General features: G+C 35.3%; 2 protein-coding genes across 3 annotated transcripts; one reads left to right on the forward strand and one right to left on the reverse strand.

Annotated features, from left to right (window-relative positions):
* The first annotated feature begins 29,614 nt into the window (after positions 1-29,614).
* Positions 29,615-98,938, forward strand: LOC149769602 (uncharacterized). 2 transcript variants are annotated; one of them, XM_089949820.1, is made up of 14 exons: positions 29,615-29,731; positions 34,988-35,054; positions 42,369-42,583; positions 51,203-51,404; positions 57,720-57,869; positions 61,502-61,644; positions 65,465-65,690; positions 67,446-67,583; positions 70,995-71,141; positions 75,055-75,161; positions 79,213-79,405; positions 86,834-86,959; positions 87,811-87,996; positions 95,869-98,938. In XM_089949820.1, the coding sequence occupies exons 1-14, from the start codon at positions 29,639-29,641 to the stop codon at positions 96,138-96,140; spliced, it is 2,265 nt and encodes a 754-aa protein (XP_089805946.1). In that variant the 5' UTR covers positions 29,615-29,638; the 3' UTR covers positions 96,141-98,938. The 2 variants fall into 2 exon arrangements, with proteins under 2 accessions (XP_089805946.1, XP_089805947.1); XM_089949821.1 differs by lacking the exons at positions 29,615-29,731; positions 34,988-35,054 and adding an exon at positions 35,642-35,661 and having other exon boundaries at positions 42,368-42,583.
* Positions 98,939-101,154: 2,216 nt separating this feature from the next.
* Positions 101,155-111,207, reverse strand: LOC149769603 (putative manganese-transporting ATPase catp-8). The gene is made up of 3 exons (XM_089949822.1): positions 111,103-111,207; positions 109,845-109,988; positions 101,155-105,602 (listed from the first exon to the last, which is right to left on the reverse strand). Exons 1-3 carry the CDS (start codon positions 111,139-111,141, stop codon positions 105,495-105,497), a joined length of 291 nt encoding a protein of 96 aa, XP_089805948.1. The 5' UTR covers positions 111,142-111,207; the 3' UTR covers positions 101,155-105,494.
* Positions 111,208-111,992: the final 785 nt, after the last annotated feature.

Here is a 111,992-nt window from a genome sequence, read left to right on the forward strand (position 1 = left end):
TGGATCAAGAAAACCGTATCATAACTGTTGTAATTAGTATATTATTAATGTGTATATACTGAAGCTGTATTTAGAACGTAACCTTACGTTTTGTTTGAGCTGTTTATTTCAAGTACCATTCTCAATGTACACACGAGTTTTAGTTTTCATTCGCAAGAAGTTGATTTATGTTAATGACAAGAAAGAAGTGAAACTTGAGCCAGAAAACCTGCTCGTGACTTTTATAAACACTATTCAGCAGTTCATACGTGTGTTTCAATGTTTTTCTTTAATAGATATAAATAGACATTACTTAGATTTATCAGCATGGAAGACATTTCTGTCTTGAATAGACCTCTACAGTAAAAGAGGAGGTGACGTTAAGGAAACTTACAACAAAAATTAGCTGAAAATAAACGCGTGAGAATGGCATTCATCAGATATGTGCCTTTTATCGCATTCAAAATGCGTAGTAAAATAATTCATATGCCTTTCTTAGCGCTTAGGTTTTCTTGATTAATTGCGATTCTCCACCATTTCTTCCGATGAGCTAAAACTGTGTGTTATTGTTGTTGTTGTTGTTTTGATTTTTTTCCGAGAAGCCGTTTTGTGTATTTGGTACTAAAGACCTTGAGCCAGAAAGCCAATTCCAGGACTTTGATAAAACACTATGCTGTTTCATCCATATCAAATGTGTATTCTTAAATGTTTAACACATCTGAAATCCATAGAAATCATAGAGTTATTTCATTTTTGATCTACAAAGATTTCGTAGAGAAAACTTTTGTGTCTGTCAATTTGCAAATTATAGGTAAAAAGGAAAATTATAAGTTACAAGATTGCCTATAAATTATTCATGCACCACAAAAAGAGTGAGAGAGGTGTAAAAATACAGGCGATTCAGTGGTTAATAAACACTTTCGTCGTGTTTCGCATGTTTGTTTCTTCTTTTGTTTCTTAATAATTTTTAAACAAAATGACTCAATAATATCAGCATGAGCGATATTTTTACTTTAATAGTTCTCCAGTAAATGACAATGTGATAAGAAAACTAACCAACATTTTAGTACGAATCCATCGGGCTTGTATTTATTTTATAGCATTCTCAAAAACATTAAAAAAGCATAACTATATCTTTTGTAACGCCGCAGTTTCCTAAGTTAATGTTAAATCTCTATAATTTTAGGCACATAATACAATACTAATAATAGATGACTTTAATAGTTTATTATTATTATTATTATTATTATTATCATTACGCCGTTTGGTAATAGACGGTTTGCTTACACAGCATCCCGTTTTGAACGAACTTGTCCATATATATATGATTAAAAAGAACTCGTTACACTCACGTATAAGTTGTATTAAATCTAAAGACCTTCGGGTAATATAGCTCAGGTGAACTAAAATGTCACTAAACCGCGTGATAGTTTATTAAGAAAATATTTAACAGTGTGCACCGTCGGTAAGTTTACAGGCATTGGCAGGTGTCTACACCTCGGTCATAACCCTCTTGACACAGATAATAAAGTCACTATTGGGGAAACTGTACACCCAGAATTCAAGATAGTCATAAATTTTATCCCGCGCTTCAACTATAACCCTCTAAACACAAGGTGAAAAAAACTCACTGAAGGGGAAGCTGTACACCCAGAAGTCTTGATAGTCGTAGGTTTAACCTTTCTTCTCAACTAAAACCCTCTAAATACAATTAATAAACTTACTATTGACGACTCTGTACACCAAAATGCATGATATTCATAGGTTTATCACAATAAGTATTTGTAAATCACTTGCTTCCCTGACGTCAGACGAAGGGCCCGCCATCGGAAGTATTATATTTTTTTGTTGCGCAATTCTTTGCAAAACTTATCTTTATAAGGTGGAGGGGGCGAAAGAAGTTGCGAACTAACATAAAAACTATTCTATGTAACATGTAGAGGCGCTGCTAAAGAACATTGCTCCCTCGAATCCTCGCGTAGCCAATGAGTGTACATCGATTGCAAAAGACGTTTCCACAATATAGATTAAGGTCTGTTTGCTCCTCGTATATTGGCGTATCGTGGTTCCTTGTGGTGACGGAAACCGAAGAACGTAGGTAAAGTTATAAACCTTGGATGTGGGCTACCAATTTCATCCTCCCACGCGTGGAAGAAAAGGATTGAAGTTGGGCCAGCAGAGGTACGAAGCAAACGTGTTTCCGCTGCTCTATCCAAGTCCAAAGAAGACACTTCTGAAACCCCGATCATGAGCGAATTGGCAAGATGCTCACTTTACAGCTGTGCAATCACTGATATGATCGCTATTGCAGATAAATGCCAGGATAATGGTGAAGCGTCCAAGACCAATGGCTTCCCAAGGATTCTATGTTTTCCATCGTCTCACACAACTGCCTGGGCGGTCATGAGTGCTTTACATAACATGTTATAAATCGTTCCATAATGCAAGAGAACACAAAGCTTTTAATTGAATATAACATATTAAATACTCTTGACATATTCCACGTAATCAAAATGTACATCATTAAACAATTTTAAAAATATTGCTTCAATAATAATAATAATAATAATAATAATAAAACTAAATTTTTACAAGTTTAAGCTTGTTATCTAATATAGCAGCAGGGGGGGCGAATCGGACATTTTGTCCAAACGTCATTTGGTTTAATTAATACCTTCTGCACTCAGCGGATCCGGTGTCGTCAGCGCCTGGTAAAAAAAAAAACGACGTCGTCGTCGTTGTCATCGTCGAGGGGCCAAATCGACAATTGTCCGGACGTCATTTGGTTTAATTAATATCTTCTGCGCGCCGATCCCAGCGTCGTCAGCGTCCGGTAAAAAAGCGCGACGACCGCGTCGATGTCATCGCCCCCCCCCCCCCCGCTGCTAAGTGGTTATTTACAATTTAACCGAATATTTGGTCAAGTCCGATACGATATCGTGTCCGAGGATCATGTAAATTTATCGTTACAAATCCATGTGGGGTCGACTGAGCATGACTAAAAAAGTTTCGAAAAACATTAAAGTCCATGTCACCGCCGCACCATGTCTGCCAAATATTTCGTAGCGTGTGTGTATCAACGCCGTTGAATACAGCAAGAATATTACAGTTGTCTCTGATTACTTTTGGAATCTGAGTGTATCGTTGAGTGACATATATCACGTCGGTGTTTTTATGCCTGCCTCTGGAAAATATCCTAGCTGGGTTTTTTTGATTGTCTAACATAACATCATCGTACACGACTAGATTGTTAACGTCGCCATCAATATCATCGATACCTGGTGCATCATTGATATCCGTAATAAACTCGATGACATTTTTTTTAGCGATCGCTGATGCATTCTCGTTAAAATCTTTCAACACCTCGTAGCATCGTTGATCATCTACGCTAGGGGCGATTAAATACAACTTATCCCACTTCATCCATCTCATTATTAAATTGAGTAACAATTGCGTCTTGCCGGATCCAGATGGTCCGATGATAATCATCCGGATCGAGTTTGGTAACGCTGCAACATGCTTAACTGGTTCTCTTGTTTTAGTCGCTGAAAAGTCAATTATATTCATGTCTCTGTACATAAATTATGGATCTATATTGTGTAAAGTGTAGAGTGCGTACTGGCACAAATGATATGACAACCGTTACAACAAGAAATAACAGATCGGCGCTTACTGGCAAGTGTGTACAATGCGGTATAAAGAAATTTAGATTTATTTCTATTAGACCCGGAGATGTTTTAAAAAAAAGCGAGGGGGTGATATTGCAGCCAAGTTATCAAAACTCCCCGGAACACCGTGGGCAAAGTATCCAGGAGAAAAGCACCTCCCAGGATATAGCTACTGTGGCCCCGGAACACGATTAGATATCAGACTCGATGATCAAAATCAGCCCAAACCCGGTGAGTATCCAATAAACGCTATCGATAAGGCGTGTCATGCTCATGATGTTGCTTACAAAAGTAGCGATCTGCAACAGCGTCATATCGCGGACGTAAAATTAATTCACGCGCTAAATGCTATTCCTGATAAATCCTTCAAGGAAAAATTGGCCTCATGGTTGGTAAAATCGGCTATGAAAGGTAAATTAATGATTGGAAGCGGAGCTTCTCGCGCTGGTAATTGAAAACGCTAGCGTTTATAATAACAACATGGAATCCATCTATTATTCTCCGAGGGGATACTGGAAAGGGAAGGCCGCAATTGGTAAGCTTGCAAGCGCTGCAAAAGTAACGAGGGCCACTGCGGCTAATTGGTTGTCCAAACAGGCTATATGGCAAATCTATCTACCACCGCCTAAACAAATCAACTTCTCGCGCTTTGATGTTAGCGTACCTAATGAAGTTCATCAGGCTGATATACTATTTCTGCCGCATGACAACGGTTACAAATACGCGCTAACCGTAGTTGATGTTGCGAGTCGATACAAACAAGCGGAGCCGTTAAAAACAAAGTCAGCAACTGAAGTAGCCGATGCGTTTGAAAGAATTTATCGAAGAGGTCCTCTGCGCTGGCCAAATCTATTACAAGTTGATCCTGGTAGTGAATTTCGCGGCGCTGTTTTATCAACGCTGAAACATCATAGCGTCGCGGTATGACGAGGTCATACTGCGCTACATCGTGATCAGGCAATTGTTGAACGATTCAATCGGACTCTTGCTGAACGGTTATTTGGATATCAATACGCGAAGGAATTCATCCAAGAAAAACGATCTCGTGAATGGGTCAAAAGGTTGCCAGGCGTAATTGCAGCGTTAAATAACGAGATTACCCGAGCAATCAACATGAAGCCCAGCGACGCGATTAAATACGAGTATATACCCGGAAGATCAAAAATAGATAGCGTTTCCAAGCCGATTCTCGGCGATGTCACCGTGAGATATCTGTATGAACCAGGAGAGCTTGAAGGCGGTAAAAAAAGAGCTACTGATCCTATCTGGAGTGTTACCACACATAACATATCAACGATAACACGATCAACTGGTAGACCACCGATCTATAGACTGGATTCAACTGCTCCTCAGCGCGGATTTACACGCGAGCAACTACAAGTGATACCTGACGATACTCAATTACCCCCGCGTGGTCTTAACTAGCGCCGTTGCGTCTATTGCACTCAAGACAGGTCAACCTCACATTGGTTTTGACATGACCGAGACTGTTATCGATTCTGTCCACGGTAAATTGGCGAGCGTCTTTATCCGAATAGCGCCAACTCATTATACAATTACAACTCGCGCAGTGATTATTCTGTTGTTGTCGTAACGCAATTATTAATTCGGCATCAATATCAAAACGCCGCTGTTTTTTTTTTATCCTGTTGGCGGTAACCCGAGAGTTTTCTATCAATGACGCTTGCATCGATGATGTCGTTGTCGTTGGTGACTCCGTCACTGACTCCGTCAATAACAATTCTTCGAAGCTGATTTATCCTCCGTACTCGGGACACTGCAAGATAGACTAGATTCGACCATTCGATGCGATTATCAACCATCCAAACAATTGTGTCCGTGATGGTTAGTCCCTGCGAGGAATGTATTGTTGTTGCGTATCCTAGCGTCCACGGGGATTTATCAGCACGTAGCGCGTCCTCGACGACGCTGATATCAACGAGCACAATATCATTCAGCACGAGAATTTGTTTTTTTGTCCCTGACGCTGTCGGGGCCGGGATTTCAACTTCAATGTTCTGCCGCCGTGTGTCCGCGGGTCTATAACATAACGGCACTGGGCGCGTTGGAAACTTTTCCTTATGCAACGCAAACAACTTCCGCTGAAGTGTGTCTCTGACTATCTTTCTACTCGCTACAATCAAATCGTTTGGTCTCCATGTTTCCCAGAATTCATTTAACGGCGTTTCCGGAATTACCTCGCGGATTATTTCACACTGAACTCTATCCGGCTGTAATCTGATTAATTTTTTAACCTCGCGCAGTTGTTCATCAAGTGCCCGGTAATCAGTATCGGTTTCTTCATAATAGTCCACAAAACCCTTTAACCAATCATGTGGGCCCTCGCCGACAAATGGTGGTGGTTGGCCATGGTCGCCACACATGATCACCGCTGTATTCGCGCTCAGCAACCACTCAAGAAACATTTGCAAAACATCTAACGAAACAGTACATATTTCATCCCAGATGATAACCTCAGGAATAAATTTTTCACCCATTCGATCAGGAGTCCACTCACCGCCGCTGTATCGAAAAAAGCTGTGATAAGTAACGGCGTCAACATTTCGTTGTTTTATTTCTCGCGCTAGTCTATGGGTCGGTGTAAGCACGATTATACTTGCCCGCGTTCGGAATAATTCAATTGCCCGAGTCGTCTTTCCTGACCCGCCACAGCCGCTTAAATAAACTGTTTTATATCTACAAATTGGATCAGAACACGGTGGTGCATTAGACCATTCTGACAATTTATCACCGCGTAAGTAATTGTTCTCAACGGTGACATCTGCTGACGGGGAATAATCGCGTCGTATTTCATTTTTAATTCTCCATGTACCCCAACTCTCGTCCGGACTAGTAAACCCGGCTACGTTTTCCTTGTACTTTACGTCAACATAAAACGAATCAACGGCTACTCTAACCGCGGTGTCGGGAAATTTATTTATCATCGAGAATAAATTGATAGCGGCGTAACCCAGCATAGACGCCCTCAAATGCGGGTATGCTGGGCTGTCTCCATCGCTGTAGGTGACAACTGTACCCAACCTTGTTCTATTGGACAAAAAAGCTGTTTCGCAGTTCACGTATCTATTTTTCGCCACTGCGTCCTTGATTACGAAGTCATATTCTGCGTCATCTATAATCAGCCGCGAGCAATATCGTTTGTAGTCGCAGTTTTTTCCACCTTGTGTAAACTTACCGATTATTCTTCTACCGAGATCTTTTGCCTCGCGGTTTCGTTGGTTGAATATCCTCCTGGACCATTCGATGATATATTCCTCGTCGGCATCGATGTGTTTTCTGGATTCGTCAATTATGCTATCTAGACGCTCCGGTTCTGGTAACCAGACTTCAGTCTGCGCTCGGTATGATATAATCGCATCACTGACAATCAACGATACAAGCATGCTACAATCAATCATATACCGTAGCAGCGCTATTGGCAACCACTTTTTTTCAGCCATGTGCCTACCGATCCAAATATAGCAACAGCGATGAAGTCCTGCCGCGAACTCAAATGATACTACGCGAGCGAATCCGGTTAAATCAAAATCAGGCAGTGGTCCATTAATAGCAACACGAGTCATTTCATGTATGGGGTGTCCAAATCGTTTGAAATACTCAGCGGCGGATCCATACCCGAGAAAACTCGCTGGATAACAGGCAACCATATCAACGGAAATGATAGCATCGCGGCTGTATTCAGTGTTCCATAGTCCACCGTGATAATATTCCAAACAACTGGATTGTACATCCGGTAGAAATTCCTTGCGTGTTGGACTCCACGCATTTTTCCTTGCTGCAACATGGGCCGCAACCGATGGAATCGTAAAACAATTTGTTAGCAGTTGTTCATCATGCTCTTCAAATTCCATGGCGGTTTTTTTCATCTTGTTGTGAAACGCTTCAGTGCGGTATAATTCACCGTTTGGTCTTACAAACTGATCAAAGGTATCCGTATCGTTTTCAGCGCTGCGAAGTAACCACACTGATACAGGGTCCTTTTTACACAAGCAGGCAATAGCATCAAATAGTTTCCTCTCCGCGAGAAAACCATCTTGTATAAATTCCCCGGGGATATACTTTACTGTTCTATCCCGTGGAAACACTGTGATCGCGGGCGTCCACGCGTGTTCGTTATGATCAATACTTTTAATTGGGGCTCCCTTTGATTTATACTTCGATTCGTGTAATACTTCACCGGTTATCGTTGTAACGGTTATTGGAAATCTCAACGACGTTTCTAATCTCGCTATGTCGCTGATGGTTGCTCCACGCTCGCGCACTGTCTCCTCCCACTGGTTGATTTTGCTACGTCGTAAATCAGTCAATTTGTTTCCGCGACATGCATTTGTAAAATGCTCTATTATTCGTTCTGCTACACAATTTATCCCCGTTGACTGTTTCATCGGCGCTAGTTTTCCGATATCAGGTTTCTTATTTAACGGGTATATTCCATAAACAACTGCTGTTTCAGGATACGCTCGTTCATAGTATGGTCTGTCAATTCCGGTTAACAGCCCCGGCTTGGAGTCGCGGCTAACAATGACTGTTTTCTTGTCGCTGAGAACCGGTTCAAATTTATCACGTATGATCCAATTACCTGATTCCACCCGGACAATGAATTTTACTCTGAAGAAATACTTGCTGGAGCCAAGTTGTGATATTATCGTTGCTGCGCGGTTGTCGTTCATGGTAGCATCAACAACGCCATCAATTCGAAATGTTGACCAACTATGAGATGCACCATCACGCTTGAATTCATTGATACAATCGCGTATTTTACTCAACAGGGTTCTATCGTTTATTAACGCTTTTTGGTGCGTCCTTGAGGACTCTATCGAGATTGAACTTAATATTTTTCCAGGGCTTAATTGCTGCTAATCTCTCGAACTCATCCATATAATTAAAACAAGTATTTAAATGAAAGAATATAGTATAATGAATCACTGCAAATGGTTGATGATTGGGTCGACAACCCCGTGCAATAAATCATGTAGAGGTGAATTCTGCGGGTATCATTTACAAAGCGTTCGTAATGGTTCTCTTGGCCCCCTCCCGTGCTTGGTTTGCCACGTCGGTGTAAGAGGAAAATCGCAGTTGTGTATTAATTGTGGCGGAAAGCGATACAGAGAGTTAAAACGCTATTATGACAAGCGAATTAAAAACGCCGTCATTGACCCCACCGCCGACTTCGTCATCAAAACTCCTCAGGACTACGTTGAAAGATTTATAATTAAACCAAATAATGAATTAGACAAATAGTATTATTATACAAATGGACCAAGAATTTCAGCCGCATCCTGTGCTCGTTAATTACGAGGCATCTCGCGACGGTGTTGTTAGAAATTGTAGACTGAAGAAGCCGGTTGGATGGAAAAATAATCAGGGGTATTTGATATTTAATGCTGGAGGGAAAATTTATCTTGTTCACAGGGTGGTATATGAAGCGTTTAACGGACCAATCGAGGACGGTCTCGTTATTGATCATATTGATGGATGCCCTCAAAATAACAGACTGTGTAATCTGCAAGCCATCTCTCAGAGTGAAAACAGTAAAAAAGGCCAAACTGGTAAGTGCTCAAAGCAAGCAAGGGGTGTCAAATCGTTTGATACATCAACGCACGAAGAAAAAACATTTCACTCCATGAATGCGGCAGGAAAATATTTCGACATTTGTATAACCTCAGTACGATTTGTTGCAGAAGGAATACAGAATTCAGCGATCTCAAAAAAGACTGGGCACAGAATTCGATTTTCATATATAACAGAAATAAGGCCACCGGCGCCTATGGCGCTGACGAATTAGCACACTGCGCAGAGTTCATTTTTTTTATTATTTAAAAACAAGATGTTTTATAAGAATAATGAATATCGAAGACATCAATAATATATTAGCCGAGATTTCAAAATTAAAAAATCAAGGAATTGAATTATCTGATAGTCTCGACAGTGAAAAAATATTATCCGATTATGAGATTATTAACGAACAATCGAAACGGGGGCGTTTTACCCTGGCCCGCGAGTACTTTTTTATAAAACGATTACAACATACGATTAATGAAAACTTGTACCACAATGACGCAAATGCATTCATTGGACTATTCACTGCCGTTGAAATAATACGAAAAAAACTCGGACGTGTTTATGAACGACGCCGGGAGATTTCTAGTAAGATCAAAAACATTAGAAGGATTATAGACGAAAACTCCGTGGAGCCCCCGATGGTACACTCGGCGGGAAATTAGAAATTGCGGAGCAATTGCAATAATGGTAGGCGAATCGCTTACTACTCGGCTAGCCAGAGAGCGGCTAGCGGCGCTTAAAAAGTTCATACCGTTACGAGACAGGGTCCGAGAACAACTTCAAACGCGGCAGCAACTACAAACCGATTTTACTGTTGGAAGCGAACAACTCTTTGCTCCGATAACGAGTGCAACCAAAGACGTGAAAACAGCGATATACGGGGATATTCCCGACGAAGAAAGAAAGAAAAAGGCGTCACTGCTTGGCGTACTTGAAAAGATAGCGGCTCAGACCGAACAAACGAAGAGGTCTTTGAGGTCACCACCACTCGCTATAATGGACCCACAAGAACCTTATGTTACAATGGCCGACGAAGAAGAACTAGGTGCTACCGCAAGAGAACCAGAAGAAGAAATACCGGAAGAAATACCGGAAGAAAAAGAGAAAAGGGGGAATATACCCCGTAATGTACTCAAGAAGAGCACAATAGATCAAATTAGAGGCTTCAGCAGCAGGGAAGAATTAGTTGATTTTACTGCCTCTAATTTTGCTAAGAGCATACGAGATAAGGAGCATATCAATAGCGATTACGAGAAAAATATAAAGACGTTAATGGATTGGACAAGAATAGTGTATTTAGCGAGTAAACACGAGAATGCATTACCACATCGTGGTAATCCCGATTACGACGCATTCCACAAAGAAGTTGAAAAAAGGGTAAAACTAAAAAAAGGAAAAGGATACTCTGTTGGTAAAGAATCCTACGGCGTTACCTGTCCTAACAGTGTTCTCAGTGATATATCACGGCTAGAGGTACTAATCGGAGGAAAACGAGCCGGAAATAACTCTCCGGAAATAATCAATGAGGCCGCTTATATTTGCAAGCGGTTATTTACGGGCGGTATCATGGACATTAATGCATATCGAACGCTCATAGACGAGTTAGTGGATGATTAAAAAAATTATAAAATTGTCGTTTTTGGTCGTTTTTTGTTAATTTTTGGTCGTTTTTGGTTGGTTTTTGGTCGTTTTTGGTCGGTTTTTGAGGGCAAAAACCCCAGGAAATCATTTAGAGAAAATCGATGTTTTTGCTGAAAAAATCGAAAAAAACGACTATAGGCAACAAAAAACGACCAAAAATGACTAAAAATCAAGAAAAAACCAGAAAAAACCGGATTTTTATCGAGGGCAAAAACCCAAGGAAATTTTGACAAAATTTATTCCGGTTTTCCACACGGCGGTGGGAAGGGGGGGGGTCAATCACTAATTGGAAAACTGGTGTTTTTATAATAAAGATGATCATACACTACAACCATGATAAACCAGTACTCGTCTACGTGGTAAACTCGCGATTGCCTGTTTACCGCGCGTACTATGGAGATGGTCTCGGCAATACCATTGCGGGGTTATTTACAAGAATGGCTCCAAAAGTAGCGCCGTTAGCCAAACAATTAGGAATGAAGGCTATTGATGTTATTCGTGATAAGGGAATTAGCGCTATTGGAGATGTTGCCGGAAAGGCGCTTTCAGCCGCGCGGGACAAACTAATGTCGTTGGTGAAATCCAGGGGATTTTCAAAAAGAAAACAGATGCCATCAACGACAGTGATGCCTGCAAATGTCAGTAAAGTAATAAATAACGCCGTGGAAGAAAAACTAGAGTCGTTGGCGGCGACGACTCCCTCGTTGGCGGCTCAGTCATCCGCCGATGCGGCAACCAACGCGCTCATGAACGCGATAGCGGGGAGTGGTCTACGACGAAAACGACGTTGATGGATTTCAATTGAAAACACCGACATGAATAATAATAAAATGTTTGCGCGAACCGCTGATTCCGCGTTTGATATGGATGCCCCAGTGCGCAGGGATGATTCTGTCCGTGATTATCAATTTTATTATTATTATGCAGCGCAACCTGACCTACGATCGCGAATTGAACTTCAAGTCCAAGATACCAGTAAATATTTTTTGCCGTGTGAAGCGTTTATCGAAATTGAGGGAGAACTCGTGACAAATGCTGCCGATAATGCACCATACGCAGATGACGATCGTGTTCGAGTTGGCTTCGTCAACAACGGTATCATGGCGTTATTTGAGAGCGCCAGATATCTTATTGACGGGCGAGAAATTGAATCAATAGAACGCGAGGTTGATGTTGCAACGACGATAATTGGGTTAGCGAGATACTCGGATGATTATACAAGATCGGCGGGCCCATCTATGATGTTTGCGAAGGATACCACTAATAACGCTGATCATCTTCAGTACGTTAACGTGCTGGCGGAAAGAGATACCGCAGTTGACCCACAGGCTGAAGCAAATAACCCAGACCGCAGAGCAAGACCAGGCGCTAATTTCAATATTATAAAGAGTATCAACAATGATTACAATCTAGGATTCGCAGTACGAGTAGAGATGTTGCAAAGACCACGCCGACAGTTTTCATGCGCGATTCCACTCGATCACATATTTGGATTCTGCAGAAATGTCAGAAAAGTTGTCTATGGGGCTAAGCATACAATCGCGCTAACGCGAAGGGGCGATGATAACAATGCAATATGGCGTGCTGCTGGCGTCGCTGCCGGTAAAGTCGTTTTAACTAAAATGGCATTGTGGATGCCGGTGCTGACTCCATCAGTTACCACGGAAGCACGATTGTTATCATTTATGGAACAGGGGGGAAAATCGTTGAGTTGGCTAGCGGTAACAACTGATGCTAAAGAGGATAACGTCGCCGATACGTTTACATGGCACTTGGCGTCAAAACAGGGTGTTTCAGCCCCGCGTCATATATTCATAGCGCTACAGAATAGGGAACGATTGGGTAATCAAGAACGCAGCCATATGATATTTGATCAATTAGGAGTCAGGGATGTTTCGCTGAGAATAAACGGACAACAGGAACCATCCGAGGATATACAGCTTAATTACGGCGACAACCATATCGCACGTGTGTATCATCGATTGCTGTCATATATGGGTCGTGATCAAAACGTCGACACTGGTTTGCAAATATCACAACTTGATTTTAAAAAGCTGTATCCGATTTATTATTTTTCGTTGGAACATCTTGATTTAACGAGACAATCCGTCGTTGATATACACTTCCGAGCTCGTATAGCCCCGGGTGGTGTTAATTATAGAGCGGTTGCTATCATTCTCAGCGATAAATCAATGCTGCTAGAAGGCGTTGGTGGACGAATGAGAATCGTTGATGCGCCAGTGGAAAACATGTAATTGAAAGCACAAACGCGTTTACAATAAATGTCGTATAGTGTCGTCAGTGTAGAGTTGACTGATGGTCAAGTCAAGAAATTACGATCAAAGTCGGCTAAACAATGCGGGACCACAATAACGCTGAAGCCGTCGCAGATGGCGGGTGGTAATCATAAGATATCGTTGACGGCACGTCAAATAAAACATTTCAATAATGCGATGAAGAATAAAAAGGGTGTTCAAATAGATTTTTCGGCCGCAGCGATTAAAAACATGGAAAAGACCGGTGGGATATTTCCGCTGTTAGCCGCGATTCCGGCATTGATTGCCGCGGCCGCACCAGCAGTGGCTAAGGCGGCGGCGTTAGGGGCTGTTGGTACCGCGGCGGGAATGGCATTGAAGAAGGCAACCGGGAAAGGCTATAAAAAAAACGATCCGCGGCCGGAAAGGGTCTAAGACTACCGGGAACCGTTTATTAACTCCTATGTCTAATTTTGATTTAATAGATGCCGCAAACGCGCTAGCGATAAAAAACTTCAGAGGTGTTTTCATGAGGGATCAATTACCGGCGGCACCAAGGAATATTGAAACCGGCATAATTAACCTCGATGGGTCCTCCGGAGCGGGAACTCATTGGGTTGCATACGCGATTGATCCGCGCGCGATCGTCTATTTTGATTCATACGGGTTAGCCCCGCCGAAAGAGTTCATGCGGTATATCCGGGCGTGTTCAGCCCCGGTTTTTTATTCCACTCTGCCAACACAGCGATTAAGTGACCCACCGATATGTGGCCGTGAGGTATTGAACGTACTCGCGGCGATTTCATCATCGCGGAAACCACCTCATGTGGTTGTAAACGAATACACTAGTGGGGTCGTAGAGGCCCGGCGGGTTAATTAGAAACGCTGTTTTTTTTACAATAACGATGATTGATATTTGGGGACGACCGGTTTCGGCGCTGAAAGAATCCACAAAAACGCTCGCCACCGATGACATAAAAAAACTAATTGAGGATGAAATCGCTGATACGTTGAATTTAACAAGTGTTGACCCAGGTGAAATAGTTGTATTTCAAGACCGCCAGGGTAAATTGAAATCCAGTAATGTGTCGCTGGATGACGTTTTAACACGACAGCGTGATGCCGCCGAGGACACTATCGCGCTGTATACCAGCGACGGACGACTCAAACCGGGTGAACATCTGTCGACGATAACATTAGTCAAAGACGGTTTTATAAGGTTGGATAGATCGGTGACCGAACTCGACGCGCAGGTGAAAAAATCTGTCACCGAGGTGAAAAAATCTGTCACCGATATACAACTCACTACCGCTAGTTTTTTTGGGACCCCGACGGTAACCGAACCGAATCTTGCAACAATAAAAAATACTATTTCGGAGTTTACAACGCTGTCGGGCCAATTTTACACGTTACGAAAAAATGTTAACAGGATCGATGACAACTTTGATAAATTCTTTGGTAAAAAAAATACCAAGCTGGATGAGATTACAACAACTATAAATGATATCACTGCGTATAGACAGGAAATAGAAACAATCAAAACTGATGTTGCAGCGAACAAAAGGAGTGCAGACGTGCATGAACGGGAAATAGAAATAATCGGCGCTAATGTTGCAACGATCATAAATAATGTAGACTCGCATACACAGGAAATAGGAACAATTAAAACTGATGTTACAACGATCATAAATAATGTAGACTCGCATACACAGGAAATAGGAACAATCAAAACTGATATTGAAGCGAACAAAACAAATATAGACGCGTATTGGCGGGGAATAGGATTAATCAAAACTGATGTTGCAGCGAACAAAAAAGGTATAGACGTGCATACATATGAAATAGGAACAATCAAACTTGATGTTGCAGCCAACAAAAAAAGTATGACCGAGAATACACGGGAAATAGAAACAATCAAAACTAATGTTGCAGCGAACAAGAATAATATAAACGCGAGTCGGCGGGAAATAGAAATAATCAGAACTGATGTTGAAGCGATTAAAGACGGACTACCGAGAGTAGCAGAGCAATTCTAAAAAATAAAAACCCCTCATGAGAACATCATCAACACAGTATACACAATTCGGCATGGATCATTCAATTGGACTCCTACACAGAATACAGTAAATATTACCGCAACTGTTAAGGGCATTTATCGATTGACACTGGTTTCAATGATGCAGTTTAATATATTATCGTCGAGTTCATCCGGGTTTAACAATACAATATCAACAATTATAGACAAGAACGCAACTGAACAGTTTACAATTTATGCCGTTGATGGAAATTTAGCCGGGGCAAACATCACATGGTATGTGGAATTTGTAGCGAATCTAATTAATTAAAAACACTAGCTCTTTTAAAATAAAAATGACCACCAAGGTAATTGAATCAGAGGTATCACCGACGTCACATCAATATCGATTCGATACCGCAAAAGAATTCTCCGCGAATTTGAAAACGCTTTCCGAACAATACCGCGCAAAAATAAAAAAATACCGCCGAAAAATAACCGCCATCGACGCGGTCGTGTACTCGGTGTCGGGTATAGTAGCCGGTACCGGTGTTATTTTATCCACGGTGACCACGATAGCCCCGATCGCTGTTCCAATCGCTATCTCCGCGATGACAACAATTGCTGGAGTTGCCAACGCAATCACTAGGAAGATATCATCGTGTTTTCAGAAAAAACTCGACGAGTATACAGTAAAACATCAAATAGTATCCGACGCGTACTCGAAATTATCCGGGTTGATCTCGTTGTCGATTGATAATTTGTTCATATCCGATGTTGAATTCTCCACGATGGTCCAGTTGTACAGCTCCGCGATGTCAAAAATCGAGGATTTTCAACTGGAAGCCGGAACCACTTCAATGGGCTCTGGTTGTTGAAATTAGACACTAAAAACAACGAATAATAATAATGTCGCTGAACCCCGAAGGGTTTCAATTACATCAGCGGATCGCGGAGAACACCACTCCGGTACAAACAAATATGATATCGATAACGTCAACGAAACCCGAATTCAGTGTGAACTTCCCATCACCGGTTCCAGTGAAGGAAATAGCGCTGGCAAAATTGCGAGTATATCACAGTTGGCCTAATATTCGAGCGGACGCATTTAACGGACAACAACCTAATAACTCGCTGGTTTTTGCATGGACAAGTAAACCCGATGGGACCCCAGACTGGAAGGAGGTTACAATACCAACTGGGTCATACCAAATAGAACAAATCAATAAAGAATTTCAACGCAGGATAAAATCGATCACAGGAAAGGAATCAAAAATCGCTATTACGGTTCATGAACCGACGTTATCGTCGACGATTGAAATAAGCACACCGGGGTATATGGTTGATATTTATAACAGTTCAATAAGAACCATACTAGGATGGCCTAAGAATCCACCTCATGAAAGTCCGCGGGAATTTCACACGAATGCGCAATCGTATCATGAGATTAATCCGAGTTATCGAGATAATTTGTCTATTATGAAAAACGCGTTCTTACCCCCCAGGTTTACATTTCAAGACAGGAATACCATTAAATGGTATTTTATATATAAGAAAACTCCTGAATCGCTCGTCGAGATCGCAGTTAATTTAAATGATATCACTGATGCGTTTGCCGAGATTAATCGTAATTACCGATTGCAACTGGAACAACTACGGAAAACAAAAGCACAAAAACACGTTGAGGTGTTAAATCAACTTATATCAGACATGGAATATATCAATGAACGAATCGTCGGGATAATATCCGCTAGCAGAACTGATGATAAACAAAAATTCCTAGCCGAGTATAATATCGCAGAAGCCAATTTACCCGATTTTAGGTTTTCAGGATACAACGCGCCAGAACTAAGAAAGTCTCTTAATGATTTTCTCGATTCATTAACTATCCTCAAACACGATAACGGAGATGGTGGTAGGCATATTGCTCCATACAACGTAAATATCGCATCGGTGATAGCAATCAATCTAGTGTGTGATGCTATCGAAGGGAGTTACCAGGTGGATACCAAGCAATCAAATCAAGCTCAACAGGGGTATATCCTTTATTCATTTTCACCAACAGCCCCTCCCGGATTCTTAATCGTTGAGAGTCCGATTAATCCGGTCTATATGCGATGCCATAATCGGTTTTTAACGAGAATTAATTTTAGACTTACCGATCAGTCAAATAACCTAATTGATCTACAAGAGGAGGAGTTAGTGATCACTCTGTTTGTAAGATCATAGCAGCAGGGGGGGGCGATGACATCGACGCGGTCGTCGCGCTTTTTTACCGGACGCTGACGACGCTGGGATCGGCGCGCAGAAGATATTAATTAAACCAAATGACGTCCGGACAATTGTCGATTTGGCCCCTCGACGATGACAACGACGACGACGTCGTTTTTTTTTTACCAGGCGCTGACGACACCGGATCCGCTGAGTGCAGAAGGTATTAATTAAACCAAATGACGTTTGGACAAAATGTCCGATTCGCCCCCCCTGCTGCTAATATTCTTATTTTCCCGCTGAAACGCCCACGCAAGGTTGGTAGTTTCGACTGGAAGTAGAACCTGGAGGAAACTGCCGACCTTGAATGACCGACCACTAAATCTAACCCGTTATAAATCTTTGAATCAAACACAGGACCGCAGAGATGCGGAGTGAGTTTGCCAATGCTGCGCTATTCGTGTCTTTACTACAGTGAGTCCAAACCATCCATACATGTTAGTTTGAACAGTTTTGCCCAGGCTTCAATCATTTCTTTGCACACCGAAACTCATTCCAATCACGCGGGCTAAAACACCTACGAATCATTTATGCGAAAGAAGTGGAACAAATGCTGATGTACAAACTCCTAACGTCAAGTGACATATCCGGTGATTTTTGGCAACACTGATGCTCATTTTCGTGATCAGTCTCGATGACTAATAAGTACAACGATATGAAACAAGGGGATCAGATTATCTGCGACTGGTCATCAAGTTTGAACATCCGGTTGTAAGCAGAAATAGATTAGAATATTGACTAGTGGGTATCACTCATTTCATGTAACCAGATTTCGCCATATCAAACGAATCTTTATCGTCAAAATACTTCAATTTGTTTACCGTTGGCATGGTAAGAATGGAATTGCAACGATAATAATTGCGAAATCTTATATGTCAAGATCTCATCAAGCCAAAGCGTTCTACCCATTGGTCAGAACTGTGTACAATGAATAGACAATTTTTAAATTGTCATTCGAGCAATGTTTTTATACCTGTTTTACATCACTGTTGTTGTTGCGTTCATGAGCAGCATCGTCATTGATGTCATCGATATCTTCTGATACGTCTTCTTCTACATCAAATGCAAAAGCAAAAGCATCAGCGATAACTGCAATTACTAAGAATACCACTACGTCTATTTCTAAAACAACTACTATTGCTACCTACCGCCACTACTATTACAACAACAACTGCTACTTACAGACACTACTATTACAACAACTACTACTGCTACTTACTGCTACTACTATTACAACAACTGCTACTGTTACCTACAGCCACTACTATTGCAACAACAACTACTACTGCTACCTACTGCCACTACTATTACAACAACAATTAATAAAGCTACCTACTGCCACTACTATTACAACAACAACTGCTACTGCTACCTACAGCCACTATTATTACAACAACAATTACTACTGCTACTTACTGCTACTACTATTACAACAACTGCTACTGCTACCTACTGCCACTACTATTACAACAACTGCTACTATTGCTACCTACTGCCACTACTATTACAACAACAATTACTAAAGCTACCTACTGCCACTACTATTACAACAACTGCTACTGCTACCTACTGCCACTACTATTACAACAACTGCTACTATTGCTACCTACCGCCACTACTATTACAACAACTACTATTGCTACCTACTGCCACTACTATTACAACAACTACTACTATTGCTACCTACTGCCACTACTATTACAACAACAACCACCACTGCTGTCTGAATCAGATATAGAGGGAACATACTAAAGAAATTAAATGTTTACTCTATGTCAATGTATGTAGAACACAATAAATAGGAAAGCCTTCAATTCCAACTTCTTTAATAAATAAAAACAATTAAACAAAACGGTAATTTACTTCAAGCAATGTCAATAGATTGATAAGCTAATAAGAGTGTTTAATATTACTGATAATCCAATAAATATAAACTTGTTTATCCTAAACTACCCGTTTGTTGACTAGACACACGCCGTAGTGAAAATAACTTAATTCAGAGACACTTTCAAAAACAAAATATATGCATTATTTACTCACATATGTAAGGAATTAATTTGACTGAGAAAACTTGCATCAATTTTCATATATCAATAATAAATAAAGCCAAACGTTCAAAATATTGAGATTTCAGAGGTAATCATGGCTTACTTTAGTGTATCATACTGTTGAGTCCACTGTTTCTTAAAGATATAAATATTAGGTAAAATTAATTTACAATAACATTTTTTACAGCAGCTCCATTATAACTGGCATGCAATGTTCACTCATTTACGAATCTTAAATTTTTGTTTATTTGTGTGACCACTTGTATTTCTAGGTATTACGGAAAGAAATAAAACGAAACATTGATACATTGTAATCCTTCTTAAGTAACTCTTTAAGTTATACTCGTAGTAGAATTCAGAATTCCATAGTAGCATTCTCGCTTTAATTGACTCACTACAAATTAAATAAATGTTGTATTATATTAAGGAATAAAAAGAATGTTAAATTAAATAATACATCTATCATTTTTCAAGACCAAACATCTCCTTGATTGCACACACACACACACACACGCACACACACACACACACACACACTTTCTTCAGCAGGCACATATGTGCGAGGCACATAGAATCATGCATGTAAAGAAGTATACCCATAGTGAATTACCAGGTACGCCAATGGATCCGTATATTTTATATCTATATTTGCACATCTCATCAAGGAAGTCACGTTTTTTCGCAATTAATTAATACACAGACTGAGGGCCGGTAGCTGCATTTTAAACACATACACCAATGCCTTGGTGAAGAGACACATTACAACATAGTTTGGACGCCGCTGTCCTTCAATTTAATTTAATTTAATTTAATTTACTGAACATAACTATGTAGAGCAAAGAGTGAGTCATATAATAACAGACTTGTGGATGTAGATTTAGGTTTAAGAATCATTAATCCATCAGAAATAGAAGATTCAACTTAAAATTAGGTTTATGACTCATTAATCCATCGAAAAAAAGAAGTTTGGGCTTACAGTGGATTTTCACTATAAAGTCCCTACGTATACCACTGCTCCTCGTATAACGTAGGTTTTGTCATGGATCCAATTAAATTGATTTAATGTTGTTTTGTTTACTGCTTAATTCACCTAACTTAATTCTAGTTCCCGGCTGATGACCATAGATTATACCCTAATTGTACCCCATTACTTGTGCATTTTTAAGCCACTGTTATGTCACAGCCTTGTTGGACCGACCCGCAGTATAATCTCCCCTCATCGATTACATGGGTCATTGTATGACTTCCATGACAACATATTCTACGCCGAACAAAGTTATATTCAATTGCGTAATTTAAAGAAAAACAGCGGCGTGGGGACTATGTTGTAATATAGGGCTACACCCAACGTCGGTGTAGTAATTTTCTAAACTGTGTCTTTTAACAGTGCTAACTTAAGGGTGTCTTTTAACAGTGCTAACTTAAGGGCAGAACGTTTTGGCAAGAAAAGATCTTGACCTCTGAAGATTTCACAATCATTATCTTTGCAATTCCATTCTTACCATGCCATCAATAAACACACTGAAATATTTTCACGATAGCGGATCATGCCATGTGATGAGATCTGGTTATATGAAATGTGTCATACGTACTAGTCGATATGCTAACCTATTCATAATGACCCCTAGATGTTGTATATATGTCGAATCCAAGTTTCATGATTTGTCCACGAAAAGTGCCAGAGAAATTAAATTATCCAACATAGTGAACTAGTGCTTGTAAATTATAAAATGTAGGTCACGGTGACCTACTCTTTTACTCACAGAAATACATACAAACACCACCTTTCATGATTCTAGGTATGAACACTTAACTAGAAATGAGCTCATCTACAAATTTAACATCAAACATGCAATACAGACCATAGTGACCTATTTAGCACTCGTGTTATGTGTCCTTTTATTCTCAAGTTATGCGTCAAATAACATAACCAAAGTACTCTACCCTAAACAGTGCCAATGCAACGAATGTAGAAGCAAAGCACCAACCAAAGAGTGCTGAAGCATGGAATACTGCTACAATGACCTATACTGGTAAATCGGTACAGACGTTTATCCAATCATCGAATGGTATGGCTCTCCACAAACTGCACACAGGAAATGAACTGATATCTGATAAAGTTCCAAATTAATGAAGACTGTCTTTTTCACCATCCTAAGTATCAGCGGCTATGGATGTTTTATCACGTAATTTATTTTAAGACGATGGGCTATTTAACAATGGTATTGACGGTACCCAGCCATGCTGGACCGTGTCAGTAGAAATCCGAAAGTGACTAGTGGAATCCAGGCTGATTCAGACCCTGACTTATTCGAACTATATTACGCGCTGATTTGGACCAAATTCAATACTGATTCGGACTACATGAAATATATATTTATGGGGAAAAAATGGAACACAAAAACAAGTTTAAGTTTAATCGGTATTCCTGATTTTTGTAAACATATAGAATTAAAAAATGTTTATTTTCAATGCGTGAATTTATATGATATAGTTCTTCAAATCTACTGCTAGTTCCGCCATATCAGATCAAACGTTTTTCGTAAGTTTCCTGCAGAAATCAGAAGAAGATAAAAAAATACGATATATTATGCGTAGTGTTTTAAAGACCGTAATAAAGAAAAATAGTTAATCTTGGAAATAATATCCATGAAAAAACTATTTGAAACAATTAATAAATCAGACCAGTATGGACAACCTTCAACACTGTCAAATAGTAGTGTATAAAACGTGCCCCATGGCTATTATTGATATCCAATACAAATCTTGTTTCCGTCGAATTATATTTACCAGACAAATAATTCTGTGTAAAGAAATGGTGTTATCTTTCAATTTTTTCCTTGCGAGTGAAATCTTGAAGCAAACAAACTAGCATTTTATCAATTTCATTCTAACTTATAAACAATTTGCAAATACTAATGAACGTGAATATTCATTTAAAGCACATATTAAATCTAAGATTAAATCTTTAATATATATATATATATATATATATATATATATATATATATATATATATATATATATATATATATAATGAAATAACAGTTTCATGTTAGCAAAGATTCCAAAGTTATTTTAACTCAGCATTATATTTTCTGTTATGTAATGGGAAAAGTGTGCTTTAATTATAAATGGAAATTGCTTTTGCAAATTGCTAGTGATGTCATCTCACTATCATTTCTTGCGCGCGCGTGTGTGTATGTGCGTGTGTTTATGATTTTTAACGTAGCTCTAACGATTTTTCAGTCATATCGCTACGATGTCTGCAGTGTGACAGTTTATGGTGATGTCTAGCACTGGGGCATCATGCCGCAGACATGTAGCATGATGTGCCACCTAGTCACATTATTTTGACACCAGACCGACCAGTCCTGGCACTAATCTCTTAATGCTGAGCGCCTAGCGAGGCACCTGTTTGTACCATTTTTTTGTAAGTCTTTGGTATGACTCGGCCGAGGTTCGAACCCACGACCTCCCGCTTCCGAGAGGGACGCTTTAACCATTAAGCCATCGGAGCGGTCCGTTGCTTGCGTACAATCTCCAAATGTCAGTAGGTGACGTATTTAGAGATTGTCTGGAAGAATGATGCGCGTTGTGATGATCAGTCAAAATTACTAATAAGCGCAGTTAGATGGAACAAGTGGATTAAATTGTTTGCGATTGGTTTTGACGTCTGAGTAATTTTGTGATTCATTTTTCTGTAAATTGTTCTGATACATTTTTAATTTGAAAATATATTTTCCGACCATTCACAAATGTCAAAATTTTGCAATTATTTCCTACATTTTTGTTCCATAAAACATAAACTATTTAATGAATCTACACGGAATATTAAAAAAAAAGAAGTAAAACAATTGTCTCAATAATCCACAGAGCTAAAAAAATAGATGTGAAGAGTAACATGTTTCATTGTGTTTTAGAATGTAAAAGCTCGACAAAGATTTTACAGTAAAACAAAAACTAAGGAGGGTGGAGACAGCCTGCTGTCGAAGCTTGCTGTGAAATGTACACAGGCCTTTAATGTGTTCGGCTACATGGTGCTCCTTCTATTCGTAATGTTTACTTTCCTGATGATCACGATTCATGATATGATATGATATTTCATATCTGTTAAGATATGTATGATAAATAAGATGCTATGAAATGATACGATATAGCATGTATACAATACAGTATTTGCTTATATATATATATATATATATATATATATATATATATATATATATATATATATATATATATATATATATATATTGCTCTAATATACAAATTTGTAAATGGGTACAAATATCGACTAATGGGTATGTCACATTTCATGTGACCAGATTTCGTCATGTGGCATGATACTTTATCGTCCAAATAATTCAATTTGTTTACCGATGACATGGTGAAAATGGAATTGCAACGATAAAAATTGGGAAATGTATGATGTCAAGTTCTATTCAAGCGAAAGCGTTTTGCAATGAGTTTAGCACTCTGCATGGTGAAAACACAATATTAACATTGTCGTTCACGCAATGGTTTTATATCTATGTTCACATCATTATTATCAGCATAAACAACAACATCGTCATCGTCGTCATTTTCTTCTGCTACGTATTTTCCTTTTCCTCCTTCTTCTTCTGTTACAACAACTGAATAGACACAACGCAACAGCGATGAAAGTACTTACTAATACTACCGTTATTACACCTTCCACAAGATCTACTTCTAAAATAGCTGCTATTGCACTTATCACTACTACTACTATTACTACTACTGCTGCCACAATAAGACAGAAATAACATAATCGTGAACATTAAATGTATACTCTACATAATTATATATAGAACACAACTGAATTGGAAAACCTGTAATTCTTTGGTTCTTTAATAAATGAATAGAAGAAAATAAATATTATTTCACCAAAAACAAAGACTAATAAATTATAAGGGTGTTTAATGTTACTGGAAACACAATACAAATGAACAAAAATAAATTAACATAATTCTTCTAAACTATCCGTTTGTTGACATGACACAAAACAGTGAAAAGGTCTTTAAGTCAGAGGACTTTGAAATAAAATAAATTCACATCATGTAAGTACAGGATTAATTTGAGAAATAAATTTCATATCAATTTTAATAACTCAATAAAAATATAAAAGCTAAGGGTTCAAGAAAATTGGAATTATATAATTATGCATGGCTTAAATAAAACAAACATTAATACATTATATTCAAATATATAATCCTTATAAGAAACTCTGGAACTTATACATGCAGTAGAATTCAGAATTCCAAAGTTTCATTCTTACAAATTTGTAGAACATAAAAGACCTGCTCATTGACGTCACGCACTAGCCAGTGTTATAAATGGGGTGTGCCTTATGCAGTGGTCCGTTCCAACAAGGCTCTGGCATAATACTACGATGAAAATACAGAATTAGTGAGGTACAATTAACGTATAATTGATTGTCATTTGCCGAGAACTACAATTAAGTTAGATGAATAAAGTGTTCAATAAAACAACATTAAAGCAATTTAATGGAATAACGTTATAAGTTGAACAGCGGTAAACTGAGTGACTTTATAGTGTGGGACCACTGTAAGTCCAAACTTCGATTTCTGTTGGATTGACAAAGCGATTTTTACAACTTAATTTACGTCCAGTCGTCTTTTCTGGTTGACTAACAAATGTATTCTTACACCTTTTATGACTCTCTGGTCTTAAACTAAGTAATAGAAAATAGCGAAAACCAGCAAGTTTTGTACAACTTAGCAAACAAGTTATTTACCTAGACTACGAAGTAAATGTAAAAAGAACTTTCGGTATTGCGAAGTAAATTGCAAATAATCCTACAACTTCTAACATAAGTCTTAATGATTTAAGTTCTGAATAAAGCTTAGTGGTATTCCCAAAAAAATCCAAGGATGGAACTGTTGATATGCCTCTGATGGCCTGTATTGTTGTGATGTCAAAGCAGTATTTTGTTGAGTCAGAATCATACAATCCAAGAATATATCCTTATTTGACTTTCACTATAAATCCAAGTTTCTACTTCCAAGATTGTTATATCTGAGTACTTTTTATTTCCAGGGAATAATCGCTTGAGTTAAATAAATTTAGTAAATAAATTCCAACCCAAATTAAATTTTAGACACAAAAATAACACTTAATTTTGCTCATATCATGAAAGAATAATTTCTAGATAAACATGATTTATATGGTTCTCTACCTGACCTCATGGAAAACTATTACCTTCTACCTGACCTCATGGAAAACTATTACCTTCTGCCTGACCTCATGGAAAACTATTACCTTCTACCTAACCTCATGGAAAACTATCACCTAATGGAAAATTTCAAGCGTTGAATGGTCTCCGATATATCTCTCATGACTTTCTTGATCACCTTGGCGTGTTTGGCTATCTTGACCAGAGGACCATGCTGTGCTTCTGCTCATATCATCTTTGTCAATGGTTGCTCGGTTTCGCGTGCGATTTGACCAGCGGTGCAAACGTTTATTCAGTGCCAGTTGTAAAGTCTTCCCTTGTGGCCTGTCCAGGCTGAAATAAATAATTTGACATGTTCTCAGGCGCTAATGTAATTGTGAAGAGTTTCCAATGGATCCTGTGCAGTTTTCGGACGTAGGTCAGCAACTCAGCTATCATATCGATGGCAGGTTTAGTTATCGTATATGTTTATTACGATAGTTGATTCGCTTCACAAATTAGTGTCCAAACCCGTTCGACACATATGTGGTCCACCACTCAAGTCGATCGAGAAGAAACCAAACGGGTCCCGGTTGATCTCCGCAAACAAAATTCGAAACTCTTGTTACGAAGTATCGTCTGCACACCAGGAAAATAAATTAGTTGTAGACTCAACTACGTATTTTCGATGCAAGCACTTCTATGACGTCATAACAAGGCAGGTCGTTCGCAGATGGCGCTATATCGTGCAGCCTATCCCACGTTAGCCATCGCAAGATCAGATCCGCCTGTAGTAGGATCTTTCCGGATCAGCGTGATTCGGCAGAAATCGTAAGCAATACACGAGGCGCTATGGCTACGCAGCCATCCGCCTTAGACTTGGCCGAGGGTGTAATCATTCAGTTTCACATTTAACCATTTAAGCTCTAAGCGCAACAAAAGATCATACTTTTAGTCAACGATTTACAGAAAGGAATTAGAAAAAACACCACCTTTAATACGACCTATGGAGAGGCAAATTACTACTCCTCTCTGGACAAAGTGAATGAGCCTATTTATAGCTGTCAGGAAAATATCATTACAAATGACATTGGACCAATGAACGACCACAACGTCTAAGAAAAGAAACCTCAGAGAGAGGAGAAAGAAGTCCCAGAACCAAATGTTACGATCATATCACCATCAAGAAAAAAAACATCGGTCTTCAGAGTGTTCTAAAGAAGTGAAAGAGAAAACGAAGGAGTTGTCAGCATATATGTATATATGATAAAAGTGTGATCTTTTGTTGCGCTTAGTTCTTAACTGGTTAAATGTGAAACTGAATAATTACATCATCGGCCAAGTCTAAGGCGGATGGCTGCGTTACCATAGCGCCTCGTGCATGGCTTACGATTTCTGCCGAATCGCGCTGATCCGGAAAGATCCAACTACTGCCGAATCTGATCTTGCGATGGCTAACGTGGGATAGGCTGCACACATAGCGCCATCTGCGAACGATCTGCCTTGTTATGACGTCACAGAAGCGCTTGCATCGAAAATACGTAGTTGAGTCTACAACTAATTTTTTCCTGGTGTGCAGACGATACTTCGTAGCACGAGTTTCGAACTTTGTTTGCGGAGGTCAACCGGGACCCGTTTGGTTTCTTCTCGATCGACTTGAGTGGTGGACCACATATGTATCAAACGGGTTTGGACACTAATTTGTGAAGCGAATATGTATGTATGTATGTATGTATGTATGTATGGATGTATGTGTGTGTGTGCGTGCGTGCGTCCGTGCGTATGTATGTATGTATGTATGTATGTATGTATGTATGTATGTGTTAGTAGGTGGTGGACAGTTAATATGTGTGTTTTGGTCAGTAAGTATGGGTGCTGGTCCGTAGGCCTTGGATGCTGATCAGTAAATATGGTTACTGGTCAGTCAGACTCGGTGTTGTTAGAAAGTTTAGTGTTGGTCAATTTATGTAGGCGTTGATCAATCATAAGGAGTGTCAGGTTATACGCGTGGGTGTTGATCAGTTGTGTGGGCGATAATCCGTCAGAGGCCGTGTGGGTTAGTAGGTGTGGGTGATGCTCTGTCAATCTGTGGTGCTGGTCAGTCAGAAATCGTGTTGGTTAGTGTGCGTGGTGGTGGTCAGTGTGTGGTGATGATCAGTCCGACGGTGTGTTGGTCAGTCCGCTATATATTAACACTAAATTTTAGCTTATGGTATCACGGTACCAATTGTTTTTCCATATACCTCAATGCTAATGTTTTGTGAAATAAATATACTTTCTGTCCTACTTTGGCATGCATGTCACACGCTGTCATATAGAACAATGCTAGATTGTCAATTTGACAATGACATAACCAGGTACTCCATTGCATTTAAGAGAGATAACTCTACTGGAACTAGACAGGAGTAAGAGTTATCTAGTCACAACAAGCACATTTTCAGTCATGTGTACCATATTTTAAAAAAATCATAAAAAATACAAAATATGATCTAGATAGAAATTAACACAAACTCACATGTTGCCAAGAGGCTCAACTTTTTTTAAGCCAAACAGAAAGTACAAGTCTTACATAATGCACCAATCACAGCTAGTTTTGTTCTTTAATTCTGAATACAATGTTCCATACACCTTAAGCTCCGCCCACCTGGACTTGCGCAATTGGTACCGTTATACCTTATTGATATAAACTTTTCAAACATAGAGTCATAATTTCAAACTCTTCTTTTCCCCATAGTGTTACTTTAAAACAATGCACGGGGACGTAATGTTAAACTCCCCTTTTCCCCATAGTGTCTTATTTTTAAAATGTCATAGGTTGTTTAATTCCCAGTGTTCCCCAATGGCCATTTTAAAACTATTACAGGGACTTAATGTTAATTTCAGATTCTCCCCGCGAGTGTCATTTTTGTCACCATACTGCCACACAATCTGAGCCTTAGGGAGCGATCACAGGCCCTGGGGTAAGAAACACTCGGGCCTCTCCTAGATCTTGATCAAACAAAATTTTTCTTTTATAAAATTAAAGAGTGTTGTTCGGTCCTGTCCCCACCTCACCCTGTTGGCCCTGCACACAATGCTACAACAATGATATTATTATAGAAAAGCCGATCGATTGCATGGTGGGTTCACATGAACTTTTCTTCCTTTTTGTTGTTTCCTTCATGACTTATATATTTTCCAAATATAAGCAAGATACAGACGGCTCGACAAAATATATTAGACTGACATGCAACTTGTAGATACAACAAAACGAAAATGAAACACTCTGTGAAGAAAAATATTTTGAGGATTTTATTTTTGTCTAATATTCAAAATATAGTGTTCTGTAAAATAAAATATATATCATCGTGTATTTATAAAGATAAAAATGTATTTAAAAATGAAAAATGTATTTAAAAGGATACAAAATGTATTTAAAAAGATACAAAATGAGTTTATTCAGAAAAAAAATGTTTAAAAAGATATATGATACAATATATTAGATGTAGGTAATTAGGTTTCAATCAATATTAATTAGGTCTATGATGATTTTTCGAAGATATAACTATTTACATTTATTCAACAAGTTGTTACATTTATTTCCTTTGATTCACTGATGACAAATATTTTAATACATGGTTGTAGAAAGTCAAAACTCACCATTTGGTTTTATGCTTTATATTTATGTATTTATTTATTTATTTATTTATTTAAAGTATTCCGTTACTCTCTTTTTGATTTTTCATTTAAATGTATCTCTTAAAAAATGTATTAATTTGAGGTTGTTTGCTTGTTTTTTTAGTTTGTGTCTGCTATTAGGAGGGGATAGTTGCTGTTTTTTTATGAGGAAAATACAAAATCGTTATGTCCTAACTGAACTGCACGAAAATATTTGAATGCACAGTATCTTCGTATATTTCCGGAACTCTGTTACATCAAAACCAAACAACAATCCTTCGACTTAAGTTATAGGAATAGTGTTAACGTTATCACATGATCCAAACATGGCGGACGACAATTATAGTTTCAGAACATTTACTTTCATTAGTATTTTCATCTGCTTCTGCAGTGGTTTTGGAAGTCACCAGAAAGAGAATGTACGTGACAGGTTATTGTAGATTAGCTCGATAGGTCGTTTGCTTTTTTTCTCATAATTAATCAGCATAATAGAGTATGTAGACCAGGTGCAAGTAGCCGGCCAGAGACTCTCTGCTACAACAGTTGGTTACTATGTGTGCTCTTTATTGATATTCACCCATTATCACGGTCAGATTTGCCTCGTAATCAGGGAATTTTCCAGTTTACAAGATTAAATATTCAAGAAAGTGCTTAACTGAACAACTAGAAAGTTATGCCAGTTTCAGTCGGTTTGATGCGTGCAATTTTGCTTTGTAAACTTCCCTGTACAAAAACTTCTGAAAATTCAGATACCAGATCAGGCACTGAATTATCGATTTTCACCAATCGCTTAATTCATAATTAATCAAGGCTATGATGATTACTCTTACCATATACACTTCGTTTAAAGTGTCTGTATCGTCCCGCCCCCAGTAGTGACGTATTACCATAAACTATGTCTGCCATAATACCCCAAGACTGTCCCAAAACACCCTCAGCTATCCAGGATACATGTATTAAATTAAATAAAATCAAACAGAAAAGCCAATGATCAGTTTTATGTGACAGAATTAGTAAAATTCTACATAATAAAATTTTCAAGTAAAATCAGTAGTTTTTTCCCTTGTTAGTTATTGCCAAGGAAAGAAATCTTCTGCTCTTATATATATATATATATATATATATATATATATATATATATATATATATTTATATTTATATTTATATGTGTGTGTGATATATATATATATATATATATATATATATATATATATATATATATATATATATATATATATATATATATATATAAATATATATATATATATATATATATATATATATATATATATATATATATATATATATATGTGTGTGTGTGTGTGTGTGTGTGTGTGTGTGTGTGTGTGTGTGAAAAAGAAAAGGAGGAAAAGTAGAAGAAAACCTCACAACAATGTACATAGATAAAAAGGGCCAAGGAAAGATTGCTTCCTCATGGTGTGACTTGGATATAGATGGATTAATGAAAAAATAAGTATTCAGTTACTTTGCAGCACTATGGTATTCATTAATCCATAATGTAACATAACGTACTTATTCATTACTTAGAATCAGATGCATGAACAGTACTTTTTTGTCACTGTGCAGGACTTGGCAGTCAGCTTAGAAGCATTTCTTGGATTTTTAATTTTCAATTTTTGGGTATTTAAGATTAAATTAAATGCTCTCTGTTCAACTGAGGAAGGAATTTTTTTCAACTGTAAAACATAATCTGAGTTGTCTTAGGGTGTTTTAAAATCTTGGGGTGATTAGTTGCTCCCACATAAACTCCTAGTTCTTCAGAGTACACTTCTCTCATTTATGTCACTGACCAACACCGAGTCTAATAAACATATTTTTTTCCAAAATATTATCATTATTATTTTCTTGTGAATTGAAATAAAGATACCATAAAAAAGCTCCATTTCAGTAATTTTATTTTTTCCAATCAGTAAGTCCTCATAAAAATCATTATGAACTATTTGAATGAGGCAAATCAAATTCCCACCCAGCCAATCAGCTACTGAACACGTGATAGCAGTGTGATTCACAATGGATGTGTACATCATTGGCAATGTTTAGAATAATGTATGGCATTATAAAGATTATGTATTTTGTCCCAGATTATTTGCACTTCAAGAGAAATGAGTTATGTAGAATGCAAGACAGTATATTCACAGACTGATAGTATGCATATCCACAGTGGCAACTGATTTGTAATGAATAATGAAGCTGAATGTAATATTTTTTCTTTCAACCCAAAAACTTTATTAAGATATCATGATTTTTTCCCAACTTGATTTGTTTAGCTTCTGAGACAAAATCTCTTCCTAAACCAAAAAGTATGGTTTTCATATGAAAACCTTTAGAAATACTAAATGAGTTTTCTTTATGTTAAATAAATTTGAGTTTTCTATATACTGATGATGTTCTTCTGCGATATAATTTTGAGCATATGTATGGCAGTGATACATTCATATGTACAGTGGTGATATAGGCATATGTACAACAGTGATAGACATATGTACAGCTGTGATAGTCATATGTACAGCAGTGATACAGTCATATGTACAGTGGTGATATAGGCATATGTACAACAGTGATAGACATATGTACAGCTGTGATAGTCATATGTACAGCAGTGATACAGTCATATGTACAGTGGTGATATAGGCATATGTACAGCAGTGATACAGTCATATACAGTGGTGATATAGTCATATGTACAGCAGTGATACAGTCATATGTACAGTGGTGATATAGGCATATGTACAGCAGTGATACAGTCATGTACAGTGGTGATATAGGCATATGTACAGCAGTGATACAGTCATATGTACAATGGTGATATATGCATATGTACAGCAGTGATACAGTCATGTACAGTGGTGATATAGGCATATGTACAGCAGTAATATAGTAGTATGTATGATACAGAATAGCAGTAATACAGGCAGAAATTATTTCCTCTAAAGTGCAGAAAAAACAATTTAAGTCATGCATGAACTTTCCAACATGGGGTCATCTGGTTGAAAACAAGCCAAGAGGATAATGAGGACGTGTATCATTGTCAGGACTCAGAAACCCAAGCTGCTGAATCATCAAAATACATTTGAAATTCTCAGATAATGCACGTTTTCTCAATGTAATGCATCTATGTGATGCACCTCATTTTTCCATACAATGCTTTCCTTTTTATATTGTCAGTCATGACATCTGCAGAATACATTAGGTAAACAGGGAGAAAGCTAATGTGACTAACTAACAGTTAATCCTTCTGTTTTTTGATGACTTCAGGGAAATGGGTGTTCTTTTGAATGTGTATGTATGCACATAAACAATACCCTTTGTTTTTAAAAGTGTTTAAATTACGCCTATATAAATCATGAAAGTACTGAAAGCTTTCTCAGAGTTTGCATTGGATTATACCATCAAATCATTAATAATAATAATAATAATAATAATAACAATAATAATAATAATAATAATAATAATTGCAACATCAACTGACACTTTTTAATAGAATGCAGAAAAATTCTTTGACTCATAAAAAGTAGTCAGCAAATTTGGTTTTCATTATTTAGGAAACATACTTGCAATGAAAATGATACTAATGATAATGAAAGGCAGAACTGAAGATTAAAGTGAGAGCAAGAGTAAAGACAACAAAGAGAACTCAAACTCAGAATGTATATTTAATGTTGACTCCATCTCGAGTATGGTGAAGGACACTGATAAAAATGGCAGAAGAACTACAAACATGAGAATTTAGAGACCTGTTTGTGAGAAACAGTTCTCCTGGTTAAAAAAATGGAATCAAATGGTACAGTAAAAGAAATTTTAATGATGTAACTCAGCTGGAAAGCAAAATCCTTTCACTTGTAATGAAAGTTCTAACTTGCGGCTACAAGACTTTAGCCATCACCAATTTAACCCTGATCATTTAATTGTTCTTGAGATTTGCCATGCTGTGCAAGAAAGATGTACAATCCTATATGCAGTTGAGAAAATGCTTGACATTAGAGTGAAAAATGATGACTGCAGTGCAACGCAATCACATACAATGAAATCAAATAAATTAATCAGAATAATGGTACATCATCCTATACTTGAAGACTTTGATAACATTAATGCCATACATGCATTTGTTAAGTCAAAGAACAGGAAACAAAATTAATTAAGAAACTAACTCATTTGACAAAAACTTGTCTGCTTATGGTAGAGTGTAGTATTAAATTGATTTTGACAGTTACTGAAAAACAGTTTCTGGTTAATGTGATCTTATGAAACTGAGGTTTGAAATAAAATGATACATGCTTTTACATTTTCCTTTCTATTCTTTCAAAGTGACTTACTCATGGGTTAATGTTGGTGAATCACAGAAATAGACTGGGACTCTGTAACGCTATTAATATATATATATATATATATATATATATATATATATATATATATATATATTTCTGCTCGTTTCATGTCAGTTTTCCAAGCTGTCTTTTATCTGACATATTTCATCATAAGTCACAGCAGTTATGGAATTTTATTTCAATTTCCCAACTTGTCTTTGCACAGTTAAAATTGACTCATTGACAGCATATATATATATATCACATCTGGATTCAGCTTTCTCAGAAGCAACAGGCTTGAGACAAATATAAAAAGTGTCAACTCAGTCAACTCAATGAGTCACCTTTGTTCAATGATTTATGATATGTTCAGTTATGATTTTTTGATGCAGCAGAGATGTGAGTTGATTCCAGGTCTCAACTATTTTGTGTGTTTTTTGCTACTCATTCTACAGAACAGATGACACTAATGTGCTATCATTCTTTTTGTTGTTTAATAAAACTTATAAGAATGACATGCAGTCTGTAAGCCCTAATGTGCCATTTTGTTTGCACACATAAATTCTAATTAGCCCTAGTGTGCCATTGTGTTTGCACACATAAATTATAAAAAGCCCTAATGTGCCATTTTGTTTGCACACAAATTATAAATAGCACTGATGTGCCATATTGTTTTCACACAAAAATTATAAATAGCCTTAATGTGCCATTTTGTTTGCACACATAAATTATAATTAGCCCTAGTGTGCCATTGTGTTTGCACACTTAAATTATAAAAAAACCTAATGTGCCATTTGTTTGCACAAAAAAATTATAAATAGCCCTAATGTGCCATTTTGTTTGCACTCATAAATTATAAATAGAAAATATTCTTATAGACTGATATGTCATTAAAATTTACATTTGTATACGTTTGACCCCATTCTCTGGCTACCTCCATTCCGTCATTCAGTCATTATTGGTTGAATCATTTACCAGGTTTGGTATGCAAGACAATTCTGTTCAATGATGGGATGAGAAGGCATAGCAAAAGATGGACAGACAGTATATCACATAATATGCAGTGCTTTATTTTAGAAAAACATGGGGATAATAACTTTTGGCATTAAATAAATCTGGATAACCTAATCATTATCCACACAAAACTTGTCTTATAAATCTTAATCAGTAAAAGTTTATCTCATTTTTATTCTTATAAATTCACATGACTATATCAGAATCTAAGTTCGGATGAAAAGGTTTTAACAAATCGTGTTAGTTTGTTTCTCATCGATTATATTTGAATAATATTTTGTTGTATTTTGGTGGGGTTTGTAAAGCTCTATTCTTAAGCTGCTATTTTCTTTTCAGGTTGTTCATATGGGAATGGATGATGTAGATATAGATGAGGTACACATCATCTTTATGAACCACCTTGGTAGGTAACCAATATAATCCACATCATTTTTATGAACCACCTTCATAGGTAATTCATTTTTTGGTAGGTAAGGAAATCAACAGAATACACATCATCACTATGAACCACCTTGGTAGGTAAATCAACAGAATACACATCATCTTTATGAACCACCTTGGTAGGTAAATCAACAGAATACACATCATCTTTATGAACTACCTTGATAGGTAATTCATTTTTTGGTAGGTAAGAAAATCAACAGAATACACATCATCACTATGAACCACCTTGGTAGGTAAATCAACAGAATACACATCATCTTTATGAACCACCTTGGTAGGTAAATCAACAGAATACACATCATCTTTATGAACCACCTTGGTAGGTAAATCAACAGAATACACATCATCTTTATGAACTACCTTGATAGGTAATTCATTTTTTGGTAGGTAAGAAAATCAACAGAATACACATCATCACTATGAACCACCTTGGTAGGTAAATCAACAGAATACACATCATCTTTATGAACCACCTTGGTAGGTAAATCAACAGAATACACATCATCTTTATGAACCACCTTGATAGGTAAATCAACAGAATACACATCATCTTTATGAACCACCTTGATAGGTAAATCAACAGAATACACAACATCACTATGAACCACCTTGATAGGTAAATCAACAGAATACACATCATCTTTATAAACCACCTTGGTAGGTAACCAATAAAAGCCACATCATCTTTATGAACAACCTTGGTAGGTAAATCAACAGAATACAACCAGTAAAAGCCACATCATCTTTATGAACAACCTTGGTAGGTAAATCAACAGAATACACATCATCTTTATAAACCACCTTGGTAGATAAATCAACAGAATGCACATCATCACTATGAACCACATTGGTAGATGCGTGCCTTTTTGTGAAATCACCTCATATATACTGTGAGACACATTCATGGTTCCTATGAACAGAGGGAACATATTTCCATACATCCCAACCCATGGTGAGGAAAATGTAATCCAAGTAGACAAAATGAGTAATCTGAGCAGAAAAAGGGTAATCCACATATAACATAATAAGAATTCAGTGGGTATATGTATAAAATGATTTATTAACCCTCTGGTCTGTTAATTTCAATTACTGCTTCAAGTTTTCGTATATAGCAATTGTAGCTTTAAAAAGCAACAGACTCTCATGTTGCATTTCAAAACACTTTGTACCAGCTGAGACTATTAATGTTTTGCACACCATTAGAGCACTAAGTATTGGGTTATTGAGCCTGGATATGAATTCAGTTTTATTTTTGTTAACAATACTGAACAATCTCTCACAGTCAGCATTAGAATGGTAAAGAACCAATATTTCTTTCATAACCTGACAAAGAGGAGGAAATTTGTATCATCCAGTTATTGTGTCTTTTAGCTGGAAAATAAGGTGCCATTGCACATCAACTCTGTCTGCATGAAGTAAATTGTCAGGTAGAATGCCAACTTGATACTTCAGGAGTTCTCGTTCATATTTATTGGCAGCCTGTCCTGCAGCAAGGTCCATCAAATGACAGGGACAAACTGTTATGTACACTGATGGAGACATTCCAAATATAGAATGCAACTCCTTTATGAATTCCAGTCATCACTGTTGCATTATCAGCTGAAAACCTGATACAGTTCTGCCATCTTATATCATGTTAATTCAGAGCATTATCAAGCAAATTAAAAATGTTTTCTCTAGTGGAATCTACTGTTAAATCTGGTAATGAAAAAAGAACACTCTGACTTTGCCCTTTTCATTGTCAAAATCTCTTACACAAACCGAATACAACTTTTTGTCATCAATGATCATAATCACTACTCCCATCTGTGACAGTACTAAATGGCCCAATTGTTATGGCTTCTGCAATTTTAAGTAAAGTATTTTCAGCTAAGCAAAGAACAATTATTAGGTGGTTTCGCTCTTGTACATGCATATTTTCTGCAATTTTGGAATCAGGAAACATCCATTTGAACAAAAGACCAACAGTCTTCTACCTCTAAGGGTAGTCCATGTTCTATTAAGAACTCATTAAATAACACCTCTGCATTTATAACATTCATGTCCACAGTTGAGTTCTGCTGAAACAAAGAAGTTACCTTAGCATTGGAGTTAGTAAGACAAGTTAATTCAAGGTTTCTTTGTTTTCAAGTGTTGTTCCACATCAAATTTAATACCATGACCAATATTAAAATCCTTTCCACACAGCCTGCAATGGGCATGAAGCTGCCCTAGAATGGAACGCTGTATTATGTACTTCATGTATTCATCTTTAAATTGTTTTGTTCTTTTGCTAATCCATCTGTGAAATTATTTTAAAAACATATTTGCTCTAACATACACATTGATTAGAATAAATATGACTTGACTTTTAGTGCCAAATACCTACAGACTGGTTCTGTACCAATATGAATCAGAAAAAAGAATCTGAGAGAAAAGATTAAAAAATTAGGAAACTAGTCTGTTCTCTCCTAACTAAGCCATACAGCTGCTATAAATAGAATCCGAGATCAAAAGTTTGAAAGTAGAAACCGGTATGTTTCTTGGAAATAGGACTGCTGATATAAATAGAACATATTAATACTGTTAGGAAAGTACATGCAAGTCTACGGACAAGTGTACTGTTATGTCATATTTACGAAGAAGTTGTCTTTTCTGGAATATGGTCTGTGGCATTAATGGGATGTTAATAGAAATGAGAAAACAAATTATTTATTTTTTGGGGAGGGGGATATACCAAAAATGCATAATCCATATACATTTACATGTAAGGCATAATTTAGTGAAAAACAGTGTAATGATTACTCCAGAAGCATAATGGTTAGCATGTATTTATTTCTAGGCAGCTTCTTCTTGTTGCATAATTTTAAGTGATTTAAAATATTCCATACTAGTGACTTGCTACAGGACAAAAACCAAGACATTTTGAAGGATACATGGTCTTATACCTTGTTGTTATGCCTGAAAATACATTTTTGTAATTTTAGAACAAAGCAGACATAATTTAATCATTTTTAACTCTAATGGCAATACCAGAAGGGCTTTTGGAATGGCCTGTTGTCATTCACCATCTGTCTGTCTGTTAGCACATGTGTGTTATTGCTAAACTACTTGGATGATTGCCATTAATCTTTACACATTCATCCCAAGGTCTAGTTTATCTTAAATGAAAACAGGACTGCTTAGATATCAGATGTGGGTTCCACATCAGCCATCTTAAAAATTGTGTTCTCACTACACCATACAAATAGATAGTCATATCAACAGCATGTTTTCATTATGAAACTTTGCTTTATGTCTGCTTGGTCCTAAATGAAAATGGTGCCTAATATGGCCATGATGGCTGCCATCTTGAAGAATTCATTAATTGCAACTTCTCTTGAATGGAAAGTCATATTCACATGGGATGTTTGAAAGAATATGTCATATGATGTCTGCTGGACCTAAAGAAAAATGGTTCTGCTTAAATATTCAGTATCATGGCCACCACAGTTGCCATCTTGAAAATCTTGTTGATACTCCACCTCAATGGATGGTGGTATCAACATGGACTTTTCGTTAAGAGACTTCTTATGATGTCTGGTTGGCCCTAAATGAATATGGGACCAGTCTGTAATTTAGTATGCCCACCACAGCAACAATGTTGAAACTAAAAGACTTTTGATGATAGGCACATTAGTCCTGTATGAAAATAGAATTTCATTATGGCTGTCACATTGAAGGTATTGAAAAATCTTGTCATTAATTCTCCTGAATTCTTTATATCTACAGTTGTAATGAGGTACATCTAATTTTTATTATATGTATGTTGGCTTTTATTACTATATATGATAATATTGACTTGTATTGCCATATATGGTAATACTGGTTTTATTGCCGTATATGGTAATACATGTATTGGTTTTGTATTGCCATATATGATAATGGTGGCGCTCTACAGTTTCGTATTTTGCATAGGGTTAGAATTTTAAAGAAAAAGAATTTCCCTGACTTTCTCACTGGTTATACTGGCTTTTTAAGAAAGACCTTGTATATCTTAGGTATAATTCAAAGAACCTTTGATTCCCTTTATTTTGGTGTATGATTGATGGGTGTAATGTGGGTTATAGAGTATACAGCTTGGCCTTACTCCAGATGTGCACCTTTCAAAAAAGTGCTAGCTCCACTTGGTCATTTTCACTGACTGAACTTCAGAGGTAAATTTTATAAGAAAGAGCTGATAACTTTTTTTACATTTTATATATTTGGTAATTCATTCATTACACTTTCAGAAGCTGGTATTGTCTAGTCTGGCAAATTCATTTTCCCTATTTTTATAGCGGCTATGTATAGTATATTTTAGACTAATTCAGGCTGATTTTTTAGCACAAGGGAGCAGTCATTTTAGTTAGCAGTGTGCTTAAATCATGTACAATTTCCAAAAGTACAATATCCAAAGAAATATCATCCACACCAACATTCTCTCCATTGTGCATGTTTTAAATGCAAGCAACTTCACCTTACATACATCACTTTCTCAAAAGTACATAATAACTGGTGAGCGCCCCCATAAAGAGAACATAAATTAGGTATTATTATTGTATGATTTAATTTTGATTGTATGGCTGAAACATTTAAGTTGCAAGCATCAAAACAGTCCTTTTGAATAATTCTCCTGCATTTCCCCTCACAGAACAGTATTTATGAGTGTCAGAGTCTCTAACAAGTCCAGCCGCCCCCCCTGATAAAAAGAGAGCTATTTTAAAAATGCAAATTACATTTTGTAATCATAGCAACCAATGTTATGCTGCATGTCAGGAACATGAAACTATCCATAATTATTCCTGAGATATCAACAATGAATTTTACAGTTTAAAAAGGGATGGAACAGATCAGGTTCATAAAGGTCAAAGGTCAAAGTGTAAAATATTTGCCTATTGTTTAATATGGAAGAAGCGAATTAGCTTTCTCGGCATTTATTTTTTTATTTCATTGCAAATAAATGAAAAGAAACATTTTCACTATAAATTTCTTTTACTTATTGCAACAGTTTTAAATTTAAGTTGACTCTATTCCTACATTCTAAGACTTCTTATTTCCCCATAATTAAGGTCACTACTCACACAAACATGCCTCATGGCAAATTATGTAAGCAAAAGCAAAATGAGCATAATTAGCTTATTTTCATGCTTAACATCAATATGAATGTACCATTTTATTCAGAACTTCATACATAATTATATGAAACTAAAATAATTAATTGCATACATTTTTATATTTGCTTTAAGGTGGCGCTCTACAGCTTAATATTTTGCATAGGGTTAGAATTTTAAAGAAAAAGAATTTCCCCAGCTTTCCTCACTGGTGACCTTGTATATCTTAGGTATAATTCAAAGAACCTTTAATTCCCTTTATTTTGGTGTATGATTGATGGGTGTAATATGGGTTATAGAGTATACAGCTTGGCCTTACTCCGGATGTGCACCTTTCAGAAAAGTGCTAGCTCCACTTGGTCATTTTCACTTCCTGAACTTCAGAGGTAAATTGTATAAAAAAGAGCTGATAACGTTTTTTACATTTTATATATTTGATAATTCATTCATTGCACTTTTAGAAGCTGGTATTGTCTAGTCTGACAAAATTGATTTTCCCTATTTTAATAGCTGCTATGGATAATGTATTTTAGACTAATTCAGGCTGATTTTTTAGCACAAGGGAGCAGTCATTTTAGTTACCAGTGTGCTTAGATCATGTACAATTTCCAAAAGTACAATATACAAAGAAATATCATCCTCATTAGATTAATGTAGCATAGACGTATGCCAACATTCTCTCCATTGTGCATGTTTTAAATGCAAGCAACTTCACCTTACATACATCACTCTCTCAAAAGTACATAATAACTGGTGAGCACCCCCACTATTGGCTTTTATTGCCATATATGGTAATATTGGTTTTTATTGACATATATGGCAGTATTGGTTTTATTGCCATATATGGTAATATTGGCTTTGTATTGCCATATATGGTAATATTGGCTTTTATTGCCACATATGGTAATATTGGTTTTTATTGCTATATATGGTAGTATTGGTTTTTATTGCTATATATGGTAGTATTGGTTTTTATTGCTATATATGGTAGTATTGGTTTTTATTGCTATATATGGTAGTGTTGGTTTTTATTGCTATATATGGTAGTATTGGTTTTTATTGCTATATATGGTAGTATTGGTTTTTATTGCTATATATGGTAGTATTGGTTTTTATTGCTATATATGGTAATATTGGTTTTTATTGCTATATATGGTAGTATTGGTTTTTATTGCTATATATGGTAGTATTGGTTTTTATTGCTATATATGGTAATATTGGTTTTTATTGCTATATATGGTAGTGTTGGTTTTTATTGCTATATATGGTAGTATTGGTTTTTATTGCTATATATGGTAATATTGGTTTTTATTGCTATATATGGTAGTGTTGGTTTTTATTGCTATATATGGTAGTGTTGGTTTTTATTGCTATATATGGTAATATTGGTTTTTATTGCTATATATGGTAGTATTGGTTTTTATTGCTATATATGGTAGTATTGGTTTTTATTGCTATATATGGTAGTATTGGTTTTTATTGCTATATATGGTAGTGTTGGTTTTTATTGCTATATATGGTAGTATTGGTTTTTATTGCTATATATGGTAGTATTGGTTTTTATTGCTATATATGGTAGTATTGGTTTTTATTGCTATATATGGTAGTATTGGTTTTTATTGCTATATATGGTAGTGTTGGTTTTTATTGCTATATATGGTAGTATTGGTTTTTATTGCTATATATGGTAGTATTGGTTTTTATTGCTATATATGGTAGTGTTGGTTTTTATTGCTATATATGGTAGTATTGGTTTTTATTGCTATATATGGTAGTATTGGTTTTTATTGCTATATATGGTAATATTGGTTTTTATTGCTATATATGGTAGTATTGGTTTTTATTGCTATATATGGTAGTGTTGGTTTTTATTGCTATATATGGTAGTATTGGTTTTTATTGCTATATATGGTAGTATTGGTTTTTATTGCTATATATGGTAGTGTTGGTTTTTATTGCTATATATGGTAGTATTGGTTTTTATTGCTATATATGGTAGTATTGGTTTTTATTGCTATATATGGTAGTATTGGTTTTTATTGCTATATATGGTAATATTGGTTTTTATTGCTATATATGGTAATATTGGTTTTTATTGCTCAACACAGTATTGGCATTTATTGTCCTGTCTATTAATTTGATGTTAATCTTGATCAATTCAGATGTTGGTTATGATGGGATCGGCTCTGAGCTTGGATACATCAACAATATTCTGAATGTCTACTTCACCCACCATTTCCCACAAGCCCTTAATGTATCACGGCAACTGATAGAGGGAAAATATGTGGAATCCTTTATTTACACCACCCACCCCTGGCTTGTCAGTTTGTACCTGGACTGCCCTAAAAACTTTACACTAAGTGGAGTAACTCTCAAGGTGAGATCAACTATTTGATAATTCTACTTTAAGAATGAAAATATTTTAAATCTTATTTTTGTGACTGTACGTGTGTGCATGTATCTATCTCTCTAACTATATATATATATATATATATATATATATGTAATGGTAATTAATTATTACATATGAGAATTAAAATAACATCTTTACTACTGAGTTGTTTGAAACCTATTATTGATTAACAGTAATTTGCTAATGCCTGTGGACAACTTTGTACCCATGTATGGTAGAATTTAAAGGATAGATGTAAATTAAGATATATTAGACCAATTATTTTGCTGTAGCATTTTATTTAAGGATTGACTGTTTATTTGTTTTAATTTAATGAAGTATGAACCATAGAAATGCTTTGCAAACTGCATAACCGCAAGGTTGGCTTAGTTTTTTTAGTTCATACTTCGTTGAATTTTAAAAATCAAACAGTCAATCCTTATAATTAAATTCAACATGCATAAATAGTTAAAGCAACTTATAGTTTAATAACATTCTTTTATATAATGATATTTTGAATTTTATTCATAATACAGAACAGTGAATATTCATGATAGATGCATGTCTACAGCCAGTCAGAGAAAATCATTGTTTTTTTAAAGCCATGCCTCTTTCTTAGTTGAAGAGGAGGCCATCACTTCAGTTAAAACATCAATACTTGCATGATAGAAATCATCATCTACCATCATGTCTTTGACATGAAGATGTTTAATAATTCATTTAAAGCATTAGCAAGGATATCTCATTTAGTTGAAAAAAGGTCAAAGGTCAAGTATTTGGGTCATAATTAAAATCTTATGTAAGAAGTCAGAGTTTGACAAAAGAAAATTTAATTATATCAACATAAATATGAGATAAAGTTGGAAGTGCTTGATTTAAGGGTCGAAATTATACTGTAGCTAGAAGTCTTACGGGTTATAGACCAGATGAGCTTGAGGGATAGGCTGTTGTCAGTCACCCATCTTTACAAATTTGTTACCACTTCTCCTCCTAAACTACCTTGAGGATTGCCATCAACTTTACACATGTATTCATCCGAAGGTCTAGATGGTTCTAACTGAAAATCATGCTGCTAAGACATCGAATATGACCACCACACTTGTCCTCTTGAAAATGTTGCTATCGCTGCTTCTCATAAATCGATGTCCATATCTGCATGGTTTTTCACTATACGGCTTATTTTGATATCTAGCTGGTCCTAAATGAAAATGGTGTTGATCTGATTTACAATATGGCTTCCATGGAAGTCATCTTGAGAATATTGTTTCAGTTCTTTCTCATGAATGAGAGTTATATTGACATGTGAGATACACTAGAAGACTTCTTACCATATATGTTGGGACACCATATTTGTTGGGACACCATAAATTAACTTCTAAAGTAATTTTTTGTTTACTGTACTGTATGTTCTGGGACACATCATTTTTTTTAGTTTTAAATTGTGGGACATCATTTAAATCATTCAAAAATTACATGTTGGAAAATGCATTCCAGCTTAAGTTTTATTTTTAAAATAATGTACAACTGTATACTAGAGATAAAACTCTAATCCACTGCAACATCATCTCATCTGCCCAACCCTTCTCCTGCACACATATGATCCATCCTGTCTGTGCATGAATACATACTGTGAAAAACTATCATTGGAGGCAACAAAATCTCCTGAAGTAGAAACTGCAAGGACTAAAGTCGGGGGGTGGGGTGATGTTGTTTTAAATCTGCACCAGTTGTGCTAATTCTCATACTTTTAACCCACATCTTTTTGACATTTCATCCAGGAATAAGATCAAAGTACACTGGAATTTCATCTTTGTTAATGATCATATTGCTGGTGAAATCATCTTCTCTTGTGGCCTTCACGAATTCATCAAATGATTTTATTTTCTCCATTTCTTCTGGGCAATGCTGGATCATCAGTGTCCATGCATGAAGCGTTATGATAAATACTTTAGCAATTCTTGCATTGTTTCATTTTAGTTTCAAAATTCCTTGAATGCCAGTAAATGGAAACAAAGTTCGCTTCCTTCTGTCGGCCGACTTTGTATAGATTTTTTAAAAAATCAACAGAAAAAAAATCTGCACACTTAAAAGAATCTAAACTCAGCTTCCAAGGTTGGCATGCTTTGTAATAAAATAACCTATGTATTTGATATCCTGTCAAACAATGAATTTATTGCTCACTGCCAGTTGTGTTTAATCACCACCTGGCTTCTATGTGCTTGGCATCTGTAGTTATAATAATTAAAAACTGACATTGATGTCTGTGGGTAAATAGTATACGCAGCAATAACTTGCTTTATTTACACTTTTTGTGATTCATACTAATGGAAAAAATTGTCATTTGCATTTACAGTGAATGTATTTTCAAATAATGAATTTTATTTGCAAGATACTGTCATATAATTAACCTGGATATAGTAAAATCTTGGTTATTTTGCACCTAACACCTGTCGTGCATTAATAGCAGATGCCTTCAAACAATATTTCCCTCTCTTGCAATTTTGCTGGATCTGGTTTTCTGTTGGATAACATATTCAAACCTTTGAGTACAACCAAACACAACTTGTTTGTCTATGTTCTAGTCAATGAACAATGTGTCTTGTGTTATCTGACATTATCGATACATGCTACAGTACGGATGCCTATGCTATATATATCGAGTTCATAGATAAATATTTTTCTCTAATGCTCATGATGAAAAAAGAGGGATAAATGATAATAATAGAAGATTAGTTTCTTTCATTTTATAAACAATTAATCGTTTTGTTTATCTAATTTATTGCAACATGCAGTAGGGGGTGTGCAAATTCAACACAAATTTATTTCATTTCTTAAGTCTTGGGACATAGGACCTATATGAAAAAAAGTTTCACTTTAAGTTCTGGGACTGGAAAAAAAGTAAATAAGGTATTTTGTCTGGTTAACTCTAAATGAAAATTGTTCTACTCAGACATCCAATATGGCCTCTAAAGTGGCCATTTTGAAAATCTAGTTATTGCTGAGTGGATGGTCATAGCAGTATGATTTTGAACTAATTGATTTATTATAATGTCTACATTATCAATGCTCAAAGAATTTTTGTTTTAGGCACAGGCCCTAGGCTGTTGACTTAAATAAACTCACAAGCAATGACTGAAATTCTACAAACCTGGACAGTTCATACCTGTCAACTCTCAAGCCAGGAGAAAATACCCACCCGATTTTGTGGGGTATTTCCACACCTACCTCCCGATCTCATAATATCTCCTGATTTTTTGCAGAGAACTCCCTGCTCATTATTTTGTGTCTGTCAATTTTCATTTCTCAGAAGAAGAAAAAAATACATACATAGATATATTGTATGCAATCCACAGATGCCATATTCTATTTTATCACTTTTGAGTACTGTTGTGACAAAATAATTAATATCACACTTCAAAGTTTTTTTTCTTCAGTAAACAGAACGTTAAGAATAAAACATTATACATGTAAATTTCAGATTTTTTAAACCCCTATAACTGTAATATAGTATTTAAAAAATATTTTAAAAAATAAAATTGTCACCAATTAGTTTTAATCCTAAGAACAGTTATTATGAATACTGTGTAGTTTTCTCTGCAAACAAAATCACATCTCTATTCCACCAAAGAAAAGCAAACACCTGGCATTCTACCGTATATGTAAACTTTAATTACCATGATTAAATTAAAGGAAGGAATAAAACAAAATATACCATGCAGTATATGTGCCCCCAAAGAACTAATTTAGAGTAAATGTTTCATTTAGTAAACAGTGTTACATTCTTCTTTTTTTTTTTTTTTTGGAGGGTTCTCTCTCCTTTTGATCTTCACAGACCATTTAGGGAGGCCCTCCTGCCCTACATGTTTTGGTTGTTATATTGTATGTATTGGTATCATGTTATTGTTTTTTAATATTTAATTGGTATCATGTTATTGTTTTATATTTTTGTATTATTATTATTATTTTTTTTTTTAAATTAATTAGGATTCAGTGTATTCATCTGTGCTAAACCAAACTTCTTCTTCTATTCTTTTTTTCTCCTCCTCTTGTTGTTGTCTTCTTTTTTCTTTTCTTTTCTTCTTCGTTAATTCCCTGAGTGTTTCCCGTACTTCTGGACATGTTTTCCATTGTTCATCTTTTGTTGTTGTTGTTTGTAATACTTCTTCTTGTATTTGTTTTGTATTTTCTATCAGCGATTCCTCTCTTATCCTCCTTATATATGGATGTTTCTGCGGGTTTGCGTTTCCATCTGGAAGTTGAGGCACTTGAGTTTTCTGAACTTGTTGTAATTGGAAGGTTGTAATCTCTTCTTGCAAAGAGTCTTTTTTTAGATTCTTTATATAAGGCTGCTGTCCTTGGAGTTGCTTTTCAATTTCTATACCTTGGTGTAGTGACTTGGTTTTATGTGGCTGCTGTAGTTGTATTAGTCTAATTTCTGTTCCTTGTAAACTTTGTAGAGTTGGTTGTTGTGGTTGGTCTCTTTGTTGTTGTTGTTTTTGTCTAATTTCAATACCTTGTTGACTTGGTGTGTTTTTTTGTTGTTGGCTTTTTTCTTCCTGTTGTTGTACGTCTTTATTTCCTGTTTTTATCTGTATTGGTTGTTGTTGTTGTTGTTGTTCTGGAATTTGGGCTCGCGTCTGTTGGTGTTGTTGTTGTTGGATCTTCTGCCCTTTCTTTGGTGATTTTTGTCTTTCTTGTTGCTGTATATTTCCTTGTTGTTGTTGTGGTTGTATTTGATCAATTCTTTGTGTTTTTGCTGTTTGTATCGATACTTTCTTTTCTTGTATTTGTTGTCATTCTTTTTGTTGTTTGGTACTTTGTCAGTTATTCTCCACTGCTTCCAATACTTGTAACTGTTGCTGATGTTGTTGTCTGGTTTCAGTAACTTGTTGGCTTGGTGTGTTTTTTTGTTGTTGGCTTTTTTCTTCTTGTGTTTGGACTAGTTGTTTCTGTTGTTGTTGCCTTGGGTTTATTGTCGCCTGTACGTCTTTATTCCTTGCTTGTATCTGTGTTTGTTGTTGTTGTTGTTGTCCTTTTTGCTTACATTCTTGTTGTCTATTTTCTACTGGAATTTGGGCTTGAGTCTGTTGGTGTTGTTGTTTCTGAAATTTCTGCCCTTGTTTTGCATTTGTAATTTCTTTCTGTGGTGACTTTTGTCTTTCTTGTTGCTGTATATTTCCTTGTTGTTGTTGTGGTTGTATTTGATCAATCTTTTTGTTGTTTGGTACTGCATCTGTAGTTGTAACTGCTGTTGTTGTTGCTTTAGCCTGTATTTGTTGTATCTTTTCTGTTGCCATTTGTCTAATGGGTGTGATTATTGTTGTTGTCGTTGTTGGTACCGCTGTCGTTCCTTGATTTTGGGGACATTTAAAAGGTGTGTGTCCTATTTTTCCACATCTATTGCATGTACGGTCGTATATACATCCTTTATACCACAACTTGGCTAGAAAGCCGAACATGTAGAATGCTCTCTTGATATTCTTCATGTAATTTTTTTCAATTTCCAGTATTCGTGTGCCGTCTAGTATTGTTGTTGTTTCGATAGTTCTATTCCTTGCTGAGATTACTGGAATATGGAATTTTCCTCAAAGCGTTTTACTACTTGTTCTATTGGAATTTCAAGTGGGATATCAGTCACATGTAATTCTTCTGTTCATTTTTTTATTTTCCTTCACAGAGGTTCCGGTTCTTTACCTATCACTGTTTCTTTCCCCATTATCATCTCTCCATACGGCAAAATCAGTGTCTTCCCTCTCGGTCTTATGATGTACCCTTTGTATCCGTTAGGGTTTATGGAGTACACTCTGTTTATACTTTCTGGATGCGCTATTTTCATTGATATCATTACCGAAGTAAGACTAGGTATTTTTTCCCTTTGTATGTGGCTCATATCTATCTCTTGTGTCCCTTCCCTATATGTGCATTGCAGATGGCTCCCTTCATGCGTGTCTATCCTTTTAAGCTTAAAGAATTTCTCGAGTGGTTTTATAGTTGCCATATTGCCTCGTGTTGCACGTGCTCTGGTCTTGCCTGTTTGGTTTTCCATGGTATCTTATTTCCTTTATATTTGTATTTGTAGATTCGATATTAGATATCAGTTGATTCTTATCCTTTCTAAGATATGGAGTCTGTAATGGACAGTAAAGATAGTCCTGTCCGGGGGTCCAGTACTTCTAAACTGTTTGCTTTGTCCTTGCCAAGAGTTAAACCTAAGGAAATAAGGTGGGATATAAAACATGGGAAAAATGGTTGCCACATGTACAGTAACTTGTGACTGCAGATTTGAACTGTTAAAATAAAGTCCTGAACATCATAAGTTACAACAAAATAGGGCATCATTTATTTGCCAATCAATTGCTGGTGCTTATGTACACACACTGTAGAACATGGTTTCTTTGAAGTATGTCCAAGGGCAGTCCTTTTCACAAGATAAATGCAACGATATGGATTAACTATTAATTAGTCACACTGGCTTTATTGTTTGTATACTTAAGTAAAAACTTTAGCTGTTTATGCACATTAGCCACAGCTGACCAGAATATGAAAAAGGGGGCTTGTTCTGGGGAAAATATGGCATGTCACAGGGAGAAATGGCACATCCCTTTGACGCTTGCACTTTGGGGCAAGGGGGTGGGGGCAATATTCGCCTCCCCAATTTCACCTTTAAACATGTTTTGGCCTACATCCATGCAATATCATGACTGATGACTACATGCCCCCCCCCCACCAAGAGAAAAAAAGTTTCTGCGGGCACCTTTGGCATTTCCTATGAGAGTTTCACCCTTATTGGACCTGGAAGATCAGTCAATATTTATTGAAACAGGTGCTTAAAAAATGCCACATAAACAACTCCCCATTTTAGGTCCAGATCTCACTATTTTATTTGCTATTCTCCCTACTTGGTTTTTGAAAAGTTGACGGGTATGCTGGACACATGCCCAAAACTTCCCCTATTTTAATATTATCACACAACATTGCTATAACTACAATTTGAATATAAATTTAATAAAAATTAGTTACTTTTGAACACCATTCCAATAACTGAAATAATTATCCTTTGCATTCTATATATGCAGTAAAATCTGACTTCAAAGAAAAGTTGCCACTGTTCACAAGCTTGTCAAAAATATAATACAGAGTGGCTTAAACATTCTCCATCAAGGTAATAACATGTAATAACTTTTGTTCATGTACATGTATCTATCATCTCTTCGATTTACCTATGATGGGTTGTTCCACTTCCTGATCCTACCTATGCAAATTAGCACAGTGGGTTCACCCATTGCAACCTTCAACATATCTCACTAGCTATTGTCAACCAGTTAATGTGAAGCTTGATTTTATACCTGACCTCTTTTCCTTTAATTGTCGCTATTTAAACTGCCCAAGGGATAGTTTTCTATCAGTTCCAGTCGTTACAGATTACCGTTTATACATACTCCATGTAACGGGCATAGACTGAAAGTTTTTTTTAAATATTTATTTTTTATTTTTTAAGATTACTGGAAATTGTGTTTTCTCAAAACACAACTGTGTCGGGGTTTTGGATTAAAAAATTGTAATTATAGCAAAGTTTCCATTTGATTAAAATAGATCTCAATTTCACGTAGGACAGTGGTAATCAGATTTAGATTATGGCATGTATATCAACATATTGAAAGTACATCTACTCGTTCATCAGCGTGATCAAAGTTTTCTCAGGCAAACTATATTATTTTTCCAACAAGCCCAATGGGATCTCACTTTGAATACAGGATGGACCCTAACTAAAATTACACGGGCCCCGAGCATCAGGCTATCAGATTTTTTGAGCACTGATTATCTTTAATGAAACTGTTGCCAGTGTGACATCCAGTATGGCTGCCATATTGAAAATCTTGTTATTGCTGCTCATCCTGTAAAGAAAGTCATATTAACATGCAAAGTCATTAACATGAAAAGTCATTAACATGCAAAGTCATATTAACATGGAAAGTCATATTAACATGGTATTTTCACAAGAAGACTTCTTTGTTAGTCATAAATAAATGTTGTGCCAATAGGATGTCCAATAAGGCCACCACAGTGGCAATCTTGGTAACCTTATTGCTGCTTCTCAGAGATGGAAAGTCATATCAACATTGGCTTTTTGCCGAGAGACTTCTTGTGGTGTCTGATTGGTCCAAAATGAAAATGATGCTAATCTGACAACAGTTATAGCCACCATGGTAGCATTCTTGAAAATCTTGTTGGTTCTTAATGGAATAATTGTGCAATGCAGATATTCCAGTATGCCTAAATATATAGAATATCTTGTCACTAATTCTCCTAAATAGATGGTCATATTGGCATGGGGTTTTCCAGAAGTCCTTAAATGGTCTCTAGTTTGTACTAAATGAAAATGGTGCCAATCTTATATCTGGTGTGGCAGCATCAGCGGCTGGTTTTGAAAATATTATAACTCAAGAATATCAGACATGGTTTCAGTATGCAGCCGTTAAAAAGAAGAAATGGTTTTATTTTGAATTCCTGGAAATTCATTTCAGACATTACAGCAAGGGGGTCATGTTCTTCTTACCTGATCTCTGTTATCCTACCAAATTACTGTGATTTCTCCTTTTACAGTGTCCAAATAAGACTGAGGTTGCAGAGTTTGAATTGGCCATATCGAGTGGTGTGATCACATGGCATGCTGGACCAATGAACATGCAGATAGAAAACATGAACCAGCTCCTTTTTGAACTCAGCCTCAATATGAGCTTCATTCTTGATGCACAGTTTGGTAAAAGTAGAGCCTACCCCACACTCAGCCAAAGAGATGTGCCAGGTACAGGAAGTATCTTTGCTTAGTATCTGTATTTATTTCACTGCTTTATGCAGTAAAACTTTCTTTCAGCAGACAGTCAGCAGTAAAACTTTCTTTCAGCAGACAGTCAGCAGTAAAACTTTCTTTCAGCAGAAAGTCAGCAGTAAAACTTTCTTTCATCAGACAGTCAGCAGTAAAACTTTTTTCAGCAGAAAGTCAGCAAGCTCACTCAAGGCCATTTTAAATTGGTTTGAGGAAGTTTCTGCTGATTCAAAAACTAAATTAGTATGTAGTACAATGTAATAGTACAATAAAAACATATCCACAGCATACTTTAGTCAAAATCAGGAATCAGTTAAGGAAGATTTTGATATAATTTTTACTATACCTTCAGTCATACGTTGCAATACTTGCAAGTTGACAAATTCTAGCATGAGGTGCTGTTTTCATTAGTGATGTTATGTTTAATTTTAATCATATTCTATTTATATCCTGATAATATTAATACAGTCAAACCCATCAAAACCAAAATCCCTTGGGATCTAATTTTATTTAAATTTTGAAATATTTTCGGTTTACTGAGGTTTTTGCTGATGTGGAAGAAAGTCTTTTTCTAATAAGATATTTGACAAGAGAAAGAGAGACAGACAGACAGACAGAAAAAATGTAATTATGAGAGCATCAGTATCTGTGTGTAAGAGTGCACAAAATTAAGAAAGCTGTTGTTTTTTCTCTTTTTTTTAAATAAGTGTATTTAATGAAGAATTAGTTGAACAATATGTTCTTTCCAAAAATCACATTTTTTCACAAAAATAAATATAATTGTTCCACAGAAATACACTCCTCATCACAAGAAATATCTGAATAGTGACATACTTTTAAAACTTTACTATAAGACCATTAGAATTATGAATAATAGGTTCATTAGAACTATGAATGATAAGTCCATTAGAATTATGAATGATAAATCCATTAGAATTATGAATGATAAGTCCATTAGAATTATGAATAATAGGTTCATTAGAACTATGAATCATAAGTCCATTAGAATTATGAATGATAAGTCCATTAGAATTATGAATAATAGGTTCATTAGAACTATGAATCATAAGTCCATTAGAATTATGAAGGATGAGTCCATTAGAATTATGAACTATAAGTCCATTAGAATTATGAATAATAGGTTCATTAGAACTATGAATGATAAGTCCATTAGAATTATGAATAATAGGTTCATTAGAACTATGAATGATAAGTCCATTAGAATTATGAATAATAGGTTCATTAGAACTATGAATGATAAGTCCATTAGAATTATGAATAATAGGTTCATTAGAACTATGAATGATAAGTCCATTAGAATTATGAATAATAGGTTCATTAGAACTATGAATGATAAGTCCATTAGAATTATGAATAATAGGTTCATTAGAACTATGAATGATAAGTCCATTAGAATTATGAATAATAGGTTCATTAGAACTATGAATGATAAGTCCATTAGAATTATGAATGATAAATCCATTAGAATTATGAAGGATGAGTCCATTAGAATTATGAATGATGAGTGCATTAGAATTATGAACTATAAGTCCATCAGAATTACAAACGATAAGTACATTAGAATTACGAATGATAAGTCCATTAGAATTATGAATGATAAGTCCATTAGAATTATGAAGGATGAGTTCATTAGAATTCTGAATGATAAGTCCATTAGAATTATGAATGATAAGTCCATTAGAATTATGATGATAAGTCCATTAGAATTATGAAGGATGAGTCCATTAGAATTATGAACTATAAGTCCATTAGAATTATGAATGATAAGTCCATTAGAATTATGAACGTTAAGTCCATTAGAATTATGAATGATAATTCCATTAGAATTATGAATAATAAGTCCATTAGGATTATGAATGATAATTCCATTAGAATTATGAATGATAATTCCATTAGAATTATGAATAATAAGTCCATTAGGATTATGAATGATAAGTCCATTAGGATTATGAATCATAAGTCCATTTGAATTATAAATGATAAGTCCATTAGAATCAAGAATAATACTCCACAATGTTTAAATACTCCATATAATTCATAATGTTCACAGTTCAGGAGATTGGCTTGAAGAAGGCATGAAGTGTTGTCTGTTTTTTCTTGTATCTTTCTTTAACTAATGTAGCTTGTGTGTATGATGCCATTTCTTGTGCCATAGCCAAATAATGGTCATCCTTAGCAATTACGACGTTTTTTCATCTCTGTATAAGATCTAAAACTTAAGAATATGTCATTGAGTGAATCTGACTTTTAGAATAATGCTTTGTTGGTCTCTGTCATCAAAGCATCAAAAGCTAGACCACATGCCTGGTTAATAAAGCTCTGATATCAAATTCAACATGTATACAAATGAATGGCACAAATCACAATTAGATAATCAGCAAATAAACATAGTTTTTCTTAAATTGCCTACCTACAAGCAGTTAGTTACTAATAATTTACCTTAAAAGCTGGCTTTTTTGTATGGTGCAAGGACTTAAGATTAGCCTATTATCAGCCCTAATTTGTGTCCGCATCTTTGTCAAGTATTGTTTTAACCTCACATGCCCTTGGGAAATTTTCTGGGTTTTTGTCTCACATATAAACCAACTACAGTACCTTCCAACCATTATTAATCTGTTCCAGCATGTGTCAGGAATTTAGCAGCTGAAATATATTCCCAGTCTTAATTCAGTTTCAGTTTTATGGGGTTTTCTAAAGCATAAAATTGAAATTTGGGATCAAAATTTGTTTCACTATTTGGAGTTGAGGGGTGTTGCTTTGGCAGGGGAAAAAAAATGATATTAAAAAAATAAAATTCAGGACTAAAAATTTAAGTCATGAGGGAATTCTGGTATACTGATACTTCAATTTTCACTGTATATTTTTTTTACATTTTGATACAGTCAACCAATTTCCACCTTTCAATTAATTTTTCCTAAAGTTAAAACAATTTTGGCATCAAATAAGTTTAATAAAAAGATAAGATATTTTGTAAGGAAACTTCACATTTCATCTTGAACAACTGTCATTTTAAGCGAATTGTGTAAAAAAATGGCTGTGACATGTGAGGTATCATTATTTGCAGACTTGCTTGTGAGGAGCTATATGCTACAAGAGCAAGAAATCAGAAAATTATATAATTTTTTTACATTAGGAAAGCAGATGATGCTAGCCTTAAGAAATATTCTGTGGTTAATTTCTCTTTTTACATACATACATGCACACACACACACACACACACACATACATACATACATACATACACACACACACACATACATACATACATACATACATACATACAAACATTACACACACATACATACATACATACATTACACACATACATACACATGCACACATAAATACATACATACATACATTCATGCATGCATGCATACATACATATATACATACATACATACATACATACATACATACATACATACATACATATGTACACACAATTACAGACATACATTCATACATACATACACACACATACCTATGTACATACATTCATACATACAGTTAAACCTTGGATTGCAGGTATCTTGGTCTGTGAGTGTTTTGCAAGATGAGCACAAAAAAATTTTTTAAATAAATTTTAACTTGATAAACGAGCAAGGTCTTGCAATACAAGTGTACGTATATGCGAAATCCTCAAAAGGAGGCAAAAGCAGGTTTCATTGGATAGGATAGGTTCCTTGTTAAAGTCGCACAAAAAGAAAAAGATTCCATTGAGCCAACAGATAACAGTGATTCCGTTAGTGACAGTGAAATTCGTCCTACACAATAAACCTTTAAATAATAAAAATATAAAAAGGTATTTTGTATTAATCGTTTTTTTATGAATATTTTTGGGTTGTGGAACGAATCATCTGAGTTTCCATTATTTCTTATGGGGAAATTCGCTTTGATATACAAGTGCTTTGGATTACAAATACGTTTCCGGAACAAATTATTCTCGCAATCCAAGGTTTTACTGTACATACATACATACATACATACATACATACGCACACACACATGCACACATGCACACACACACATACATACATGCATACATACATACATACATACATATGCACACACACATGCACACATGCACACACACACATACATACATACATGCATACATACATACATACATACATACATACATACAGTAATCTCTTGTTCAACCTACCAATTAAACCAAAACAGATTAGTCTTATACACAATGAAACATCACAATCTTACAGCTTTACTTGGACTTCACTGACTGTGCAGATGTTGTCTTCATGTAGGTCTATCTAGGTTGAAAACAACAGCATTTATATCAAAGTTATAAAGTGTAGTTGATTTATAGACTACAAAGAGTTTTTCATTGGTAGTATCGACATAGGAAGTACAGTCATTAATCAGCTGACCTCTGAAAGAAGAATAGAAATTGAAATTCCCCAACCCCAACCCTAACCCAGAGAGCCAGTTTGTTGGGAATTATTTTTTCTGTCCCAGAGTTTTGGTACAATAAAAAGGATGATGATACTTTGCTGTTTGAGAACATTGGGTAAAGATGGAAGGTCAGTTAAGTAACATTAATACAGTCTTTTAAATTTGACATTGAAGACGACTTGATTTGGATTTTTGCAGTGCATGACACTTAGTTCAATGAAATTTTATGAACAGATTCACTTGGTCAGCAAACCTTTCTTTGCCTCCCATTTTCTGTGCAGGTGTTTACTTAACATTTTGTGCACCTTGTTCCATGACTTGTGTGTATTACTAATGAACACTGTGCAGATATTGAGTGCAAGGTTTCATGAAGGTTTTAACAACTTGATCCAAAAGACACAATGCACTGAGAAGCTTGATTATTTCTCATAATTTTTTAGATGGTTTGAAACAGTTTGTTTGTAAAAGGATGCTAATAAAAGCCTCGGACATAAGTTTGGTATGACATTTTTTTTTCAGTTTACCACATTTATTTTGAATGTGGCATCATGGCAGATCTCAAAACATGAAGGGGAATCCAGTAATGCCTGTTAAATGACGCTCATGCACTTTAACTGAGACCAAAATTGTGAGACAAGACTGTGCTTAAACAGTGCATTTCCTACAATGAGTGTACCTAAATATGTTGTTTTTGTTGTTATAGGATTTAATGCCATTTTTCACCACAAGATAGGCTATACATGGTGGCCAGTATAAATGGTGGAGGAAGAACCCGGGAAATCCCCGGAAAGAACCACCGACCCATGCGAAGCTACTGGCAAGCTTTCTCATGTACCCACATTGGCCAAGCCCAAGACTTGAACCCACACAGACAGAGGTGAGATGGCTGTGATCCATAAGAGTGAGTGCTTTAGACCACTCGGCCACTCGGGTCCCCCACCTAAATATGTACAGTTGTTCATAGCACATGTTTTGAATAGGATGATAGGATATACGTTTATAGGAATTATGTATAATAGGGAAGTTGAGTGAAATGATTCTTGATTAAAATCTGTCATGTTTTACATAAAACATATTTTCTTCTTGTCTGTATCTAAGTGTAATGAATTTGTAGTTTGTATGTCCTCATATTTCTTAATTAAATCATACAAATAAATTCATCCCTCATGAGATGTTGTGATAGTGTCAAGAATGAAGACTCACCAGCATAACCAAAATGCTTTCATGCTATGGAAGCTTGTATGTGTGTATATATATATATATATATATATATATATATATATATATATATATATAATCTTACTGATAATGGAAACATTTAATATTTTAAAGATTGTATTTATATATATATATATATATATATATATATATATATATATATATATATATAATCTTACTGATAATGGAAACATTTAATATTTTAAAGATTGTATTTATACAGTTAATGTTTGTAGTCTTTTCAATACTGTGACCTGTTATTGTGGTTTACAATTTTATCATGTCAATATAATGATGGAATCAAGGTAGTATCTTTTATCAAGGTGATAGTTACCTTCATAATGTATGCTTTCATGAAAAACAAAACTTGTGTAATAAGTTGTATTCAGTAGTGTAATATATCAATATAGGATTTTCCAACAGTCAACTTTTGTTGACAAAGGAAGGATTCATGTCTTTAATCTGTTTCTTTTTCCTGATCTCATACAAGACAATAGTGTTGACATCCGTTTTTTAAATCAAACCTGTTTTGTCACTATGACCTGATTGTTTTACATGTGTCTGGAGTTACCTAGATAATTATTGTAGAAAAATCATTACATAAAAGATTTATTGCTTTCCATTTTCTTTCATATCAAGGGTTGACTCATGCAGCAATTCCTACCCTGGTTAAGAAAGGTATTGCTGCAGTGTCTGTAGGTGTGAACCCTGGAACTAGTCCCCCTGCTGTACCCAGCATCTTCAGGTGGAGGTATAAACAGGACGAAGTTATGGCCATGTGGCATCCAGGTAGTGGAATTTCTCTTTTTCAACATTTGTACAATGTAAACATTCTTAATTAAGTTGCATGAAGCACTGGATGCAGGACAGTCATGACCCCAAATTCATGCTAATTACCTATTTGAAAAGTGCAGGTTAATAGCCACTCCACTCAAGTTATAAAATTCCTCCTGCTTCCAAGGAGCTACACCTAATATAAAAATCATTCCAAAGCCCCTGTATTAGATGGACATAGGTCCTTTTCTCATTTAGAGCTGTAGATTATTTGATGAATCAGATTTAGGGACCAATATAGAATTTTCTTTATGCAATTTATTATAACACTGAGAGTAGGGAAGGGGTGCTCTAACACCAAATATTAATATTTAGTTTCAATCAGAATGAATGCTTTTCAACTCCATCATTTCCTTCTGAGAGTCAAATTCATTACACAATGTCATAATGTTGCCACAAATGCTGTATACCCCACTATGGCAACATCACTTGTAGAAGTATAGCTATATACCCCACTATAGCAACATCACTTCTAGAAGTATAGCTGTATACCCCACTATGGCAACATCACTTGTAAAAGTATAGCTATATACCTCACTATGGCAACATCACTTCTAGAAGTAAGCTTAGTAATGCTTATAGCCAATGTGGCAACATCACTACTAGAAGTTTAGCTGTTATACTTCACTATGGCAACATCACATATTGAAATATATCTATATACCCCACTTTGGCAAAATCACTTGTAGAAGTATAGTTTAGTAATCTTGTATAACCAATGTGGCAACATCACTTCTAGAAGTATTGCTGTATACCCCACTATGGTAACATCACTTGTTGAAGTATCACTTAGTAATGCTATATATCCACTTTATAGCTGAGTACACCACTATGGCAACGTCACTTCTAGAAGCATAGCTTAGTAATGCTGTATAGCCACTGTGGCAACATCACTTTAGAACTTTAGCTGTATACCCTGTTATGGTAACATCACTTCTAGAAGTATAGCTGTATACCCCACTATGGCAACATCACTTCTAAAAGTATGGCTGTATGTCAGACATTAGTCTGAGTTTCCTCTGACCCTTGCCACCCCATTTTTGATATTTGGATATTTATGTTGGGGTGTAGGGTCAGAGCGCATTCCCTATCAAAAAGTTGAAATTCACCAACACCATTTGGTGTCGGAATGGGGTAGCCGCTTACTAGCTGGCCCAGCAAACTTGAATGACCTTTCATTGAGATATAACTGTATCAAATCGATAGGAATATGATTTATTTTTTCAGAAATTGCGATCATAGCATTCGTTATGTCTTTAATCCACTGATACACAAGACGAAAGTACATCGTTGCTAAAATTTGACCTGGATCTGACCATTTGTCTTCCTAGTCACGTGACTGCACAACTCTCACAAACCGACATCTCATTGACATCAGAGGTCATACAGTCACGTGATATCAACAACAGACCATTTCTAGTGTTGCTGTAGGAAAACAAATCAAACATATAAATAAAAGTTATGTAATTTTTATAGAAAAATAAAAATAAAAACTTCTACAAGTGTTGTGAAAACAACAATGAAAATTTGTAAATGTTGCAGAAATTTGAAGAAAGCCAGATTCACTATGAAGAGCATGTGTCAGTGTGGTAGTCACGTGACACCAACAAAAAAAACATCACTGACACGTGCTCAATACTTCTTGAAAATGGTTTTCTCCACCCTACTGCAATACCGACAGGTTTCTGTTCATTGTTCTCAGAATAAATATGTTGAGAATTAAGTGTGCATTATATTTATTTACAAACATTAAATGACTTCTATATAATATGTCCAAATTCTATGTACAACTTGAGAAATTGGTTTATTTTCAATATCATGTGACTGTATGACCTCTGATGTCATTGACTTGTAGGTTCCGAGATTTGTATAGTCATGTGACTCAGAATGCAAATGGCCAGATCCAGGTCAAATTTCAGCAACGACGTACTTTCGTCTAGTCTGTCAGTGGATTAAAGACATGACGAATGCTATGCTCACGATTTTTGAGAAAATGAATCATATTCCTATTGATTTCATGCAGGTATATCTTGATGAAAGGTCGTTCAAGTGTGCTGGGTCAGCTACAAAGTGGCTACCCCATGCCGACACCAAAATGGTGTCGGCGAATTCCAACGTTTCGATAGGGAATGTGCTTTAACCCTACACCCCAACATAAATGTCCAAATGTCAAAAAATGGGGTGGCAAGGGTCAGAGGAAACTCGGACTAGTCAGACTATGGCAACATCACTCATAGAAATATAGCTATATATGCCACTATGGCAACATCACTTCTAGAAATATAGCTGCATACACCACTATGGCAACATCACTTATATAAATATGGCTTAGTAATGCAGAATTCTGTCAAATAACCTTGTTTGTTTTGTGTATTGCATGACTTTAATGGAATAATACTTAACTTTTCAACCACTCAGGTGGTCTAAGTGGTTACAGCATCTGCCTTGGATGTGGGAGGCAGTGGGTTCAAGCCACAGCCAAGCCATACCAGAGACTTATAAAAATGGTGCCAGCAGTAGCCTTGCTTAGCACTCAGCATTAAGAGGTTTTTGTTAGGAATGGTCGGTCCAGTGACAGGATAATGTGATTGGGTGGAACATGATGCTATATGTCTGCGGCATGATGCCCCAGTACTAAATATCACTATAAACTGCCAAACTGCAGACATCACATTGATATAACTAAAATTGTTAAATCTATGTTAACAATCTAAATCATACACACTTAACCTTTCATATGAAATAATATTGTATTTGTTAGGTGTTAGACATGAAATGCTTGCATGACTTTAATGGAATAATACTTAACCTTTCATATGAAATAACTTTGTGTCTGTTATGTGTAATGCTTGAAATGAATGACCTTCATGGAATAATACCTAATCTTTTATAATGGACATCTATTTAACTAAGTGTAAATTTGATATCCCATGAATACTCATCAATGCCATATACATAGTGCCACTAATAGTAAATTTGATATCCCATGAATGATCATCAATTCCATATGCATAGTGCCACTAATAGTAAATTTGATATCCCATGAATACTCATCAATGCCATATACATAGTGCCACTAATAGTAAATTTGATATCCCATGAATACTCATCAATGCCATATACATAGTGCCACTAATAGTAAATTTGATATCCCATGAATACTCATCAATGCCATATACATGTACATAGTGCCACTAATAGTAAATTTGATATCCCATGAATACTCATCAATGCCATATACATAGTGCCACTAATAGTAAATTTGATATCCCATGAATACTCATCAATGCCATATACATAGCGCCACTAATAGTAAATTTGATATCCCATGAATGATCATCAATTCCATATGCATAGTGCCACTAATAGTAAATTTGATATCCCATGAATACTCATCAATGCCATATACATAGTGCCACTAATAGTAAATTTGATATCCCATGAATACTCATGCTTAATATGGTGAAATACATCAATCATGTGAAGAAACATAGTGATATCATCCACTGGTGTTTCACACAAAACATGCATGATTGTACACATAATAGGAACATGAGAAGCGCATTTATGACATAATTTCATTGTAGGAGGATACCCACTAAATCCAGGGCCAAATCCTGCTAACCCAGGGGGTTTGTCCAGGGAGGACTGTGTGACAATCCCGGGCTTCAGCAAAGCTCTTTGTTTTGCCTTTAGAACAGATAATTCAGGACCACCGGAAAGTGTAGAGGTAATAACTCTTTCTTGTTTTGTAATGTATCATTTTCAAATGACCACCAGAAAGTGTAGAGGTAACAACTCTTTCTTTCTTGTAATGTATCAAAGCATTCAGAAATAACATGTATATCCTGATGCTTGCTTCATTAAAAACTATGTTCCAACACCCAATGAAGTATGTAAAATCAGTTTCAGGCTGCAGGCTATGTTCCAACACCCAATGAAGTATGTAAAATCAGTTTCAGACTGCAGGCTATGTTCCAACACCCAATGAAGTATGTAAAATCAGTTTCAGACTGCAGGCTATGTTCCAACACCCAATGAAGTATGTAAAATCAGTTTCAGACTGCAGCTAAGCAATACACCATACTGAAAGAGAAATAGGTCAGAGAAGGTGACTCACTCTAATGACGTTTGATTTCCAGAATTTGCAAACAGAGCGAGAAATTGCCCCTCTACTATTTTCACAAAAATGGAATGTTCAGTTATTTGTGAAGAAGAGTTTTGTCAGTAACAAGAACCAAGAAGTACATGGCTTTTATTAACATTACAAAGTATTAACATTGCTGTGTGATACCATTATATGGCATTACCATTACATTGTGTTACCATTATATGGCATTACCATTACATTCTGTTACCATTAGATGGCATTACCATTACATTGTGTTACCATTATATGGCATTACCATTACATTGTGTTACCATTATATGGCATTGCCATTACATTGTTACCATTACATTGCATTTCCATTGCTGTGTGTTGCCATTGTATTGTGTTGCCATTAAATGGCATTACCATTACATTGTGTAACCATTACATTGCATTTCCATTGCTGTGTGTTGCCATTGTATTGTGTTGCCATTAAATGGCATTACCATTACATTGTGTAATGGTAATGCCCTTTGGCCAATTTCCTATACACGTGTCATGTAATTAGTAGTCACATGACTTCTGTAGCAAGTGACCATGTGTTTCTTAACCAGTCAGTGGTTTCACTGTGCCTTCTGTGGTCACTGGAGTATATCAGCAGTGACCATTCCAAGTATGCAAATTAAACTTGTTTGATGACCAAGGCATGGTATATATAAAGGTATACAGTCGACTCCGGTTAATTGCACAGCCTCTGGCCCGTCACGAGACTATGCAGTTAAACAGAGTGTGCAGTTAACCGAAGTACGGTACAGTACAGCTTTAAATCAGCACGGCACAAAAATAGGTGAAGAATAACGTATAAAGATGATTAGAATCCACTCTTTCAACGTTTACTTAAATGAAACAAGAGTCTACAATGAACAGCACTAATGTCATATTATTAAATCAAACACAATGAAATTGACGATTTCCGAAAGAAATCGGCAATTGATGTATGCACACAAGTTTTACTAATAAGTTGGTGAATTGCCGACTCTACTTTGTAAAACGGTTCACACAGCTCACATTCTCTCTGTTCCATGAATCTGCATAAATTCTAAAGTGACTGAATAGCGACTTAGATGAAACCTGGTCATCTACTGTGTCGTCGTCATCACTTCTTTCATCATTTTCTTCTTGTTTTGTCTCTGTAAGAGCTGCAACGATGGTTGAGTCCTCGATTTCACCTTATGTCTGAAGATAGTCATCTATTGCAACATATGATTGTTCCCATGCTATTGCTCCCCGGTGGGCGGGAATAAACATGTATCTACCACCTATGGCATCCTTTACATGTCAATCATTTACAAAGTCGCATTTACCGGTTTAATTGTAAGCTTATTTGAAGCATTACAGCAGTGGACTGGCAATGACTGATCCTGACTATACATTGTGCAGTTAACCGGAGTAAAATTTTAATGAATAATGTGCCACAGGCAGAACATTTATCGTGCTGTTATCCAGAGTGTGCATTTAAGCAAAGTGCAGTTATCTGAAGTTTGTTCCCATTGAAAAGCATTGGGAAAAAACGGGACCGGCGTGACTACATGCAGTTATCCGGAGTGTGCAGTTAACCGATGTGCAGTTAAGTGCAGTTGACTGTATTACATGAATCAGTAGCCACAGGTAGCTTCTTTCATTCCCTAATCCTCAAAGGTCTCATAAAAACTGTCTTTTGATCTTGGTGAGTCTGAGCAGCTGTTCAATCTATCAACTGTTTGATGTGCAAACACCTGTTCACAAAAGTCACTTTGGCCTTTTCTACTAGTTGGCTGTTGTAGAGAGGTTTTTGTATATTTGTATGTGATTTCAATACATTTTGTGTTTTGTCTGTCACATTGCATTTTTGTTTGTATGCTTATTTGCAGTATGTTCCTGAGTGTGTGTTGTGTGATATGGATTTTTAACATAGCTTTAACAATTTTCCAGTCATATTGCTACGATGTCTGAAGTGTATGCAATACATTACTTTATTTTCCAGTTTAAAAACAGCCAGTTTGAGAACAATACAGTATTTTATTTTCCAGTTAACAACAGCCAGATTGTTAATAATATATTACCTTTTTCCAATTAAAACAGCCACTTTGTTAACATTGCTTTACTTTTCCAGTTTAAAAACAGCCAGTTTGTTAACATGGCTTTTTTTTCCAGTTTGAAAACAGCCAGTTTGTTAATATTGCTTTATTTTCCAGTTTAAAAACAGCCAGTTTGGGAACAATACAATATTTTATTTTCCAGTTAACAAGTCAGATTGTTAATAATATATTACCTTTTTCCAATTAAAACAGCCACTTTGTTAACATTGCTTTATTTTCCAGTATAAAAACAGCCAGTTTATTAACATTGCATTATTTTCCTGTTAGAAAACAGCCAGTTTGTTAATATTGCTTTATTTTCCAGTTTAAAAACAGACAGTTTGTTAAAAGTTCAGTACTTTTTCCAGTTAAAAACAACCAGATTGTTAACAATACATTTTTTCCCAGTTAATACAACCAGTTTGTTAACAGTATAATATTTTATTATTTGATTAAAAACAGCCAGTTTGTTACAATACATAACTTTAGTTTCCAATTTTGAAAAAGCCAGTTAAAAATTCCTTACTTTATTTTCCAGTTAAAAACAGCCATATGTTCACAATATATTACTTATTTCCAATTAAAACAGCCAGTATGTTAACTGTATTTTATTTTTTAATTAAAAAAGTCAGTTTGATAACAACACATTACTTTGTTTTCTTTTAAAAACAGCCAGTTTGTGAACCATACAGTATTTTACTTTCCAATTTCAAAAATAGCCAGTTTCTTTACAATATATTATTTTATTTTACAATTAAAAACAGCTAGTTTGTTTTATAAATCAACATTTAAAGTAATAAAAACAGTCATTATTTTAATCTTATAGTATTCTGCATAATCCTTTTTACATTGCTTGATTATTTAATGACTACACGTCAAAAGACTTGTAAAGCACAATGTAAGATGGCTATAGAATAAAGCATTTTTAAACCTACTGTGGTAAACTACTGTGCTTGAATTATGAATTATGCAGTTATTTGTAGCATTTGTATATTTTAACTCAATGGAACATTTAGTAATAGAGGTAAATACAGTACACAGGCACAGCATGCTGTATGCCAATGATGATCCGTAAATTTAGAGTTTATGAATTTTTAGTAAAATTTTTTTAATTATTCACAATGAATTTCATCATTTTTTTCAACCATTGTCTATATCAAGCATCAAAGTATCCTTATTTTTAATGTGCTATCTATTTCTACAAAGTGGGATTGACATACTGCAGTTTGAATTAAGACTTGGGTTAATTCTGAAGCAGCAATTCACGACTTTCATCATCAGGTTGATGACGACAGTTTGAAAAATATAAGCAAGACCAAACAGTGGCAATGTCTTTTTTTCAGGAAATATTAGGATATTATGAAATACTGAGGGCAGAGTTTCCCCAGGCCAAGTTGAGAGCTTCCACATTTGAAGATTTTGTTGCAGCTGTTCAGCCAATCAGAGGGTCTCTTCCTGTGGTTACCATGGAGATAGGAGACACATGGATACAGGGAATAGCCTCAGACCCAAAGAAAATGGCTCAATATAGAACAGTCAGTGAAACCATCATGGAGTGCATAAGTGCAGGTAGCTTTCAATTTCAATACTGAATTAACCATTTTTACATTACAGTACAATCCTTCATATGTGAGAATTAGAAATTGGAAAGTTCGATCATATGTGGGTATGATAGGTGGCTCTTTATGAGTTATCACGCTTATTTATTTTTGTAAATTTGTACAAGCTGTAAAAACATACTCCTGGATGATTTCATGAGCAATTATTGCATAAAGAAGAAAAAACTTCACCATCCATTGATGGGCTTAAACTGACCCTTCTAAAGTTATAATGAAGCCTGTCTAGAAAAGAATCTCAAAGGATTATGATATTTTGTCCAGTATGAATGGTTGTTCTTTATGTATGTTACTTACATATAAGTTAAATATAGAAGGGTTTCTGAAATGTTTTTCATAAGCAGGTGTCCTTTCTATGAAGGTATGTCCTTTCTATGAAGGTATATGCTAAGGCAGGTTTCACTGTACACATGCTAGTTTTGGGGAACAAAGTAGATCATGCTCTAGACTGTTTGTCATTGCTTGTTTGAGTAAAGAGAACTTACTAAGGTACAAGAAGATGGTTCTGGACTAACTTTAAATTTAATACCATTCTTAATGACCGCGCCGGTGGCCTAGTGGTTAGAGCATCCGCCTCGGATGTGGAAGGTCATGGGTTCGATCCCCGGCCAAGTCATACCAAAGACTTACAAAAATGGTACTAACAGCTGCCTTGCTTGGCATTCAGCATTAAGAGGTTAGTGTTAGGACTGGTTGGCCTGGTGTCAGGATAATGTGACTGGGTGGGACATCATGCTACATGTCTGCGACATGATGCCCCAGTGCTAGACATCACTATAAACTGCCACATTGCAGACATCATAGCGATATGACTGAAAAATTGTTAAAGTTACGTTAAAAATCAAAATCACATCACATCACACCATTCTTAACGGTCTCCTTGGGTACGACATGTTTTTCTTATTTGTGGTATTACTACTGAAATATTGGTCTCAATATTATATATCTGTTTGCTGTCATGGAAGCATGTCATGTTGTATGTATATTGTAATCCAGTCTGGAAATTGTTCGGTTAACAAACAAGCTTCGCACCTATGATGTCCTATGTCCAACATATGACAGAGTTTTTGAGAATATGCAATTGGCCATTTAAGATCTGTGACTTTTACTGGAATCTCCATCTTTTCTTCACCTGTAAGACCACCTTGTACCAGTATATCAGCCATTAAGAGTTCAGGGTATAAATTGTCAAAACTTTAAACTTAAAAGTTAAATTTTAAGTCAGCCTTTCATTAAAGTTCTTCCATATTTCATCACATGTATGTGTATCCCTTTAAAACTAAGATCCAGAGTAAATTCCTTAAGATGCCTTTCTTGCTTCAGTATCTGACGTACATGCATTGAACCCACATTTTCTATGGTTATTAAATTGCATCTTTTCCAGATTTCAGAGATGTTTGAAGGATATTAGTATTAATGCATATGTTAAACAATCTAATTAACTGCAATTGTATTTAAGTCTGTTTAATTGTTTGATGGCAGTACTCCTGTAACTTAATAGAAAATAAAATGCATCATACAGAAATTATGCTTTACAGTACATATAATGTTGTTATGTTAATTCTCTTATCTTCTCTGACATTGGAGTGATTCTGTAAATCCAGGTTTAAGTAAAACTCTGAATCAGCGATTAACTTTTTGGGGGTTTTCAGAGCCATAAAACTAATTGTTTGTATTGTATGTTAAAGAATGCTGAATCTTTTTTCAGGAAAATGTTCAGCTAATGATCCAAGAATAACAGATTCAGTGAGATACTTGATCAAACCCCCTGAACATACTTGGGGAGTTCCTGGTGTTAACGATAACGTTAACTGGTCCAATGCACAGTTTATGAAAGCCAGATCAGGTAAAGCCTTGGAAAGACTGATGTCATATCTTATGCTCTTTATTGACCATGTTTTGTTTGATGTAAGAAAGAATAATAAGACTATGTGTTAAGTCTTCATTATGCAGACTGTGAGACTGGTATCATTTTGAACAGTGGCAGCACCAACATTCAGATCTTGTATTAATGTTTTTGCAGATAGTTTTTACTAACACAAAAATATGACTGGGAGGTGAGATATAGCATTCTCACCAATGCGACAGAGAAATCTACCTGTTTCACTAACCTAACTTTTCCTATCTCAGTTATCTCACACCTGTCATCTCAGTCATGGTGTCCATGCACTAGGAACTACTTTTAAAAAGAAACCCTAGATGTCTTATGCTGTGCTGTATGGAGTTGTTGTAAAATACAACAAAAACAGGTATATAACGAAAAGAAATTCACTCAATAAGCAACTTAAGGTCTCTCCAATCTCAATAACACCAAACAAAACATTTTGACACACACATATACACACAAGTCAAGCTATTTGATAGATCTTCAGACACATAGGCAATAGACATCACTGGCCACACAAAAGTAAACTTTCTCAAGTGCTGCTGTAAAGCCAGCAAAAACCAGAAATGTGTTATGTCAGACTGGTTTCTTCTAACTTTGTCGAACACCCACAGATTCCCCAGTTGAATCAAATATTATAATTGATTGCAAATGAAAACTTCTGCACTTACCAACCAGAGTGGTTAATTCATCAGTCCACATGCTATTCCACAAAAAGTTGTCCATGTAGCATATCATTTCAAGGACAGAAAATATTAATTTCCAAAAAAGTCGTGAATTAGGAATTTCCTGATGTCACTACACACTTCAGTAGAACTGTAACCATTAGACATATTGTACTGAACAGTATCGTACCATTGCCTACTACAGAACATTTTCCAAATTAGAACTGATGAAAGTTAAAACTTAACTGTATAAAAGATATTAATTTATTGTCAGTTTCATATGACATCCATCAATTGCATGTGATAATACAGTAATAATATCAAATTATTTTATGTTTATATTTTTCCTCATGCGTAGAACTTGTGTTCGTAAGTTTGACAGGTCACCCCATTACCCTCATTAACATATATGTTTTAATGTGCAGTATCAACAAAAGCACATGGCTGAAGACGCTCATTGTGCAATACTTCCAACACATAACAATTGTAACTATTTTTCTTGATTTTGTTTCCTTTTCAAAGAGCAGCACATATAGCTAGATTCCACTTAGATAATCATTCAGATTTTCATCAATGAGTACAAAACTTGATAGAGTGAGAACAGTATTAGTACCTGCTGAAGACTGTTTTGAATCTGCTAACTAAATTGCAAGGGTGCAGGGTTATATTATTTTAGTCAGAAAAAGTTGGGTGGGAACAATAATCTATATGGGTGTTTTGTACCAAGATAAGGAAATCCCAGTCAAGGGGTTACATTATTTGTCTCCCACTCCTCATAGCCTCATGGATGTAGGATTGTTGATATAAAGCATGGGGATTGGTGATATGAAGCATCATGGATTGGTGATATAAAGCATGCTGGATTGGTGATATGAAGCTAAGGTGATTGGTGATGTGAAGCATGATGGAATGGGGATATGAAGCATGGGGGATTGGTGATATGAAGCATGTAGGATTGTTGATATAAAGCATGGGGATTGTTGATATAAAGCTTAGGGATTGTTGATATAAAGCATAGGGATAGGTGATACGAAGCATCATGGATTGGTGATATAAGTCATGCTGGATTGGTGATATGAAGCTAAGGTGATTGGTGATGTGAAGCATGATGAAATGGGGATATGAAGCATGGGGATTTATGATATATAGCATGTAGGATTTTTGATATAAAGCATGGGGATTGTTGATATAAAGCATAGGGATTGTTGATATAAAGCATAGGGATTGGTGATATGAAGCATGGGGGATTGGTGATATGAAGCATGGGGATTATTGATATAAAGTATGGGGACTGGTGATATGAAGCATGGGGATTGGTCATATGAAGCATAACAATTGGTGATATGAAGCATAGGGATTGGTCATATGAAGCATCAGAGATGGTGATATAAAGCATGGGGATTGTTGATATAAAGCATGGGGATTGGTGATATGAAGCATAATGATTGGTGATATGAAGCATAACGATTGGTGATATGAAGCATAGGGATTGGTGATATGAAGCATCAGAGATGGTGATATAAAGCATGGGGATTGGTGATATGAAGCATCAGAGATGGTGATATGAAGCATGGGGATTGGTGATATGAAGCATCAGAGATGGTGATATAAAGCATGGGGATTGGTGATATGAAGCCAGGAGGATTGGTGCTATGCAGTTCTTCATAATTGCCTTAACTGTCAGTTATTATTGCATGGTTCTCAGCAGAGATTGTTTGGCAAAATATCATATGATTTGTGGTATTTCTTCATATCACACAGTAATGACTTCACTGAATTTTATTTGGCATTATAATGGTATTTTGTTCTTTAATGTCATACAAGTGAAATGGCACTTTGTAAATTCTAAAGCAAATTTTTTTAAACAGTTTCTCTTAATCATGTTGCAGTAATAAAACAATTACAGACCTTTATCTCAATAAATCTTAATTTTATAAACCCATAAACCTATCATACTAACTGAAATTAATGAGGTCAGTATAAGGTTTTCTGGTTCATAAAAACATATTAACCTCAATTAACATGGGTCAGTATGAGGTTTTCTGGTTCATAAAAACATATTAACCTCAATTAACATGGGTCAGTATGAGGTTTTCTGGTTCATAAAAACATATTAACCTCAATTAACATGGGTCAGTATAAGGTTTACTGGTTCATAAAAACGTCATATTAACCTCAATTAACATGGGTCAGTATAAGGTTTACTGGTTCATATAAACATCATATTAACCTCAATTAACATGGGTCAGTATGAGGTTTTCTGGTTCATAAAAACATATTAACCTCAATTAACATGGGTCAGTATAAGGTTTACTGGTTCATAAAAACATCATATTAACCTCAATTAACATGGGTCAGTATAAGGTTTACTGGTTCATAAAAACGTCATATTAACCTCAATTAACATGGGTCAGTATAAGGTTTACTGGATCATATAAACATCATATTAACCTCAATAACATGGGTCAGTATGAGGTTTTCTGGTTCATAAAAACGTCATATTAACCTCAATTAACATTGGTTAGTATCTGGTTTACAGGTTCATAAAACATCATTTTAACCTCAGATGATGTTGTTTAGCATGGTGTTTACTGGTTCATAAAACATATCCACAAAAACAAAGATTTAAAATTGTATAATATCAAATTAACAATCAAAGACTGAATTAATAATGGCTGCTGACAAAGTTTCTTCTTGTTTATTTCAGCTGATAAGTTTCTGATTTGTGAACAGTCATGGAGGGAACAGCGAGTTTTTATTGATATGGCCATTGAGGCCCTTGGGGACCATCCAGTTGTTGCTGATATCAAGTATAATTTGAACCAAATAATACCAGAAATGCCATCATTAGATGGTAAGCGACTTCTCATAGGATTAAATGATAATTTTGGGGTATTTATCAATGTGTGAAATTTATGTAATCACTCATTTTGTAGGCCATGGAACTTAAGGATGCGTAAAAAAAATATTCCAGATCATTATTACATTGATATCCACTCATATTACAGAAAACTCTGTCTATTCATAACATGTATCTACAGTAACATGTATAACAAGTAGGCTCTTTGTGACAACTTCCATGAGTTTTAAAATGGATAACAGTGGGCTCTTTGTTAGAATTTTCATGAATTTTAAAATGTATAACAGTAGGCTCTTTGTTGAAACTTCAATGAATTTTAAAATTGATAACGGTGGGCACTTTGTTAGAACTTTGATGAATTTTAAAATGGATATCAGTGGGCTCTTTGTTAGGACTTCATGAATTTTAAATTGGATAACAGTGGGCTCTTTGTTAGAACTTCCATGAAATTTTTCATGGATAACATTGGATTTTGGATTTTTTTGTTAAAAGTCCATGAATTTTAACATGGATAACATGTGGGCTCTACTTTTTATTGGAAAGACCAGATAGATAAAAATGAATAACAATTAGCAGTGTGAAAAAGTCCATACATTATTACAACATTTCAGGCATGACAAAAGTATATTAATCTATTTGATAATGTTTGTTATCATCAGATTCAGTCTGTGAGTCATACAGAAGCATTGGTTTGATGAAAGGCATATATCTGACTCTCATTTTTCACTGGTTAGTGAGATATGAATAATACAGAGGCACTGGTATGATGAAAGGCATATTTTTTACTCAAATTTTTCATTGGTTGGTGAGAAATGAATAATACAGAAGCATTGGTTTGATGAAAGGCATATATTTGACTCATGTTTTTGATTGGTTGGTGAGATGTGAATAATACAGAGGCATTGGTATGATGAAAGGCATATATTTGACTCATGTTTTTGATTGGTTGGTGAGATGTGAATAATACAGAGGCATTGGTATGATGAAAGGCATATATTTGACTCATGTTTTTGATTGGTTGGTGAGATGTGAATAATACAGAGGCATTGGTATGATGAAAGGCATATTTTTTACTCAAATTTTTCATTGGTTGGTGAGAAGTGAATAATACAGAGGCATTGGTTTGGTAAAGGCATATTTTTGACTGACCTTTGTTACAGAATGTTAAAATATGAGCCATACAGAGGCATTGGTTTATTAAAAGTCATATTTTTGATTGACCATTTTTTCCAGGTGTGCCAGTGGCAGAATTAATATTTAATATTTTGTGTTATGTTTTGTTCCATTCTGATGTAACCTGGTTATATTTTCATAACTGTATTCAGATAGTGATGGTACATCATATCTTGATACACAGACAAAACACTGCATTCTGTGAGATCCTTGTTGTATTCACAACTCAGTATGAGCATATAAACCATCAGCTCCTAACTTCCCCCCCAACCCACCCCCAGTGGTGGCTGAGTGATGTAGAATAGGTCTTATGTACCACCTTGCATGTAATAAAAGGTGGCAAATGGACACAGGAGCCTTGGTGGTTTAGTGGTTAGTGTGTCAAACTGGTAGCTGAAAGAGTTCAGATTTGAATCCTACCATCAGTCAGCCTGGATTGACTACTTTGGTTTACTCCATTTGCCTTGGCATTGGATACCTAATCCTATAAAGCATCAAACCCCAGCCACCAGCTCTTGGCTATGGTTATGCACTACCATTTATCTTGTTTGATCTTGCATTGCATTATTCTACATTTAGGCTGCTCCAATATTACATGTGGGGGTGGTTGGTTGAAATGTACTTAATTTAATTTCCAGGTAAATATGGTTATGATGGGTAATCCAGACTGGTTTAAGTGTTTATGTTCACCAGTCCAATTAAAATATTGATGGGTGATGGATTCTTCAACAAAGTCACTTGTGCCCCCACCACCACCACCACCACCACCACCACCACCACTGCTTTTAATTCTAGAACAGCTCTTTTAAACTGCATTTAAATAAATATTTTTAGTTTTTAAAAAAAGAGTAAGATTGTTGTTTTTGTTTTTGTAGGGTTTTATGCCATTATTCAGCACAAGATAGGCTATATACATGGTGGCCAGTATAAATGGTGAAGAAGAATCCGGTAATACCCCGGAAAGAACCAATGACCCACGAGAAGCTACTAGCAAGCTTTCTCACATATTTACATTGGCCAAACCTGAGACTTGAACCCATGCAGACAAAGGTGAGATGGCAATGATCCATAACGGCAAGCACTTTAGACCACTCAGCCACTTGGGGCCCCTAGTAAGACTTTATGCAGTTACTCCTTGCTATAGTTAATTTACTTTTGTGCACCATTTTTAATATTGCAACTTGCTTTAATGAAAAGGTTATTTCTCTATGTAGCATCTTGTCTTATTGCAAATATATACACAGAAAATATCCTTTTGTTAAAGTAACAAGTTGCATTGTTGATTGATTGATTGATTACTTGGATTTACGTTGCATGCACCCAAAAGGCCATGTGCAACGGGTTTATTCCCACACAGTGGGATGCTAAATGTTCCTGGGGGAAGGAATTAGTGCCACATCCCCCAGGCATTTATGTGCTCAAGGAGCATTGCTAATTTAGCCATCAGGTCGTAGAACTATACGGACTAGCGACCTGAATGAAGGACTTTCATGAGTGGAATGGACCCAAAACACACTTCTGTTAACAAAGAGTTGATTTCAGTCTGTTATTGACTGTACTAGGTGTCAACCCAAGCAGTATGTAACGCCTGTTGCCATTGGTCACAACGATGACATTACATTGGGACACCTAACTTTAGGTGGGTGGAAATTGTTCCACATCTCCGCCATTATATGATGTCCGAGAGAGGCTAGAGGGCAAGGAACTTGGCAAGCCAGCCATGGATGTCATGCACTCCCAAGAACACTTAGTCAAATTTAGACTAGTTGTACTAATGGAATGTAAAAAATGCCAGTAATGTGTTAGCCACCTGTACAATTGGGTCAAATCAAAACAAGTTGCAAAATTTTCCTACGTCCTAACAATCGGAAAAATTCTAGTACATAGTGTATGTTGTAGGTGCCCTACAATTTTTTAAAAACTAATATGTCTGAGTGACATATAAAAAGTTTGGTCACTGTTAGGTCATAAAAGGTTTGAATTCTGAAGTGGTGGATTGAATGATCAAGTTAGTGTATATAATAGTTTTATCGAAACGGGATACCAAGCCAAAATGGTTCCCTGGATAAGAGGCAATATTGGTAGCCCTTAGAAAGGCTTTTTAAGCAAAAGTTCCCCATTTTTCTTCTGCTTCTTTACATTTCTCCACAGTCCATTCTCTTTGATTTGAAATAGTTGTAAATATTTTGCAATTGGATGTATGAAATTATACTGTAAATGATTTAAAGACATGTTGAAAATTTGTCACATATGTTGAAAATTTGTCACTAATAAATGCTGTATTTTCCCATTATTAGCCATTACCAATACATGCTGTATTTTCCCATTATAAGCCCAGGACCAATAAATGCTGTATTTTCCCATTATTAGCCATTACCAATAAATGCTGTATTTTCCATTTATAAGCCCAGGACCAATAAATGCTGTATTTTCCCTTTATAAGCCCAGGACCTTGTACACTTGTTTAAAAATTATGAGGTAGGTAATGAGAAAAACTTCTTTGATAAAAACATTTAAACTTTTGTGGAAGTGGAGTCTAAACTTACCATAATAAAATGGGGCCATTTTGAAAAAAATATGGTAACATTTGTTATTAATATTTTCTTTTATTTCTCATGTATATGTTGAGGTCAGATGAAAATAATACAATTTGTGCATTATTCCTTATTTTGCCAATTTAAAAGACAGCATTATTCATTGACCTATCGTTCTTTTCTAAAAAAAAAATATATAGGTTATGAAGAGGTGGATCCATCACAGAATTTCAGCTACAGTGATGGCATGGTGATTTCATTTGGCAAAGATGGCTCAATTAATTATCTGTTTGACCCATATAATCAGGTAGGAAAATTAGTATTGGTTATACTCTCTTATAAGCTTGGTCCAACAGCATGCAACATTGACCTCGATCTACTTTTGCATAATGTGCTGGCAGATCAGATTCTTTGTTGTTCTAGATCTAGTTCTCATCGGTTTTCTGTTAGCTCTGACTTATAAGTCAGTATATATGGTAGCCTTTATTTCTCATCAGTTGTCTGAATATAGAAATTAAGAGATCAGAAAATTTCTGGTATTTTTTGGTGTGTATTTGTTAGATTTATGTATATCCACGCAGCTATATCATTAGCATAAGAATTAACCCCTTGGAAAAACAGAGAAACCTTCACCTACTTAACAACAAAAACACTGTGGAAAATGAATTTTAAAAAGTCAATTGAAAGAACAAAACCTTTATCTGATTCAGACAATGAACCATGTGGCATGGATTCTTTTCCATGCTTCATGTTCATCCATTCAAAAGATGCATACAGACTGCTTGCTGAACTCCATTTATAGTCAAAAAGTCTGTATTTGGGCAAGATTTGGATATACCAAAGGTGAAATCGGTACAGTTGCATCCTAAATTACTATTGTGGCTACTTCAAATGTTATTTAATGTTAGAGTATAATGAAAGAACTCATAGCTTCAGTGATTTTTGGGTTAAAAAAATTAATTTCTTCTCAAACAACTCAATTTGGTGCAGATTACCTTATTTTTTAATGATACGGTGAGAATTCTTGATGTGTAAAAATTGAGCAAGAAATGAACAACATCAGATCAGAAATTACTACCACTGGGAAAATACTGATAGGAATAAGCAGAATATGTGGTGACAATACGAGCGCTAGTTCTACAACTTTGTGCAGAATGCATCTTGTACAACTATTCCGTTGTTTCTAACAACACTGTAATGTGGCAATAATTTCTGTCCACTTTTTACTTCAGTCCCTTGCTAATTAATAGTTTTAGATTTTACAACACTAAGCACATTTTACCTTTTGACAATAACACATCATTACAAACATTTAGATTGCAAGAAAATGGAAGTTACAATTTTATTAAAAGCACTGGTACCAGTAAGACTAAAGGAGATGGTAAAACAAAAGAATCAGGATGAATAGATTATTAGTGTAGTAAAGAATCCATCTATCAGAATGACATCAAGTATTTTGTCATCACTTTCATCATTAGTTAATGGTACTGCTTAAAAATGTATTGTACTAGATAATAGACTTTTTTAGTTATCCATTTTGCAATACAAATACCAAATGATGGCTTGGAACTAAGTGCCAGAAGGTCTGCAGAAAATACCACCATGATCAAAATATACATAGGAAGAACCGAACACAAGCAGGACAAATTTTATCCATCTTGCTTTGAGTTTACACAGATCAGTCAGTCTCTTATGTTTGATGTCATTTAATTTTTGCACATAGAGAGCATGTACATCATTTGGTCATACATCTGCATGATATAAAAGTTTGTCTTTTTATTTTTTTGTTGCTCAGTGGTTCTGCCAACTTGAGATCTACACACACTTAATTATGTTGTATGGGGATTGTCTGATGTTCCCTATGAGCATTAATCTGTTAATTGTTTCTGAATTTATTATGATCCTCTTCCTCTGTGTACGAATATTATTCTGTGCTGTGAACTCCTTTCATTGCCTGCTGTCTGAAACATATATGCATGACTAGCTTAGACAAGTTACTGTTCTTTATGGTTGTGCAGTTTTCAATATCTCACATGTATGGCCCCATGGGTATTCTCTCTTGGATATCTCTGTCCCAAAAAGAAAAGTTCTGAACCAGAGATCTCATTAAGATTTTAAAACTAAGAGTCCATGGCTCAAATTTTGATAAAAATATGAGTCCCACCTGGAAAAGTTGCAGTCCCCTCTTAGAAAACTATGCAAATTATAAGAACTATTGATTGCCATAGAGTTTAATTTATACATTCTTTATAACACTGACATAGCTCTTGCTTGTCCGTCAGAGTGAGTCAGAATTTTTTCGATCCAAGGAAGGTCTTATTCAAAGCACTAAGCTAGGCATCACACACTTTCTTACACTTGGCTACTGTCCCTTCCAAACTATCAGTTCTAGGAACTTTAGCACTCTCCTGAATCTCACAAAAAATCTTCATCAGTTTGCCATTGAACCCCAAAATACTCATTCAAGTCCAAGTCTCAACATGTCATGATTCCGAGGTCACGTGCACTGCTTATTCCGTTACACTCGGAAATGAACACAATAATGAAAGTTAAAGTTGTTTATTTGATGTACTGTTATAAATGACCACATGTACATCTCTGGGTATTTCTGCCTCTGAATTCAAGCACTGTAAATATCAGTAGATTTTCCCACCCAGCTGCCAGTCAAAGCCTATGATCTTGCGCTTAGCTATTGCAGCGTGTTCTTTTGATGTACTCTTATAATGGTGACGACCGGGGCGGGGGGGGCTTTCAACCACTAAATTCTGTCATTGTAAATATCAGCACTGCTAACTGATCAACACATTTTCCCACCATGCAGGTGACTGAAGCAGGACTGGCAAGTCTTTGAATTTTACCACCCACCTAAATAAAAAAAAATTGGCGTCCAAATACGCGTGATTATAAGCGTTTCCAAGAACTCTGTCAGTTTTCACTAACATGAACCCTGCCAAAGATTCACTTCCTTGAATCAGTGTTTTGCTGCCTCTTATGCCAGATTTTTCTCTTCCATAATGCTGTATTAGGGTTTTAAGTCCAACACTCCCATAGTCTGCTTGTTTAGACATTAGTATCTTGAATAAATATAACCAGCATATTGTCCATCCAACCCGTACATCGGACTCGCACTCAACATCAATTTCGGGCTCAAAATCACAATCTGGTATTTCCAGTGACATTTTTCCAATGTCCAACAGACCGATATACATGAAATTCATTGTCATCATAGCTATCACCAGCCAGTATATGCCGACTGAAAACGTCGTCTGACAACAAACCTTGTTGTGATTCAACCATTTTTGTTTCCTGTGTGGCCCTTATTGGAAACACACATTTGTAAAACTTCCACGACGAAAGTAAGGCTAAAACTCCATAATATGCTGTTCCAGGGCCAATGAACCAATCAAATTTAGTTTAACAGCCATTCATGTCGAACTGAAGTATCCAGATATCTGGATGTCACATCAACTGCTGTGAGACAGCTGCAGCAGTGCAAATTATGTCGCAAAATGCACTTTTAAAGTTAAAAGTTTAATAAAAATTGCATACTGCGCAGAGCATATTTTTTATATCCGCGACATTGATGTAATTTGCCGAACGCGTATCACTGCTTTAAAAGTACGCGAATTCGTACAAATTACATGCACTCATGTGTACTGGCATCATTTTCTGACCCAATGTTTTATTCACGTTAGACCACTAGGAGGGGGTTAGATGCAATTTTAAATATATATTCGTTTTTTTCTTCTTCTTCTTTCTGACAACCCCACCAGTAATTTCTCATTTTGTTAACACAAACCACAACAGAAGTGATTTTCCTAATCAACCTTCCACTGTCAGAATCAAAATAGTCCGAAACACAACCTCCTACAGAAGTTTTTTTGAAGTGCTGTCCCCAGGGGGGATATATGTTTTACTGGAACAGCCTTGATATTAAACCCATACACATACATTATTTTAGCTATGTATTAGTTGTTTACAGAATAAAAATTTTAAAAATCAATAATTTAGGTCAAGTAGAAAATAAACTTGATTTAAGTCCAACATAAAATGTTATAATACAGTAGCATATAATGAAATAAAATAATTTTTTTTAAAAATGAAGAAACAATGTACATTAAATATACATAACAAACGGTATTAAATTGTCTTGAGAGTTCTTTAGTTTTTACATTAGATAGGGTTTCCCAAAGATTAGATTGGCTACATTCTATTTTATCACTATCAGAATCCACTTTAACACATGCAGAATAATTAATAAAACAAAATTACACCATTAAACAATACATCTCTGCTTATATTATTAGTTTTCATTCTTTTATTTTTCATACCTTTGCATTTATTTCCAATTTCTTTAGATGACATGGGCTAATGGAGCAGGATTTGGAAAATTTTTGTATGCCACATACAACACATCTGATTTTGATTGGATGGCCAGTCTGTATAATTATTATGGTGGTGCAGGATTTGAGAAGACAAATTCCACTGAAAATGCTCACCCTGAATCAAAGACCTGGGACACTAAAATGTGGACCCTATACAAATGGAAAGGTACATGTACAGATAATATATTTCTTATGTTAATCATTTTAACTAATACTCAAGTAACTTTAATTTTCATTAACCCTTAGGAATTAAGTAATGTAATTGTAAAATGACTATAGATATGTATGATTCTTCTTCATAAAGACAACCATGGGCACACAAAAATTAATTTATATTGATAGATATTCACATTGTTTATCCACACTTTTAGGAAAAACAATAACTGGGGCCCTGGTCTAAGGCACTTGCCTTTTCAGATCACACACATTTCACCTTTTTCCCCTTGGGTTCATGTGTCTGGCTCAGCCAACATGGGTATGTGACAGAGATAACTGTAACTTCCCATAGGTAAGTGGTTCTTCCCAGGGATTTCCCAGGTTCTTCCTCCAAATATTCTGGCCACTATGTATAGCTATCATGTGCTGAAAAATGGCACCAAACTAATAACAACAAGAAAAAATGGCACCAAACTACATGTAATAACAACAACAACAACAGCTACTACAAACCATATTTATTTAGTATATCATTAGGTGTCACTTCATCTCAAAATCAGTTGATAATTTTTGTATATCCATGTACATTGCATCACACTTTTGAATTTCGTCTTAAGCCTAATGCGAGACATAGCCATTCCAACTTCAATCAAAAGCTACACACTTCACGACACCAAATTTTAGACTTTTCTGTGGCCCTGCTTTTTTCTTTTGTTCCTGCTTTTTATTGACCTCCTTATTTTAACTTACATCTCATTTTACAAAAACTCTACTGCCCCTACATTTTTGTTGCAACTGCCTTGGTGGAAGATCAACGTACTGAGAACATTGGTGTGTGTGTGTACCCATCTGTACATCTATCCACACCATAGATTAATATCAGTGTTGAATTTTTTAAGTCACCTGGCCATAAGACTACTTGGTGTTTTCTCTCCATTTGTACATTGTACATCTGTCCACACCTGGTCCATAGATTAATATCAGTGTTGAATTTTTTTTCCACCTGGCCATAAGACTACTTGGTCTTTTCTCTCCATTTGTACATCTATCCACATCTGGTCCATAGATTAATATCAGTGTTGAATTTTTTAAGTCACCTGTCCATAAGACTGCTTGGTATTTTCTTTCCATCCGTACATCTAACCACACCACAGATTAATATCAGTGTTGAAGTGTTTAACTTCCCTATCCATAATGCCATTTGAGTGTATGGATTGGCCCTGTATTCATCATCTCTGTCAACAATTGCTTGCTAGCCCACCTGACCATCAGACCCAGTGGGCTTATGGTATAGTTCTGTATATGTTATGAGTTGTGCATCATCTGTCCATCAACAGTTACCAGCTATCACTCAGGTGGTAATATTTCACATCTGATTTCAATTAAACATGGAAGATCGGTTTTTATCACAAAAATCTCAAAGGAGTTTAGTAAATAGGTAGAGTCATTCATATTAATGAGGTGATCTTGCATCTGATTGGCCAGCCTTGTTACCACACTGAAGGCCATCAGTATTGGGTTATTTGTTTAATTCTTTAAAATCTCTGACAAGTGTAAGAATGAGTGAGATCTGCACATATTCATGAAGTTATCTTGCATCTGATTGGCTGAGCTTGTTGTTGTAGGGTTTAATGCCATTTTTCAGCACACGATAGGCTATACATGGCGGCCAGTATTAATTGTGGAGGAAGAACCCGGGAAAACCCCAGAAAGAACCACCGACCCATGAGAAACTACTGGTAAGCTTTCTCACATACCCACATTAGCTGAATCCATGACTCAAACCCACGCAGACAGAGGTGAGATGGCAGTGATCCATAATGGAGAGCACTTTAGACCACTCGGCCACTCGGGGCTGAGCCTGTTACCACCATAGATATGATATTTCTGAGGGTAGGGTATTCACCCATAGATGCAATTAATAATTGTCTTATCATTTTAATATGAACTCTGTGAAATCAAAGTACCCTGGCATATATTTTTTTAAAACTGCCTTCCTGGGTGCCATGTATGTTGAAATGGAACATCACTGAATTTGTTATCATCCTGAAAGGCAAATTTCTGGCCTTGTTTTGATCAAACTTGAAATATATGCTTATATCATCAAGATCTTGGATGGGGTTGATAATGAGTGAGACCCACGCATATTAATATGGTAATTTTGTATCTGATTGTCCGGGCTTCTTACTGTTCTGGTAGCCATCTTTCTGATCCCACTTAGAATATAGGATTATATCATCAACATCTTGGATAATGGGCAAAGATCTATGCATATTAATATAGTGATTATCCTTCAGATTGACTAAGCTTCCTCTGTTTTGATTTTGATCAAACTTAAAATATAGGATTATATCTTCAAGATCTTGGATGAGTTTAAAAATAAGTAAGACATATGCACATAAATGAAAAGATCTTATTGGCTGAGCTTTGGTTACTACTCAGGAAGCCATATTGTTTGATGTGATTTTGACCAGACATTGACAATAGTCTTAAATGATAAAGATGGGTTTCATAATGCACCAGATCCATGCATATTAATGAGGTAATCTTGTATCATCATTGACAGTGCTAGTTAAAACTCTTAAGTCTGTATTTCTGATCCAGTTTTGATCAAACTTGGTAAATAGGCTTCAATCATCAGGTTCTTGGGCAAGTCCATTTATGAGCAAGATCCATGCATAATAATGAGGTAGCTTTGCATCTGATTGGCTAAGCTTGTCAACAGTTTAGCAACTCTTTTTCAGATTATACTTTTATGACACTTGACAAGTGGGCTTATATCATCAAGAGGTATAAAGCTCTACACACATTAATGAAGTGCATATGATTAGCTGAAATTTTTTACCAGTTGAGAATATTTCTGACCTAATTTTATTCAGAGTTGGTAGATAGGCTAATATCATCCAAATGTTGGATGAATGTTATCATGAGCAAGACCTTTGCATATTTATGAGGTGATCTTGCTTCTGATTGGTTAAATTTCTTGACCAGTCTAGAAACTGTATTTCTGATTGGATTTTGATCAAACTTCATAATGTCATCAAGACCTTAGTTGGATTAAAATTCATGCATAATAATGACATAACTTTGCATTTGATTTGTCTGAGCTTGTCAAAGCCAGCAACCATATTTTAAACCAGATTTTCATCAAACTTATTAAATAGTCTTATGTTATCAGAAAGTAGGGTGAGTTTGATTATTAACTAGTTCTTTGCATAATAATGATGTAATCTTGTATCCAGGAGATATTTCTTACCTTTGGTAAATAATATATTATCATCATCATAGACAGGTTCTATAATAATTAGATCTATGCATATTAATGAGAAACCTGATTGGCTGAGCATGTTACTCATTAGATCGTAATTAGTAAAATATGCACAGCTGACATAATGTAATGTCTGGGAGATAATTTACACAGGTTATGTTCTTACAGTGTTACATAGGTCTGTTTAGTGTAGTGGATCCAAAACGTTTTTTGCCTGAGCCTCATCACCCCATTTCCACATTTTGATAAGCTTTATCACACACACACACACACACACACACACACACACACACACCAAAAGAAAATCCTGGTGACTCTCTGCAACCCTCCAGAGCATCTTTGTGATCCTGATTTGGGTCATGACCTGAGGGTTGGGAACCAATGGTTTAGGAAAATAGTCAGCTGTGAAGTTATGTCAACCAGGTGAATGGTATCAAACCAACTTGGTCTTTTCTTTACCATTCTGAAGTCTATATTTCTGATCTGCCTTTGATTAAACTTGGAATATGGGCTTATGGCATACCAGTCTCAGATGTAGTTTGATAATTAGCAGGATCCATGCATATGAGTGAGGTGATGTTGTGTCTAATTGTTTGATCTTGTTCATACTCTGGTGACTGTATTATAATTCATTGTTTGTCAGTCTTGGAATATTTGCTTTTTATCATTAAGATCTTGGTAGAGTTCAGTAATGAATGAGATTCATAGCATGTTGACAAGGTTATAATGCATCTGATTGCATTAACTTGTTACTCCTCTGGAAACCGTAATTCTGATCCAGTTTTCTTAAAACTTGGAATGGGCACTCATGTCTTCAAGATCTGGTAAGAATTTGACAATGAGCAAAATCCAGTCTTAATAATGAGGTGATTTTGCATCTAATTAGATCATCTTTGTACCACTCTTAAAATCATTTATTAAATCTGATTTTGATCAAACTTAGTATGTAAGCTCATATGATAAAATCTTGCACAAGATCAATAATATTTGTGGTTTACACATATTAATGGAGTGGTCTTGCATTGTGTTTGATTGGGCTTACTGCCACTCTAAAAACAGTATTTCTGATAGTATGACTCTATGGTCTTAAAATAACAGTAAAGGGCAAAAAGTATAAAGTTTTGTAAAAATTCAACAAATAATTTATTTCCCTAGAATACAATGTAAAATTGTAAAATAAAGAACTTATGTTATTGCTAACTAAATCCCAAATAATCCTAGAATTACTAACTCAAGTCATACTTAATAAAGTTCTGAATAATCTTTAGTGGTATTCCAACTGATTTCCTACACTGAAGGTGTTGATGTGCCTTTAATGGTTGGATGTCTTTAATGTACTATTGTACCCATGGCCTGAATTTTATTGATGTGCCAACAGTCTTTTTTTAAATCACAGTAAAATAGACCAAGAATATATCCTTATTTGAATTTCACATTTCATTATAATTTGACGTCTCTCTGACCAAGACTATTATAATCGAGCTCTTTCAAGGGAAAAATAATGTGAATAATTCCAAATTAGAATACTGCACAACAATGATAACAACTTGATTATGCTCAGATGTTAACACACAAATAATTAAATCTTCCAGTAAACAAGATTTTATACTCCTACCTGACCTAGGTCACAATTTGCATTTTTTTATAAAAACTATTACCTAATGGAAAATGTCATCTAGAAGATTCCCAATGTTTATAAGATAAAGTCTGTTACAAAGATTATAATGTCTAATGTGGTAAACGCAATGTCCTTGACACAGACCAAGAAAAATATGTTTACTTCCATTGATAATGATCCTAATATTAAACCCATACTCACAGAGAAAATATTAGCTATATATTATTTTTTTGCAGAATAAAAAATATGAATGATTTGATCAGGTACATAATTATCTAGATTTTGGACAAGATCAGCTACATGATACAATTTTACATAATCCACAGCATATAATTATTTTTAAAAATCAATGCAAATTAAATATACATAACACTGATATAAGTTTGATTACATCATCATGATCTTGGATGAGTACTGTTATGAGCAACTAATGAAATGACTTTGTGTCGAATCAGCCAAGTTTTTTAAACACTATTTCTAAAATTTGTATAAAAGTTGGTAAATAGGCTTATATCATCAAGATATATATTATATTGTATTTTGAGCAAGATCTGTGCATATTAATGAGGTGATCTTGCATATAATTGGCTGTGCATCTGACCACTGCATTTCTCTCCTAATTTTATCAGACTTTATAAATAGCTTAATATCATTAGGATGTTGGATGAATTTTAATACAGGCGAGACCTATGCATCTTTTTGAGGTGATATTGGAACTGATTGGTTGAGGTTTTTTACCATTTTAGGTACTGTATTTGTCACAGAATTTAGATCAAACTTGGCAACAAGCCTTGTCATTGATAAATTTACTTAATATGATTATGAGCGAAATTCATGCATCTCATTGGCTGAGTTTGTCAACACTATAGAAACTATATATCTGATCAGTTTTTTGTCAAACTTTGTTTAGTATTGTTTTATTATCCAGCTATTGGATGAGTTTTCATATGAGCTAAATCTATGCATATTGATGATGTAATCTTGTATCTGATTGGCTGAGCCTGTTATCACTCTGGAGAATTCCAATCAGATTTTGCTACACCTTGGTAAATAAGTTTTTTCTTTAAATATGTTACCCAATCAGATACAAGATTACACCATCAAATAACAAGGAGGAACCAAGTCCTACAGTGGCAACTTATCTCACACAACGAGGAGAAATCAAGTCCAAAGACCTTTTTGTCCTGGTGCAGGATTTTCTAAAGTGGTGTTTTCAACAAAAAAAATAAACATACAAGTGTGCCATATCCCAGAACTCCTAATGTACTAGCCGAATCTTTGTCCCAGAAAATCAGCTCCACCTCTTACCTATTCTCCTAAGGTATTATAATTGGGTAACGTATTTGAAGAAGAACCCGATTTTTCCTAGTGTAATGTTTCTTCAAGAATACATACCCAATCAAAATACACAATTACACCCTCCTGGCCTCCCTGCAGTTACATCCATAGAGAGCTTGCCTTCTGGTCCAGTAGAAACTAACACAAGCTTGGAATTTGCTGCCAATCCTTATACCCAAGGGGAATCACTCTGCCTGATCACCACATAGGTTAGGATACACCTTTTAGCTCCCTTTAGCTAAACGTAGTATCTGGAAGTGCTGGATTTGTGAAGTAGCAGTAGTTTTCCATATTATTGGGTAAGGATTCTCAAAGAAACATATTTTACTAGGAAGAATTGGTTTCTGTTGTGATTGTTGTAAACAGTTTGTATGATAAGTGACATCTGTATATATTAATGAGGTACTTTACATGTGATTATCTGAGCTTAATATCTCTTTAGATTTAAAGTAATCCATTTTAAATCATCACAGTCTTGGACGAATTCATTTAGGAGCAAAAGAAAATGCATATTAATTATGTATTTATCTCTGGAAACGGGTTTTATCAGGATATGGCAAAGTGTAAAATTAACATGATGTAAAATTTGGAAGATTTTTTTTATACAGGTTATGTTCTTAACATTAGTATGTAAGCCTGTTTAGTGAAATGATCAATTGTTATGGTATGTAAGCCAGGTTGAATATCAGGCCCACTTGGAGCTCTTGTTTGCCAGGTGAGCATTGTTTTATTTTTACATGGTATGTTGATCAAATGTATGTTAATCATAACCTAGAGGCTGTTTTGCCTTTTTTTCGCTCGTATACAGCATTATCCTATTCTCCTGTCATCCACTCAATATTAAATGTATTTGGTGTAGCATAGACGCACTTCACAAATCTTACTCCAAAAAATGGCATGCTCCAAGCAGTTATGATTACTGAGGTCCTTCTGTCAAATGAAGACGGCATATCCATTTTTAATCCTACTGAAATACATTCTGCCCTATGATTTTCTTTGAAATATATCTGATATTTCAACTACGTATTTGTCCCTTCCCACCTCTTTCATAAAAGGGTGCTGGAAAGACTGCAACATTACAAAACCACATGGGTTTTGTGTACCTTATTTCTCAACATACACATAAACTCTGTGTTCCAAATGTAACAAATTTGTATGCATTGAAAGTTTGAATACGACAGAAGTTAAAGATTTGTATTCAATGGACATTTCAGGAGATGACTTTAAGATGATTGTCTATTTTACCATGGCAAGCTATGTACCCTGGTCAGCATATGGGGCTCCTGAACTTATGTATTTGCAGTATGTCTACCGAACTCCCAAAGATGGGGCTCCAGCTGGTAAGCTATATTACCACAGGATGCTGCAATATCACTAACTGCTATTTATCACGTTTTTTTTTGCAGAAGAGTGCTTCATTCAAAGGGTGACAAATGTATGGTCTTAAATACTGTCCACCTTAATTTGGAATAAATAAGATGTCATGGATTCAAAGATATTTATGCTGATACATGAAATTCAAGTAAAAGATAAAATTCTGTTATTTGAAACCATTAGTTGTTTGGTTTTAAAATCTAAATTTGGATACAGATCAAAGGTTTCATTCAAGATGGTGCTGACAAGACTGAAATATGTAAATTTGGGGATATGGTTAATTTATGACAGTATCATATGTGAATGTGAATGTTATTTGAAATCATATTTGTATAAAATACATATATATATGTAAATTATTGCTCTCTTTTATTGAAACCAGCAAATTTGTTTAGGGCTATTCCACTTTAATCAAGCTAGAGAGAGAACACAAGTCGGTCTTTTAATGGGCAAATTTAGAGTTTCTTTTTAAACTTGTTTTTGAATCTTCCATACCTAAAAACTGCATATTCATTGTTGTTTTACATTTTTATTTGAATCATTTATGAAGAATTGCATTTAAAAGTATCAACCTCCCAGATGTTGGCACAGGTATTACCTGCCCCTGGTAAGTATGCATGACATTTCACTAGTACCAGGTACTAGAGAAAATGTTTACATGAAATTGATACTACAGGAACTTTGCAAAATAAGCCTTGGTTCATTAGAGGTACATTATATATATATATATATATATATATATATATATATATATATATATATATATATATATATATATATATATATATATATATATATATATATATATATATTACAGGTTTTGATGTTACACTCTTCTGGTCCAAAAAGACAGTGACAAGACTCCCCGAGAGTGTGATGTATTACTTCAGCCCACTTCCTATCCCAGAATCCTCTGCTGACCAGAGAAGATGGTGGCTGTCTAAAGTGGGATACCTTGTTGATCCATCCAATGTTGTCCTCAATGGAAGTCAGTATGTACATGGTAAGGAAAGATTATGACTGATAAAGATATCACTGATGTAACATTTTGATTAATACCAAGTGCACTTTGAGTGTTGCAGAAGGAGCTCTTGTGGTAAAATGTAGTAATTATATGGTGATTAAACAAAATGACTCTTGTTTCTGGATTTGTAGCATAAGACCTTATGGGATAGCCTGTTGTTCTTCATTTGTCCGTTGTTTGTTGTCTCTCTCAAAGGGTCAAAGGAAAGCAATTGTTTCAAGACAAAGACTGATTTCCCACATGTAGGAACCTCTTGGCAATGAAATCCAGAGTTGTCACGAGATAAATTGAATCACGATGATGCAATTACCAACAGTTTGGGTCAACTGGTACTGATTCTGCATGCAGAAGTTAGAGTGACGAGGAAGCAGGGTCTTACATTTGAGATAAGTTAGCAAGGCTTATATAAACCACATCAGAACCCGCAGTAGGTTCCATTTCAGACAAAGAGAACAAGACCTTCAGTTGAGACAAGATGAAATTTGATATACACCTCTTCCTTGATAACTCACACACAACAGAGTCCACAAACATAGACCGCACTATAAGCAAGTGCATAAGGGACCTCCAAAATTCTTTTAAATCCGCTTAGACATAGAGAAAACCTGGGGAGGGGGGGGGTCAGGAAACTTGGCTGTTTAATGACTGAATCCTGTTTTACAATCACATCGATAATAATTGTTAATAATGCGCTTTTTCTAATGAAGTTGTTTGCTATTCTGTATAAATAACTTTTTTTTTCAAAATGTCCAACATTTGTAAGATTGTTTAAACTGGTTTCAACAACCATCATGTGTATGCGAAAATATCTATGTATTACGTCACTGCTTTTTGTTTTGTTGATTAGTATGGTTCCCAGAGTGGTATTTAATAGCATTCTGCCAAGTTGGGAGTCAATGAAGAAGGGAACTAGACTAAATGTTGATACACCACCAAACAAGATTCCTTTTTTCAAAAACTAGGGACATTTATTTTGCAAGACAACTGTCTTTGTCGAAACTCAATTTTTATATTGTTCACTTAGTACAATATTGATGTTGTGATTTCATCGGAAGTAATAGTGAAACTTCTTATCATCCTTGAGGAGATCTCTAATTGCCAGTTCAGGAAGTATCTAAAACTTGCTTGCCCACAAAGGTGCGTATCTGTGAAACCAAGCTCTTTATTTTACGAAGTATTTGTTTCGCTTGGTTGACTTGCTATCTTTGATCAGTTATGAATAAGTCCATTAATTTAAAGTAGTTTATATTACATACACAATAACATTTATAACAGTGTTCGATTGATCACCTGAAGCGAGTTCACCCGACATTCGACTGGGGCAGCTAGATTTTAAGTGAATATGATTTGCCTTTTACCTTTTCTTATATTCCACCTCCTTTATTTGATTCGAAAGACATAATTAACGTGATAATACAGGAGGCCAACTTTTAATTCAGTGCAACAATACAAATACTTCCACAAATTAGTTATCAAAACACGATCGGCACTTAATTAGGTTCTCAGAGAAACACTTGCAGACATAGCTGTTATGGTTGATTGCCACATTTTACACTTAAATACACATTGCGTTTATGATGATTACACTTAAGAAGAATGAAAAGATAGATTTAAAACACAAATTTCACTTAGCAAAACTTATTTAATTGGCATTGAAATATTAATGTACTGCCTACAACTAGACATAAGTTACATCATTGATCAAAATTTCCTTGAATATCTTTAATTACGATGTACTAAGAATGTCGTTTGGAAATTTTTTTTAACCAGTTATATGACTTCTTATTAAAAGTTGATAATTTCAAAATGTTGATAAAAATTTCCAGGTTCTGTCTACCGTTTTCCACCATAAAACGAGCGATATATCAATGTTTCAGTTGCCAATTTGGATCGCGATTTTCTTCAAGAACTAGGGATCAATTTTTTGGTTATTTTCTGGTTTAAAAAAATGGGATCTATGCCTAACCCCGCATTATAAGCAGGTTTGCAAGTTATCGGGGCGTGAGTTATCAAGGGAGTGTTGTATATATCCTATATTGTATAAAGACAAAGCATGCCTGAGATCATGGAACAGTAGGTATTGAATTTTGGATCAGAACTAGCTTCTTTGCCTCAGAAATCCATAGGACAAAGTTGACCATTTAGTGTACTGCAGCTTTCAAAGGAGAGCTGTTACTCGTTCTAATGGTAGAGAACTCTCTATTTTCCCTTTTAGGATTTCAAAGCATGGACTTCATGCCTAAACAACTTTGTTCTCCACTTGTTTGCTGAAATATTTTTCATAGAGCATGTTTAATATGAGCCAGGCATGCAGGTTCAGCAGTTATGGGTAGGGATGGAAACCCTGCTTGCATTTGTTTCAGCTGGAGGTCTGTCCAGGATTCTCTTGAAGACCAATAAACTAATATTTAAACAAAAAGGAATGCTATTAAACAAACCTCAAAATTCCCAGAGGGAATTGAAAATGGAAATGTGAAGGCATGCATATTGGAAGTCTAAGCTGACTGCAAGATTTCCGTTCTTTGCAGCATTGAGAACTGAACTTCTATACTCCATTCTGCACCTGGGTGCTCAAATTTTTGGGTTGCTAGATCTTAGACTGATGGGAACTTGCCATTTGCCTGGGAACTACAAGTCTGGAGTAGATTCCCAGTGAGTTTGTGTTGTGAACAGTCTCTGCCACCTTTTCGTAAGATGTGTTTATTTCCAGATGTGGAGCATCTGCCTTGTATGGGTCTCTGAGTACATCTTTGGCAAAGGGAATCCTTGACTGCAGGGATGGGGAAGCCCTCTGCAACAATTCGCACTAGCTACAGATTGTTGGACATAGCCTCTGCCATTTGTGATAAAGTGTTTATTCTTCTGCCCTAACTGGGCATGAGAAAAGGGTTGCATGGGCATGGTGCCATTTCCTGCAAGTAGGCAGACCTGGAGACAAGCTAGTCTACTACTAGTGCTTCTCTCTCAGTGTCTTGTCATTACTTGCTGTAGGAAACTGGACCCAATGTTTGAAGTAGGGTTTCCCAGTCTGGCCTGCTGTAGAGGAGTTTATTGTATTACTTCTCTGGTGACCCCTTCGGAAAACTCAGGATCACTGGGTTTGCACAAGGCTGGCATCATTGGCAACCTGTTTTCTGACTTCCTCTATATGGCCATGGAATAGGAAGTTGTAAGGTAGCTTTATGAGGATGGCCTTCTGGTGGTTCTTTAGTAGTGTAGTTGTGAATAGGTGTGCTTCTCTTTCCATGAGCTGAAGGTTAGTGGAATCCACTATGAAACTGGAGACTGAGAGTTGAGCTGCCTTGTCTAGTACACAAGGCATGGGTGAGACTGACTTGTCTAGTACACAAGGCATGGGTGAGACTGACTTGTCTAGTACACAAGGCATGGGTGAGACTGACTTGTCTAGTATACAAGGCATGGTTGAGACTGACTTGTCTAGTACACAAGGCATGGGTGAGACTGACTTGTCTAGTATACAAGGCATGGGTGAGACTGACTTGTCTAGTACACAAGGCATGGATGAAACTGACTTGCCTAGTACATAAGGCATGGGTAAGACTGACTCGGAAGCTTGTCTTTAAGCAGCAGCTTCAACAGAGGGGTCTAGGATATGTCAAGCTTAAATATATAACTTTAGACCAGACTGAGCCAATAGCTACAGTGTTGTGAACCATTTGTTGTGTGTCAATAAAGGATCTGCAGTCTATGAACTCAGGCAAGTTTCATCATTCCCGTGCCTGCAATATCTGTTCTGACAGCTGGGACTTTGCTGGAGAAGAATGGCATATGTAGGTTGAAATTAGATCAGAGTTTTAATGGCAAAAAGAAAAGTCTGTTGAAACTTGGGTCCTTAATTAGCATACTGATGCAGAACACAATGTCAATTTCTCCAACATACTGCAGAAATTGTTTGAAAAAGACTGGTCTATCTTCAATAAGAAATCAATGGATAATGGAATTCTGTACATATAGTCCATCATCAAGTCACAAAGCATTTGGTTAATGTTTGTTAAGTCCAAGTTAAGGGAACCAAGGCATTTTTCAATTTTCTGGCAGTGCTGGCATCAGTGTCAATAGTTGGTTATGGTTTTTGTTCAAGCTTTTCATTTACTTACACTTCATAGACCCAGTGATTGATTTTCTTCATGATTTGAAGGAGTCATTTTGAAGATAAGACAATTCTTTCTGCAACATGCTCACTTGGTCTTTTGATGTTGCAATCAGGGTCATACATTTTGCAGCAATGTTTTGATTGTGGACTTGACATGTAAACCCTAACATTCTTTTATCAGATTTACAAAAATATGATTTAAAAAAATGATATTTATCTCCATTAATAGCAATTCAAGTTGACCTTTCTGTGCTGTGTAGGCTTTGGTTCAGTTTATGTTTATGTTCTATTCTTGTATTATCATCAGACCTTATATTTGTATGCAGATTGAGAGAGCTACTGTATTTACCGTATGTTTCAGACTGCAAAAAATAATCACTTTTTTGTTGACCGAATACATATTAAATTCTTTAATTAGGTGTCCGAAAACATACAGGTGAAGATTTATTTCCGCCTCCATAACGAAGTTACCATTAACTCACATGACGACGTGCTGTCATGAAGTAAAACAAGTATTTTGTCTAACACCACGGAAAGGATAATGAATAAAAAAACAGGCATTACTAGTCTATTTTGTCTATTTGATACATATCCATCCACCAGAAAACACAGCCATACATGTAATAGAGCCATGATTGTGTGTATTTTCCAAAAGAACTGCTATATTAGTAATCTTGCAATCCAGTTTAGTCGGTGATCATTAAAATCTACATTACAAATGCATGTAAGCTTTATTTCTGTGTAATTAAGATATTAATACAAACTGAATAAAAAGATTTTGGAATTATAATTCTTAAGATATTTATGACAGAAACATTTTAGTATTGAGAGTAGAAATACCAGTACATGTATGGTGGCTAATCTTAGAGCACCAAGGGTGAGAGGCTCCATATGGGGTGAGTGTTGTATGCACGCCTAGGAAGGGTATAAATAACAAGCAAGTTGCAATATATGAGTCGGCATGATTAATATGTTGGTATTCTTTTTAAATAAAAGTGATCTATTTGTTGTGGCTCTCTCTTCTTTTTTTCCCACCTAGCCAAGGGTAGCTTCAAAATGAGCAGAGCTTGCTGACTTGAAACAATCGACTGCTCAAAGATTGTTTTGATTCATGTCGGAAATCTCAGGGTGTCTTGGTGATAATTGTTAATAATATAACTTGAGGGATTTCTTTGAGAGGTGTGTTCGGAAATAAAAGGCAGCCATCTGGATTTCATTAAAAGAGCACATGATGTACCAAACATTTAGCACCCACATTCATTATTTATCATCTACAAAGAGGTTTATTACCTGTAGAACAATAACTATGTTTCAGCCTTGGTATATAATGCCTCAGGGATAAGGGGTTGTTTTGTTGCACAATGCCAATGAATTTTACTAATCCATACCGACTCTTTGATGTATTGTTTAATGATATAAAGCAGGGGTCATGGTTTCTAATCAAAGCCATAACTGTCACACCCGTTTGAAGTGGTTTTGTGTGTAACTATGTCTACACTGACAACCAATCATATTTTTGTTAGCTGAATCAAGCAATTAAAATATAAAGTATAAATAAAATATCCACTACTATCAAAAGTTTATATACTGGATAGCTGTCGTTGTGAAACATAATATTGTTAGTACTGTAATAATTTTGATGGATAAGTTTATCAGTGTTATGCAGCAAGTGAGGGAGCACTGCCTAGTACATGGAGGGACTCTCCCTTGCCAAAATCATCTCCAAAAAGGCCAGTAGGCTGACCACAGAAACAATGTGGTCAATTTCGAATTAATGATTCTGAGGATGCATCACAAAAGAACCACCTATGAAGAAAGCTGCTCTTGATGACGAGTCTGATTATCTTGAACCCAAGAGTGCTCCACCCGGTTCTGTACATGGTCACTATAAACATTATACATTAAAGTAAAAGCAGGATATCGTTAACAATGCAAAACTTCTGGGAATTAGACCTACAGTGGAAAAAGTCAAGATTCCAAAATCCAAGTTGAGTACCTTGATGAAAATTGACTTTTCTGCAGATCTGAACTTGAATGGACATTTGCCTAAGTGTGGACGACCCATTTAATATGGACAAGCTATGGATGCTAAGATAGCTCAATGGGTGCTCACTCAGTGTGAATTACAAATTCCAGTTAGTATTGAGGGAATATGTATATATGCCAAGGAGCTTGCCTCTACAGAATTTCCGTATAGCAAATTCCATGAAAATCGTTCTTGGGGAGATAGTTTCATGTAAAGACATGGGTTTGTGCTCAGAAACAGGACCTCTCTTGCCCAACGTTTACCCAAGGATTTGGAAGAAATGATTGCTTCGTTCCACAAGTTTGTGATGGCTAGACATGAAGAGGATGAGTTTGACGATAAGTTTATTATTAACATGAATGAGACACTGATGTACTTTGATCTTGTGCCAGGGAAAACAGTGGACAAAGAAGGAACGAAAAGCATTCTTATTCATACAACTGAAGCAGAGAAGAGACATATTACTGTCGTTTTAGCCATTGCAGGTACTAGCGACTATTACCCCCAGTGATTATTTTCAAGGGAAAGAGACATCTAGATCTGAAGGCACCAAAATGGTGGATTATTGCGGTTCAAAAGAAAGCATGGCTAGACAAAACACTAATGCTGCGATGGATTTAAGAAATTTATTTGCCATTCACCAGAAGAGAGCAATCACTATGTTATGAACTCATTCTGGGCTCACATTACTGATGGCGTGAAGAAACAGTTGCGGCATGGAAATGCTGTGCTAGCAGTAATACCAGGAGGCTGCACATCCAAGCTGCAGCCTCTGGATGTGAGCATCAATAAACCTGTCAAGAGCTACCTCCACTGCAGCTGGGATGCTACGAATGCATTAAAATCATCTGATGAAAGCAGCAATGGATGGATCAAGACAGCCAGCAAACAGACTGTATTGGACTGGTTGTAAATGCCATGGACACATTGAAGGAAAAGCACACAATGATAATGAAATCTTTCAAGGTGTTTGGCATCAGTGTCAGTCAGAGCGGAAGTGAAAACGCACTGATCAGAAATGACAAAAAAATTAAACAATATGGATGATGATAGTAATACAGAATTTGAGGGCTTTCACCTGAGGACCTAAACAAGGCTATGGACAAGCTACTTGAAACTGAATAATATATTTAAATATATTAAATATATTACAGCATTAAATTATATTTCTTTTCATTCTTTGATATTGCTATTTATTGAGTATGGCTTAATATAAAATGTCTATCTGTCTGTCTGCATATATACCTACATACATTCATACATATATACATACATGCATACATACATACATACATACATACAATTAAGAATTTTAAATTATACTAGTTCAAGGAAGTTCATGATCACCATAAACAATTGGTGACCAAATGAAGCGAACTTGTTATCAGTTAAATTAAAGGCAAACACGCTTTGAATTTTACATTAAAATGACATTGCAGATCTTCCTAGATTGTGTCAGAAAACATAAATTGTAGAAAAAATTATAGCGAAGCAACGTCCAAAAATTTAAGTCATTGTGACCTTTTTTGGCTTCTGCTAATTCTGACTTATTTATTGGAGTCAATATACAGTTATTTTTTATTTCTTAATGCAGTTACACAGAACTGGTTTGCCAATTTATTGTAATAATACACCTGTATTTTCATTAGAGAAATGGTCAAGGCATATTTGTGGTAAACATATGTATTTAATTTATTGTTTTCTTTTCTAGCTGTTGATAGTGGTGTATACTACATAGATGAGAATGGGAATGGACTCCAGCTGCTTACATTTGATGTTCCTCTTGTCAGCATTGGCACAACCTCGTATGCTCCATCACCTTTTCCTGTTCCACTAAAGCCAATACAACAACAGGATATTACTGGTGTTGCTTTTAACCTCTACAACAACATCTGGGACACAAACTATATACTGTGGTATCCCTATGAAAAAGGGGATGAAGACTTCCTAGCAAGATTTCAAATAAATTTTTTTAAAAAGTAACTTTTACTTCTCTTATCCAGTTAAAAAATACTAAACTGATATTGTGGACTAGAAAAAACAACTGTGAATTCATTTACTTTAGTTTGAATCAATTTCTGTGGGTTTGGCCCCAACAATGAGACTATTCCAGGTACTTTCCTTTACTTTTGTTTGAATCAATTTCTGTGGGTTTGGCCCCAACAATGAGACTATACCAGGTACTTTCCTTTACTTTTGTTTGAATCAATTTCTGTGGGTTTGGCCCCAGCAATGAGACTATTCCAGGTACTTTCCTTTACTTTTATTTGAATCAATTGCTGTGGGTTTGCCACAAAAATGAGATTATCCTAGGTACTTCATTTTATGACTATGCTTTGAATGGGGCATAGGCTCCAATACAATTTCAGGGGGAAGTAACTTCTGTTGAACTCGTTAATATTAAGCATTCTGATGATGTCAGAGAAGAGATTTAGCAACTCTGCAATAAAAAGATGTGGACGATTGCGCTACACATATTTAATTATCTGGATAGATTTTAGCAATATTGACTCAGAATCAAAATTAAGTGATTTCAAGCAAAATTCTCAATTCTCAAACGAATAACTGATGGAGTGCATTCATATATCATCAGATAGTTTTGAAATGTTGTTTACAAAGAATACATTTGGAGATTTGTTCACTCAACTCTAAACCTGAATTTAAAACTAGGTTAAATCTCCCATTTTATCAGTGATATTAATAACTATTATCCATACAGTGTGCCTTTCTACAGGTGAATGTTAATTTAAATCTATTGTGTCAAAAAAAGATTATTATATGTATTATATATCATTAAAAAAATGTTAAATTAGGAGGAATCTGTAGTTGTGAGAACATTGCAGATATCAACCTACAGCATTAGCTTTCAAAAGGAACAGAGGATAATCTATGCATTTTAGAAGATGAAAAAAGAAGATTTGAAGTTTGCAGTTATTGTGACAAGACTTTCTCATTAAAACTTTTCTTGATTAGAGACAAGTTGAAAAATAATTACATGATTTCCAGGCAAAGATTAAGTAATCATGGTTTTTGTATTGTGTTGTGGTGTTAACCTATCCTTATTAAATGGATGTTAGCCCCGGCTGACATGCACTTTAATGTATACCTTTGAAGCAACAGACTATCACGTTTTCTATACAATGAGTTCTGATGTTTGAAAACTTGTACAGAGTTGTATATCAATGAGATATAATTAATGCAAGCTGGTTTGGTAACCATCCTTGATGGGTTTTGTACTAAAACATGTAAACAGATCATTTATCAAGTATTGATTTGCCTTGATTTAAAGTGATTTCCCTCATGCAAGATGCTGTCATAATTAGGAAATGATAATCAGTGTAATGAATTACATCCCCATAACATTTTGAATAGTTGTATCTGTAAAACTTTTCAACTTTATCATCTAAATAAGAAATCACAAACAACAGAAGTAGAAACAGAGCACATTTTGAATTTTCAGTGAAACATTTTATTTTTGGCATTTTTTTTCTTTCTTCTTTCTTTTACATTTTTTATGCACTTTGTCAATAGTTCTCAAACGTTTTGCACCCATGGCCCACTTCTGGGTATTCTATGTACAGTTAATGTATCGTCTGCAGCAAGTCCGTGGCCCACTTATGGGTATTCTTTGTATGGCTGTATATTACCTGCAGACTTGGCCCACTTCTGGGTATTCAGTTGTTATTACCTGAAGCAAGACAGTGGTCCACTTCTGGATATTCTATGTATGGCTAATATATTGCCTGCAGCAAGACTGTGGCCCACTTCTAGGTATTCTATGTATGGCTAAAATATCTCCTGTAGCAAGACTGCGGACCACTTCTGGGTATTCTGTGTATGGCTAAAATATCTCCTGTAGTAAGAGTGTGTGCCACTTCTGGGTATTTCTATGTATGGCTACTATATCGCCTTCAACAAGACCATGCCCCCTTCTGGTATTCTAGGTATGGTTTATATCTCACCTATAGCAATGCCATGGCCCACAAGTAAGCCATGACAATTAGTTTGAGAACCTGCACACTATTTTATTGTCTATTCACTGTTTGTTTTATCTCAATAATTTTCTGTTAAAATTTTATTATTATAACATTGGTAATCATCCTTCTCATTATTTGGGATTCTGAGTCGGGCTCTGAACATTACAGATGCTGATACATAAGTTTTAAAACCACATAATAAAATATTCAAATAAGAAAATGTTAATAACAAATGAAGCCATACTTTAATATACTGTTGTCATATGATTGAAAGATCAAAGCTCATTTTATAAAATGAAAACAATTGTGTGAACATTGAGTGTTCATATAAACAGACTTCTGCCATACAAATTATTCTGGAACACCCAGAGTAAACCAAGCTAACATGCAGGAACAAATGTACTATTGAGAAATATTTAACTAGATGAATAAGCACCTCATTAAATTCATATAGATAGAGAATTCCATACGTATTATAAAGTATTGTCTTTGGAATGAAATCATATTGCAAAGTATTGTCTTGCTGTCCAATTGAATGAAATCATATTGCAAAGTATCGTCTTGATGTCTCAAGGAATGGAATCATTTTGCAAAGTATTGTCTTTGGAATGAAGTCATATTGAAAAGTAGTGTCTTGCTGTCCAATGGAATGAAATCATATTGCAATGTATTGTCTTGATCTCAGGGAATGAAATCATATTGCAAAGTATTGTCTTGATGTCTCAAGGAAAGAAATCATATTGCAAAGTATTGTCTTAGTGTCCCAAGAAATGAAATCATGTTGTAAAAAAAAACACTTTATTTCGTGTGTGTGTGTGTGTATGTGATTTAGATATTTAACTTAGCTTTTAAAAAAAATAAGTCATATCACTAAAATGTCTGCAGCAGCCCTGCCAACCTTGACGAGTCCATCTCAGTAAGGCAGTTGAATTGACCAGTTTTCAGTAAGGTATAACAAAATATCAGTAACAGTTACTGCTATTTTAAAGCCGGAAAACAAAATTAAAAGTTTGACGCAGCAACGATAAACATTATGTTCAATCAAAAGTTTGTAAAGTACACGTAGTCTTTATTTACCACTAGTACAGTTACACAAACTTTAGTTCCAAACCCTATGCAACTCAATGGCTTGTTGGTGTATCTCAACTTGACATAATTCTTGGAAATTCTTTTTCCATTACACATGACAATGGCAGTCATATCTCCCGCCACGAGACATACTCAAATTGGCATGTGATGTCCAATAAATGTAATTGTGTCCTTTCCAGCTTTTATTCACAAGAATCTGAATACTCCTTTTTTTCTACTGTGTTGATTAATACCACTTTTCTGGAAGCATATTTTCCCTTTCATCTTAAACATGCATTGCTTTCAGGATGTCATTAAAAAAAATATATCTATAATTAACAGTTTGATCATGCAGACACTTCACATGAACAAATAGGTGTAGTTTAAAGCATCTGGAGTGCTGCTGTAAAGTTAGTCTGGTTCCCTAATTTCACTAATTCTAATATGAAACCTGATCCATATCAATCACAGATTAACCAATCATCCAGACTTTTCTTCAACAATCATTTTGCCATAGTTTTTGTTTGTATGCTTAAAAAAAAAAGTCCGTATTTTAAGGTTAATTTTCGTAAGGCTTACAGCAAAATTGTAAGGGATGGCAGGTCTGCTGCAGTGTGGCAGTTTAAAGCGGTCTAGTAGTAGGGCATCATGCCACAGGCATGAAGCACAATGTCCCACACAGTCACATTATCCTGACATAAGGTGAACCAGTCCTAACACTAACCTCTTAATGCTGAACGCCTAGCAAGGCAGCTATTAGTACCATTTTTTTAATTCTTTGGTATGATTCGGCTGGGGTTTGAACCTGTGACCTCCTGCATCTGAAGCAGACACTCTACCCACCTGGCCACCAGAGCAGTGCCAATGAATGAAATCGTACTGCAAAGTATTGTCTTGATGTCTCAAAGAATAAAATTATATTGCAAAGTATGGTCTTGATGTCTCAAGGAATGGAATCGTATTGCAAAGTATTGTCTTAGTGCCCCAAGGAATGAAATCATGTTGTAAATAAAAATACTTTATTTAGCATTGTGACATTTTTTTCAGATCAGTAAATGCACAATATGTTGTGACAAAGATTTGTGATGAATATCCCTTGATTTGTGTGATCTACAGCATTTAGGTACCACAAATGGATCCTAGTTACATGTGATTCCCATGATTTTAGTAAAACTTACTGGAAATGCAAATCTGTGATAATGTACTACGTAAATCATATCCTGTACAAATCTGTGATACAGAACTGTATAACTCATACTTGTGGCAATCCAAGATACAGTACAATCACACAATGCTTAACATTTTTTACCTTTACTGAAAATGGTCATACACCAATGATCTTGGTGCAGGTGTGCAATATCATGTACCATATATACTCACTAATAAGATGGATCCAGCTGCAAACAACAAAGACCTAATCATAATGCAAGGGCAGATCAGGGTCTATGTTATTTGTTCTAATGATTACTCATAACAAACTGCATAGATCCAGATCTACCAACGAATTGTGCAGTTTGCAGCTGGACTCAGTTTTAATGAAGTGACAGTTATAATGTTATAACATTTTAGTACTCAGTTCATTATATCAAGTTATAATTTACTTGTTGACTTTGCCACTAAATCAAAATTTTCCATTTAAATGACATATTTTTACATTTCTGTTACAACTAATAAATAAAGAATCTTCGATAGGCATTACTGAGGCACATGTTTTGCAATTAAAAAAAGGGATAATTAGAGAATTGCTTAAGGCTGTTCCATTAAAACATACATGGTGCCCAGGGAATGCACTTTTTAAAAATATATATGTAATCCAGGAAGGCACTTTTTAAAAATATTTATGGTTATTCATAGAGTTTATACGAAAATGATAGATTTTAAAATTGCATCTGTGAGTTACTTCAAGTATATTTTACTGGAACAGCCCTTATGAAACAACAACTAAAGACGTGTTTTTGCACTTCTTTTTATTAACTTAAATGAAATTTGCCAATTCTCTCCGTTTTAAACATGTACAAAGAGTGAAAAAACATGTACATACAATTGAAGTATTCAATTATAATGTTACATTTTGGGATGGAACCTTTCTGTTCATGTACAGCATGACAACTTCTGAATCGGAATTTGTCAACAGGTATTAAAGCAGGGTGAAAATTGTGGTTCTTTTCTGCAAACAGATAATATAAGCAAAATTATCATACACTGAATGACTTTAACTGTTAGGCATTTGGTTAGATAGATCATTATCTTTTTTTTAGAACAAATGATCCTGTCTAATGCAAGTTTTGAACAGAAATAAAGTGCATTCCTAGAGTTAAAAATGGTGTAACAATACATTATTCATTGCCATGTACACATAAATCTGGATACTACAATAACATGATTTGGTCCACACAAAAATATTTAAAAGAGTAGGCAAGCTTTCATAAACATGGAAAATGTATTTTAAATACTGGTACTTGCATTTTAAGTAATATTGTCCATATATTTACTTGATTTACACAAAATGGGAATCTGTTATTAATATATAGAAAACACTAATCAAAATGCTGTAACATTGTTTTGCTTTAATTCAATTTCCATCTAATTAAAAGTCCTTTTAATATAACATCATGATGTACGGAAACAATGTTAAAAGTTCATTCAAAATTAAAACATTCAATTCACATTTGCATTTTTGTTATCATTTTCATGCCAGTTTGCACTGCACAACTAAGACTAGACTTTACCATATCTTTCCAAGTATTTTCTCTTGCTCTGTCTTCATGTATATATGAAGAATCTTACACCCATGTTAATTTAATATGGAAGTAATGAGTTAAACAACATTATATGCCACATGCTGCTGACAAGGAGTGGAATACTGTATTCAGTGAGTTTAATAACTTTAAAGTCAACTCAAGTGTACGATTTTATCACATAATGTTAAGAACTTTGCATTACTCATTGATGCCGCTTTGTGATGTTGCCAAATGTTTTATGCCACAGTGTGGGGAATGTGCTAAGTATTTTATGTCACAGTGTGGGGAATGATTTTTATGGTATGATATCGTGAAGTTAATGAAGGTGAACATAATTTGATTTATGTGTGTATTTACACACACACAGTGCAGTCCCTCATTACAAAGCCCATTAGTATATTAATGCAGGTGTTATATTATTCCTACTGAATACTTCAATTAAAATGAATGGCTCACGAGAACCAATTGTACTGCTATTTCACATCAATAAATACTGTTCTTATACTATAATGAACTAGATGACATTGTCAAGTAGAAATATCTTTCTGTATAGCTCCCATAAACACCATTTAAAATGGAACATACATATATATATATATATATATATATATATATATATATATATATATATATATATATATATATATATAACACCAAGACAGACAGACATGCATGCTCAATGATTCATACAATCTTTATCCTTGTGAATAAATTCTAGCACTTTTAATTCAGATTTTTTTAAATTTCAGTATTTACCACAAAACAATGAATAAATAATCAGAATGATGCTCAACATGGTAGTCAATAGGTTGTGTCCCTTTGCTGCAGTACCACAATAAATAGTTTGAATGATTTGGTTTGGTATGGTTCTTAACAGCACAGCAACACAAGTAGGTTATTTAGTGCTGAGACAATTGGAGTAAACTGCCTTGCCCATGAACACACCAAGGTAGTTGACTCAGACTGGTCCAATGGTAGGATTTGAACCTGCACCCTTTAAGTCATGAGTATGGCATGCTAACCACTGAGCCAAATTTTTCTTCTACTTTTGTACCTGTGATAAGCAAAGTAAGAAACGGGAGAAGGTTCATTTTCAGCAAGAAAAAATACTTCTTGAATACAAGCAAGTCCTTGAAAAACAACTCTATGGGTCTGTACTAACAATCTATTATGCAGTTCTTAAAGATGCATTCAAATAAATTTCATAATTCTAGCCTTTGGTATCTGTGTTATAGTCTCAAATGCAAGTGACAACCCCAAAATTAACATACATACTGTAATTCTATCAACATTTGCACAAGTTGGTCACACTTGGAGCCATAAATAAACCTTGTAAATTTACAGTTTAACCAAACACACCTTCCCTTTTGATTTCCAAATCTGTATTCCCAATAAGATTTTGATTGAAATTACATAACGCACCATTTCATACACATATATTACAGCAGGCATACCATGTACCCTGTTCACAGTTCTTGCTGTTTTCATTTTTGTTTTAGAAATAATGTATATATAACAATGAGTGTTTAAGTTAATTTTCATAAAACTCTAGTCTTAATGAATGATTATGCTAGGAAGAAAGGAACATTTTACGGTGAGCACCATGTCGTCACATTTAATGCTTGTCTAAATGAGAGTAATGAATACTCTTATCTGCTATAGAAATAAGCTTTCAAGTCTACGCTGCTTACAAGACATAATAAGTTACAGTATATACGAACCTGGAACATCCTTGTCTCATTTCCAAAATAACAAGGTACATCATAAGGATGCTTCTCAAATTGGTAATTTTTTGGCAGATGAAAATAGATATTGCAAAGAACAGATCCTCATGATAAGATACAGTTAATGAAAATAACATTCAACAACATTTTAACAATCAATGCTGGCACTTAGAACTTTTTATGTTATTCCTGTAACTTCTGAATAAAACAAATGAACCAATCATTAAGTTTCCAATGAGTCCTGCTTATGTATGCATTATGGACGGTATGTCATGAAATCATAATGATGTCAATATGGTTATTGTGACATAATAACAACCACAGACTTATAAGCAGTTCAAAATTACCATTACTGACATCTGAGGTAATTTTCCAGCAGGCAATGAGAAAAACAGGATGTTCCAGTTGCCAGAAGATTGTGAAATAACAGGTGTACATCTACTGTTCATCGTTGGATTTTAGCTCTATACACATGGTCTTTTCTTGCAGGAAATGGGAAAGATTCAGAATGTTCCGATTTGGCATATCCTCTCATCTGCCAGTAGATTATGTAATAACAGGGCTTGGTGTGCCCTGTTCATAGATGGATGTCACTTCTACATTGATAAATGCACTGTACCTGTTCTTGTTCTTACCATCTTGGTACACAAGTTAAAATATCAAAGGTTACTGCCACAGTACCCTCCCACAGAAATTTTAAATACTAAAAACAAGGATATAAAAAGTGCACAAACTTGTTCATTTCATTCATCAATTTATAACTTCTACCCTAAGCATCACCAGTGGCCCCTAACACTGTCATCTTGTCCTCATTTCAAACCAAATGGAAGCTGTCATTGTAAACAACCAGACTGCTCACTGTCCTTTTCCAGTTTCCAGAACAGTCCCTTTTCAGTAAATACTATTATCTGCATCTAATATTTGCAACATTTAGTTTTATTTGTTTGGATTTTTAATATAGCATTAACAATTTTAGTCATATTGCTACAATGTCTGCAGTGTAGCAGTTTGTAGTGACAACATTGAGTTTTAATATTTCTATTTAAAAAAGATGAACAAAATAAACGGGTCTGACTCATAAACATATGTTCAAAGGGATGTAACTCTCAAAGTTATGTTGTTGCTGTTGTTGTTGTTCTTGGGTTTAACGCCATTTTTCAGCACACAATAGGCTATGCATGGCAGCCAGTATTAATGGTGGAGGAAGAACCCTGGAAAACCCCGGGAAGAACCACCGACCCACGAGAAGCTACTGGTAAGCTTTCTCACATACCCACATAGGCCAAATCCTAGACTCGAACCCATGCAGACAGTGGTGAGACTCAAAGTTATGTAAATTTCCAGCATTATTTGGAGCTTATTGATGGCAAACAACATTACACCTGTTGTCTGAAAAACATGACTTGCCCATGCAGATATAATAACCATGTTAAGAAGAAAACTGCTATTTGGTTTGAAACCTGAACAAGATGACAATGCTAGAGACCCCATAGCAACAATCAGGTTTGATAGTATAAATTGATGAAAGAAATGACTTTGCTGATATTTTATATCCTTAATGCCCTAGTTTTTAACATCTGTAGAGAAGTACAAACTGTTACGGGATAGATGAATAATACAGGCAAGGTTCCAGACTGAAAGAAAGCATATTATTTGATAAAATGTTTTCATATGCTAAATAAAATAAATGCATTTTCAGGCATGACTATCATGCAGTATGTTCACTTAGACCCATATTCTGTATAACACAATGCTTGATCAGAATCATGAAATAAATACACATTTTCAGAACATTGGTGGACACTTGTGAAACAGAAATAATATACTTCACATAGACCTAAGCCTTCCTTTTCCAAATAAAAATTGGAAAATTCTGTCTATCACAAAGGCTCCAACTATGTCAGCGGCTATCACTTGTAACACTGTATTCCGGAACTGGAAAAAAAACACAAAAAGTTTCAAATATCTGAAACATAATGATGGGTGGCATTATAATGAAGGGAAAAACTAACTATAAACATCATAAGCAAAAGTGTATCATGGCAGAAGACATATTGAGGTTTTCTCCGGTTTTTGAGTTGACAAAAGTAATTAGTTCACAAGCTAAGTGGGAAACATGTACTGTCATGAGTAACAAAGTCAACAATGCAAAATGATTCCACTTCACAAGTCAAATATTTCCTTATATTTACTTTTAAAAAAAATCATCAATTTGCATGGATTGTTTTTCCATTCAGTGCCAATGCCATTAATGGCTGCATTACTGTATCAATAAAAAGAAGTTCTGAAATTTATAATACTTTGGATTGCGTATTTTGTCAAATTAATAACTGTTTTCAAATGAAAATGAAGCAATTTTTAATCTGTCCAACACATTTCTTGCACAGATTTATTCAGTAAACATTGCTGGGACAGCAGTATAAACAGAACTATAGAAATTTTATGAAAAGATCACATCCGACAGTCTTCAGATTATAGCATACATAAACAAAAGATTTTAATGACAGTGAGTTTACTTGTAAAAATTTTAGTTCTTTTCTTTGTGTATCTCTGGATTTAAATACGAATTTCTGGCCTTGGCAACCTTGCATCTTTTTTGGTAACAGAAGCAGCACCCAAATTCTGATTGTCACATAATTTCCGTTTGTAACAATCATCAATGCCTGTTTTTTCTCCATCATTTTCAAACATGATTATGATTGTATTGAGAGTCAGAATCACTACTTAAACAATTCTATTACAGTACCCATGAGGTTTTCCTAAAAGTGTGTCTTGTGTCCTTGAATGCTACTTACTGCTGTTGTTTGGATTGAACACCATTTCTCAGTGTCTGAAAGGTTATACAAAGTAGAAGAACCATTGATCCACAGGAAGCTACTGACAAGCTTTCTCACATACCACCATTGGCTGAGCCTGTGACTCAAACTTGTGCGGACATAGGTGAGACGGCAGTGATTGGTAAAGTTGAGTGCTTAAATGCACACTGTATGGGTGACACAATATCTAACAGCAACTGTTTATGCTAGTTAATTTTAAAACATTCATACTTGAAGCTTATTTTTTGGGAGGGGTCATTTTTATTTACTGGTGCCTTCTTACTGACTAAATAAATATGTACTAGTGGTTCTACAGTCTTAACACATTTTAAGATCTGTTCAACCTGAGAGAGAGAGAGAGACAGCAGTCAAAAGAAGAAGGAAAAAATTAAATGGGCCAAAATAATGAAGTACAGATCTGAATAACATTCAAAGGGGTAGATATATTTCCTAAATGGGAAAAGAAAGTAGTTCTAAAAACTGCATCACTACTGTGGGGATATCATTTTTGCTATGTGGATATATTTCAATATCTCATTATAAAATATATATTAACAAACATCATTTTTTTTGAGGGGGGGGATGAATTATTACATCCTACAGAACACTGCAATGTTTATTAGGAGTGATAACATTCTGCTAAAAATATAATATATCAAGATGTAAAAAGTAGCAAAAAAGTTAAAACTGTTTTTGAAAACTCCTATATTAAAATGAAATTTCAAAGCGTGTGTGTGTATTTATAAAAATTTAACAACAGTTGTATGGGCTTTACATCTTATCCTACATCATCGTCTCACCTGGTGTACTGGGAATTAGAGTTACCTTGTTTTGTAACCTGACCTTCACAAACATTTGCTTTTTCTTTATAAATAAAAAGCAGAAGCATACACACACATACTCTCTCACACGTGCACAAATTCCGGAGTGTTTCTTGGCAGAAACACATGAAAGTGTAAAACAGCTTTTAGAGTGTTTTCAAAAATCATATGAAGTTGACTATGGGGTCCACTTTTTCTCAAAATTATCAATTCTGTTAGTAACTTTTATTAATATTTTCCCAGGCTTTTCAGAAAATAAAACAAAATTCTTATAATGTGACAGATTTACCTTTCTATGTACAATGTGATTGTAAATAACATATTTTGCCAGCTAATCTAACCTTCAGGTCATAAGTTCTTATCGATTCCACAAATAATTTCTAAAACTGGACAGTCACAGAATAAATACTCAACATTTTCTATTCCCTCCTTATCAGTATTACCTATTAAACTGAATGTTTGGCAAAGACTGATTTCTAACCCTAGTTCTGCAAAGAAATCTAAAATGAGAACTAATAAATTTGCATCTTTTGTTAAAAATTTAGCCAAAGCAAAAGAACTGGTCCATTCCTCTTTGTTAAAAGTACACTACAACTATCTGGACTGAATTTCATGTTTACCATTTGGTTTTTTGAATCTTTAGTAGTTATCACATCTTCAAAAATAAATTTACGGAATTCCGTACCCTAAGAATGAAATTTATGTCAGATACTACAACAGAAACTATTTCCACTTTCAAAAAATGCTTTTAATGGGTTTTTTTTCCATTTGGATGATCTCTTTGAGATGAGAGCAAAATACTATGCAAAATTTTGTCATATATACTTGCTTATAAGTTAAGCCCAACTGCAAACTGTACAGATCCAGATTGGCTGTTGCAAAATGTACTGTAGATGCAGATCTGTACAGTTTGTTAGGAGTAATCAGTAAAACAAACAACACAGACCCTGATCTACCAATGCATTATGCACAGGCAGATCATGGTCTAAGTTGTTTGCAGTATCACACACCTTGTATGTTAGTTTGTGCTTTCTTGTTTTATTTCATCAAAATGTGATAGAAATCATTATGCATTAAAAAAATTATTGATAAAAGTACAACTCCATTTGACCTCCATCTTGTTAATGATGTGAAATTATGCATGTTAATTCAAAAGATGCAAGACCAGTATTCTTCAACAGATGAGGGTTCACTTTTCCAGTAATAAATCATCAATAATATCACCCCAAAATATATGGGTTCACAAATCTCTTTCAATATTCTATAAATATCTGTTCAAAACCCACAGTTTTGCAACATATGATTTTCTAGTTTGCTATACACCATTATCGGCAATTAAAGACACCTATTCCAATAATTTTAATAAAATACACTAATGAGTGCAACTGCATCATACTGAATCTACTTCCCTAAAACATATGATAAAAGTATCTCTTTTAACCCTCACAGTCACATCCCCTTAAAAAAAAAGGGAAAACAATTTATTCAGTTTAGTGTGTATATAGAGTGGAAGATTTGGTAAAGCTGAAGAAAAAAAAGATAAATAAACTTAGGTAAATCAAAGCTTTTATACCAGTAACTTTTCCAATACGGAAGAGATTTCTTCCGCCCCATCAACCAAGCAGTTTTGTTTTTACATCCATGAACTTCTCTGAAGAATTAATGTTCTACCATATCCAACAAATTTGAAAGTCTACCATAAGTAATCAAAAAAAGTACATTGACAAGTTAATAACAATTCCAGGACATATTTTTGCATCTGGGAATTTTTATTTTTCTATGAGAATAGTTTCTGATTTAGAAATATTACAGGACAGACCTGAAACCATGGTAGAGTCTTTAAAAATCTGCATGGTTGTCCTAAAAGACAATGGATGGAGAACCATCTAATAATGTCCTAAAGGACAATGGATGGATGGAGAACTGTTTTATAACGTCCTAAATGACAATAGATGGAGAACTGTTTAATAATGTCCTAAACAACAATGGATGGAGAACCATATAATAATGTCCTAAACAACAATGGATGGAGAACCATATAATAATGTCCTAAACGACAATGGATGGAGAACCATATAATAATGTCCTAAACGACAATGGATGGAGAACCATATAATAATGTCCTTAAAGACAATGGATGGAGAACCATATAATAATGTCCTAAACAACAATGGATGGAGAACCATAAAATAATGTCCTAAACAACAATGGATGGAGAACCATATAATAATGTCCTAAACGACAATGGATGGAGAACCATATAATAATGTCCTAAATGACAATGGATGGAGAACCATAAAATAATGTCCTAAATGACAATGGCTGGAGAATGACCTAACAGAAGAGCATCTTCAGCATACTTACCAAATTTTAACTCTTTTCATTACAGAAGATGCCTGTAACACTCAAATTATTTATTAAGTCCAGTGAAATAAGTTCAATTTCTATTATAATTAAGTGTAGTACAAAAAGATCTCTCTGGAAACAACCTCTTTCTAACTTAAATAAATTATGAAAACTACATTAATTCTGATACTTACAACTGCTGGTAACTCTATTATCTCAAATTTTTCTGAGACCTCTGGAAGTAGTCCACTGGCAAGACACACCACAGTTCCACCAGATATTAGTAAACTATATAATAGAGGCTTGTTACTTCTCAAACTCTCCATAAAAGGCTCTCCCTAAAAAAAGGCAAGAAAACAATTTTCTAAGAAACTGACCCAAACTAGTAAATAACAAGAAAATATACACCCAACCAAAAAATGTTTACACCAACACCCAACTGAAAAATGTACATGTAAAACATCGTATAGAAATTCAAATATACAGAATATGATCTAATCATGGCTTCTGCTTGAGTTGACACAACTGCAAGAAAAACTTAAGATAAAACCTTCTAAATAAATGTAAATATGCAGTATTATAGGTTAAAAGATAATGACATTAAAATTCTGTAAGAGGTACTTAAAATTTTCCAAAAATGAAAGAAGTACAAAATCAATGACATATACTTTATATGTGGTCAAAATTTATTACACAAGCTACATAACATCACTTTAGGTTTCTACACTGAGTTCATATTAAAAGAATTTCTATCTCATGCTGGAAGTCAATCCACTCAACTTTACTGCAGCAAATTTAGTATCAACTAAAGGAATCCAATAAAGCTAGAAAGGTCTTCATGGAACACAAATACCCTACGACAATGCCTCAAAAAATAACCTACAAGAAAACTAGTTTCATTAAATTTCTACAAATTTCTCATTATGCATATCATAATATCAATATTTTTTTGTCAGCGGCAGAGATAGCAGAGGGGATGCAAGATCACTTTTTCGTTTTAAATTGAATACATGGAAACCTTTTTATTCTTGAAAAAATACATGAAGAATTCTTCAAATCTGAGGAAATCTTCTAAATTCTCTCAGTGATAAAAGCAAGACTCTTCTCAAGAGAATTTAAGACAATATGACTGTATTTTTATCCCTGCTGCCTGCTAAATGTGATAAAAATTATTTATACCATCCAAGCAATAATTAAGTTATTCAAAAATCTCAATTTTGAGTCACTTAGTGAAATTGAGACCAGAAGGACAAAGACTACCTTTACAGTCAGGCATAAAAAAGGAAAATCCCTATTATTAAAGGTAAAAGAAAGCTGAAATATGGTGACAAGAAAGAATTTTCATAAAGAATTTTACAAGTTTTTCAATACCAACACAATATGGTGCAACCACAACGCTAAGTTCATCATTTAAGAACAACAACAATAATCAATGACTTTCTAGTAACTTACTCTGTAATTTACTGCAAAAGTGGAGACTTGTAAGGACATGGAAATAATATATACTGTTGTATTGAGCAATGTTGGCTTGAAGTCGGCCTCTAAATCTATAGGACCATCTCTGAAAGAAAGAAAAAAATCAATCAATCAATCAATCAATCAATCAAATGAAATCAATGAAGGAATAAATCTACCTAACCTCCTGGAAGGTTGTTCTTTATGTTAAGGTCTTTCCACTGTAAAGAGAGTCAGGACTGCAATATTTTCACTACTGGTAGCCTCCCATGTTGATATAGGTAGCAGGGGATAGTTTTGTAAATTGGCCCCTAGCAAATTTCTTAACTCAAGGCTATAATGTAACCTTTCTGCTATAGCTATATTTGTGTAATAATTAAATATTCTATATATCTGTGAATCAGGAATTTCTGGTTTGTGTTGTTCTTAAAACTGAATTGAGGCATGTTCACCTCCCATAGTTACTTTACAGCATCTAGACAATGAAATACCATTGTCAGGTAGGAAGCAAAGAGAGCCACCATAGCAGTAGACACACTAGTTTTATCGTCTTTCAGCAGATTAAAGACATAACCATTTTAATACTCGCAATTTCTGCGAAAATAAATAATTTTCATATGATTTTATGCAAGTATAATTTGATTAAACAACGTTTAAGTTTGCTGGCCCATCCGCTAAGCGGCTATGCTTTAATGCCACCATGTTCTCTTCTTGTGATGCTAGACTGGTTTTCATACCTTCCATATAAATAAATAAAGATATGGATAATGAACTGTCTCTGAAACAAAAAGTCTATGAAACAAATCTAATCCAATTAGCGTTTGGATAATCTAAACAAATATATTTATGGCAAGCAACCAAATGATCCATACTGCAACCTCCTAATA

This window comes from Sinohyriopsis cumingii, unplaced genomic scaffold (genome assembly GCF_028554795.1).
Source record: "Sinohyriopsis cumingii isolate HCF-2022 unplaced genomic scaffold, ASM2855479v2 utg003553l, whole genome shotgun sequence".
Taxonomy (NCBI): Eukaryota; Metazoa; Mollusca; class Bivalvia; order Unionida; family Unionidae; genus Sinohyriopsis; species Sinohyriopsis cumingii.

Coding starts and splice junctions, on each gene's coding strand:
- LOC149769603 (XM_089949822.1), bottom strand. CDS start 111,141: ATGTCCTTACAAGTCTCCACTTTTGCAGTAAATTACAGA. Junction 109,989..111,102: donor CTTTTGCAGTAAATTACAGA/GTAAGTTACTAG, acceptor GCCTTTTTTTAG/GGAGAGCCTTTTATGGAGAG. Junction 105,603..109,844: donor TAATAGAGTTACCAGCAGTT/GTAAGTATCAGA, acceptor TTTTTTTTCCAG/TTCCGGAATACAGTGTTACA.
- LOC149769602 (XM_089949820.1), top strand. CDS start 29,639: ATGGCGGACGACAATTATAGTTTCAGAACATTTACTTTCATTAGTATT. Junction 57,870..61,501: donor TATGGCCATGTGGCATCCAG/GTAGTGGAATTT, acceptor ATTTCATTGTAG/GAGGATACCCACTAAATCCA. Junction 61,645..65,464: donor GACCACCGGAAAGTGTAGAG/GTAATAACTCTT, acceptor TCTTTTTTTCAG/GAAATATTAGGATATTATGA.